This window comes from Cervus canadensis, chromosome 11 (assembly GCF_019320065.1).
Source record: "Cervus canadensis isolate Bull #8, Minnesota chromosome 11, ASM1932006v1, whole genome shotgun sequence".
In the NCBI taxonomy this organism is placed as follows: domain Eukaryota; kingdom Metazoa; phylum Chordata; class Mammalia; order Artiodactyla; family Cervidae; genus Cervus; species Cervus canadensis.
In genome coordinates this window covers 50,948,205-51,092,383 of record NC_057396.1, presented here as the reverse complement: position 1 = coordinate 51,092,383, position 144,179 = coordinate 50,948,205, and the positions used below count along the sequence as shown (strand labels likewise).

The 144,179-nt window shown below is 39.8% G+C and overlaps 1 protein-coding gene and 1 pseudogene across 14 annotated transcripts; both read right to left on the bottom strand.

Annotated features, from left to right (window-relative positions):
• Positions 1-32,919: 32,919 nt before the first annotated feature.
• Positions 32,920-33,304, bottom strand: LOC122449329 (annotated as a pseudogene).
• Positions 33,305-52,005: 18,701 nt separating this feature from the next.
• EMSY (EMSY transcriptional repressor, BRCA2 interacting) lies at positions 52,006-133,846 on the bottom strand. 14 transcript variants are annotated; one of them, XM_043481200.1, is made up of 22 exons: positions 133,545-133,843; positions 131,756-131,864; positions 126,110-126,209; positions 124,497-124,571; positions 123,124-123,165; positions 119,564-119,739; positions 117,810-117,959; positions 115,615-115,874; positions 106,509-106,785; positions 101,909-102,163; positions 89,870-90,019; positions 86,962-87,132; positions 81,281-81,417; positions 78,578-78,751; positions 76,483-76,681; positions 68,504-68,668; positions 66,635-66,790; positions 65,581-65,622; positions 62,900-63,051; positions 60,455-61,018; positions 58,995-59,495; positions 52,006-54,976 (listed from the first exon to the last, which is right to left on the bottom strand). In XM_043481200.1, exons 2-22 carry the CDS (start codon positions 131,823-131,825, stop codon positions 54,782-54,784), a joined length of 4,011 nt encoding a protein of 1,336 aa, XP_043337135.1. In that variant the 5' UTR covers positions 131,826-131,864; positions 133,545-133,843; the 3' UTR covers positions 52,006-54,781. The 14 variants fall into 14 exon arrangements, with proteins under 14 accessions (XP_043337135.1, XP_043337133.1, XP_043337134.1 ...); XM_043481198.1 differs by having other exon boundaries at positions 117,810-117,962; positions 133,545-133,841; XM_043481199.1 differs by lacking the exon at positions 133,545-133,843 and adding an exon at positions 133,334-133,512 and having other exon boundaries at positions 117,810-117,962.
• Positions 133,847-144,179: the final 10,333 nt, after the last annotated feature.

Genomic DNA, 144,179 nt, shown 5'->3' with positions numbered 1-144,179 from the left:
AACATGGGGGTACAACAGTGAGTAAAACTGACACAATCCTTGCTTTATGGAACTGACATTCTAGTGGAGAGAAGTAGACAAATAAATATATACTATTCTGGGTAAATGAAAAGAAGTGCTCTGACGGGAAATAAAACAAGGCAAGGGGAATACAGGGTGGCCACTCTCTGGAAGCTGACATCTGAGGCCTGGAAGAAGTAAGAGGGAGCCATGGGGAATCTGGAGTAAGAATGTTCCAGTCAGAACAGCCAGCGTGAAGGCCCTGAGGCAAGAGTGATGCAGGAACAATGAGAAAGTCAGTGAGGCTGCAGCAGAGTCAGCGAGAAAGAGAGGAGATAAAGTAGGCAAATAACACGGGCTGGGGAGCAGACAACCCTGAGCAGTCTTTTATTTTTGATTGATTATAACCCACAGTAAGAAATAAATTTTATATTTCGATTCAGTATAAACACTTTGGGTGCAGCTTTGGGTTTCCCTGGCGGCTCAGCTGGTAAAGAATCCGGCTGCAATGAGGGAGACCTGGGTTTGATCCCTGTATTGGGGAGATCCCCTGGAGAAGGGAAAGGCTACCCACTCCAGTATTCTGGCATGGAGAATTCCATGGACTGTATAGTCCATGGAGTGGCAAAGAATCGGACATGACTGAGCAACTCTCAACCCATGGATGGAGGAGCCTGGCAGGCTATAGTCCATAGGGTCACAAAGAGTAGGACATGACTGAGCGACTTCACTTCAAAGGTCAGTATAAACAAACATATACAAAAATAACACTGAAGATAACATTTCATAAAACATACCTTTATTATATACATGCATGCCTATATTTCATTTCATTCTACTTCACTAAGAAAAGAATGTTGGTCACGATCCTCCAATTGATATCCCCTCCTATACAAAAAAGTCATGGCCCACAGTTTGAAAAACACTGATACTGGGCCTTACAAACGATTGCAAAGAGTAAGCTGGGAGCCACTGGACAGATTTGCACAGATGTGGTGATGGAGTTGGATTTGCCTTCCTTTTCCAATTTTTAAATTAAGGCATAATTTACATACAGTAAGATATACCTTTTCTCTTGGCACCACCTCCTGTGCCTCCCAGGGGGACAGAGCAGCCAAGAGGCGGTTTGGCAACCACAGGACTGTGGATCTTTGCTCTTCGGCTGGTGTGGCCTCCCCTGGGGCCCCGAGCCCTTTAAAAGTGGTTAGTTTCTTGAGAAATCTGTCACCATCTGGTCCCCATGTAATGCCTGTGGGTCTTTCTGGGGCACTGGAAGATTCCATTCCAGCCAGGGTAATTGTCACCAGAGATGGGCATGACTGGGCTAGGGGAGGGGCGGCACTGCCCAGAGCAGGGCCTTTGATGACTTGAAAAGAGGGACCTGGAGACAGAGACAGAAAATCAGGACTGGAGGTGACAAGAGAGAGACAGAGGGAAACACCAAGACGGAACCGAGCAAGAGAGGGAATGCGTTCAAGCAGATGGGAACTTAGGTGGACATGACAGCAGGAGACAGAGTGGATGGTGTGATAAGGACAGAGAGCAAGAGAGCAGAAAAGGCATTGAGAGATGGACCCCAGAGAGGGGCAGAGACAGGGGAGAGACCAACATCCAAGGAGAGACAACAGAGAGGAAGGAGAGACCAGAAGGGAGAGAGTGGGTAGGGGGGAGAAGAGAGATGGCAGCCAGGGCAAAAGAACAAGGCTGAGAAAATGCTAGGACGCTGGAGCTGGTGGGACTGGTGGCTCCACGGTGGGAGCTTTGTGAGCTGCCAGAGACCCCAGGCCCAGGGGGTGCCCATGCCCCCTGGTCCCGGGACAGCCGTGGTCACATCAGGAGAAGTCAGCTGTTGTTCACTGGCCTCTCGGAACCTGGTCCCCACCTTGCACCACCCATCCAAGGACACCCCCCTCCTGCCTCCCTCCTGGGCCCTGGCCCAACACCAAAGTCACCTTCCCACTGGACTATCGGAAACCACTTCTCCTCCGAGAGTGGTCTTGGGAAGCAGGAAGAGCCTTGGACCACAAGCCTTGGTCCTGTCCCTGCCTCTATTCACCACACAGCCTTCTGTGTCCTCCCTCCCCTCTCTGCCTCAGTGGTTTCATCCGTTGAAAGGGCCGGGCTTGTCCGTCTAGCGCTTTGTTCTGACCCAGCAGCAAAATTGGGCTCCGTAGGCGGTGGACTGCTCACCACACATGGCCTCACCCCAGCCTTGCCTCACACTCACTCAGTCACTTGTTCACTCATTCTTTCATCCACTCATCCCCTCTGCCAGTTCCTCTGCTTTAGCTCCGCTATCTTTTCCTTCCTTCCTCCTTTCTTCCCTTTATCCTTTCTTCTTTTTTTTTTAAAATTTTATTTTTTGGACTCGCACAGCTTGTAGGATCTTAGTTGCCTGACCGGGGATCACCCTGCCTTGGAAGCTCAGAGTCTTAACCACTGGACCACCAGTGGTGGTGAAGTCCCAATCCCCCTCATTTAGTCTATCTTTGTCTTCCTCCCTCCCTGCCTCCCTTTCTCTTTCCTTTCTCTGCCTCCTTTGTGCCAACCCTGGGGTGGGCACTGATGCCGCAGAAGTGGGTCCTACAGGGTCCCTGGGTCTGGTGGGCTCAGCCCAGGACTGAGGCATAAGGTGTGGGGCGAGTAGGGGCAGATCCGACTCCAGGCATAAATGCCCCTGCCCCAGACCAGGGGGCTCCCTCTGTGCCACTAGGCCCAGCCCCCACGTCTACACAGCCCTGCTTTGGGCAGTTTAGCTCTGGACATTGACCCCAGGATGCACAGAGGTAACACTGGCATAATCAAACACTTCCCACGTTAGAATCAGGGGTGGTCACAGAGCCCAGAGAGAGGCAGGGACTTGCCCAAGGTAATACAGCTACTCATAGCCTGACTTACTTCCTACTTTGTCTTGGTTCGTCCTGGGGGACCTGTACAGATCACACACCCAGGCCAGGGAAAATCTAGCCATGGCCAGTCAGAGTGAGGTCACTGATGGGATTCATGTGTTTAGGCCTTGTCCCCCCTACAGCCTTCCCCACCCAGCCCCAGGAGGACCTGGGAGGTAATGGGGGGGGGGGGTTGTGATGTGTCAGTCAGGCACTCAGCCCAGGGATGATGAATGCTGAGGCCAAGTCTGAAAAACAGGAGAGAAAGTGATCCCCACCCACCACCTTACATTTTCAGATAGGAGAAGGAGGGTAAGGGAGTGGGGCACGGGAAAGAACAAGCCTCAGGCTGGAGTGGGAACAGCTTGATGATGCCAGATGACTGTAGGTTCCATGGCTTCAGGCGAGCCTAGAGTCTGAGTCCTTCAAACTTGCCTACTAGTCCCCAAGCTCTATAAGACAATTCCGGCAATAACTCTCATAACGTGTTTCCTACTGGTTCTACTTCCCTAACAGCCCTGATCGATGCACCATCCATGGCACAGACCATGTGCAGCTGCCATTTTGATGGAACATTCTTTCCCAAAGGATTTTCCCTGTTGCTTCAGTTTTCATTTTTGGCTGCAGAATATTTTATCTTGTGAATGCACTATAATTTACTGAGTCAGTTCCCTCTTGCTGGACATTTGTCACTGTTGTTCAGTTGCCAAGTTGTATCCGACTCTTTGCTGGACATTTAGGTTTATTTAGATATTCTATTTCCTTTATACATTTATTTATATATACATAAATACATATATATTATATATTTATATTTACAAATATAAATATATATTATTATTTATGTATACATTTATTTAGATATTCTAACTATCTCTATGGGGCTTCCCTGGTGACTCAGTGGTAAAGAATCCACCTGCTAATGCAGAAGATATGGGCTCAATCCCTGGGTTGGGAAGATCCCCCGGAGAAGGAAATGGTAACCCACTCCAGTATTCTTGCCTGGGAAATCCCATGAACAGAGGAGCCTGGTGGGCTACAATCCATGGAGTAACAACAGAGTCAGATGCAACTGAGTGACTAAGAAACAACAACAAATATCTCTCTATATATCTATATAAATATATGTATATCTAAATATTCTTATCTACCATCTATCATTTTTTAAACTTTCATGAACATCATTATAGTTTGAAAATTTTTCTCAAGAGGAATCTCCAGGCACAGGGCTCTAGCATATGGACTCCCTGCCCATATCAGTCCAACTTCCATCTCTCTTTCTCTCTCTCTCTCTGCCTGAGGGCTTCCTCCACTGCCAAGGGAGCCTGTACAGGGAAATGCCAGAGATTCCATACATCCATGGGCACCCTTCAATTGTGAGGGGCGGGAGCTTGACCAACACTGAGCCGTCACCTCCCCACTTGAAAATTCTGGTGTGTGTTCTGTTCAGATCAGTTCAGTTCAGTTCATTCACTCAGTCATGTCCGACTCTTTGCAACCCCATGGATTGCAGCACACCAGGCCTCCCTGTCCATCACCAACTTCTGGAGTTTCCCAAACTCATGCCATCCAACCATCTCATCCTCTGTTGTCCCCTTCTCCTCCCGCCTTCAATCTTTCCCAGCATCAGGGTCTTTTAAATGAATCAGCTCTTTGCATCAGGTGGCCAAAGTATTGGAGTTTCAGCTTCAACATCAGTTCTTCCAATGAACACCCAGGACTGATCTCCTTTAGGATGAACTGGTTGGATCTCCTTTCAGTCCAAGGGACTCTTAAGAGTCTTCTCCAACACCACAGTTCAAAAGCGTCTTTTCTTTGGTGCTCAGCTTTCTTTATAGGCCAACTCTCACATCTATACATGATCACTGGAAAAACCATAGCTTTGACTAGAGGGACCTTTGTTGGCAAAGTAATGTCTCTGTTTTTAATATGCTGTCTAGGTTGGTCATAACTTTCCTTCCAAGGAGTAAGCGTCTTTTAATTTCATGGCTGCAGTCACCATCTGCAGTGATTTCTGAGCCCCCAAAAATAAAGTCTGCCACTGTTTCCACTGTTTCCCCATCTATTTGCCATGAAGTGATGGGACCAGATGCCATGATCTTAGTTTTCTGAATGTTGAGTTTTAAGCCAACTTTTTCACTCTCCTCTTTCACTTTCATCAAGAGGCTCTTTAGTTCTTCACTTTCTGCCATAAGGGTGGTGTCATTTGCATATCTGAGGTTATTGGTATTTCTCCTGGCAATCTTGATTCCAGCTTGTGCTTCCTCCAGCCCAGCGTTTCTCATGATGTACTCTGCATATAAGTTAAACAAGCTGTTAAGTTAAACATATAAGTTAAACAAGTTAAACAAGGCTGACAAATAGGAAACTTAACGTACTCCTTTTCCTATTTGGAACCAGTCTGTTGTTCCATGTCCACCTCTAGCTGTTGCTTCCTGACCTGCATACAGATTTCTCAAGAGGCAGGTCAGGTGGTCCAGTATTCCCATCTCTTTCAGAATTTTCCACAATTTACTGTGATCCACACAGTCAAAGGCTTTGGCATAGTCAATAAAGCAGAAATAGGTATTTTCTGGAACTCTCTTGCTTTTTTGATGATCCAGCAGATGTTGGCAATTTGATCTCTGGTTCCTCTGCCTTTTCTAAAACCAGCTTGAATATCTGGAAGTTCACGGTTCACATATTGTTGAAGCCTGTGTGTTCTGTATACCCGCTCAAAGGACGCCCAATGGGGTTGAGCTCAGGTGTCCACAGTGGTGTCCTGTTCATCAGATGCATTTTCCTGGGCTCTCTGTCTCCCAGGTCTCACTTCTCTGTCCCTCACTGTGTTTCCTGGCATTACCTCCTACCTAGAGGAACTACCTGTACCCGACTTCTTGGCTTACGGTCTGCTGGGGGAATCAAGTTTAGGACAGGAGCAGTGGAAAATGTCTTTCAAAGACTTGACATCACTAACGGGAAGGGGGCCATCTCAGCTCAACTTTTGTCTCAAATGATCTTGAATCCACTTCCACCATCCTCAGACTTCAGGATGCAGTGTAAGAGAAACAGCAGGGGTTTCAGAGCCAGGCAGCCCCATCATTGAGCAAGTCACTTCACCTCTGTGAGCCTCAATTTCCCCTTCTGAAAATGGGCCAGAAGGGCTGTATATTCGGCTACCTATAGCCCAAAGTCTATAGTCTCACCACCTCCTTCCCAACCCTGGCTGTGTCTCCTCTTTCAGTCTGGCTGAGTGAGGTTGTGGCCAAAAGCCATTTCCCTAACCCTTTCCTGTCCTTAAACAACTACCACTTATGATAACCCAGGCACTATGCCAGGGCCACACATTGACAATGTCATTTAATCCCCAACAACCCTATAGGGCAGGTACAATGATTGTGCCCATTTCATAAATGAGAAAACTTAGATGTAGAGTAGAGGAGATTTGCCCAGACATTCAGCTGTCTCGATTCCCATCCAGATCTCTCTGAGTCCATAGTCTCGAGCATCATGTAGCCGGCCTCTCACCCTCAGAACCCTCTGGCAAGGAGAGAGGATTCCTTGGAGCTGACTCAGGGCCTGAGACAAGGAAGCCACCTCTCTGGTGGCTACAGGGAGGGAGAAAGTGACGCCGGGGAAATTCCCACACAGAGTTGAGGTTCTAAGCAGTCAGAATCTGGAGGAAGGGGCTGTGGGCTTTGTCACCACACTCAGGTCCTTGGAGGGGTCAGAGCTGCCTGGGTGGCTGCATGATATGTGGGGAGTTAGGGAGAAGTGAGTGAGGCCACCCTGAGTGGTTTCTGGAACCCAGGCGCTGTCTGGGAAGCAGACATTCTTCAGTGGCTGAGGTTGAGCAGAATTCAGTGGGAATTCCAAAGGCTGCTTTTCCGGGGAGCCACCAGGAAGATGCCCTGGAAGTGGCCTTTCCAACTTCTAGAGCAGCGTCACCCAATAAAATATAATGCAAGCCACATATGTAATTAAATTTCTTTAGTAGTCACACTGTGAAAGTAAAAAGAAACAAGTGAGGTTAATTTTAATAATATATTTTTGTTAACCTAATATATCCAAACTATTCATCATTTCAGCTTGTAATTAATATAATTAAAGTAAAAATCATTCATGATATATTTACATCCTCTTTGCGTATTGTCTTTGAAATTCTGTGTAAAATAATAATGATAATAATAAAACACAGCACATCTTGACTCAGACAAGCCATTGCCTCAGACACTGAATAGCTGCATGTGGCTAGTTGCTATGAGGTGGAGAGCAGTTATAGAGCCCAGGGGATGGAGCCCACAGTTATAGAGCATCTGAGGATGCTAGTTTCCCAAGTAGGAATGAAGGGAGCCAACCACAGTGCCAGGTGCCAGCCAGGTTGGAGACCCAGAGCTAATGATAAGGATTGGGTACTCTTGAAAGTCCCTTGGACAGCAAGGAGATCAAACCAGTCAATCCTGAGGGAAACCAGTTCTGAATATTCATTAGAAGGGCTGGTGCTGAAACTGAAGCTCCAATATTTTGGCCACCTGATGGGAAGAACTGACTCATTGGAAAAGACCCTGATGCTGGGAAAGATTGAGGGCAAGAGGAGAAGGGGGTGACAGAGGATGAGCTGGTTGGATGATATCACTGACTCAGTGGACATGAATTTGAGCAAACTCAGGGAGATAGTGAAGGACAGGGAAGCCTGGAGTGCTGCAGTTCATGGGGTCACAAAGAGTCAGACACAACTTAGCGACTGAACAACAACTGGTGGTATATCACTTAATCCTCTCAGCAACACTGGGAGTTTGTGCTATTATCCCTGGGAGCTAGATGAGGAGGCCAGTTCATAGAAGTCAAGTGACTTGCAGAAGTTCACACAGCAGCTTGTGGACTTAGTCGCCCTGCAGAACTGAGGGGCTGTTGGAGCCCTCCCCACCACAGAATCGATGAACTCACTGATCTCTTCTCTGGCTCACCAAGTAAGGGACAGGCACACAGGAGGAGCCCTTCAGTCACCCTTCCTTCATATGGACTTGGGGGAACCAGGAGGTGGATGGGCAGCGACAGCTTTTTCTCCATCTTTCTCTGTCAAGCTTGTGATGGGTGGTATCAGAAGGACAAACTACCGAACAATTGCACTCATCTCACATGCTAGCAAACTAATGCTCAAAATTCTCCAAGCAAGGCTTCAACAGCATGTGAACTGAGAACTTCCAGATGTTCAAGCTGGATTTAGAAAATGAAGAGGAACCAGAGATCAAATTGCCAACATCTGTTGGATCATTGAAAAAGCAAGAGAGTTCCAGAAAGACGTCTACTTCTGTGTCGTTGACTATGCCAAAGCCTTTGACTGTGTGAATCACAATATACTGTGGAAAATTCTTAAAGAGACGGGAATACCAGACCACCTGACCTGCCTCCTGAGAAATCTGTATGCAGGTCAAGAAGTAACAGTTAGAACTGGACATGGAACAACACACCAGTTCCAAATTGGGAAAGGAGTATGTCAAGGCTGTATATTGTCACCCTGCTTATTTAACTTATATGCAGAGTACGTCATGCAAAATGTCAGGATGGATGAAGCACAAGCTGGAATCAAGATCGCCAGGAGAAATAACCTCAGATATGCAGATGACACCACCCTTATGGCAGAAAGCAAAGAAGAAATAAAGAACTAAAGAACTTCTTGATGAAAGTGAAAGAGGAGAGTGAAAAAGCTGGCTTAAAATCCAACATTCAAAAAATGAAGATCATGGCATCCAGTCCCATCACTTTATGGCAAATAGATGGGGAAACAGTGGAAACGGTGACAGACTTTAGTTTTTTGGGCTCCAAAATCACTGCAGATGGTGACTGCAGCCATGAAATTAAAAGATGCTTGCTCCTTGGGAGAAAAGTTATGACCAACTTAGCATATCAAAAAGCAGAGATATTAGTTTGCCAACCAAGGTCCGTCTAGTCAAAGCTATGGTTTTTCCAGTAGTCATGTATGGATGTGAGAGTTGGACTATAAAGAAAGCTGAGTGCCAAAGAAATGATGTTTTTGAACTGTGGAGTTGGAGAAGACTCTTGAGAGTTCCTTGGATTGCAAGAAGATCCAACCAGTTGATCCTAAAGGAAATCTGTCCTGAATATTCATTGGAAGGACTGACGCTGAAGCTGAAACTCCAATACTTTGTCCACCTGATGTGAAGAACTGACTCACTGGAAAAGACCCTGATGCTGGGAAAGATTGAAAGCAGGATGAGAAGGAGACGACAGAGGATGAGATGGTTTGGTGGCATCACCAGCTTGATGGACATGAGTTTGAGCAAGCTCTGGGAGTTGGTGATGGACAGGGAAGCCTGGCATGCTGCAGTCCATGCAGTTGCAAAGAGTCAGACACGACTGAACGACTGAGCTGAATTGATCAGGAGGATGTGGCTTTTCTCCTTCTTTTCCCACTCTTCTGTATACACGTGTGCATGCTTATGCATGAACATAGTAGAGCAGGGGTTTCCATTCAATGTGAATAGAGAGGACTAGATGGGCAGCTCCATTCCACAGATGGAGAAACTGAGGCACGCAGTGAGAAAATCATATAAGATCCCAAGTCCATTCACTGTCCTCCGACCTCAGGTACACAGCTTCTGTCTCCTGAGCATCCAGCCTGCTTTAAGTTCTCTTTGGGACCAGAGTGTGGAATCTGGTAAGTCTGACCTTCTCTCTCACCCCCCAGCTCCTCTGCTGCTCTGACCTGGATCTCAGAAAGGGAGGCTTCATCCAAAGTTCCAGTTTGAGGAACATGTTCCTTCTATGTCCCCAGCATCCCTGGTAAGTCCATGGAAATTCTAGGATCCCAGAGATCAATTGATTTCATCCCATCTTATTATTTACATGGGGGAAGAGACCTGCCCACTGCACAATGCATCCTCCCAGAGGCAGGGGTTGGTTGTCTTTGCCACAACCTTCCTACAAAAGACAGTAGGAGGAAAGAAACCTGGAGAGGAAACTGAGGCGGTGGGTGGGAGAGCATCATGCGAGGATTGTGTTCACCCAGATCACTCTGCTCCTGCCATGGCCACAGGTACTGCCTTCCGATTTGTCCACATCGGCACATGCGGCATCCCCCTTCATCTTTTCCTCACCCTAACCTATCCATGGGTACACACTGTTCAGAGCAATGTCATTCACAGTCATTGGTTCAGCCAAGATAACACAAGAGGTTAACTCTGCAGGGATTTGTGCCTGTTATACAGATGCGGAGACTGAGGCCCGGAAAGGGAAGAGACTTGGTTCCCTGATCGGGGCAGGATGTTGTTCTTGGGAGTCTGCCCACAGCTTCCCACTGGCTCTCACTGAATGAGTTCCCCCATGCTGAGGGGGGAGCTGAGCCAGCGACTCCAGCACCTCTGGAGGGGGACACCTCCAGCTCCCAGGGTTAGATGGGGGGAGGAGGCAAGGGAGGCGGGAGACGAAGTTGGTTTCCAGGTTTCTAGTTTGAGCGACTGAGTGTGGATGGCTGTGCACGTGGTGGGAAGCACAGTTTGGGTCAGGCAGCGCAAGTCAGAAGAGAGAGGCCCCCTGGGGAGGACAACCTGAGCAGGAACTGAGAGGTGTCTCTCTGGAGAGGCTGCAGCCTGGGTGGGTGCAATGGCGCCAGGAGAGTCACGTTCCTGGTGAGCCTTCAGCAAATACCTGTTCAAAACTCCAGCCCTCCATACTTCTTACACCCTTCTCCTGCCTCATTTTTCCCCATGGCCCTTTAGACCATGCAACCTACTATTAACTTATATCTCACTTACCTTATTCACTGTCTGTTCCCCATGGTGGGTGGGGACAGACAGGGAGCTTATGTTTGTTTGTTTGTGTTTGTTTGTATATCTGTTTGTTTCTCAGCTAGGCCTCTGTGCTTAGAATATTGCACAATTCAGAGATGCATGGATGGATGAAATCCTCAAGAGCTGAGGGCTTGAGACTGGGGTGTGTTGGGGGTCAGCATGTAAAAGGTGGCAGAGAAATAACAACCAGTTGACAAGGTCCACTGCACCCAGGTAACCTCCACAAGGTCACTTCACAATCTTAGTTTTGCTCATCTGTAAAAAGGAGATGGGCTAGTTTGTTGGGGCTGCTGTAACAGAGTGCCAAAAACTGAGGGGCTTACACAACAGAATTGTATTGTCTCCCAGTTCTGGAGGCTACAAGTCCAAGGTCAAAGTGTCGGCAGGGTTGGGTGCTTCCTAAGGGTGAAAGGGATGATCTGGTTCTCGCCCCTGCTCCAGCTTCTGATGCTTTGTTGGCAATAGGTGCCATTCTGTGGCTTATAGAAGCATCACCCTAATCTCTGCCATTGTTGTCACATGATATTTTCTCTGGGCAGGTCTCAGTTCAGTTCAGTTGTTCAGTCGTGTTGAACTCATGGACTGCAGCACGCCAGGCCTCCCTGTCCATCACCAACTCCTGGAGCGTCCTCAAACTCATGTCCATTAAGTTGATGATGCCATTCAGTCATCTCATTCTCTGTCGTCCCCTTCTCCTCCTGCCTTCAATCTTCCCCAGCGTCAGGGTCTTTTCCAGTGAGTCAGTTCTTCACATCAGGTGGACAAAGTATTGGGGTTTCAGCTTCAGCATCAGTCCTTCCAATGAATATGCAGGACTGAGTTCCCTTAGGAAGGACTGGTTGGATATCCTTGCAGTTCAATGGACTCTCAAGAGTCTTCTCCAACACCACAGTTCAAAAGCATCAATTCTTTGGTGCTCAGTTTTCTTTATGGTCCAACTCTCACATCCGTACATGACTACTGGAAAAACCATAGCTTTATACAGACCTTTGTTGGCAAAGTAATGTTTCTGCTTTTCAATATGCTGTCTAGGTTGGTCAGAGCTTTTCTTCCAAGGAGTAAGTGTCTTTTAATTTCATGGCTGCAGTCACCATCTGTAGTGATTTTGGAGCCCCCAAAAATAAAGTCTGTCACTGTTTCCACTGTTTCCCCATCTATTTGCCACAAAGTGATAGGACTGGATGCCATGATCTTAGTTTTCTGAATATTGAGTTTTGTTTTTTTTTTTTTGAATGTTGAGTTTTAAGCCAACTTTTCACTCTCCTCTTTCACTTTCATCAAGAGACTCTTTAGTTCTTCTTCGCTTTCTGCCATAAGAGTGGTGTCATCTGTGTATCTGAGGTTATTGATATTTCTCTTGGCAATCTTGATTCCAGCTTGTGCTTCATCCAACCCAGCATTTCTGGCAGGTCTGCTTCCAAATTTTCCTTTTATATAAGTCATTCTGGATTAGGGCCTGCCCTAATGACTTTGTTTTACCTTGACTACCTCTGCGCTTTGCAGTCCCAGCCACAGTGGCATCCGAAGGCATCAAAGGAGAACACAGAAGGAAAGAAATCCTGGCATTTTTAAAATGTTCTCCTCTGGGTGATTCTGTATTTCATCAATTAGAGTGCCTCCTAAAGATATTGTTTATGCAAGCTGGCATTGGGAAAACATAAGGGTTTTTTGGTGATAAAGATTGCTTCTAGTATTTTGCAATGGTGTAAGATGGCAGAGTAGAAGGCCATGCACTCATCTTCTCCTACAAGAACTCCAAAACTACAACTCGTTGTTAAACAACTGTTGATTGGAGAATGTTGGATCTCACCAAAAAACAGATATCCCACGTCCAAGGGCAAAGAAGAAGCCCCAGCAAGACCATAGGAAGGGCAAAATCAGTTTAGAATCAAACCCCTTACCTGCCAGAGACGCTCAGAGGGCTCAAACAAATATTGTGTGCACCAGGACCCAGAGACCCCAGAGACTGAGCTAGAACTGTGTTTGAGTGTCTCCTGATTAGGTACAGGTCAGCAGTGGCCTGCTGCAGGGGCAGGGGCTCTGGGTGCAGCAGACCTGGGTATGGCATAAACCCTCTTAGAGGAGGTTGTCATTAATCCTACCACAGAGCCGCCAGAACTTACACAGGACTGAGGAAACAAACTCTTAGAGGGTACACACAAAACCTTGTGTGCACCAGGACTCAGGAGAAAGGAGCAGTGAGCCCACAAGAGACTGACCCAGATTCACCTGTTAGTGTCCAGGAGTCTCCGGCAGAGGTGTGGGTTGACAGTGGCCTGCTGCAGAGCTAGGGGCACTGAGTGTGGCAATGTGTGCATGGGACCTTTTGAAGGAGGTCGCCATATCTTCATATCTCCACCATAGATTGGCCTCAGGTCAAACAACAGGGAGGGAACACAGCCACGCCCATCACCAGAAAATTGGATTAAAGATTTACTGAACATGGCCCTATCAGAACAAGACCCAGTTTCCCCATCCCATCAGGAAGCTTCCATAAGCTTCTTATCCTTATCCATCAGAGGGCAGACAGAATGAAAACCACAATCACAGAAAGCTAACCAAACTGATCACATGGACCACAACCTTGTCTAACTCAATAAAACTATGAGCCATGCCATGTAGGGCCACCCAAGGCAGATGGCTCATGGTGGAGAGTTTTGACAATATGTGGTCCACTGGAGAAGGGAATGGCAAACCACTTTAGTATCTTTGCCTTAAGAACCCCACGAATAGCATGAAAAGGCAAAAAGATAGGACACTGAAAGATGAACTCCCCAGGCTGGTAGATGCCCAATATGCTACAGGAAATCAGTAGAGAAATAACTCCAGAAAGACTGAAGAGATGGAATCAAAGCAAAAACAACACCCAGTTGTGGATATGACTGGTGATGGAAGTAAAGTCCAATGCTATGAAGAGCAGTTTTGCATAGGAACCTGGAATGTTAGGTCCATGAATCAAGGCAAATTGGAAGTGGTCAAACAGAAGATGGCAAGAGTAAACATCGACATTTTAGGAATCAGCAAACTAAAATGGACTAGAATGGGTGATTTTAACTGAGATGACCATTTTATCTACTACTGTGGGCAGGAATCCTTTGAAAGAAATGGAGTAGCCATCATAGTAAACAAAAGAGTCCGAAATACAGTACTTGGATGCAATCTCAAATACAACAGAATGATCTCTGTTCATTTCCAAGGCAAGCCATTCAATATCACAGTAATCCAAGTCTATACCCTTACCGGTAAGGCTGAAGAAGCTGAACAGTTCTATGAAGACCTACAAGACCTTCTAGAACTAACACCCCCAAAAGATGTCCTTTTCATTATAGGGGACTGGAAGGCAAAAGTAGGAAATCAAGAGATACCTGGAACAACAGGCAAATTTGGCCTTGGAGTACAAAACGAAGCAGGTCAAAGGCTAACAGAGTTTTCCCAAGAGAAAGCACCGATCATAGCAAACACCCTCTTCCAACAACACAAGAGAAGACTCTACACATGGACATCACCAGATGGTCAATACTGAAAACAGACTGATTATATTCTTTGTAGCCAAAGATGGAGAAGCTCTATACAGTCAGCAAAAACAAGACCGGGAGCTGACTGTGGCTCAGATCATGAACTCCTTATTGACAAATTCAGACTTAAATTGAAGAAAGTAGGGAAAACCGCTAGACCATTCAGGTATGACCTAAATCAAATCCCTTACAATTATACAGTGGAAGTGACAAATAGATTCAAGGGATTAGATCTGATAGACAGAGTGCCTGAAGAACTATGGATGGAGGTTCATGACATTGTACAAGAGGCAGTGATCAAGACCATTCCCAAGAAAAAGAAAGGCAAAATGGTTGTCCGAGAAAGCCTTACAAATAGCTGAGAAAAGAAGAGAAGCTAAAGGCAAAGGAGAAAAGGAAAGATATACCCATTTGAATGCAGAGTTCCAAAGAATAGCAAGGAGAGATAAGAAAGCCTTCCTCAGTGATCAATGCAAAGAAATAGAGGAAAATATTAGAATGGGAAAGACTAGAGGGCTCTTCAAGAAACTTAGATACCAAGGGAATATTTCATGCAAAGATGGGCACAATGAAGGACAGAAATGGTATGGACCTAACAGAAGCAGAAGCTGTTAAGAAGAGGTGGCAAGAAAACACAGAAGAACTATACAAAAAAAGATCTTCATGACCCAGACAATCACAATGGTGTGATCACTCACCTAGAGCCAGACATCCTGGAATGCAAAGTCAAGTAGGCCTTATGAAGCACCACTATGAATGAAGCTAGCAGGGGTGATGGAATTCCAGTTGAGCTATTTCAAATCCTAAAAGATGATGCTGTGAAAGTGCTGCACTCAATATGCCAGCAAATTTGGAAAACTCATCAGTGGCCACAGGATTGGAAAAGATCAGTTTTCATTCCAATCCCAAAGAAAGGCAATGGCAAAGAATGTTCAAACTACCACACAATTGCACTCATCTCACACACTAGCAAAGTAATGCTCAAAATTCTCCAAGTTGGACTTCAACAGTATGTGAACCGTGAACTTCCAGATGTTCAAGCTGGATTTAGAAAATACAGAGGAACCAGAGATCAAATTGCCAACATCCGCTGGATCATAGGAAAAGCAAGAAAGTTCCTGAAAAACATCTACTTCTGCTTTATTGACTGTGCCAAAGCCTTTGACTGTGTGGATCACAACAAACTGTGGAAAATTCTTAAAGGGATGGAAATACCAGACCACCTGACCTGCCTCCTGAGAAACCTGTATGCAGGTCAAGAAGCAACAGTTAGAACTGGACATGGAACAACAGACTGGTTCCAAATTGGGAAAGGAGTACGTCAAGGCTGTATATTGTCACTCTGCTTATTTAACTTACATGCGGAGTGCATCATGGGAAATGCCAGGCTGGATGAAGCACAAGCTGGAATCAAGATTGCTAAGAGAAATATGAATAACCTCAGATACATAGATGACACCACCCTTATGTCAGAAAGTGAAGAAGAACTAAAGAGCCTCTTGATGAAAGTGAAAGAGGAGAGTGGAAAAAAACTGGCTTAAAACTCAACATTCAGAAAACTAAGATCATGGCATCCAGTCCCATCACTTCATGGCAAATAGATGGGGAAACAGTGGAAAGAGTAGCAGACTTTATTTTTCTGGGCTCCAAAATCACTGCAGATAGTGACTACAGCTATGAAATTAAAAGACACTTACTCCTTGGAAGAACAGCTCTGACTAACCTAGACAGCATATTGAAAAGCAGAAACATTACTTTGCCAACAAAGGTCTGTATAAAGCTATGGTTTTTCCAGTAGTCATGTACGGATGTGAGAGTTGGACCATAAAGAAAACTGAGCACCAAAGAATTGATGCTTTTGAACTGTGGTGTTGGAGAAGACTCTTGAGAGTTCCTTGGACTGAAAGGAGATACAACCAGTCAATCCTAAAGGAAATCAGTCCTGCATATTCATTGGAAGGACTGATGCTGAAGCTGAAACCCCAATACTTTGTCCACCTGATGTGAAGAACTGACTCATTGGAAAAGACCCTGATGCTGGGAAAGATTGAAGGCAGGAGGAGAAGGGGCGGACAGAGGATGAGATGGTTGGATGGCATCATCAACTTAATGGACATGAGTTTGAGGACGCTCCAGGAGTTGGTGATGGACAGGGAGGCCTGGCGTGCTGCAGTCCTTGGAGTCACAAAGAATTGGACATGACCGAGTGACTGAACTAAACCGAACCTCTATCAAGACTTCATCTCTCAATAAGGTTATATTCTGAGAACCTGGGAATTAAGACTTCATATGAATTGGTGCGGGCTTCCCAGGTGGCTCTAGTGGTAAAGAGCTGACCTGCTAGTGCAGGAGACATAAGAGACGTGAGTTGGATCTAGAGGTCAGAAAGGTCTCCTGGAGGAAGACATGGCAGCCCACTCCAGTATTCTTGCCTGGAGAATCCCGTGGACAGAGGAGCCTGGCAGGCTACAGTCCATAGGATCGCAAAGAGCCAGACATGACTGAAGCAACTTGGCACACACATGCATGAATTGGCAGGCAGGGAAACAAAATTCAACATAAAACATGAGATATGAATAATATAAAACGTGTTGGAGGAGAGGTTGTTGGAGAGGAGAGGAGTGCAAATTACTGTCCAGGCTAAGCCCCCCTGCATGACCATCAGGACCACATGACAGCCCACTGAGACGGACCCCCATAAGGGGTTGTCATAAATGCCAATGCCCTGGCCCCACCCAGAGATTCTGGTGTAATGGGTCTGGGGTGGGACCCTGCCTTGCGATTTTTTTTATAAGCTCCTAGGTGATACTGACATGCAGGTGGAGATGAGAGCCCAGGTACTGAATCTGTGGATCCGTGGCCCTCGCTGCCTCATCAGCAAACCCACGCTGGCTTGGCACAGCTTCCTGCTCAGGTGGAGCATTGGGGCAGAAAATGGAACAAAGAGGCTTTGTCCGTGCCCACACCCTAGGGTGGAGCGTGTGTAGCTAGGCCTTCCCAGAGCCAGGAAGACATTCCCGGGCCTGGGCTGTGGGAGAAGAAGGGATTACAAAGTTATGGCTTTCTCGCAGATTGCACCCAGGTACTCGGAGGCCTGTAGCAGGAAACGAGATGGAGTCTTCTGGGTGCGGTGGTTTTTAAGGTGAAACCTGGAGGAGGTCAGAGCATGGGATCGTGAAAAAGGCAGAGGGGAGGGCAGGTCCCCAGAAGGAGAGAGAGAGAAAAAAACTGTGTGAGGCAACAGGGCGTGGCATGGCATTCAAGTCCAGGCCTCACCACCTGCCAACAGCGTGATCCTTGGAGAGGGAGAAACTTTACTAAGCCTCAGCTTCCACATCTGTAAAATGGGGATTGTGGATATAATAAGTAAATTGTTGGGGGGGGGGGCGGTGAGTGGTGCAATTGAGACGAAACACTAAAACTGGCCCATACAGTTCTTTACCTCAGCTTCAATCCTATCCTCCTTCCATGAACTGAGTCCATCCCTCCGCTCAGCACCGCCCCACCCCCACTGGAACACGGGCCTGGGGTCCCATCGTCTGCCCTGCTCGGGAGCAGGTCGCTTGCAGTGGCACACCTGACTTCTCCCCACAAGACCGAGGGCCTGGAGGGCGGGGCCTGGGCTTGCGCTGCTGTGTCGCGGACCCACGTCTCATGCTCACCCAGCAGCAGGTCCCTTCTGAGAACCCCAGCTCAGTGAAGATAAGCATCTCTAAGGGTTCTCAAGAAGTACCTCGCAGAAGTGACAGCCCAGATTGTGTGATGTCTGCCATACGCTGTTCCAACAGGTGCTGGGAGGGTTTGGCTAAGGGACAGACGGACAGACATGGGAGCAGCATTTCCCGAGTGGGGCCACCCCACCGTGGCCTCTGCTCACACGAGACCGTGTTCGCCGAGCAGCTGCGCTCTTATTTTGCCACGTGCACCCCCCTCCTTGGCTCCTCACAACCCCCTTCTGGAGCAGCTGCTTTACAGATAAGGAGATAGAGCTTGTAGGAGACAGGCACTTGCCCCAGCACGTCTGCACCACAGGCCGCTCCCACCCCACCCTCTGCCGGGCACAGGGCGCCGGGAATACCATTCTGTCCCTGCAGGCCCAGCACTGTACCACCCTGTCCGGGCCTGGCTCTGACCTCTCACCAGACCAGGAGCCCACACAGGGCCTGGCACAGACAAGAGTTCATACAGTACACAGGTGAATGAACAAGTGAATGAACGGATGGCTGAGTGAAAGAAAGCCAGCGCCTCTGTCCTCGAGGGGCCTGTGGCCTGGTGGACTAGCACACACGCTGCTCAGGCAGCAGAGAACCCTTGGGAAGCACTGACTGCCCCTCTGCGTGCACCGGGAACTGCTCACCCAGCTTCCTGGCCCAGGGGAGGGGAGGCCTGAGGCTGATGACAGAGAAGAAGCGGCTTTCGGTAAGCGCCCTCTGTGCGCCCCTGTGTGCAAGAAGAAAGTAGAGCCCAGGCGGCGCAGGGATACGGCTGAGGCCACAAATAGTCCACAGCAAAGAATTTTTAGGTCTCCCGGCTCCCCTTTGGCCGGCGTCCTCTCCTTCATGCCTCACTGTCATGATAGTGCCACAATTCTCGTATTCATTACAAGCAACCTTGGCCTTTAGGAAGTGCCCTTGAGGAGCTGGCCTGTGCCAACCTGGGAAGAATAGCAGCCACTCCCGGGTGCACCCCCTTTGACCCAGGAAGCATGGTCCACACCCACCTCCTTTAGTCTCACAACAAGCTGTGAGGCAGCCGTGCTTCCTGGAGTGTAAATGAGCAGCTGAGGCTCTGAGGCAGGGCGCTTGCTCTCCCGGGAGCACACTGCCAAAAACAAGAAAAAGACAGCCAAGAGTGTGGGGTGACGCAAAAGTCCTGGAGCTGGATGGTGGCGATGGTTGCACAACAACGTGTATTATTTAATACCTCCGAGTTGTGGCTAAAAAGGGTTAAAATGGTAAACTGTATGTTATGTATATTTGACTGGAATTTGGAAACAAATAGCCAAGGTGCTGTGTGTACCTAGAACAGTGGGGCACAATTGGGGGCCTTTCCCGTCTTCGGGGTGGGGAAATTTCACCCACTCGGAGCATTCCGGTAACCCAGGCTACTCTCTACCTCTTTCCTCTTCAGCAAACCTTTTGTTGGTTTCCACGCCGTGCTGGGGTCCTGGCTGGGTGCTAGTGACACACAGATGAGGCCCAACCCCCCTAGAACTCGGCAGGGAGGCCAATCCAAGACACGGAAGGGCAGAGTCAGGAGCAGAATGGAGACCACGGGGCATCTGCAGGCTAACAGGCTGGGTTGGAAACAAAAGATGAGCCGACCAGGGTGGATAAGAGGTTCAACAATGCAGCGGTAGGTCTACCAATCAGCTGGCTCTAGAGTCGCGACTCTGAGAAAGGAGGTGAGGGCTGGAGTGAGGTCCCCAACCTCAGCGCAAGCAAGACAAGGGGGCCTGACTGAGCACAGGAACCCGCACACCTAGGTTGGAGCTCAACTGTGCCCACCACCTGTGGCAGGTCACTTCCACTCCGAGCCTCCATTTCCTCAGGGTGATACCCGCTCCACCTGAAGCTCGTGAGCATTGTACTCATGGGCGTACATTGCCTAACTCAAGACTAAATCTTTCCACCCTCCGCTGCCCCTCACCCTAAGCCTCATCCCCTGTCTTAGCTTTGAGAGCCCCTGAGCAGAAGACGGCAAGGGGCTTTGAGCAGCTCTGGCCCCTGGCCCCTGTTCCGGGACTGATAGCTCCCCACCTCCCAGGCCCCAGCTTGGCCCCTCACAGGTGCCAGGGGCCTGTCTGACGTGCTTTCATTTCATCGTCTAGTGAAACAAGGGTTGTTCACATCTACGCTACAGAAAAGGAAATGGGGGCTCGGAGAGCGGCTTCCTCAGTGTGTCGGGGCTGCCTGACTCCTAAATCATGACCTTCTCACTGACTGTCTGTTTGGGGCCAGCGGTGGATCCCAGCCCCCCTGGGCAATCACCCTCCATCCTTCTGTGACATTATATCCTGGGAGCTGGGCTCAGCCCGGCAGCTTTGCCTGCTGTCCAGGTTTTTACCTGCACAAGCTCCCCACAGCCTTCCTGCCCTGTTACTGTTTGGCTGTACCCACCAAGCCCACCTTTGGGTGCCCCAGCTCACCTGGACGTACTGGTGGCTGGGTGCTATTGGTCCTCAACCCCCCGCTCTGGCCAGTGAGGCTCAGGTGAAGGAATTTTTCATCTGTGTGATGTCATATCCCAAGTGGATGGCACACACTCTGGGCTCCAGAAATGTCTGAGTGAATCAGAAACAAAGGACTCAGTGCAGTATTCTTGGCACCTAGAGCCGACACTGTGCAAAAGCACACCACCCCCAGAGCCCTGCCCCAGAGGAGCGACCAGAGTAATGTCTGCAGCCAGGTTCCTCATGAGGGAGAGAAGTGGGACAGGGTTTGGAGGAAGGAGCGGGGGGCAATGGTGAAACCACAACTAGGGAGGATGGTTAGAAGAGGTGGCCTGGCAGGCTGTTATCCTGAAGAAGACTCCAGAGGGCCCTGCCCATTCATTCACTCAATCATTCACTCCACCGTTCAACACAGTTTCCAGAGTAGTCTACCTAACGCCACACTGTGCTAGGGCAAAGAGATGACACCAATCCATCCCTGCCCTTGGGACCCCCCAAAAGTCCTCTCCACACTGCTGGGCATGGAGTCTAGGCTGGGGCCAGGGAGCCCAGATCAAGTCATCTGGCTAACAGGCTACACGGATTGGGCAGGGGGTCCAGTGATGCCCTTCATTTGGATTAAGCAACCGGTGGATGGCGAGAGAACCACAGAGATGGGGACTGTGAGGAAGGACATGCGTGAGGCAAGAGATCTGTGTGGGACACACGAAATTTGAGGTGCTGCTCACACATCGAGGGGTCTTCCAAGAGAACCAGATAGATGGTCAGGAGACCCACGGAGGGCTCCAGGCCCTGGGACAGAGCCTTGGGGACTGTCAGGGTAGAGCTGGCTCTGATGCCCCCTTGCAGCTGAGGGGTCGAGTGTGTGGGGAGGAGAGTTGACAGCAGTCCTGCCCGGGAGGAAGCCCCTCCCCCAGGAGAGCCCAGGCCACTTCCTCCCTCGCCTGGAGCGAGGTGGATAAGGGCCGGCCTCCAGCCTTGAGGCAGCGGGGCCTTCCTGCTCAGCAGTGCAGCATGTGAAGGAAATAACTTTATTAGCTCGTGGATGAAAAACAGGAAACGTATGCTGTGACTCGGGCACCAGCAGAGTTTCACTCACATCTAGTTTCTAGGAAACAGTTATGTGGCCTCAGACTAGTGGGGTTTTCTCAGCCAGGTCTTTCTGGAAACGCCATGCTTTTCTCAGGAAAAACCATGTCCTGTAGGCCCCCCAGACTGAGGGGTAATAGTGAGACGAGACCTCACTTCCCTTCCCAGTCCCCTACCCCTAGAAGGCCTCGAAGATACCTGAGGGTGACAATGGCGGGTTTCCTGAATACCTACTATGTGCTATAGAGTAGAAATAACTTGAATCACAATAGCGAAATGAAGATGGTTAAAGAAAGTAAAAAAAAAATAGCTGTAAGAAAACAGAAAATTCAAAGGATGAAACAGACAAATATTAACCAAAAAGAAAAAAAATCTGGTGTAGCCAAATGAATATCAGACTAAACAGATTTGAAGACAGAAACACGATGAGAGATCAAGTGGGCCATCAGGAAATAATTAATATTTCGATTAACCAGGAAGATATAAAACTGTTTAATTCATACACACATGAAAACACAGCTTTAAAAAAGACATATACAGGGGGAGATCTATCAGAACTTGTTAGATCACATAAAAAAAATCATCAGTAAGACTTGAATGATCTAATTAGAATCCTATATCCAATAACTGGACAATAAACCCAGTTTTAAAGAACATAGACCACCTTTGCCTACTGATAATGCACTAGGCTATAAAACAAGTACCAACAAACTACAAAGAATCATATAAACCATGTTCTCTGACTATAGTGTTCAACATTAGAAAAATCTATAAATGAACTGCTTTTAACAACAGATTAAAGGGAAAAATTAGAATTATTTTTAACATCCATTTGCAGTTAAATAAAACTCTTCACAATTAGTAATATAAGCGAATTTTCTAAACCTGATATCTACCAAAAAAATCTATGGGAAGCATTTTACTAAATTTTGAAACAATAAAAGTGCTTCTTTTAAAAATAGGAATAAGATAAAGAAGAGTACTTATTGCCATTTCTATTAAACATTGCACGAGGAGTTCCAGAAAACACAATAAGACAAAAGAGAAATAGAATTAAGGATCGAAAAGGAAGAAACAAAACTGTTATGATTTAATATGACTTTCCACCTAGAAAAGCAAAGTAGACTAGAGTCAAATTATTAGACTTCAGAGAGTTTAGCAATTTGTCTGATTAAAGTCAACACACAAAAGTCAATTGCACTTTTATATACTACCATCTTTTCCATTTTTTGTTAGAAAATACAGTTTAAAAAGAATATGATTTGTACTAATAAAAATGTGCAATATCTTGGAATAAATCTAACAAAAGATGTACAGGACTATTAATAAAACTTCATTGAAAGATGTTGCTGTTGCTGTTTAGTCGCTAAGTCATGTCCTTTTGTGACCCCATGGACTGTAGCCCATCAGGCTCCTCTGCCCATGGAATCCTCCAGGCAACAATACTGGAGTGGGTTGCCATATCCTTCTTCAGGGGATCTTCCCAACCCAGGGATCAAACCCGAGTCTCTTAAGTCTCCTGCTCTGGCAGACAGGTTCTTTACCAAATAAACAGAGATGTATATCACATTAATAAATGGAAAGACTTGCTATCTTGAAGATGTCATTGTTCTCCAAACTGATCTGTAGATTCAGTGCAATCCCAAACAAAATTCCCAGTGACTTTTTTCGTTGGGAAAGAATTCAGTTTCCTTGTGATTTCTCCTGTTTCCTCATGATTAATTCATATGGAAAAACAAACTAAGACAGGCTCCCACTGACCAAATATGGGACCATCTGAACTTCATAACAATAATGACAAATATATTGAAATACTTAAAAGTCAGCAAGTTCATAACAATACTTGTTCATATCATAATAGACCTATCATGGTGATCAGTTTGAAATGTATAGAAATGTTGGATCACTATGTTGTGTAACAGGACCTAATGTAGTGTTGTAGGTCAATTATATTTCAAAACTAAACAAACTCTTAGAAAAAGAGATCAGATTTGTGGTAACCGGAAGTGGGAAACTGGGGGAGAAGGAATTGGATGAAGGTAGTCAAAAGGTGCACACTTCCACTTCTAGGATACATAAGTACTAGGGATGAAATGCACAATGCAATAAATGAAATTAACACAACTGTATGTTATATATGAAAGTAGTTAGAGTAAACCTTGAGTTCTCATGGCAAAATTGCCTTCTGTTTCTTTAATTACATGTCTATACGACATGATGGGCACTCACTAAACTTATTATGATATCACTTTATGCTATATGTAAATCAAAACATTACACTGTACACCTTAAACTTTAGAACAGCTATATATCAATAAAACTGGAAGCAAAAAGTCTTATTAATCAGCTTTGGAGGGTGCTAGAAAATAAGCCCATTATTATGAAAGCTAACAAGTAAAGGGAAAGACATTTATCCTGACTTGCTATTGAAACTACCTCAAAGAAATGAACTCGTGTATTTGATGAAAAGAAAGTTTTTTAATTTTGTTTTTAATGAAGGAATCCTTGCTAATAAGCAAAGAAAGAATAATAAAATTAGAATGTCACCATTTTGCATTTCCTTAGAGAATGCCTGATCACAGGATAGGGGCAGGAACAGTACAAGATGTGCCTGGAATACGTAAGTACTAGGGATGAAATATACAATGCAATAAATGAAATTAACACCACTGTATGTTATATATGAAAGTAGTTAGAGTAAATCTTGAGTTCTCATGGCAAAATCGCCTTCTGTTACGGGGCACAGGATAATCACAGGATAATCACAGGATAGGGGCAGGAAGAGTACAAGATATGCCTGGAAGATCTTGTTGTGCCAGAAATTACGGAAGTATCCAAGAATGACAGGGACTTTTCAAAAGGATACATGACCCAGCTTGAAGGGACTGGTCAAGCTAGGAACAATTTGATCACAAAACTAAATACAACCCAGCAAATAAAACAGAAAATCATAAGTACACACTGATATAAACAAATGAATAAATTGAAAGCTTGATGAGAAATGAGACATTTTCACAGTTTTACAGTATTTCTCTATGATATCACAAAAGAGGAAGGAGTAACTTCACCGTGGAGAAGACTAGCAGATATCACCTCTACCTTCATCAGTAAAGGGACCGGTCAAAAATCACACACCATCTGAAGACGCAATGAGAAAACCGCAGGGTCACTTCTGGGCTATTCCTGCTAATGATGCATAATCATGAGGAAATGTCAGACGAATTCCTACTGGTCTAGAAAATCACTCCCCAAATGTCAAAGTCTTAAAAGTCAAAAGTTGAGGAACTTTTCCAGACTGAAGGAGGCTAAAGAGACGTGACATCTAAGTACAGCAAGTGTGTCTGAACTGGGTCCTCCAACTATACAAGACACTACTGGGGCAATTAGCCACTTGAAGGAGGTCTGAGGAGTAAATGATAGCGATGACTCCCTGTTAGCCTCCTGGTGTTGCTGGTTGTATTACAGAGGAGACAGTCTTCGTAGGAAATCGTACAGACTCAGGGGGTGATGGGAAACCAGGTCCACAACTCACGTTCAAAAGGTTCAAGGGAAGGGAAGTTCTTTGTAATGTACTTGCCACTTCTCTGTGTTTGTGCTTGTTTCAAATTAAAAAGAAAAACTTAAGAGACACAATCAAACGCAATGTCTGGACCTTACTTTGGATCCTTATTCAAGCAAATATATATACATAAAGATAAAAAAATATATAAATGAATATACATATTATATATTATATTTTGTATATATGTATATATGTATAATATATGTAAAAAGACAACCAGTAAAATTTGTTACATTGGTATTTGATTATATTAGAAAATCATTCACTTTTAAGGTGTGAAACTGTTTATCTTTTGCAAAGACTTGCTGAAGTATTTATAGGTGAAATTATATGGAGTTTGGTGTCTGTTTCATTAACTTGTGGTTGGGAGTCTAGATGGAGCACAGTTAGCCACGAATCGATAACTGTTGAAGGTGGTCAGGGTTCATTCACTCCACTTTTACTGATGTGTGAAATGTCCTTACTTTCTTTTTAATTTCCAAAGAAAATGTAATAAAAAGCTCATGCAGTAAATATGAGGCAAAGCTGGGTGATGTGCTCATAATGTCTATTATGTTCTTTGCTCTATTTTTTTTTTTTTGGTGGGAAATTTATTTTTTATCTATTTGTTTATTTATTTATATATATATTTTTTCCCCATTTATTTTTATTAGTTGGGGGGAGGGGAACACATGTAAATCTTTGCTCTATTTTTACAGTATTTGTCTAATCCCCTTCTTGAAAACACCCTGTGTTGGTGACTGTAATCCCACAGGCGCTGTGATCCACGGTTAGTGGGAGTGTAAATAATGGCTACAATTCTTTGAAGGTAGTTTGTTTAGAGATGTATAGTTTTTAAAAATTATTTATTTATATATTTTTGACTGCCTTGGGTCTTAGTTGCGGTGCACAGGCTTATTTGCCCACAAGGCATGTGGGATCCTAGTTTCTCAACCAGGGATCGAACCTGCATCCCCTTCACTGGAAGGCAGATTCTTACCCACTGGACCACCAGGGAAGTCCCTAGAATTTTTTTTTTAAATGATCTGTTGAAAGTATCATTGGACCTCAAGAAATTGATTGACTAGATTAGAGTACTTCTCTAAAATCAGATACACTGTGAACATTTTTTCAATGAAGCAGTTCTATTTTTTTTTCTTTGCCCAGCATTCTGATGACTATTTGATTCAGGTCACTGACTGGGCAATCATGATTGCAATAGCCCCAGCCATGGGGTCTTCCTCTTCCAGAGTCAGTGGGTTGTCAGTTTGATTTTTATGACTTGAAAATATATTGAACATATACCTAAGTGAAAAAGTCAAATGGCTGAATAGTGTATGAAGAATGATTTCATCGTAGTGAAGTGAAGTGCAAATAGCTCAGTCATGTCCGACTCTTTGCGACCCCATGCACTACACAGTCCACAGAATTCTCCAGGCCAGAATACTGGAGTGGGTAGCCTTTCCCTTCTCCAGGGATTTCATCATAATGTAGACATAAATACACTGTATGTATATTGCTATCTACACTTAAAAATTTTTATGACTATATCCCAAACTTTCAAACTTTTACAATGCAAATATTTATACAAATTTTAAAGTAAATTGTTCAGATTCAGATTAATAGTGATACTATTATTTTAAGAGAACTTTAATATAAATGGGCAGGTATAAGGACTTTTTAAATGACCTTTAATAAATACCAAAAGCTATAGTGAAGACATTCCAGAAGAAGAAAGTGCAGATGGGGAAGTTTTGCTCTACCAGATATTAAACAAGGGCATGTTCAGTTGCTCAGTTGTGCCTGACTCTTTGCAACCCCATGGACTGTAGCTGCTAGGCTTTTCTGTTCATGGAATTTCCCAGGCAAGATTACTGGAATGGGTTGCCATTTCCTATTCCAAGGGATCTTCCAGGGATTGAACTCTCATCTCTTGCATCTCCTGCTCTGGCAGGTGGATTCTTTACCAGGGAGCCACCTGGGAATCCCTACCAGATATTAAGACTTACCCTAAAACAACAGTAATTAACACTGTAAGATATTGTTTCAGAGTTAAATATGAGACAGAGACAGTGCTGCAGAGTGAAAAAGAATGCTGAGTGGTTGCTTATCTATATTTTTAAAACTAGTGCCCTACCTCACACCCTCCACAAAAGTCAGTTCCAGATGAATTAAAGATGCATGTGAAAAGTAGCATTTAAAAATTTTGGAAACACATAGGAGACTTTCTCATGACCTTGGGATGAAACAAGGATTTTTAGAAGTAGACAACAAAAGCACAGAGCATAAAGGAAAAGATGGATAAATTTGACAACGTTAAAACTAAGACCTTCTATTCTTTAAAAGATACCACAGAGAACATGAAAAGATAAGCCTTTAACTAGAAAACATGTTTGCAAAATACATAGCAAATTTATCGGTAGGCCAATCCTTTCTATTTTTATATCTATATATATGTTCATGACTTCCCAAAACAGCAGTAAGAAGAGACAACCAAATATTCCAATAGAAGGTCCATCTACTCCTTCACATGTACACCTTATGATGTGACCCTCACTCCATTGAAGCCCCCGCTGAAGACTCATTCTGACTGGGAGAAGTTTTTCCCTCATGGAGCTGAGACTTGAGCTCTTCTCTCCCACAAGTTCTAGTCTGCCTGCTTCCTAAGGAAGCCAAGGGGGACACCAGGCAGACCTCAGCTATAGGAGTCTGTCAAGGCGGCCATAACAAAGGACCACAAACTAGATGACTTAAAACAACAGAAAGGTATTATCTCACAGTTCTGGAGGATAGAACTATAAAATCTAGGTGCTGGCAGTCATGCTCCCTCCAAAGTCCTCCAGAGGACGATTCTTCCTTGCCTCTTATAGTTTCCGGTAGTCTCAGGCATTCCTTGGTTTAGGGCAGCATAACTCCAATCTCTGCCTTTGTCTTCACATGACAATCTTTCCTCTTCTTATAAGGACACTAGCTATAGTGGACTAGGGCCCACCCTACAACCTTTTCTTAACTTGACTACATCTGCCAAGACCTGATTTCCAAATAAGGTTACATTGGCAGGTATGAGGGTTATATCTTCAACAGATCTTTTGGGGGAACACAATTCAATCCATAACATAACACCAGCCTCATTTCTGTCTTCCTGATCAGGTCTTTGTGTCCCAGGACCTAGGGCTCCCACAGACAGAGGGAGAAGGGGAGAGCTCTGTACATGAGTGCATCCAGGGCCCATTCAATCCACAGGCCAGCCTCCATGTGGGCCCCACAAGAGCCAGCAGAATGCAAAGGACAGTCTTAGAGCTGAGTAACATCCTAGATCTATCATTCGCGGGTCATGAAACCTTGAGATTTCATGCCCATACTTAGCCTCAGTTTCTTCATCTGGAAAATGGGAAGTGATAACATACACCTTGAAGGCCTGTGAGGGTCAACTGGGATGAGTCTGTCTGTGGGTGTTTCTGGCATGTACCAGACACTTGGTTGATGCTCAGTAAATGTTAGTGCTGTCTCCCCCAGGTTCCAAGAGCTCCTCAAGGAGAGAGGAAGCCCCGCCCTGCCACCCAGTCACTTGTAAGCCCCTCAAGGGCAGAGTCGTGTCCTAAATAATTCATACTTATACCCCTCAAGCATGGTCTCTGCAGGCGTCCAGCAGTATCATCATGTCTGAGATGAGCGACCCCTGGGAAAGGGCAGTCTGACACCAAGAGAAAGCCAGTCACCACTGGGAAAGTCGTGGGAGTCGCCACACTCATGTCACAAAGCAAAGTCTTGACCCTGAAGAAAGGAGCCAAGAGGACAGAAACCCGTCTTCTCAGTGGGCGGCCAGGCCTGTTCTCGTTCCCTTTCCCCCTCTTTGGAGTCTGGCCCCATTGAGATTTGGGAATGTTTATTTTCTTTGGTGGGAAAACAGAGTAGGATAAAATATTTCCTTGCGTCTGGAGAGCTATTTTGAGCCGGGCCAGCCTGGTGATGCTCCTGGTGATGGACGCTGGCTGACCCGGACTGGGCCCCAGCCTTCCGGTCTCTCTCCCTCCCAGGCCCCGGAGTCCTGGCAGCAACATAGCCTGTGGGAGCCTGGGTTCCAACTCCTGCCCAGTGACTCATCCCAGGGGGGTCTCGGGGAAGCCTTTGGCGGTCCTTGGACCTTGTCTCCCAAAGGGGAGACTGAGGTCTGTGCTGCCCCCTCCTGGGGATTTTGACAGGGAACTCGGGCTATGGACATGAACGTGCCATAGAGATACTTAGGATGTAGACGAACAGGACGGCTACACAGCCTGTGCAGTTCAAGATCCCAGGCGGGAAAGGACCTCCTCGGAGGCTCCACGTGTAGCAGTGCCCCCTCCACACATCTCCACTCAGTGGCCGCAGTGTCCTTCTGGAGACCCAGTCTGATCTGGCCCCAAATCTGCCTAATCCTTACCAGCTCCCACTGCTCATAGAAAGAAGTTCCACTCCATCTGTGATCAACAGGCCCCACCAGCTCTGGATGCCCCTCCTCTGCCTGCCCCAGCCTCCTCTTTCTTTGTGCTCTGAACCCAGGCTGGCCTCTATCCACTCCTCAAACTGCTGACAAGTCAGTCAGGAGTTTCACAGGCTTCATTTCTTTTCCATCCTCACCATGACCTTCAGGCAAGTGCCTTCCAGGGCCAAGGGTTGGGAGGAAGAGATGTTTGTGAATATGCCTGCCACACAATAGGACCTTAATAAATGTTGCGTTTCTTCCTTCCTTCTTAACACACACCCTGTTTTTTCTTCTTTTTTTAAAAAAACTCCAATGGCATCACATAAATCTTACTGCAGAAGTTGCTGCTGTTGGGCGGGTGTTGAGGGCAGGAAAGCCCAGGTGGCCCCACGCCAGAGACAAGAACCAGGCCTCGGGACGAGGGCCTCCTGGGAGTCCCTCTAAGGGTTCCCAGCCTTCACAGTGGAGCTGGGAAGCTGTGTAACAAGCTCCTCACATCCTCAACAGAGATGGGGCTCTGGCTCCTATGAAAGGCTGGAGGAGGGTCTTCGTGAGGCAAGTCCCGGCTGGAGGAAGGAACAACTTGAGACTTCTTGCTTCTGAAGGTGAAGCAGGAGTGGATGGAAGGGAGAGCCTCAGAGAAGAGAGGAAGTGGTCCCTGGGCGGAGTGTCAGGAACCTCTGGACAGCCCCGGGGTGGAGGTTTGCTGGGGTGAAGGGATGGAGACATCTCAGAGCCCCAGATACTTAACAAAGGCCAGATCGGAAGCCATTAGGGCTTATTCTTAAAAACTGGCTTGTTCTTAAAAAGTGGTCCGAGGGCGTTTTTTGGAGAAACCTCCGTACCTTGAGAGTGAACTGGAGGAAGAAGTGAATGAGCAGGCTGAAGTGCAAAAGAAGAAAGATGAGGCAGAGGTCCAAGTAAACTTGTACATCATGGAAGCCACAGAAGCAGAAACAAGGAAAGCCAGAGGCCAGGGACCCTGGTACAAATTGTTCGACTGCATGCCTACCATCTAGAACTTGTCTCAATGGAACATCTATCTGGAACATCTGTGGCCATTCTGATTGCCTCAACCACCTTTGAGAGACCCACCATGCTCGTATTAAAGCAGTCCCTTTTGGTCCTTTGCCCTGGACTTGTGATATTATGGACTAGTTCTCTTGTCAGCTGTGGCTGAATGTAACGTGTACAGTAAATCGTTTCTCCTGCTGTCTTAGCTGAAGAAAAAGAAAAGTGGTCCAAGGGCCAGCAGCATCAGCAGACTCTGGAAGTTTGTTAGAAATGCCATCTCTGAGGCCCGGCCCCAGACCTGCTGAATCAGAATCTGCCTATTAACAAGATGACAGCGATTCACCAGCACACGAAAAGTCTAAGAAGCGCTCTTGATGGTGATGCCCCCACGTTATAATAAAGAATGGCCTTGAGAGGAGAAATCCCGTCCCGGTTTCTCACATTAAGTCAGCGACAGCCTAAGCCTGGAGCCCAGCTCTCCCGGCCTCGTCTTGGACTAGCTCTGCTTCATCCAGGTCCCCCATGCAGGAAGTTATCCCTTCTACCCGAGTGCAAGAATAGGGAGAAGAGCTTTGGTTGGGGAAACAGGGGCCTGGAGACTGAGCCTGGCTCTGTTAACAGCTCCAGGTGTAACCTGCGCTCTTCGGGCCTCAGTTTCCCCTGTGGTTCTCTGAGATGGGCTGGAGTAGGTAATAAAATCGGGTGGTATAATCAATCACATTCATTTACTTATAGCTGCCTGGTGAGGCAGGCAGGTCAAGGCATATTCTGGGGCTTCCCTGGTGGCTCAGTGATAACGAATCCGCCTGCTAGTTCAGGAGATAGGGGATTGATCCCTGGTCTGGGAGAACCACACAGGCTGCGGAGCAACAGCCTATGCGCCACAACTACTGAGCCTGTGCTCTGAAGCCCTCCCAGCACAACTATTGAAGCCCATGTGCCCTAGATCTTGTGCTCAGCAAAAAGAGAAGCCACAGCAATGAGAAGCCTGCACACCACAACTAGAGAGTAGTCCCTGCTCGCCGCAACTAGAGAAAAGCCTCAGCAGCCATGAAGACCCAGCATGGCCAAAACCAAATAAATAAATAAAATGATTAAAAAAAAAAAAAAAAAGGAAATATCATCCCTATTCTACAGATGGAGAAACTGAGGCCAGTTAAGCAATGGCTTCTCCAAAGCTGCCAGCCCTGGCTGCTTTATGCTGTTCTGCCCAGCCCAGGGACCCTGAAAGGTGCCCCTTGGGCCCAGCCTTCCTCTCTAATGGTTCTTTCAGCTCCTGTCAGTTATCAGGGGCCCCGGCTCGGCTGACAGCCAGCGTGTCTGCTGCTGATACTCGGATGCCCACATTCCTGGGCTGTGACGGGGAGCGCACCCGGAGCCCGGGCTGGGGGCACCCGGAGGGGCTCCACTTGGCTGCAAGCTCTGGGGCCTGGCTGTCTGGAGAGTGTCAGGATGCAAAGCGCTTTCTCTCCTCACTGAGGAGGCAGGGGGAGATGTCTCTAGAGGCTGATATGACAGGAGCTGGAGCGGGTACAGGTTCAGCTGGGCCCTGAGGCAAGGCCTGGCCCTGCTGACGAGGGGGAAGGGGGAGGGGGGAACAGGAAGTGTGAGGGGGCAGGAATGAGCTGGGGTCAGCGGCCGATCAAAGGAGACCCATCTGAGCAGCAAGACAAAGATCTCAGTCTAGAAAGTCGGACCTAGCTGGATTTGTGTCCATGCTCTGACATCTCTTAGTTCTGTGACTAGGGGCAAGGCACCCACCACCTCGGACCCTCAGTTTCTTCATCCTTAAAGCCTTAACACAGCCTTGTACATCCATAGCAAGCAGGCTGTGGAGTCCTTCTGAAGCCAAAGACACTCAGGGTTCAGTGTCAGACTAGCATTGCATTTAAAGCCAGCAGAATAATTCATCCTTCTCTTTTTAAAGAAGTCATTTCAATTTAGACATTATTGAAGTTTAATATAGAGAGCAAACTAGTGTTTACCAGTGGGGAGAGGGAAGCAGAGGGTGTAGGATTAAGAGGTACAACTATTATGTATAAAATAAGCAAATAAACTGGGCTTCCCTGGTGTCTCGGTGGTAAAGAATCTGCCTGCAATGCAGGAGACACAGGAGACCCAAGTTCAATCCCTGGGTCAGGAAGATCCCCTGGAGGAGGGCATGGCAACCCACTCCAGTATACTTGCCTGGAGAATCCCCAGGGGCGGAGAAGCCTGGTGGGTTACAGTCCATAGTGTCGCAAAGAGTGGGCTTTCCCGGTGGCTCAGACAGTAAAGCATCTGCCTGCAATGTGGGAGACCTGGGTTCGATCCCTGGGTCAGGAAGATCCCCTGGAGAAGGAAATGGCAACCCACTCCAGTACTCTTGCCTGGAAAATTCCATGGACAGAGGAGCCTTGCAGTCTGCAGTCCATGGGGTCGCAAAGAGTTGGACACGACTGAGCAACTTCATTTCATTTCAAGGCTTATGTTGCTGTCAAATCTTGACTAAAACTCAACTTTCGAGTCTAACACCCACTGAGTTGATCCCAGTTTGGATTCTAAGGCATCAGTTTCTTCTAGGAAATTTTTCTTTGCTGCTTCTGACACTTCTTGTGCTCATTACTGAGAATGGTTAATGAAAACATCACCAACTTTGAATCATCTTGATATTATCTGCAAGCATGATGCCCTGACAAGCATCTTCTAAATTTCAAAGTTGCTTCCTTCTTTACTTCTAATTCTTCCTTCAGTTCTGGGATTCCAATTGTATTCTGTGCAAATGTGTCTTTTGTTTACCTTCAAAAGTAACACTGACATATTCTACAGCCACCTTCCTCATAGCGGCTGCCATCTTAGTGGCGTCTTTGAACAATTCATTCTTTGCTTGATTCTGTTGAAAAGAAAAATGAATCTAAATACACTCCATGTGATGCTCTGAGAATCCACTTTCTCCTCCTGTCACATCTATCCTCTTATTAGTTTGGCTCCTCTCACCTCAAATGCCCTGAAAAATTTCTCCAACCCCATGCTATTCAGTTCTTTCTCATTTTCCCTCCGCTCAACCCCAGGACTTTACTATGTGGATCAACTTGGCCTCTTGCCCAGCAACAGAGAAAATAAAGGGGAAAACGGCAGGGTCCCTCATATGATTCCCTTGGGCACGGTAGATTCTGTGTAGTGATCCCTGTTCCATGCAGATTACTACTATGATTTAAAGCTGTGACAGGACAAAAAAGATTAACATATGAGCATTCAAGAGCTTGTCCTAACAACTCCTACCCACTAACAAGACTCTACGTTTTCCCTTTCAGTTCTGCCCGTCCTTACCCTATAAGGAGTGGTCTTGTGATGCCAAGTAGGACCTTTTCCTTTGGGAATGGAGAATAGGGTTGGAGGGTAAGCACAGAGGAACCAGATCAGAGGCCAACAGGGAGGGGAGCGGGACTTAGGCAAAAGAAGTTAAACCTATTTACTTTTGGGGACTTCCTTGGTAATCCCTGGTTGGGGAACTAAGATTCAAAGTATCGAGGGGCAACTAAACCCATGTGCAAAACTAGAGAAACCAGTATAACACAGTTAATGAACTTGTGCACTCTAGAGCCCGCACAATGCAACACGAAGAGCTCAAAAGCCTGTGCTCTAGTTCAAATACAGAGGTTTTCTGTTCATCAAAAGGCATCACAGAGTGAAAAGCACGCCATAAAGTAAGTAAAAACATGTGCAATGCCTTACACCAGAAAAGAAATTACACCCAGAATTTATAAAGAAGTTCTAGGAAATAATGAGAAAAAGATAAAAGTCAAATTGAAAAATATGACCAAAAATCATGAACAAATACTTCATTAAGAGAAAAGTCAAATGGCCAATAAACATATGAAAATAAACTCAACCTTAATAATAATCAGAAAAGTGAAAGTTAAAAATATGATTACACTCAAAATAATTTGTCATTAAAGAAATACAAATGAAAGCAATAGTGACATTCTATTACACACTTAACAGGATGGCTAAAGTCCAAGAACCTGACAAGACCAAACGCTGATGAGTATGTGAAGTAATAAGAGCTCTCTTTCATGGCTGGTGGGAATGCAAAATGGCACAGCTACTTTGGCAGTTTCTTTTAAGCTAAATATAGACTTACCATACAACCCAGCAATCACACTCCTGGGTACTGACTTAAGTGAATTGAAAATTTAAGTAAATACAAAATCCTTTACATGAATGTTTATTTATGGTAGCTTTATTCATAAATGCTCCAATAGGAAACAACCAAGATGTCCTTCAATAGATGAATAAATAAACTGAGTATAACATCAGGGTTCTCCAGAGAAAACAGTATACACATACTGGGCTTGGGAAAACGTGAACATATACAAAAATATTTCTAGCATAGCAAAAAACTAGAAGCCACCCCGCTTCGGTAGACTGGAAAATAAATTGTGGTATGTTCAGTCAATGGAGTCCTATACAACAGTAATAATGAACAGCCAAATCTGTCATCATAGAAATAGCTTAGAAACATAGTGTTGAGTAAAAGAAGCAAATCATAGAAGATAAAGTCAGTATAACTTCATTTATATAAAGTTCAAAAACTGAAAAATACATTATTTAATCACACACAAGTAGATGTCAAAATATTAAAAAAAAAAAAAAAAAGCAAGCACATAACTATAACAAAAATCAGGAAAGTGGAACTTCCCTGGTGGTCCAGTGGTTAAGAATCCACCTGCCAATGCAGGGGACATGGGTTTGATCCCTGGTCTAGGAGGATCCCACATACCACAAGGCAACTAAGCCCCTGCATCATAACTACTAAAAAGGCTGCATGCTACAGCTACTGAAGCCTACATACCTAAAGCCTGTGCTCTGCAACAAGAGAAGTCACTGCAATGAGAGGCCCGTGCACCTCAACTAGAGAGTAGCCTCCATTCGCTGCAACAAGAGAAAGCCTACACACAGCAACAAAGACCCAACACAGCTAAACAAATAAATAAAATTTAAAAAAAAATCAGGAGAGTGGTTTTGTCCTGAGAAGAGGAATGTGACAAGAATCACGCAGACTTGCAGGGTGACTGGCAAGTTCCCATTTCTTAACTCGGGTGGTAACTACATGAATGTTTGTATTTAGTCGCTCAGTTATGTCCAACTCTTTGCAACCCCATGAACCAGGCTCCTCTGTCCATGGAATTCTCCAGCCAAGAATACTGAAGGGGGTTGCCATTTCCTTCTCCAGGGGATCTTCCCAAACCAAGTACTGAACCTGGGTCTCCTGCATTACAGGCAGATTCTTTACCATCTGAGCTACCAGGGAAGCTTTATAATTATTCTTTAAACTGTATAAAAATACTATATACTCTCCTGTATATATTATATATTTCTAATTTTAAAAATTGTTAAAGAAAAGTTTAGAACCATCTATTCCTACTGCATTAGCTTCTTTCTAGCGCTAGCACTTGAGCCTGCTAACCTACAGAGAGCAGTCAACCTGATCCCCTTGGTGTCACTTGGGCATGACCTTCATCCACTCCTTCTACCCTTCATGCCTCGCTCCCTAGTGCCATTATTTCTACCAGCAGTGCGTATTTCTGGTGATTTTCTTTGACCTGGGTAACTCTTATTCAGTTAACAACCATGAGCCAGGCACTGTTCTAAAAACTGCAGATACAGCGGGGAACAAGACAAGAAATCTATTCCTCAAAGAATTTACATTACATTCTAGTGCAGGTAGACACATATGTCAATAAACAAAGAAGGTTGTTTAAGGAACTAAGTTGCATGAAATAGATAAGATAACATGGAACCAGAAGTAGGCTTTTGGCAGGACAATGTGGGAAGGCCTTTCAGAGAAGATGATGCTTGAGATGAAACATGGTTGATGAGAAGGAAGCGGTTCTGTAGAAAAGACTTCAAGATCAAAGTAACAGCAAGTGCAAAGGTCCTGAGACAGGAATCAGTTTGCCATGTCCAAGAACAGAGAGAAGCCCACTGTGGCTGGAGCACAAGAATGAAGAGAAGGAGGAGATGAGCTGGATAGGGTCAGTTGCACCAGGGTTAGGGTTGGGAAGTCATCCTAAGAGCAGTGAGAAGCCATCAGGCATTTGTCTGACACTTAACCCAGGAATTCGTTACAAAATTTAGAACAACTTTTAAAATAACAGCTTAATTGAAATATAATTCACAAGCCACAAAATTCACCCTTTTAAAGTGAAAATTCAATTTTTTTATTCAGAGTTGAACAATCTTCTCCACAAACAATTTTAGAACATTTGCATCATATTTTTTAAAAAGACAAAAACTCTGTACCCAATAGCAGTCACCACCCAAAACCCCAAGCCCTAGGCAACCATGGATCTACATTCTGTATGAATTTGCCTATTCTGTATACTTCATATGCGTGGAATTATACAGTATATGGTGCAGAAGGAAATGGCAACCCAGTCCAGTATTCTTGCCCGGAGAATCCCATGGACAGAGGAGCCCAGCAGGCTACAGTCCATGGGGTCGCAAAGAGTCAGATATGACTGAGTGACTAAACATAACAACAATACAGTATATGGTGCTTTGTGATTAGTTTCTTTCACTTAGCATAATGTTTTTGCTTTGGGTTCCCCCATTTTTCAGTGTAAACACTTTCTGTATCTCTTTTCTATTAATTAATAAGAAAGAGATGTTGAAGTCTCTGAATGTAATTGTGAGTCGGTTTATTTTTCCTTGCAATTCTAGCAGCTTTTTTCCTCTACTACACTTTGAAATTCTTTTATTACATGCATATGCTTTTAGAATTACGTGCTTTTGATGAGTTTATCTTTCTTAGGGCTTTCCTGGTAGCTCAGTGGTAAAGGATCTGCCAGCCAATGCAGGAGGATGTGAGAGACAGAGGTTTGACCCCTGGGTCAGGAAGATGCCCTGGAGGAGGGCATGGCAATCCACTCCAATATTCTTGCCTGGAGAATCCCATGGACAGAGGAGCCTGGCAGGCTGCAGTCCATAGGGTTGCAAAGAGCCAGACATGACTGAGCATGCACATGGCACCCCTTTCTTATTAAGAAATGGTAGTCTTTATTTCTGATAATATTCTTTGCTCTGAAATCTACTTTATGTAACACATAGAGCCATTCCAACTCTTTTTGTACTATTGGTAGTATAGTATATATATTTTCAATCCATTTACTTTCTAACTAACTTTTTAAAAGTTGTATTTATTTATTTATTGGCTGTATTGAGTCTTCATTGCTACGGGCGGGCTTTCTCTAGTGTGGCGAGCGGGAACTACTCTAGTTGTAGAGCATGGACTTCTTACCGTGGTGGCTTCTCTTGTTGTAGAGCATGGGCTCTAGAACATGAGCTCAGTAGTTGTGGTTCAGGACTTACTTGCCCTGTGGCCTGTGGTATCATCTCAGACTAGGGATCAAACCCATGTCCCGAGCACTGGCAGATGGATTCTTAACCCCTGGACCAAAAGGGAAGTCCCTCCATTTACTTTTTAAAGTTGAAGTATAGTTGAGTTACAATATTATATTAGTTTCGGGTGCACAACATAATGATTCAATATTTTTATAGGTTATACTCCACTTAAAATTATTACAAGATATTGGCTATATTCCATGTTATGTACAATGTGTGTGTGTGTTTAGTCGCTCAGTCATGTCCGATTCTTTTGCTCTATAATATTGCGTTGTTTTATACATAGTAGCTTGTACCTCAATCCACTTACGTTTAAACTATTTATGATTTTTTCCAAGTGAGTTTCTTGGAGGCAGCATGTAGTTGAGTCTCGTTTTTACATTTAATCTAATGCTTTATGCCTTTTAGTTGAGAGTAGATAATTTACATTTAATATGATTATTTACATGCTGCTGCTGCTGCTAAGTCACGTCAGTCGTGTCCGACTCTGTGCGGCCCCATAGACGGCAGCCCACCAGTCGCCCCCGTCCCTGGGATTCTCCAGGCAAGAACACTGGAGTGGGTTGCCATTTCCTTCTCCAATGCATGAAAGTGAAAAGTGAAAGTGAAGTCGCTCAGTCGTGTCTGACTCTTAGTGACCTCATGGACTGTAGTCTGCAAGGCTCCTCTGTCCACGGGATTCTCCAGGCAAGAGTACTGGAGTGGGTTGTCATTCCTTTCTCCAGGGGATCCTTCTGACCCCAGGATCGAACCTGCATTGTTTATGTCTCCTGTGCTGGCAAGTGGGTTCTTTACCACTAGTCCATCTGGGAAGCCCAGATTTTTTAAGTGGTTAGGGTTAAATCCATTGTCTTGCTATTTGATCTGTCTCTTCTTTGCTCCCCTGTATGCTCACCTGGCTTCCCTCAAGGATGAAATCCCGCATAATCACAGTGCGTTGTGAAAAACCATCACTGAAGCTTGCATTCAGTGGCTACAGAGTTTTAGGTTGATAGGTATTTTCCTTCTGTACTTTGAAGCATCAGTCTGTCTTTTTGCTTGCATTGTTTCTTAAGGGAAATCTGTCATCATCCTTATTCTGCTTCCTTCGCGTCTTTGCCCTCACACTAGTGCCTTAAGGTTTCCTTCTCATCGTTGGTTTTGAGCATTTGACTATGAAATGTCTATGCACACTCTTTCATGTTTCTTGTCCTTGGGGCTCACTGAGATTCCAAGGTGTGTGGGTTTATAGTTTTCACCAAATTTGGGGAAATGTTGGTCATTATTTTCAGGTATTCTTCTGTCTCTTCATCTCTTCTGTTTCTCCAGGGTGCCGAAATACACATATATTAGACTGCTTAAAATTTTCTCACAGTCAACTGATGCTCTTGTTCATTTTAAGATGTTTTCTTCTTACTTTCTGTGTTTCATTGGGGATAATTTCTATTATTGTCATTAAGTACCATAATCTTTTTTCTGAAATGCCTAATCTGCTGTTAATCCTCCTCAACATATATCTCAGATAGTACAATTTTCACCTCTAAAAGTTTCATTTGCATCTTTATATCTTCAATGTCTCCATTTAATATTTCAATATATATATGTAGTGATAATGACATTTTTAAGTGTTCTTAGTTTTTTTATCTGAGGTAAGCCTGTGTCTGTTTTATTTGATTTTTCTCACTGTAGGTTTTATTTTCCTGCTTATTTGCATTTCTGATCATCTTTATTTGATGCAAGTAATGGTGACTATTACCTTGTTGAATGCTAGATATTTATTTCTATAAATTTCTTGAGCTTTGTTCTAGGATGCACTTAAATGGGTTTGAAACAGTTTGATTTTCTTGGTGTATTTCTTTTAAGATGTGTTAGGCAGGACAAAAACGGCAGTTCATCCAGGACTTATGATTCCCCACGACTGAGGCAAAACTCTTTTGAGCACTCTACCTGCAGCCTTGTGAAATAAGTAGCTTTCCAGTCTGGCTGGTGGGAACCAACTCTACTCCTGGCCATGTGTGAGTGACAGCTACTACTTCCTCTAATCCTTCCAGGTGGATCTTTCCCCCATTTTGATAGTGTCGTCACACACACGCACCAATCAGCATTCAATAAAAGAAGCAGGAGGATATCATCCAGGTCCCTGGGAGATGGTGTGACCTTACTAAGGAACTGGAATGCTCTCTCCATTATGACTGAAGGCAGGCATGTGGGCCCAGATGTAAGTAGGTCATTAGAAATAGTGGGTGGAAGAAGTATCTTAATTTGGGTTCCCTCAGCAGAGCACAAGACGAGGAGTCATCACGTCTAAGTCATTCATTCAGGAGGGGGCCCCAGGAAACATTATTACAGGAGTTGGGGAGTGAGGCAGGGAGGGGAAGACAGCAAATAAAGGCAACATTACCAAGCCAGTTACCACTGTGGGTAACTGGGGCTTAATGTGCGGAAGATGCTCTTAAGTTACCCCAAGTTAAGAGGTGAGAGAACTGGGTTATTTTTTCATATCCACTCCCATTAGTCCCTGGTTAACTGGAGGGCCATAAATTTCGCAACATTTCAGCACCTGCATGGGGGCAGAGGCAGGTCCCTGTGCCAGAGAAAGCCCTTGGGTGGGCAAAGAGGCTGATGCCGGCAGAAGGAGTCTGGCCAACCAGCCCTGAAATGGAAAGGCTTTAAAGGAGCGGTGTGTGGGATGTCAACATCCCACACAGCATCTCAATGTACACTGCAGAGGGTCACTGCCACTTCTGAGTTCAGGGTTTAGTCTATACAATACGAGGTGAGGCCATTGTCTGAAGGGGAGATTTGAGGGGATAGAAAATGTCACTGTCAGTCGGGGTGTCCTAAGTGAGATTGCACATTGCACAGTGTGCTCCAGCTGTTGATAAGCCTTTGATTTTAATACAGGCACACACATGTGTGCACACGCAACCATCTTCCCCAGTGCATCCCCACTGCGCTGAGTCCACAGGGCTGGGGAAGGCACACGATGCAGATGTGGTGTGGGCAGCAAGAAGCCACAAAAAGAGCATGAAATGTGGAGCCACGAGTCCTGGTTCTGCCTTTTGTGAGCTGTGAGACGTCAGGAACTGGTTTCCCAGTTGGGAAAATGGTGCTAACTTACCTCCCAGGACTAGTGTGAGAACGAAGGGAAACAGGGCATTGAGAGCACTCTGTGAACTTACCCACTGTGTGCATGCTGCCAGAGGCCATCAGGTACTTGTAAGACGCCCCAGAGAAAGACTCACTGAAGATAAGCTTCCCAAGAAAACCCACAGAAGGTTACAAGCAAACCTCCGGTAGGTCAACAAAAGACTTGATATTTAAAGTGTGGTCTGTGGTCCAGCAGCCCTGGCATCACCCGAGAGCTTGTTTCAAATGCAGAACTCAGATGCCAGCCCAGGACTGAGTCCAAATCTACTGACTCAGAAACTGCATTTTAACAAATCCTCACGTAGTTCAAATGCACAAAGAAGCAGGAGGTTCACTGGTCCTGTGCTCAGGTCAGAGCCCGCCTCTGCCCTCCCCCTGCCCCCACCGCCACTTACCCCTTTGACTCCTGGGGCAGTTCGGTTGCCTCCAGGTCAGATTTGGGGTTTTAGTTCGGATCTGCTCCAGGGAGAGACTGAGCCTGACTTATGCCTCCTCTCACTCCTTTAGCAAGGCTGTGTACTCTCACTGCTGAGCTGGAAAATCATTATAACTATGTTCATAACGAAGATTGTGAAGAAACAAGAGATGGGAGGATCATGTTCAGGATGGTATGATAATATATTTCTGAAATTTACCTTCTAAAGAGGTTAAAATTAACAACAATAACTACAACAACAACAACAACAATGTCCTGTTGCTTAATTTATTTGAACTGTGGCAATCCGGAAAAGTCGTCAGTATGAAATGACTCATTCCCTGAGGGTTCTGAATAAGATTCTAAAATCACCACCCATGGTTTTCCTGCACTTTGAAGTGACAGAACAAATGGCAGAAGAGGATGGCACTGTGCTCGGGGTCCAGAGAGGCTGATACACAAATATCTCACAACAATAACATCCTCATCCAAAAAGAGCCTGCAATGAGGATGTTATTTCTGGGATTTGCTCGTGCATTTTAATGTTAGTAAGCATTTGTGCACCTGTGAGCAAAGCCCCAGGACCAGAATGGTCTGAATTTTTTTTACACAATCAACAAATGTGTTGATGCCTCATCCATGCCAGATCCTATTCTAGGGACATGAAGAGGAATTCAATTCTTAGAGCAAAACTTTCACGGAGCAGAAATTGGAAGCCATAATGAAAATTCAGAAGAGCTATAAAGGAGACAGATTCAACAGTAATGGGGGAAGAATTTGGGGAAATATCTCTGGAAGTGACCTTGGGGATGGAGGGTGAGAAGGGGTTTTGGTCAATATGGGTTTTGGTCAGGGGTAAGTACAGTATAGTAGGAAGGAATACAAGGCCCAGGAGGCAAAGCATTTGTCAGGTTTTTCCAGCTGGTTAACAATCTAATGCTACAGAGAAAAACTGAAGATAAATAGCCCTTTAGATCATTTAAAAAACCATGGATAACTCCATGAGACCCTGACAGAATGCACTGTTGACCTCTGGGTGTGTAATAGTTTCCAGGGGCCTGCTCTGAGCTCCCTGCTCCCTAGTCACCCCATACCCCAATTTCCCACCATGTCTGGGTTATCTTACCTATTCCATTCTCCTACTGTCTGGCCCATGGAAGATATCTACCCTCCTTCCAGCATCAGCTCTGGGGTTGCTAATGAATGAAACCATAAATTAGAAGAAAAGGAATTGATCTATTCTGCTTTGGGACAACCTGAGGCTGAAGTACTTTTAGGAGAAATCCAGTTGGGGATGCGTCAAGGCAGTGGGTTTTGGCTCTGGGAAGAGATAATATTATAGATATGGATTTGCGACTAAGCAGAAAATTGAAGCAAATGTTATCTCCCCACCTACCCTCCTGTTCCTGAATTTACTTCTCTTATGTTGTAATGGATGAACCCAACACCTCCACAAATTCCCCTTCTCTTCCCACTAGTCAAGAACAGTACATGAGCAATTCTCCTCTCTCCTGCATTATAAACTTTTTTCTGTCCACTGGATCAATTCCATCAGGAATCCCATTTTCTTAAGTTACAAAACACAAAAAACAAACCTCTTGACCTCACTTGTCTTTCTAGCAATTGCTCCTCTTTATAGCAACTCATTATCTTTATTCTCAGTTTTCAGTTTCCTCCTCATATTCTTCTCTAGCTTTTGTCCCTAACTCCACCACAATTGCTCGTCCCAAAGTCACCAATGACTTCACATGACTAGCTCTGTGAGTTGTCATTTTGACTTAGCAGCTTTCTTTAGCTGTTTCCTAGGCACTACCACCTCAGTCTCCAGCTTCACCTCCCATCCTTCTGGTCATTTCTTCTGTCTCCTTTTCTGATTCTGCCTCATCTTCCTGACCTCTATGTGCTGGACTGCCCAGTGATCAGCCCTTGTACCTCTTTTTTTCCCCTACCTATTTACAGGTATCTTGAATATAATTTATGCTAAACTGAACCCTTGATATCCGCTTTCAAAATTTAATCTTCCCAAAGTCTTTCCCACTTCAGTCAACGGCTATCCTACTCTTCCAAACTGCTCAGGACAAAATCTTGATGGTGATAGCAGATAAATGGTAGTCAACTCCAAGCTCCCATGGTCCCACAGAAACACTGAAAAATAAGCAGAAACTGTCAGAAAAAAATTTGTCAGACTCTGGAATACAGTCAAAGGTTTACAGTAATAACCAAATGATGAATCAAGCAAATGGCAACTTGAAAAGTATAGGATGGTTAATAAGGGGCTGGGTGTGGGGTACAGAAATAGGAATTACTATATAACAGGTAACAAATGGGGATGAGGAAAAAGTTCTGGAGACAGACAGTGGTAGTGGTTGTACAACAATCTGAATGTACATAATGCCAATGAATTGTGTACTGAAAATGGTAATTTTTTTTCTGTATATTTTACCAGAATTTAAAAAAATGAGATAGAAAAAAAACCAAACAAACCAGGAAAGCTTTATGGCATTTTACTAGCCTTCATCCCACTCTCCCTGACTTGGCTTAAAGATGTCAAGTTACCAGTGTAGGGGCCTGGTCCTTGGTTCTGGGAGGAGGACAGCAAACCATATTTGCAAATTATTATGTACATCTGTTCTAAGCTGCCTCAGGGTTATTTGAAGGACCAAAGCAAGGCACTCACTGCTGTCTGACTTAAATAAAAACTCACTCAAGCTGAAAAAGCAGCAGACATTGCTGGAAAACATGGTATTGCTGGAAGACAACCTACACACACCTGAAGGACAAGGTTTGGTTGAGACACCAACCATCAATAAATCAGCTAAGGACTGGGAAAAAAGACTAGGGAGTCATTTGTTTTTGATTTTTGAAATTAGGGCATTCAAAAGCACTTGTATGTTAGGAGAAATTTAGAAAGCCATGCACATACTTAGGAAAAGCCTGAGATCTCAAGCTTCACATTAGGATGGTCTCTAAGTTCAGTGGAAGTCTGGTTAAGTGCTGAAGGGCCACAGCACAAAGTTAGTCTGCAAACACAAGGAGGTGTGTATGTGTGTGTGTATTTGCTTAGCTCCTAGGGTTCAAGGAAATTTCTGTCAAAACACTAGTTGAATACATGCTGAGGACTAACTTCAGTGACCACACATGAAAAAGAAAACAATTTCTGGCGGGAGGAAAAGAAGTTAGGAGAAGTCACTAGACAAGTGAACCACTATAGCCTTTAACAATCAAAATAAAAAACAAAACATGCCAAACCAAACAAACAAAAAACCCTTCAAATCCCGGGGGAAAGTGAAAATCTGATGTCTATAGAGTTGCCATATCTTAATATTCAGAGGTTCACTTTTCAACAAAAAAATCAAAGTATATAAATAAAGAGTAAAGTACAATCCATTCAGCAGTACAAAATCAATTAACTGAAAGTCATCCAGAAAACTTGGACATTGGACTTACTACACAAAGTCTTTAAAATAACTGGCTTAAATATGCCCAAAGAGCTAAAGAATAACATGGACAAAGAAATAAAGGAAAGCGATGTCTAAACAAAGTAGAATATCAGTAAATCATAAAAAGGAACCAAACAAAAATTCTGGAGATGAAATATATAATTATTAAAATGAAAACATCATGGAAAAGGTATAAAGGTTCCTAAAAAATTAAAAATAAAACTATCATATGGTGCAGCAATTCCATTACTGGGTATATATCAAAAGGAAATAAAGAGTATCTCTAAAAGATAGTTGTACTCCATGTTCATTGCAGCATTATTCTCAATAGTTAAGGCATTTGTTCATCAACAAATGAATGGATACAGAAATGGTGTGTGTGTTGTATACATATACAGTCCAGTTCAGTTCAGTTGCTCAGTCGTGTCCGACTCTTTGCAACCCCATGAACCACAGCACGCCAGCCTTCCCTGTCCATCACCAACTGCTGGAGTCTACCCAAACCCATGTCCATTGAGTTGGTGATGCCATCCAACCATCTCATGCTCTGTCGTCCCCTTCTCCTCCTGCCTTCAATCTTTCCCAGCATCAGGGTCTTTGCAAGTGAGTCAGCTCTTTGTATCAGGTGGCCAAAGTATTGGAGTTTCAGCTTCAACATCAGTCCTTCCAATGAACACCCAGGACTGATCTCCTTTAGAATGGACTGGTTGGATCTCCTTGCAGTCCAAGGGACTCTCAAGAGTCTTCTCCAACACCACAGTTCAAAAACATCAATTCTTCAGCGTTCAGCAACATCAATTCTTCAGCGTTCAGCTTTCTTTATGGTCCAAATCTCACATCCATATATAACTACTGGAAAAACCATAGCCTTGACTAGACGGACCTTTGTTGACAGAGTAATGTCTCTGCTTTTTAATATGCTGTCTAGGTTGGTCATAATTTTCCTTCCAAAGAGTAAGCATCCTTTAATTTCATGGCTGCAATCACCATCTCCAGTGATTTTGGAGCCCAAGAAAATAAAGTCAGCCACTGTTGCCACTGTTTCCCCATCTATTTGCCATGAAGTTATGGGACCAGATGCCATGATCTTAGTTTTCTGAATGTTGAGCTTTAAGCCAACTTTTTCACTCTCCTCTTTCACTTTCATCAAGAGACTCTTTAGTTCTTCTTCACTTTCTGCCATAAGGGTGGTGTCATCTGCATATCTGACACTTATTATTCTCCCGGCAATCTTGATTCCAGCTTGTGCTTCCTCCAGCCCAGGGTTTCTCATGATTTACTCTGCATATAAGTTAAATAAGCAGGGTGACAATATACAGCCTTGACATACTCCTTTTCCTATTTGGAACCAGTCTGTTGTTCCATGTCCAGTTTTAACTGTCGCTTACAGGTTTCTCAAGAGGCAGGTCAGGTGGTCTGGTATTCCCATCTCTTTCAGAATTTTCCACAGTTTATTGTGATCCACACAGTCAAAGGCTTTGGCATAGTCGCAGAAATAGATGTTTTTCTGGAACTCTCTTGTATACATATACAATGGAATATTATTCAGCTTTTAAAAAGAATAAAACTCATTTTCAACAACATGTATGAATCTGGAAGATGCTAAGTGAAATAAGCAAGGTACAGAAAGACAACTACTGCATGATCTCACATATATGTGGAATCTAAAAAAGTACAACTCATAAAAGCAGAAAATAGCATGGTGGTAGCCAGGGGCTGGGAAAATGGGGGATATGCTGGTAAGTTCTTAAAAAAACTTCACTAGAAGGGTTCAACAGCAAATTTGAAAAGGCGGAATGGAATCACTGAATTTCAAGATAAAACAACTGATATTATCCAGTCTGAGGACCAGAAAGAGAAGAGAATGAAGAAAAATGAATAGCGTCTAAAGACCTATGGAACACCAGTAAACAGATCAATATATGCATTATGGCAGAGAAGGTGCTGGTGACCCACTCCAGTCCTCTTGCCTGGAAAATCCCATGGACAGAGGAGCCTGGTAGGCTGCAGTCCATGGGGTCGCTAAGAATTGGACACGACTGAGCGACTTCACTTTCACTTTTCACTTTCATGCATTGGAGAAGGAAATGGCAACCCACTCCAGTGTTCTTGCCTGGAGAATCCCAGGGACGGGGGAGCCTGGTGGGCTACCGTCTATGGGGCCACACAGAGTCGGACACGACTGACGCAACTTAGCAGTAGCAGCATGCATTAAGGAAGTCCCAGAATAAGAGAGGAAAGGCCAGAACAAATATTTGAATAGATAATAACTGAAAATTTCCCAAGTTTGTTGATGAAGACATGAATCCACATATTCAAGTTCAGTGAACTTCAAGTAGAATAAACTTACAGACCCACATTAAGACACATCATAATCAAACTCTCAAAAGACAAAGAAACAATTGTAGAAAGAAGCAAGAGTGCAGCAACTTATCATGTACAAGGGCTCTACAATAAGATCAATAGCCAATCTTTCACCAGAAGCCATGGAGTCTAGAAGGAAGTGGGATGACATACTTAAAAGTGCTAAAAGAAAAAAAAAAAAACTCAATCAAGAATTCAATATCTGGCAAAACTTTCAAAAATAAGGGAGAAATTAAGACATTTTCAAACAAACAAAAGCTAAGGGACTGAATTACCAATAGATCTTCCCTAAAAGAAATGGTAAAGTCCTTCAGGTTGAAACAAAAGGCCACTGGATAGTAACTTGAAGACATATGAAGAAATAAAGATACCCAATAACTATATAGGCAAACGAATATAAGGGCAGAGTTTTGTATGCTATCAAAATTATCAATTCAAATTAGATTGCTGTAATTTTAAGATATTCCATGTAATTCCCATGGTAACCACAAAGGAAATATCTAAAAAATATACACAAAAGAATTGAGAAAGGAGTCAAAACATTTCACTACAAATAATCAATTGACACAAATGAAGACTGTAATGGAGGAAATGGAGGATAAAAAGGGTATAAGACATATGGAAAACAAATACCAAATGGCAGAAGTAAATCCTTCCTTCTTAATAATTACATGAATGTAAATGGATGTAACTCTCCTTTCAAAAAGACTGGCAGACTAAATTTAAAAATATCTAATCTGCTATCCACAAGAGACTCACTTTAGATCTAAAGATAAAATAGAATGCTAAGTGAAAGGATAGAAAAATATATTCCATGCAAATGGTAACCAAAAGAGAGCTAAGGTGACTATATTAATATCAGAAAAAATAGATTTTAAGTAAAAACTGTTGAGACAAAGGGGCACAATATAACAATGATAAAAGGGTTGATTCATCAAGCTGCTGCTGCTGCTAAGTTGCATCAGTCGTGTCCAACTCTGTGCGACCCCATAGATGGCAGCCCACCAGGCTCCCATGTCCCTGGGATTCTCCGGGCAAGAACACTGGAGTGGGTTGCCATTTCCTTCTCCAATGCGTGAAAGTGAAGTTGCTCAGTCGTGTCTGACTCTTCACGACCCCATGGACTGTAGCTGACCAGGAACCTCCGTCCATGCAAAACAATTATAAGGATATATGCACCAAACAGAGCTCCAGAGTATATGAGGCAAATATTAATAAAAACTGAACGGAGAAATCATTCCACAATAAAAGAGACTTGTGGAGACTTCAGTTCAGCACTTTCATCAATCATGGATAGAATATCTATGGTAGAATGAAGAAAAAAATAAAAGAAGTAAAACTGGTACTTCCTTAGTGGTCTAGTGGTTAAGAATTTGCCTGCCAATACAGGGGACATGGGCTTGATCCCTTGTCTAGGAAGACTACACATGTCATGGGGCAATTGAGCCCATGTACCACAACTACTGAGCCTGTGTGCCCTAGAGCTTGTGTTCCACAAGAGAAACCACCACAACAAGAAACTCACATACCACTACTAGAGGAGCCCAGACTCCTTGCATCCAGAGAAAGTCTGTGTGAAGCAACAAAGATCCAGTGCAGCCAAAAGTAAACAAACATTTTAAAAATAAGTAAAACTGAAAATTCACAAATATGTGGAAAACCACATTTTAAAATAACCAATGGTTGAAGAAATCACAAGATAAACTAGAAAATGCCTGAGATGAATGGGAAAAAAAAAATCCCAACATACTAAAATGCATGGAATATAGCAAAAGTAATGCATCTGGTAAATTTATAGCTGTAAATGCCTACATTAAAAATGAAGGTCTCAAAATCAATAACCTAACTTTACATCTTGGGGAACTAGAAAAAGAAGAAAAGTTAAGACCAAAGCTAGCAAAAGAAAGCAAATAATAAAGAACAGAATGGTGATAAATTAAAGAGACTAGAAAAACAATAGAATCAATGAAGCCAAGTCATTTATCAGAAGAGATCAATAGAATTGGCAACACTTTAAGTTTGAGCACACTCTGGGAGTTGGTGATGGACAGGAAAGCCTGGCATGCTGAAGCCCATGGGGTCACCAAGATTCGGAAATGACTGAGTAACTGAGCTGAACTGAACTAAGTACTGACTCCCTCCCCAAAAGATGTCTATAAGGAAGATTCACATGCAATACAAACAGTTCACAGTAGGTAACTAATGATAAGTGATTAGTAAACACATGTTTCTCCCAAAATGCTAGAGGAACCTCTCAGGGGAGGGGGGGGGGCATGAATTCTCCTTGAAGAGATCTGGGCAGTCTTAATGAAGGAGGTGAAATTCAAGCTGGGCTTTGAGGAATGAGTGAGACTTTCTAACACAGCATAAACTGTGTGTGTGGTGGGGTACATAGGCAATAGGCCAGGGTAGTGAAGTGAATTATGAATCTAGAAACCTAAGCTGAAGCTATGGCTAAAAACCTTGAATACCAGATTTCTTCCACAGTACTGGGGAACCATTGTAGATGTTAAAGGGACATAAAGAGATGAGACTGGCATCAAAAAAGAAATGTTAAATGTTTTTCTGTTCCAATGAACCGTAACTCCAAATATTTTTTAAATGTATTAATTCATTTTACTGGCTCTAATGGCTTAAAACTTTTTAATGACTTATTGTTCTTATAAAAAATATTCAAACTTTTGTAACAAGCAGTAAGATCCATATAGGTTGGTCTCTCCTTTCCACTCCCACTGAACTCACTGCCCTTGCTCTCCAAACTGCTGCCACCCTGGCCTAAAAGTCCCCTCCCACCACAAAGGTTTGTGTCTGCTGTCCATCTGCCAGACAGCTGCTGCCCTCCTCTCTGCCTATCAGTCCTCTTCCTTCAGATTACAGGTTAAATAATCTTTCCTGAAGGAAAACTCCCCAACCTCCCCATTTATATGCTATCATGGCACTTTCTGTCACAGCATTTAACAGCGAATAGATCTAGGTGTGATCTTTGATGAACATTATCTCCTTTGCTATGCTGAAGCTCCATGAGGACAAGGGCTTCTCCCCCAGCTGACACCTGTGTCCCTGATGTCTATGCAAAGGAAGTATACAGTAACTACTGATATTTTTTGGAAGAGAAAAAAAAAAGTCAGAAAGAACCACTTTGGGGGAAATTTGCTCATTTATCAGTTTTTTTTTTTTAAAGTAGGAATTATAATTCATTCCATCTTCTGCTGTTGTAAGCCCCTTAGAGCTTGTCCAAACTCACATGGCTTGTCAGGAATCAAACTTAGGCTTTTTTTTTTTTAAAGCAGGCATATTTTCAGGTACACTGTGCACATAAGTAAGGAAGAGAAAAAGGCAAGAGTCGGCCTTCTCACAAGTACAAACGTACAGTGTTTCTTTTATATATATATATATATATATATATATACATACAGGTCATCAAACCTCACTTACATAAAGGCTTATAAACCTGCAAGCAGAGGCAAAAGACTGTTTTTCACTGTCCTTTCTTGGAAAGGCCTTGGCCATATGGTGCTTTTTCACTCTACTTCCTCTTATCAGGAGTTTGTGACACATAATTAAACTGAGTTGAGCACCTGAGAGAAGGCATGTTAGGCTGGTGTAATGATCATCTTAAAGGCCAACGCCAAGTTCCTCTGACGTTCCAAAGATCAGTCCTGTGTCTGGTGGCACAAACATACTCTTCTGGAGAAAGCAGCAACTCATGGCTCAGCATGATGCCTACTAGCATTTAACCTGTGAGGTTTGGTACATCACCTGTCTCTGAGCCCCCAGTTTTTTAAGTGGTAGTGGTATAAATACTAGACTTAAAAAATAGATCACCAAACTTAAGACTTACAAAATAGAGCACAACTGTGCTTGGCATTTTCACATAAACAATTTCATTTAATCTTCACAATAATTCTACGGGATCAGACTTATGGAAAATGTGACTTCCTCAAGTTCACATGACGAGTAAACAGAGGAGCCTGGAACTCAAAACCTAACCACTATTTCCTTTGCACCATCCCTGGCGCTACTGAAGTCTCCTATCACAGCAGTGTATTGAAATGTATTTAAAAGCATTTTCAACTATAAAGCTCTATGCATTTTTAAGGATGTTAAGTAATCTGCTACATTAGAGATGAAGAACAAGAACCTGCTTATGATTTTAAGGGTGATGAATTAATTTCCAGAAAACAACTTACTTTTAAGAGTAGTAATATTTCTGTACTTGAAAAGTTCTCAATTTAAATAATAAAATAGAAAATAATTCAATTAAGAAATAGGCAAAGAACATTTCTCCACAGATCTATGAATGGCCAATAAACACATGAAAAAAATGCTCATCATTAGCCATCAAGGAAATATCTATCAGGACCCTTCCTATGTTAGCATAACTACAATTAAAATTACAGCCAGTATTGGCCAAGACAGAGAAACTGGAGCTCTCCGACACCGTTGGCAGGAATATAAACTGTGCAGTCACTGTAGAAAAGAGTCTGGCAGTTCTTCAAACTGTTAAAAATACTTACCACATGACCCAGACATTGCACTCCTAGATATTTACCCAAGAGAACTGAAAACTTATGTAAAACTTGTACACAAATGTTCATACAGCATCATTCATAAAAGCCTCAAAGTAGAAACAACCCAAATGCCCATCAACTGATGGATGGAAGAAATGTGGTACATCCACACAGCGGACTGTTATTGAGCCATAAAAAGGAATGGGGCACTGACACACGCTATAACATGAATGAACCTTGAAAACACGACACCAAGTGAAAGGCGACCATCATAAAAGACCACCTATTATATGATTGCATTTATGGGAAATGTCCAGAACAGGTGAATCCACAGGGACAGAAGTGATTAGAGGATACCTGGGGCCAGGCTGGTGGTGGTTTCAGGCACACAGGGTTTATTTGGGGGGCTACACAAATGCTCTAAAATTGACTGTAGTGATGACTGCCCAACTCCAAATATACTAAAAAACCACTGAACTGTAATACTTTAAATGGGTGAATGGTATGACGTGAAGTAATCTCAGTAAAACTGCTAATTTTTTTAAATTGTGTAATTTCACCATAAACTGCAACTCCTAGTACGAAGCATTTATCAAAGTTTCCTTTAAACCAAATGGATTTTTCTTATCACTGCTTATACCAGTTGTTAGGGTTTTATTAATTTTGTAGCATTTGCATTGTAATCTTGGAATATCTTTCACACGGATGACGTAAACTTACATTTATGGACTTAAACATATGACACAGTAAAAGAACTAATGCTAAGATTTTCAGTAAAAGGATGCCTAGAGATCCATGAATGGCATTACCATCCACCCACTAAATTAAGAAACCTAAGAGCCACTCTTGTTTCTTCTTTCCTTTAGCCTTCATATCCATTTCATCAGCCGGTAACCCTGCTTGTCAACTCCATAAGGGAAGGATTGTCTGTTTATTCACTATGGTACATACGTGGTGCTTAGCCTAGCATCTAGCACACAGAAGAATGTTTAATTAATATTTGTCAAATAAATTGAAATTCATGCTGTCCTCGAGATTAACAGCTTTTAAAAGAAAAAAAATTAAATCCCTCATTTGATAATTTGTTAAAATTATTCTAATTTTTAAAAATGCAGACTATGGAAATTTCATTTGCCATTTTAGTTGCTAAAACATATTAAGGCTAAATTCTCAAAGGGACACAGATATGCTATGGTGCCGGAACATGCAGAAGTAGAACATAGTGACTTTATTCAAGTTTGCTGTTACCTGATCCACGAATATTTAAAAGATACTTTATTTTATAAAAACTTACATCTGTAAGTAATGGACTGACCGTTAACAGAGGGCTTAACCTGGAACACATAGATAGGCTTAGAGGCCCATGAACCCCTAAAAATTGCAAAACCTAACATGTATATTGGCATGTGAGAGTTTTCACTCTTTTTGGTGAGAGTTCAAAGTGTCATCAGATTTTCAAAGAAGTCTATGACCCAAAAGGTTAAAAAAATTACTTAACTAGAAACAATCACAAAGTCTTTTAAACAGGAATTTGTACAATAAAATAATACCCAACAGCTCCATCTATGGGTATAAGTCATTATCATGTAGCAGAAATAATGACAACTACAAGAAATCAGTGCATCTGTGAATGCCTGTGTTTAGATCATCAGTGTCACTCTAGTGGGAATTTATTAACTATAGGATCACAGTTTTTTGTTTTTTTTTTTTCCAGATATAGATGTAAAAATTAGGAGACCATTGATGAATTCTACTTTACAGTACTTCAGCACCAAAAAATTGGGCAGTTATGCTGATATATGTATATACAGTTCAACATTTGTCAGTCTTAAAATGCTTATTTATAGTGAAATCTATATAAAACCGTTAAAAACTTTTCTATTTACATTTTTTTAAAAAATGAAAAGTATAGTTTCCTTTGCCACAACTTGTCAAAACTGACTTTTACCCGTTCCCACCCTCTTACCCTTCACTCTACTTGTGACAGACAGTGATCACAAGACCCAAACATATTGCTTAAACAAATCATGTCCTAAAAAGGTAGAATGCTTAAAAACATTACATTTAGAACTGTAAATGAACTTTTTATACATTTCAAAGGGGGTTAAACAAAGGTATGTAAAAGTTATTTTCAAAGTCTTAGTCCAACATGAATGTGCAATTTCAGTGTTAAGATAGCATCATATGAATAACTTGTTTTCCTGAACATAACTGAACATTTCCTTTGGACTAGAAAATATTTCTTTTCCTCTGTTCCACAATGAAACATTTTCTCATAAGTTTTCTTAAAGGAGAAAGGGGGTGGGGGTGGGAGGTGGAAAGGGTAGACAATCCTGGCTTACAGGAAATTTGTCAGAAGGAATATGGCCTGCTTTGAAATGTTTACATTTAAATAAATAGAAAGCAAGTGTGCTGCCTAGAGCACAAAGGAACAACAACACAATAAATTAGCATACAACTGGTGAGAATGTACAAACCACCCAAAGAAGCACTTCCCACTGGTGAGGGACCTGATTTCCACCATCTAACAAGGATTCTTTAATGCCAGTATCAAAGAACTAGTTATTTTATAAAATATGAACTGAGGAGATGTAAAATGTTAACCAATTCAGCACTTGCAGGGATTTGCAAAAACATACAAGATTTAAAAAAAAAAAAACAACTGTTCCTGACACACTGTTTCAAAATACAAACTATTCACATTCTCCTTTTTTGATGGTGTTTGCTCAGTAGAAACCAGTTGAGGAACATTCACAGGAAAAGTCTCTTTCCACTGCAAGACAAACTTTTCCATTAGCCATGGTCCAATAGAGAAAGAATATCAGGTCTTATGTCGCTGTAGATGTGCATCTTTTTTCTTTTTCTAAAAAAAAGTACATTCCCCTGTGAGTTTTATCTTGTTTTAAAATGCTACTCCTGCAGCAATTCTTGTTGAAACACTGCTGTTTCAGGGTCCACAGTCTAAGCATGGGCAAAGTGCTCTCTTTAGACATCAAAATTACAAGGGCTTCCCTGGACACTTGGTAACCAAGTAGGTTTTAAAGTGCACTCCTGTGTCCAAAACACTAGGATCGTTCAGCAGAACTCTGAGAGGGGCTGGGTTCAGTTCCATCCTCTGTGCTACTGTCTATGTCCTGCTCCATGGCCGTCTCATCATCATCCAACTGCTGACTGGTGAAATTGTTCAGTTCAAGGAGCCCGCTGGGCTCTACGACCACGTTGGAGCTGGAGTGGCAAGGAATAGCATACTGGGGAATGGCCTGGAAGAGAAGACAGAGGAGAGAAGCTTCATGGTTAAAAAAAAGGGTAACAGAAGGATATCCTCAACAATAACAAGGAAGGAAATAAGGAAACTGACATTAACTGGACAACTACTAGATGCCAGGCACTATGCTAGATGCTTAATATTATTCCCATTTTACAAATGAGGAAACTAAGATAGTAAGTGACTTAATCAAGGTCACACAGTTGGTCAGGGTTAATGCTAGGATGCCAGGATTCAAATCCAAGTCCTCTGCAACGCAAGGTGATCTCTCCACTCCTTGATGGTGCCTCTTCTAACAAAGCAGGCTGAAGTCCATGCCTAATTCAAGAGACAGGCTCTGAGGATATTTTTATTTGGTCATTAAGCAAATTTTAAATGTAAATGCATCAGATTTTGCTTCTGCAAGATGAATGATTAATCCACTGATACCACAATATTTTTAAGCCCTTTGGTAGTTCAAAGGTGAACTTATTTGTTTGGGTCACATAGTAACAATATTTACTAAAAATAAGGCTAGAGAAGACAAACAGTCTTTTAAACAATAAAAGTACCAAAAGATAAACACATATTAGGTCATATTGCCTTGTCAGATTCTTTTTTTCTCAACTTTATTATATACCTTCTTAAAAGGTGTATCAGTCCATATCATACCCCTACTTAAAATTCTACAATTGTTTCCTACTGTTCTTGCTATAAATCAAAAACCTTACTGGGTCTCCAGCCTTATGCCAAACTCACTTGTACCATAGGGTGTGTGCACTAGTTCTTCCCCTCTTCCTGGAATATCCTTCCTCCAAATCTTTACATGGCTGGCTCCATTCTTATCATCTGCATCTTAGCTCAAATGCTTCAAGTAAAAGGCTTCGAGAAGCCTTCCTTCTATGAAAGGAAACCAGAGTACTGGGTCAATCCCACCCCTAGCCCCTATTATGTTCTGTAACATTTTCTTTATTGATTTATCATCTCTTTGTTTTCTTCTCATCTTTAGAATGTAAGATCCAAGACAGTTTGAACCAGAGCACAGATCCTGACTATCTTTTTCACTGCTAGATACCCAGAACTTTGAACAGGGTCTGGCACACATTGAAACTGAAAGTCCCTCAATCATGTCTGACTCTTTGCAACCCCAGGGACTATACAGTCCATAGAATTCTCTGGGCCAGGATACTGGAGTGGGTAGCCTTTCCCGTCTTGAGGGGATCTTCCCAACCCAGGGACTGAATTCAGGTCTCCTGCATTGCCAGAGGATTCTTTACCTTCCCAATGAATAATGTATCTTTAACATAAAAAACCTAGAGCAAAGTTGAATATCAGCATTTTGAAAATATACCTAACCAAAACAACCTTCTACTGAGGGGAGATGCAAATTTAGTTTTAATACTATCAAGAAAATAGTGCAAGATGCCTAGGCATTGATTCTAAAGTGGTAAAGTTTTTTGTCTTCCCTCACCCTCCTGCCCTTGTTCCATACAGCTGATCACTGTGAAAAAGTCTCTGGTGGGGTCAGAATTTTAGTTCAGCTCTAGCTGTGACTTGCTGTGGACCTCTGAATAAGTCACTTCCCTTCTTAAGCTTTAGTTTAATTTTGTGTAAAATAAGATAATTAGAAAAGATATGCTTTAAATATCCCTACAGATCTAAATTCTATAAATTCCATATACATACAGACTCCTTCAAAATAGAAGATACACTCAACTTGTTTACTCCTCCATCCTTACACCTAGCACAGTGCCTGGAACACAGAGGTCAAATAACCCATGTGGAATGAATGAATGAATGAATGAATAAAAGAAATATGGATTATCTGTCTACAAAGTACTCAATATTAAACATGATGAATTTTTACAGAACATTTTTCAAGAAATCAAAGAACTTCTGCAGACTTCTTTCACTCAAGTCAGTAGGTATTTTACTGAATGAGTAAAAATCAATACTTTGGGTCAAAGCTAAGCATAACTAGTGAGACCTGAAAATAAATGTTTTAACAATCTGTTAGTGATGATTATAACAACAGGAGCTATCCTTATTGAGTATTACTCTATATAGGACACTTAATCAGATATTTACTCAATCCTCAAAACAACTCTTTGAGCTGTTCTTGTTTCCCCTTCATCACAGGGACAAAGGTTAACTGTTGCTCAAAGCCACAAAGTAGGTAAGGATTACAGGTGGGATTCAAATCTAGCTATTTCTGACTCCAAAAGCTTGGTCCTTAATGCTGCTCTTCCCTCTGACATAGTGACACATCAACCCAGGATATAGTAAACGCTAAAAATTAGCTCAGTATTCTTGCAGAGAACCTACTCATTAGCTATCATCTTTGATACACGAAGCAAATTACATTTTCACCCCTGTTCATGAAGTATAGAAAATAATTTCCACATAAGCTATTCAAAATAATTTTGAATTTAGTAAGTATATGAACTTAAAGAACTTAAACTCCCAGGGGCCACAGTAAACTCTGGTAAAAACAGGAATAGCTATCATATATCGGGCAATCACTACAAGCCAGGTACTGTGCTAGGTGCTTCATCTCAATTTTATATAATCCTTATGTCAATCACATAAAGTAGGCATTCCTTATTCCCATTTCATTGATGAGGAAACTAAGGCACAGTGAGGTTAAGAGTCTTGCCCAAAGTCACAGAGTGAATAGCGAAGCCACAAAACCTCCTTTTCCACTAAACCCTACCTCTTCAGTGGAGAAGGGCATGGCAACCCACTCCAGTATTCCTGCCTGGAGAATCCTATGGACAGAGGAGACTGGTGCAGTTCATAGGGCCGCAAAGAGTTGGACACGACTGAAGCGACTTAGCACGCATGCTACCTCTTCAGCAGGAAAAAACACGTAACAAATTCATTTGGTCAACAATTATTTAGTTCACTATTTGTTTTGACAGGAACAAAATGCTTGAATAATTCAATGGCCAGATCTATTTGCATTTAACCATTTCCCCTATACTAAGATAAATCCTATCTGGGTTAATATCAGTCAATTTGCATTCTTTCATGGCTTGGGATCACAGGAAAGGCAAAATTTACTACAGAATCATCTAAGTCACACAATATAGTACAATAAATACTACCATCCATAGTAAATACTAGATTATCCACATTTCAATAAATCCAAATTCTCAATTAACTAAAATGTGCTGCTCTGATACCTTCCAAGCAAAAAATGACAAATGTCAAGAAAAAAACCTGAAACCTTGCAAGGAGAGAGGGAAATAAAACACAACTTCTAAAAGCTAGTCTGGACCCAGTAACTCCTCAGTCTGGATTATATATGATGACAGATGAGTTTTAGAATGAAGGGAATGTGAGGCATAGGAAAATCTACTGTCAATGAATAATCCATCATGTTCACTAGCCTGTACTTACCAAGGCAGGAGAGTAACCATAATAAGATTTTTCAATAATATAATGATTGAAATAAAAAGCAAAGCTTTATGGTTAATCCCAGGTTAGTTATAAAATTAAATTACTAAGAAACATTCTCTTACAACATGGTTCTCTAGACATTTCAGTTAATTAAGATTTTATAGTGCTGAAAAACCATATATTTGGATCAAGATCAAGAACTGTGTTTCTACAAGGGTCTCTGAAATTAACTTGAAATAGGAGTACAATCCAGTTATATCCCAGAAGTACAAACTACTTATACTCTGGGCAAAGACTGAGAAGCCCAAAATTTGACCTGGAAAGTTGTTGATCTTGTAGGTTGACTGCTGAGTCAACACTGGCAAGTGTGGCTTGCATCTATGAATCAAGTGGACACAAGGGCTCAGGGCCCTTGACTGTCTCTGAGGTGTACTGTTGTGAAAATATCTATCAATTTTCTAGGACTCTGTTTCAAAAAATAATTATAAACTTGTATATTTGTAATAGGTAATAAGCCAAATTTGATAATCTCTTTGCCATTTTGGCTTGACTCTTCCTGTGACATCCCAAAACACACCAAACCCACAACCCTCAAGACACCCAAGATTTCTTATGTTCCTTCTGATTCTTACCTGGATGATAATTTCTGCTGGGCTCTCTTCAGCTTTCTTTTGGCCTACATTCTGAATACGCATGAACTGGCCTGTCGCAGGCACTCCTGGTGCATCGATTTTCCTTGTCGTTAGGGGAGGGCCAACAGCAGATGGACTTGAACAGGACTCTCTACATTTCTGTTGCTGGGGAGTGGAATTCGCCATCCCTGCCACCACCACATGGGTGGAGGGTAATGATCCTGCTTCACCAGTGAGCACACTAGTGGCAAGAGCCTTCTTTGGGGGATCCACTACCAAATGCTCTACATTTGTATCAATCTGAGCTTCCATCAAAGACATTTTCAAAATGTCTGACACTGCTGTCTTCTCAGAGGCCTGAATGGGAGATATGCTTGTAACTGGTGATGTCAACTTAGGCACAGAACTGCCACCAGTTATCTTTGTAACTGTGGGAGGCTGGCGCCCCTCAAAAGTTATCTTTGTAACAGAGGATCCTTGGGTTATAATTGGCTGCTCCACCTGAAAACAAATTGGGGTTGTGTGTGTTACAGCTACATATCTTTGAGAAAACCTATCAAACACCCCAGACAATAATGGCAAAAGAAACATTTGTGCTGTATACTAGGAAGATATTTTGAAGCTTGGTGTTTCAATAAGAGGGCTGATGGGAAAGTATCTGGTTACTTTTAAGAAACCTAGCGAAAGAGGAGGGGTCAAAAGAACCTTTGTTCAGCCAGCCAAGGTTCATAGCAGTAAAGGAAAAAAGTCACAGCAGCCTTGTTTGCCTTGGGGTTTACATCCCCACACAGTACACCTTAAACCCATCTCAAGTCATTTCATATAATCTTCAGCTTTTTAAAATAAAGGTAGGGGGTTTTCAATCTTTTGCTTTAAAATACGTTTATACAAACATATTCTATATATATATGTATTTGTAATACACACATATACACATACATCACTCCAAAGCCACTACTTTTCCCTAATATAATTTTTCTTTTCAATATTCACAGATAATTCCTCTGAAATCTAGAAGATAAATTTATTAACCAAATGGTGGTGGTGTAAACTACAAAGGAAAACGGTCAGTGAAGCTCCTTAAAAGACTGTAGTTTACTTATTAGCATTACCGCCATAGAAATAAGAGTTTACAGGCACGGAAATAAATACTTTATGCTTAAAAAATAAAAATAATTTAGGTATATCTATGCATTGTTGATCAATGCTCAAGTTATTTCATTAAAAACTGCCTGGAAATTCAAGTTCTGAGTGCTATGCTTTTTTTCTTCCTATATTAGTGCGTACATTTCTTCCCTAATGTCAACCTTCTGATGTAGTAAAGTAATACCAGCGTAATGAGGCTTTTGAGTTTCCTCTTGCCAGGAGAATGCACCGCTAATCACGATAGGGTCGTGATGTTTTCATTTTTTTCCGTGAACAGAGAAGTTTAACTTTGCATGCTATCAATATTCCGTTACCTGGCTTGCCGGCTGTTTCTCTGAAGAGGCTGGGAGCGGCATTTGGCTCTGGGGGGTTTGGGGTTGCACGTAGATTTTTGGTTGGTTCGGAGCCTGCTGCAGTTTAGGGAGCTGCTGCGTGGTTTTCACTGCAAGCACCTGTACTACAGTCTGGGGGGGCTGTGCCATTAAGGTAGGAAGCTGCCTGTCTTTGGCCACCATGGGATGCTGTGTGTGCTGTACATCTGGCTTGGGCTGTGCTTGTTCTTGCTGGAGAGGGGTGAGTTTCTGATGCCTGATGGAAAGCTGGGGCATTTGCGGGAGTTTGTGCTGGAGCTGGTCTGCCTGCAGGTGGATGGTCTGCTTCTGTTTAGTCTGGAAGCACTGCAGAGTTTTCACTTGCAGCTGAGTCTGTTCCAGCTGTGGCTGGCTAAGTTTCTGCGGTTTAGCTGACTGTGACTGAGTCAGGGCAGATCGATAAAACAGACCTGTCTGAGGGTCTAAAGTGTCCATCTCTTCAACCTCGCCCTCCTCAGTTCCAAGTTCCTCGCTGTGTTTGGTAAAAGCAGTGTGACTGCTTAATGCCTAAGTAAAAAAGGCACAAAGTAAGAATGAAATAAGAAAAACACCTATATTGCTACATTTTCCTCAAATTGGAAAAGACTTGATTATGAGAATCATTCAAAATTTTCAGAAGGGAGAACCTAAGAAGACCAAAAAACTCTCAAGGTCTCTAAATCTAAAGGCAGCCTTAGATTGAGACTCTTAAAATTTCAACTCTTAGACATTAAGTACTGCAAAAACTGGCAAATGCACTGCAGTAAGAAAAGTCTCAGAGGGCCCAGAACTTAAAAGATAAGAAAAACAAGGATGTTCTGCAAGCAGAGCACAAGATGAGAAAAGAAAAGGCTCCCTGGCTCAGGACATAGCTCCAGAGCTGTTCATCTGTCCAAAGGAAGAATGCAGCAACCCAGAAGTGAGGTACCCAGAGAAAATCTAAGGTTCAGAGAAGCCCACTTGTGCTGTGCACCCATTTAGCACAGTCCAGGAGGTAGGCATTGTCTGAGGGCTGTGCCCATCCCAGTCTCCGCAGAGGGCCTCTTTGCTAAGGGTGGAGACGGGTGGCCAGGCCTACCAAGGTCTGAGTGATCTGCCCTCTGCCCCAACCCTCCTCGCCTAGGTTCCACGCCACCAGGCATGGCTTTCAGACACCTGGCTCCCTCCCAGGAGGGTAGGAAACTATGGCAGCAATAAGAGCACTCCTGTCAGGAGAAACAGAGATGGCCTGATATCAGTTATAATAGTGTTGGGAGGCAGCAGCGATCTTGAGTGACATGGTTAGAGCCAGCTGTCCGACCTCCCCGGGTGTCTTGAGAAAAGTCAATGTCAGGACAGCCAGACGAGGGCCAGACTCCAGGCTAAGAGCTGACACCCAGCAAAATCTCTGGCCATCTGATTTCCCTCAGTGACAGATGATCCATCTCAATCCCATCCTTCCCACTGCTTTGTCAAATGCTACACATCTACTTAAACTTTAAAACTTTGAGATTCAATCAAAACTCTCCCTTATCTCATAATGACCTTACGCGTATAGGTTTTTAATTCAACTATTTCTTCATGCCTTTCCAGTAGTTTGCCTGTAATTAGGGTCAACTGCTACCAGTTGAGTAATGATAAGTCATGCTTAAATCTGATATTTATGATATCACTTTATAATAGAGGCAAGAATCTTTAGATTTAAATCCTGGTTCTGCCATCCAGAATAGGTTATTTAATTTCTATGGGCATGAGTTTCCTCATTTGTAAGAGGGATGATACAATCACCTTGCAGGCTCATAGCAAGAATTAAATAAGTTAAAGCATTTAAAGCTCAAAGCACAGTATCTGGCACAAAATCAATATGTCAATGTATTTTTTACCTTTTCCCCATTACCCTTGGTACCACATTTTCTGTTTTATATTAATTCATTTTCCTTCCTGTTGAATCTCTTCCTCAATTGGTCACATTTCAGTAAAAGAAGTCAAATAATATTTATCTAGTTATTTTTAATGTTCCCACAAGGATTCATTATGAAAGCAAAAAGTAAAACAAATGAAAATCTCAGCATCAAACAGCTTAAAGAAGCCAACTTCTATTTCATTTGAAAATCTTGCCTCAGTGATAAACCCTTCCATAACAAGAAAATACATAGAAACAGTGACCAATTCTGATGTCATAGATTCATCTAGATAGCTTTACCCTTTTGAAATGTTGAGTTCACAGAAGACCCAAGAATACTATTTCTTAATTACTTTCTGGTGTTAAGACTCTCAGTTCATTTCCTGTACTCACCCCTCACAGATGAAAGAACTACACTAACACTCTTTAACTTAGTTATTTCCCCTCTTATAATAGGAGATGAAACTGAATCTTATTTCAGGAAGGAAGCAGCTACAGAAGGTAGAAGGAAAAAGAAGAGATACAACCTGCTGCATTATGTGGGTGATTGCTCCAGGGGAAGAAGCTGGGATGGACTTCACCACCACGGATGTCTGTGTTGCAGTCTGTGACTGAGCCACATGCTGGAGAAGGGTCCGCTGAGGCTGGGAGGGCTGTTGGGGCTGGGAGCGGTGGCTGACTGAAAATAGAGGAGGTGATGATATTTCTCCAGAAATCACCACAGCATCTGTAACCAGTAGTCATTTTAAACAATTGTCTGTGAGATTGCATCACAGAGAGAAAGTGTGGTACTAGGAGGCAGAAGACCAGAGTCTGCCCATTTATGAGCTGTGTAACTCTGAGAAAGTCACTTATCTTCTCTGAGACTCTGTGTCCTCATCTGTAAAATGGGAATAACAGAGCTATTATAAGGATGAGATGAGAAATGTATGTGGAGGCACTGTGAAAACTATTACCACAAAGGAGGAACAAATCCCTTAAAGCTACATCCTCCTGTGAGTTGCACTCTTTCTCCAGTGACCTTTACCCCATTAAGGTAACAAAACAACAATCAATTTCTGCAATCAAATCCTAGACTAATATTTTTAAGGATAGTGAGACAGTACACGTTTTTAACCTCTTGATCCCAGTTCTGAATGTAATACAAAAGCCAGAAGCATTCACTCCTTTATATACAAAAGACATTCTCTCATATCCTAAAGATTTAGGAGGTCAAAGTGATACTGCAGAAAGAGAACTGGATCAACAGTCACAACTGGATTCTGTCCCATTCTGCCACCAATCAGCTATGTGAATTTGAAGAGGTCACTTAAACTCTATGTTACTAATCTCTAAAATTCAGAGGTTTTATTTTGTCTATTTTTGTTTTTTATTAGGATAAAACTTCATTTCTTAGAAGAGGACCAAATGAAGTAATGAGTTGAAAATGGTCCTTAGATTAAGTACCAAAATATAAAGTTAACAAAATAACAGAAAAGTCAGTGTTCTTTCATCTTCTCAAATTCAGCTCATCCAAAACAAATGAATAAGAGGAAATAATTCCACCTCTTAGTCTCTTGCTGGAAAGGTTCCATGGAGTAAACTATACATTTAAACTACACATCTATGTTGATGCCAAACTATCACTTTTAATCAGCCTCAATTTCAACTTTTTTAAACAGTATAAATACTCAACACTTCTTATTCTACAGAGCTTTAAAAATGTTTATAGTTACTAGAAACCAACTTTTTGAATCAGAAACAGATAAAAATAAATCTGTAAAATTAGCTAAGGATTTTGAGAATATCAAAACCTCTGAATAATCTATGGTTCTAATTCTCATATATCTTGATCTACAATTTCAAGTAGTAGTGGTTCCATACTTAGAAAAGTCATAGTCAAATGCCCAAGGATAAGATGATCACTACAAAATCAATGTAAAAGTGCCATTGTGAGTATAGAACTTTAAAGCTATCCAGTGAAATACAAATAAGCTTCATTTTTATAACACATTTTATCTATATTCAAAAATGCCATTTTTCTTTTTTTTTTTTGAACATTTTTCTAATATTTATTTATTTGGCTGCACTGGGTCCCAGTACTGCATGCAGCATCCTTGATCCTTGGTGCAGCATGTGGGATCTTTTTAGTTGCAGCATGTGGGATCTAGTTCTCCGACCAGGAATTAAAACTCAGGCCTCCTACATTGGAAGCTCAGAGTGTCTGCCACTGGACCACCAAGGAAGTCCTACAAATGTGGTTTTTCTATTGTTGCTACATATATGCCTACATGTGATATGAGGTGACAGGCAGCACCACTAGTACTCTTTTATAAATGCACCATAGTATCTTACTGCATTTCACAATAAGCTTTATATATACATTTTAAATTATATGAGTTAATAAAATCTTTCATATGTGCTCAACGAAACTGGAAAAAAGGGAGTCATGGTTTGTATTAAAATAACAAATACTGAAATCATTTACAATATAACTGAGTAAGAGCAAAAAAAAATCATATTAATAATATTAAAACTAAGCAAGCAAATCAATGAAGCTTTTCATGGATAGAAGCATCATCAGAAATGAATGACATTTGAAAAATAATAAATATAATTTCTGATGAAATTATCAGATTATATGTAACATTTTTGCTGCCCACCCTAATCTTCATAATTATTACATTTATTAAGAAATGAAATGGTTTTCATAGATGATCAACTGAAACCATTTAAGAATAATCCTCAAGATACTATAAATTCAAAATACTATAAATCTCTTCATAGTAATTCCCCAGAGTGCAGGTAAGTTAAAGAAAAATAACATCCACTGCAGAATAATACAAGAGCGTCAGGAAGTTGGCTTTGAAGTAAAAAAAAAAAAAAACACTCAGTGAGGCTGATGATATGATGGGAGAAGATTATAGAAGGGAGGTCACAGAGTAGATATTTGGAAAACAGCTGAAGTGACCTTTATCTGGACCATATAAACACCATAAAACAGTCACTTATTTCTTTAAACAACTCTTATTTTTCAATGTCAAACTGTTCATTTCTGAGAAAGAATCTGACTACTCTGCAAAAGGAAAGTCTCTCTCCCTTTTACTGAGTAGAGCTTACCTTTCCTCTACCAGATCAGAGTAGAGCGCATCCATTAAGTGGTTTGCCCCCAAAACAATCATCTTTTACCTTCAGTCACTTTTACTACAAATGGATGCACACCACTTACCTAGAAGGGGAAAAGCAACCTCTGTCCCCTCATCAGTGCGCTCTGAAAAGGATAAGTAAGGGAAGATATCATAGGTCTTGTTATCTATTTACCGTTTGATAATCTAGTCTATCCCCAGAGGTTATTATCGATTTTCCCAACATACTGCCCTCTGCTTTTTGCTAAGTATCTCTAAATAAAGATGCTAGATAGCTTTACATAATTTTTAATTGGATTTTCCCTTTTGGCAATTTTAATCCATTAGTCTTAACAATATCTCCTAAAATTATGCCAAAAAATTCATTTTCCACTTTGGTATTTACATCCTTCAAATATTTGCAACTCTATGTTCTCTTATGCTTAAGAAAACAGAAGACAGGTGTTCTTTATATATTGCCTCGTAAGTCATCTCTCCTAAGCCCTAATTATTCACGTTACTACTCTCTGAACTTCTCCAAATCTCGAAGTAATAGAGTGCCTAAAACAGAAAGCAGTATTCCAGGTGTGGTCTCACCAGAATATGAAAGAACCTATTACCGTTCCTGCTCCACTTCTCTACATATGCCATCCAAAAATATCATCAGTGTTTTGCTGCCAGACCACATAAATACCTAATGTGCTTTCCATCACAACTCTTAACTATTTACAAGGATTTAAAAGTTTCCACATTTTTTTCTTTACATTAAAAAGGGGGAGGAGGGTTGGATTTTATACCTTCTTTCTCCCTTGACCCACCTCCCCTTCCCCAAAACTAAAAAATCCAAATGTATATGAGTGTTTATTCCCCTAGAAAAGATATTCTATCCTCTCACTACCAGTGCTGCCTGATGTTCACAGATATTCTTTAAGGCCAACTACAGTTTTATATTACTTGCAAACTTTGTAAAATCTATCAATTTTCTCCCTCTAATCATTAAAGACAGGGTAAATCCCAAAGACAATGTGAATCTGTTCTCAGAGAAAACTGGAAGAGATGGAGAAATATAAAAAATATATTTTCCCCCAAACAGTCATCCCATGAAATCCAGAAAGGTGGCACTCCTACCTTAATACTACTTTTTAAAAGGACACCTACCAGTAGTGATGTATTCAGCAACTAGTTCTGACTCTACCACCGCAATTGATGGACTTTCAGGAGAATGTCTCTTTTCCTGGGTCATCTGAATAGGCACTGCCATTTGACTCAGGTCAATAGTGGGTTGTCTTGGTTTAGATTCCAATTTTTCCTTCACTGTATAAAAAAGTCAGGGGAAAAATTAACTTTATTACAAACAAGTACTAAAGCCAGAGTTGTTCATGGAAAAATGAACAAGACCTCTGGGGTGCCACATGGGCAGTGACTAAGAAGCTAGGAAGTTCAAAACAAAAGGGCAAACTACTGTATGGCTATAGAGTGCACAGCTTGTACAACCATACTCAGTAGCATAGCAAGAACTCATATGCGTTCAGACTAAAATCTCCCCCCTATTATCACCAGGCCAAACCACTGGATCTGTTTCCCTTGTACACACTCCCTTTAGAACATTTCCTTTACCCTTAGTCAAGGCAGTACCTGGTATTCTTGAGTTCACCAACCTGAAAACAAAGGGTGAGTAAGCAGTACATAACATTATTTGCTCCAGGACACAACTGCCCAGAAGAGCACAACACAGTGACCAGTTTAATTTGATCTATTAAAAATTCAAGATAATCCCCAAAGAAATGTTACATTTTTATGACTCTTGAAGAATAAAAATATTCATTGTTAGGAAAATATGGTCTCTCTGTTCCTGCAAAAATGTCTATGGAATGGTCTGGAATCAAGAATGGTTTCCATGGATAGAATAACTTTCTAAATTATCACCTTTTCTACAAAATTATTTGGTTTCCACCCTCTATAAGGCATTAACGGAAATAGCTGAGTATGTCAAAGACAAGGAGCTAAGGAAATGCCTAAAGCCAAAAATAACACCAATTAAAAAAAATCAAAGACTTAAAATAAATGCTAGTATTCTTTGGGTAGTGTAGAGTGGATGTTACAACAACAGTAACCAGTAATTAAGTCCAGTAAGCAATCATTCAGGTTATTCTCACCAACGCATAAAATGTGATAATATCAAGATAATCATTTAAAGAAAGTAAAACAAAACCAAAGGAATACAAAAGTCACCCCACAAGTAGAGAGGACACTGAACTGGGAATCAAAAGACATGGAATCTCACTCTGCCACTAGCCAACTGGATAACCTCTCTAGGTCTCAGTATGTTTATCTATGATGAAATGGTTGGACGAGATCATCACTAAGGTCCTCTAAGAACTCTGACAGTATCTGATCTATTATAATAGAAAAGTCAGTATAACTAACACAGTTTTGCCTAGAGTTTATAGAAGATATTTAGTAACTGGAAATACTGATTGGATCTTGCTAAATGAGAACAGCTTTGCATGGAAGCTCAGGTTCTTAAATTATACAAAGAAGTATGAAGATAAAAAAAAATTAGAATGTTAGCAAGGCCCTTAATGTTTCATGACCACAAAACTGCTCCACCAATATCAAGCAGGATGGCAGAAGCCCTCCAATTTGCCTTCTACTATTCTTGAATAGAATTGGCAAATGTACTGCATTTATCTTTGTGCTTAGAAATCAACAGACCTACTTCTTTCTGGTGACAAAAGGCAACAGGATTGTCCATTTTGAGCAGGAGAGAGAGAAGAAAAGAACTGTGCTGTTTTTTCTTCTTTCTTCTGATGGAAACAATAGACTACAGTCTATCTAGCCTTCAGTACTCCTGTGAACATCTTAATGAACTGACAAGTAAACAGACTGAACCAATGATTATAGACAAGTCCAGAGGGGGGAAATGTGCTCAAATAATAACAAAGAAAATATAACAGTAGTAGTATTTTAGCACAACCCATCTCTAGAGAAAACATGCTTCATTCAACTGAGCATGTGAATTCATACCTGTTGTCTGTTGGAGTTCTAACAGAGCTTTGATTGTTGAAGTAGCTGATTGTGATTCACTGGATACATCCTGATAAATTATGGTGGGGCTAGTCTCCATTGCAATCTCATGTTCTGACCAATCCTGACGCCGGGAAGCAATTACATGAACTACAGGCTGGGAATCTGTTTTATATTAGTTAAAAAAAAAAAACCCTATAAACAAAGTTTCTCTTAAAAAAAAAAAAAACAATTTGTTCTTTTAAAAAAATCTTTGTTTTACTACAAACTTCATGCTTTATCTCCCCAAAAAGACTGTAAGCTCCCAGAGGGTATAATGTCTTTCATGTCTGTATTCATTTATTCATTCATTCATTGATTCAACAGACTGGGCACCTACGTGCCAGTCTACATTTGGCACTGAGGATATAAAGGAGCTCACAGAATAATCAAAGGACGCTCAAGAAGCACACAATCTGGTTGGAGAGACAGACATGTAAAGAGACAAATTACAATTCAATGTTATAACTGCTATAATAAATAGGTGTGCATTTCTGTAGGTGGGTGCATGTCCATGTACCATAAGAACGAAATGCAGTATGAGTCTTATTTTCCCCAATGCACCTAAAAATGTGTTCTGTATTACAATCTGAGCATTCAGTCAACACTTATTGGAGTCACTGAAAGGAAATCCTGTCCACTGACAAGAAAAATGGATAAATGATCTAGAAGCAGCATGATATAATAGGACACGTATAACATTCAGAATTCAAAGTCTTAGGTTACAGTCCCAGCTCTATCAATTACCAGCAAGTTGATTCTTTGGGTCTTAGTATCATTATTTCTAAAAGGACAACACTAAATTTACCTCTCTACCTCACAGGCTTTCTGAGGATATAATGAAATAATATATGTAAAAGAGCTTTATAAACTATGAAGGGCAAAAGAAATGTTTTATTGTTGTTGTTGTTCTGGTTGCGGCCTGACAATTTCTCAATTCTAAGCCTTTTTGTTAGTTTCAAAATAAATTATAGCCCTAACTCAAGGCTTATTGTATTCATGCTATATAAGTATGCATGTAAATATCAGACACATCAAATCAAACAACAAATTATTTGAGTTTTCCACCTACAGAATAAGTAGATGGAATAAATAGTATAAGTGTAGTATACACTACACTATTGTTAAGTTCCTAAACTCCTTGGTCCAAGATACCACATAGAAATTACATAGGCTATAAAAGCATGACTACTACTCCCAAGTTTAGATTCTAATCGAGGAGACATAAAATGTGTGTGTGTGTGTGTGTGTGTGTGTGTGTGTGTGTGTGTGTGTGCGCGCGCGCGCGCATGTGTGTGTGTGTAGCTTTGTATCCTGGGATAAGTCAAATGATTAGGGCAATTATATAACAGAAAGAAAAAGACTACTATGAATTGGAATGGTCAGTGAAAGTATCACAGAAAATAACTCATGCAGCCCCAAAACCAAGAATAAGTACAACTTAAGTTCACCCTTCTATGAATTTTTTATTTTTGAAAACCACAAAGTTGTTCAAAAAGGTTGAAGCAGCAGGAATGACCCTTCAAAAATAAAAACAAAAAACCTATCTTCCCCAAAAAACAAGATCAATATACAAAATATCTGGAATTTTTATTTACCATAAAAACAAAACTCTATTTCCACTCTCTACCTTATCCTCTAAACTCTAAGTAGACTATATGCCACACCAGGGATGTGTAACTTCCATTAAACTTCAAAAAAAAAACCTAGATGATTGAAGAACAACATCATGTAGTAATATTAAATGCCACATGAGGCCTATAGCAGTTTTTCTTTACTAATTCTAAGAGCATATATAAGAAATTAAAGAGACCTGATTATATTAGGGAATCATTCATTTTACACAAACTTAGTTCTCAATTTTAAGAATCTCTCATGATGCTATAAGTACCCCTTTGTTAGGTGAAAGGACCTATAGGGAAAGAATGACTCTGCAACCCAACTCTGTAAAATACACATATTAAATACCCAAAAGAAAGCAAAAACTGCATTGGTAGAGAGATAAGGTAAAATAAGACTGGAAAAAGAAAACACATTTCTACAAGGAGCACCTAATCAGACACATCACCCTAGATAACATCATCCCATAGGGACTGTGGAGACTGGTTTTTCTCTTTTTGCCCATACACAAAAAGTGCAGCTAACCATACAAAGAATCAATGCAGCAACCCCAATGGCTGTGACACAGAATGAGTGTGAACCTAAACGTGAAAAACATTCCTTGAGTGATTTTCCTCTCTACTTTTGGCTCACACTTAGACTAGATAAATCTACTGCCTACCAAATCTGATGCTGAGGTCAGAGTGCAATAACTGAGACAGCAGGAGCCTGATACAACAGTCCCATTTGATTATGCAGTGTGCATCCATCCAGACTTCCCTACCTCTCTTGGTGGTAGGTGGATGGCAGCCTACTGACCCTCAGATATCTTTCCTCATAGGTCATTTAACAAATATTTACTGGGCATATACTACATGTTATGTACTAGAGATGTACACTATACTGTTATATCCAAAGGCAGATTCAGGCATCTCTATGGAAGAATGTCTCTTATGTCTTTACTACAAAAACTTTCTATCACATTTGCATAGAATTGTAAGACCTCTCAGGCTTCCCTGGTAGCTCAGCTGGTAAAGAATCCACCTGCAATGAGGGTGACCTGGGTTTGAACCCTGGATTGGGAAGATCCCCTGGAGAAGGGAATGGCTACCCATTCCAGTATTCTGGCCTGGAGAATTCCACGGACTATTTATTAGTCCATGGGGTCGCAAAGAGTCAGACATGACTGAGCTACTTTAAACTTTCACATGAGACCTCTCAGCTAGAAAAAATAAAATCTAAAAGTATGTTTAATACTACCATCGATCCTATGTTAAAATCTTCAAAATAATACCACCAGTCCAGGAATCTAGCACTAGAGAACTCACTGTTTTCCAAGGCAGTTTCCCTTCCATCTTTGCACAGTTATGACAATTAGAAAATTTTCTTGTATGGAGTGGAAACAGGTCTTCTGATTGCTACTCAGTGGTTCTAGTTCTGCCCATGTACCTACCAAAGACCAATTCTTTTCCCTCTTCTTTGTCACAGTCTTTAAGATAACTGACAACAAAGTTCCTGTGTCCCCCACAACCCAACCCAATCTTCATCTTCTCTTCTTTATGATAAATGCCCTGTCTCCACCTACCGTTCTTCATAAAAATGATTCCCAGATGTTGCATGCATCTAATTCATCTATTCTATACTAAACCCAAGATGTATCTTTTCCATGATGTAATAGGTATCTTTCCTCTGAAATACTGTCATACAAAACAAGGCCTTCACAGTATTTAACTGTTTACACAGCTTTCCCCCAAATGTTCCTTAAAGAACATAAGTTCTTTAAGATGTTTTGCAAAAGAAGGGTTCCATGCTCAAAAAAGTTGGGGGGCATTTTATATTATATACGCCACTCTTGATCTTTCACAATATATATCACCACATAATGACTCTGAAAAGTTCTGCAATAAGTATTGGTATGTTTTGCTTAACCTTCATTCATTCCTTACCCTCACCATGACCTGCTGAGATCATGAAGCTTCTGGAAAAACCATCCTAGAAACCAAGTTACTTAAAACAATGTCTTTATAGGATGCATTTTTGTATTTGCCTCATATATGTTCCATCTTAAATCCCTACCCTTGATTTTGTCTCCTTTTTCTCTTCCATTTTACTTCACATAATCTTGTATTCTAGCTAGTCTACTTAAAACCTTTTTTGGGAAATAAATTTTTCTTTTAACATTTTTTTCTTTCTTTTAAAAAAAAAATATGGAACCCAATAAACCCAATAACTCTGTTCCCAAGTGAAAAAGGGGAAAAAAGAAGATCCAAATAGGAAGGAAAGCTGAGGAGTTGTGGAAGGCATGTGGCCCAATTTTCATTTAGCGACCTAGGCAAGTATGACCCTGAACTATTAGAGTTGGTCATCTAGCTGTCTATCAGTATGTAAAAATACTTCAGGTGTATAGAACTTAAAAGGTCCACTCACTAGGTTAGGAGAAACCCCAGAAAGGAAAAAATGTTTTGGATTCAGGCAACAAAAATGAATTTATAAGGCTGAAGCTTAACCCTGTACCACAGTTGCTGCGACAGTTGCTGTTTTATTTGTTCATTCAGAGAAACTTTTACTAGTGTCTACTTAGAGCTAGCTAATCTCTTCACTAAATACTGAATATACAGAGATGAGTATGATGCTTGCCTCTGAAAAGTTAGTAGCCTAGTGGAAAAGAAAATAATTATATTAAACAAACAAAAAAAGTACAAAATAAAATGATCAATGATAAACTAGCTGGTAGTACAAAGCAATTTTGGAAGCCTAGTATAGAAGCAGTAATGAACCCTCCCAGGGTGATTAAGGAAAGTGCCATAACAAGGTGAAGATGAAGGTCTCTTCTAGCCCGTGAGGATATAGTTCAGAAATAAGGTATAAGGTCTAAACTGCTTCTCCTTTCAGGCAGGGAATGGTGGGGAAAGTTTAGAAACCACAAGTAGAATCAAGGAATCCTTTGGCATAAAAAGACATCTTTATTCTAAGACTAGTATAAAGGAAGTCACTAGAAAAAGGATACGAAGTCAAGAAAAGTCGATCTATTCTTACAGTAGAATGCCAACTATAAACTAGGTAACAAATAATAGACTTTAGAAAATTATCACTGGATGCTAAAACTAGTAGATAAAGATGAGGGATATGATATTTATATAGTTTCAAACCATCTCCCCATATATTACCATTAATCTCAAAGGGAAATATGGTAATTTCATAATGCAAAAAAAAAAGGGAAGGCATTAACCAAGAGATCAACATTAACATCATCAATATTGGGACAAACTGACATCAGTGCCTTCTGATAAGATAAAGCTAAGGATACACTACATCTGTGGAAATCATGCTGAATCAAACAATAAACATCAGACAATGCAACTAAATGTAATGCATAATATTGATGTGGACCATGGACTGGTGGTGGGGGTAGGTTGTTGTAGTGGCAAAACTACAAAGACCATGATTGGATAGTTGATAGCATCTGAATGGATTGTAGATTATACAACTGAAATTTTAAATTGTGATTTTGATAACTGTATTTTAGTTATAAAGAGACTAACCCTTAAGAAATATAAGCCAACAAATCTAAGTATTTAGAGATAAAGGGCATGACATCTACAACTTGTTCTCAAATGGTGAAAAAATTCAAAAATTATAAACACACAGAGGGCGGCACAGAAAGAGAATCAACAACAAAGTAAATAGGGCAAAATATAAATAAGTGGTGGATCTAGTAAAAGACTATACACAGAAGTTCTTTTTATTCCTGCAACTTTTTATAAATTTGAAGTTACATTAAAAGTACTAAACAGAGGTGGGCTAAAAACTACAAAAACAATATAAAGAAAAAAATGGACTGCTACACAGTGCTTATATTCCCAGTAGGTATGAAAACCAAACTTGAGTCTTAGGCTTAGCAAAACCTTATCTCTTTCTCTTATAACACAGCATATATATTCCTAGTCCCTTGGCTTTGGAGAATGTACTAAGAAACTATACAGTGAAATGGGGAGAGGAGTAAATGAAGACTATAAAAATTGGCTTTAGGAACCTCCCTGGTGGCCCAGTAGTTAAGAAACCACCTTGCAAGGCAGGGGACATGGGTTTGATCTCTGGTCAATGAACTACGATCCTACATGCTGCAGAGCAACTAACCCTGCATGTCACAACTCCTGAGCCCACGCGCTCTGGAGCCTGTGTGCCACAACCAGAGAGCTGCGCAGCACAACGAGTACTCTGCACGACACAGTGAAGGCCCAGCACAGCCAAATAAAAAGCAAACACATAAATACTTTTAAAAACTGGCTTTATAGTTAACTATATTAGATATCCCTCTCTGGTGATTTTTTTCTGTTTTATAAAATATTTTAAAGGAAGTAATATGCAATGAAAGATAAATAACAAAAGTAAAAATAAATTATGCCACATATAATAACAGATCTAAGAGCAAGAAACTGCACTCAATCACTTCCAAAAATAGTCAAGTTCTTGTCCATTTCTTAGAATGAAAACTAAAGGCTCCCTAATGTAATGGCATGTTAGGGAAGTAATGACTGGCTTATAGTTCCCTTAGGAAAAAACCAGCAATTTCAAAGGTAACCTGAGATTGTGTATATATAATTTACTGTTCAAGTTCCCATTTCAGCACCAATTCATAACCTAAACATTTTACCTGCCTTTTATGAAAACATTTCTCAAAGGAAAAAACAGCTGGAATTATTCAAGTAAGTACAGACTTAAAAATAAAAGAGGAAAAAAGAATCTTATTGTTAGTTTAAGAACAGAATCTATACACATCAAATCAGTAAGTCTAAAAGAAATAGAGTAAATACCACCCCACTGTAACCAGACATAAACTGATTCATAACCAATATAGAATGATAAATTAAACCTTAGCAAATTGATTCAGAAAATATTACTATTACTGATAATATGCTGAAGAAAATTATCCATTTTATAAAATGAGAGCCATACTGTTTGCTAAAATCAATATTTTAATTTATTTGTTATCAATGAGTTTTCTAAGACCATTTCAAATGCTACCTTCTTCATGAAGCTTTCTCATAAAGTTTATTACATAGTATAAATTTAAAAATAAATGTTCAAATTGAATTAATGGAATAATTAGCGATATGAACCATTAGTAAGACTAATCTGGGATGATTCCACTAAAGGGTTAAAATAATAATGCCTGTACAATATGAAGAAACTGTATTGAAAAAGTGAAGGTGCTAAGAAAGCGTTCCAGAGAGAATAATGTGGAAGTAAGGAGAGGAAACAGTGTGAGTAAGAATGATCAAAGAAAGGTAAACAGTTCTGTTTCGATATATCAGAGCTTGTAAGTACCGGCAGAAATATACTGCCTGGGTGGTTAAGGTAACTGACACATACACGGGCACTAGATTTGTTGTTGTTTTTCAGTCGCTCAGTTGTGTCTGACTCTTTGCAACTCCATGAACTGCAGCACACCAGGCCTCCCTGTCCTTCACTATCTCCCTGAGTTTGCGCAAACTCATGTCCATTTAGTCAGTGATGCCATCCAACCATCTCATCCTCTGTCGCCCTCTTCTCCTCCTGTCCTCAATCTTTCCCAGGATCAGTGTCTAGATTTGTACAAAGTCTCAAAGTTTACGATCAATATGGGTGGTTAAGGTAACTGACAGGCACAGGTACTAGATTTGTAGAAAATCTCAAAGCTTATGATCATTGAGTTTATTTCAAGTGACTCCCTAAAACAACATAATTAAAATAGCACTAACTATAACTAGTTTCCCTACTATGGAGACTGGCTTCATATCACCTTCCTCATAATTAGGACAACCACACAATTATCATCTAAACTGGAACACCTATGAGAGTGAAAGAGAATGCTATTATTATTCTAGAACAGAAATAAACTAAGACTTATCCCTTGCAAACTGCAATGTATGAACACCCACATACAGCCCACTTACAGGCCCATCTCTGGCCACCATGATCCTTTTTCAAGGTTCAGCAAAAATCATTTCAAAAGGTACATTCACTTTCTTGCACACTTCTTCTACTTACTCAAAGCAAACAAAAGGAATCACAGCTCTATCCAGTTTGGTAATACCTATCTGCCAAAATCATCATCTAGTTTATGAATTATTTGGTGAACATATGCCAGGCAAGAAAGAATGGTAAGCCTTACCAAAAACAAAACTTCTGCTCACATCAAACAAAAGACAATAAAATCAAAAGAACTGACAAGTCAAAGTATACATATTTGTATATGTATTTGTATATATACATATTTGAGATCCTTAGATTCAACTATTTTAGAACTAAGGCATAATCTCAGCAATAATTATATAAATCAGAAGTAAAATGGGTCTTACCTTGGGAACTTTGGGAGGACTCTGTAGAAGAGGAACTACTATCTGTATAACCCTGTGGTTCTTCCTTTCCTTCTTGAATAGATGAATTACCAGCCTCTGCCACCCTGGATGCTTGTTGTAATGTTTCTGTGACCAGCTGCCTTGTTTGTTCACTAACAACTGTGGCCTGAAACGTCACTGGTTTGGGTTTAATAAGAACCTAGAAGACAAGTGGAAATACAACCAGTATAAATTTTTGAGCATTTAAAATATGTTTAACTTCTAGATCAAATAAATATTTTCCTGACATGGAAAACTGTACTCTGGCCATTTATTATACTTGGGGCACAGTATTGATCATCACAGACAAATTCAATCTATGAATCAATCATACCAGGCCACATATACATTTCATGCTACAACAGCTACAATCCTGACAACAGCCTTTGCCCTGTTTTTTCTTGCCTATAATGACTTCAGGAATCCTTTTACAATTTGCAGTTATATGGTAGAATGATAGCCACAAGCTAAGGACGGCAGAACAGAACGACACAAGGAGCCTAGATTCCCAGGGGAAGTATGTGTATGTCTGTATGTGTGTGATAGGATTTAAGTATTGATGTATACTATACATAGTCAGCATAAGAGGAAAGATTTCCTCAGATCTCCCAGGAGAATTTTTGAGTCACAATAACAGTCCAGGATTTCCTTCCTCCAAATATTTATCAACATAATAAAAATAAAACCCTAATTTGTTTAAGCCACTGTTCTTCAGGTTTCTTTTTAGCAACCAAATGAAATTCCTAATTAACACACCTGCACAAAGTAATCTTGCTTAGGACCTAAGTCATCTTTTAAGAAATCTCCAAAGGAACACTAATTTAGACAACTGGGTGTGCGTGCATGCTGTCATGTCTGACTCTTTGCGACCCTATGGACTGTAGCCCACCAGGCTCCTCTCTCCATGGGAATCTCCAGGCAACAATACTGGAGTGGGTTGCCATTCCCTCCTCCAGGGTATCTTCCCCAGCCAGTGATTGAACCTGCGTCTCCTGCATTGCAGGCAGATACTTTACTGCTGAGCCACAATTTAGACAACTATTATAGTCAATATGGAACATGTGACAGATCAGCTCTTGGCAAAGATCAAAACCATAGACAGTATAACAAGTGAAATGGGAAGAAAGTTTCACACTGAACGATTCAATTCAAAGTGTGGACTCCAGGAGTTAACTTCAATTGGGTACATGGAATGAAAATGTTACTTTACCACAATTATTTTTTACTTCTCCATTTATAAGAATCTAAATCTTTCAGACTCTATTGTCACCCATGTCCAAAAATTCAAGAATGAAAACATGGGTTATGACAAAGATGATGGAGCAAATATAACAGTTAACACTGAAATTTAAAGCAATTTGACCTTATTAGAAAATCATAGAACTAATGGTTTTGATATATAAACTATTTGGCTATAATATTGACAGAACTGATTCTAAAGGCAAACTATTAGTTTATAAATTATCATCTTTTACAAAAATTCTAAAATAGCATTTTTTAACCAGAGCTGACATCATTTCCTTTTATATTCTCAAAAAAGTAAAGTACCTGCAAAATAAACAGTAGCCCAGCAACACAATTTCCCAGGTAAATTTCTAGAAAAGCTCCCTTATCATTTAGTGGTTGAAAAATGAACAGATCTCTACTTTCTCCATTATTTAGGTTTCAAGGAAATAAAATTTTATAAGTAAATATCTAAAGTGCTTTCAAAGGTCATATAAGCTTATACAAAAATATTCTTTGACAGATTATGAATAATTACCATCCTCTGTCAACCATCTACTTCTCAAATAACAACATACACCTTCAGCAAATTTTACTCCAGGGGATTCTATTCTCTAAATTTTGCTCATGACATGACACAAATATTTAATTTTTTTTAAGTACTGAAAAGAGAAACACAGGTTTTGAAAACAGATGGTTATAAACATCCAATCATAACTTTTAATAATCTGGTTCTTTAATGTTACTCATCTTTTTGTTCAGATTTCTACCTTGGAATTTTAGGAATTTGAAATATACCAGAGTCAAGAAAAATCACCATATCTTAGCATACCTGTGTTTTCCCTTGCTGCCCATAAACAATTTTTGTTGGGATGATTTTAGCTGCTGGTTGAACTGTGGAACCTATACCTTTTGGCTGAGTTACAATCATTTTGGTGATGGGTCTTGTAGCAGTGATAATAGCTGGCTTTGCTCCTGTTGGCACCGTCTGAATAGTCTTTTCTCCCTAAATTGAAGTCAGTAAATACATGAGATTTATATACATTTAAATGGGGAAAAAAAGTCCTTTTACTGAAAAATCATAGGAAAGTTTTACCAGGATGATGGGGAAAGGGTTGCAAATTGTGCAACAAAGTATAAGCTTCCAGGTGATCAAAAATGTTAGAACTAGTTGAAATGATCTTAGAAGTCATCTGATCAACCTTCTGTCCAAAGAAGGCAGTAAATATTTCTTGGTGAGTGAATTTTAAAAATTACCTTATTTAAGAATACTTAGTATTCTCTGTCATTCACAGAATGTATATACTAAAAGAGAGTCAAAAATTATAGAATATATACTAAAATGTTAACAATGGTTATCTCTAAGTGTTGGAACCATAGGTCGTGCTCCCCCAATATTCATCTTTATGTGACAGTTTATATGAAATAAACATGTGTAATAAAAAAAATTACTGTGCATTCTACCGATAGCTAAATGTTCACATATAAAATAAACTAAATTTCCCAAATATGAAGTTATAAGGCTATACAGCAGAATGTCTATGTGAAATAGTATGGGCAAGAAATGTAATCAGCAGTGACATTAACATTTTTTCTGAGGTTACACTGGAAAAAACAAAGAAAAAACAGGACATTTCCCACATTAGCATGTTACTAATATCACTTTAGTCTATTAACTAGGTAGTCAAGCCCATTAACTTTTCACCATTTTCTACATTTTCATCTGCTTTATTCTTAAGTACTATTTTCTGATCATTTATGGAGTCAATACTTGAGCTTAACAAATTAAAGTCAAATTACAGTCATTTTACTAAAGTACTAAAATTTTAAAAATTAAAATCCATAAAATTAAAAAGGAAAATATCTAAAATTTTTTCACCTTATCAGTTTTTCTTTTCAGTCACCATCACCTAAATGTGTGGCCACTGAAATTTAGCAGCCAGTAAAAACAAAATACCTAGGTGAACTGGCAAAAATGTAATTACTCTGTGAATTTAGGTTAAATGATTACAAACTTCTCAAGTTTAAATATCTGCTGCAATAATCTAAGGAAAACATGGAGTGTCTGCCAACCATGTGATTACTTATTTTAATACATAACACACCCTTCACGGCAGCATCTCTGAAAAGAGCTCTACAGTCATTTGCCAAAAGCTGCTAGTTTACAAGTGGGTGTGCCCTTCTATTAAGAAGCTCAACGGGCCCTGTCCAAGTACAATTATAAAGACCCATTCGAAACAAACTAGCAGGCTTATTTTTTGAAAAAGCTCTTCTGGTTGTGTGTGTGTGTGTATACATGCACAGGGGTGTGTGTGTGTGTATGTGTGTACATGCACAGGTGTGTGTGTGTGTGTGTGTGTGTGTGTGTACATGCACAGGTAAGCAAGTTACGAGTATAGGTGCATGTACGTATGCGGTGAAGAGGATGGTCTTATACCCTGATCTTGTTTGACTATCATTTCTTGAGTCAAACTTTTTGCTATTAGATATACATGGCAGCTAGTACTCACACATACTATTTTTAGATCTATATGACCATAGGACCTAGAGTACATGGTACCACTCTCTTTTAATATCAAGTTCCATGAAATTACAAACCATGTAATTTCTGAAAATCTATATTCTAATTCTGGCTATTTTTGGCTTACTATGTGAACTGAAGCTAGGAACAATCTACGCTTTCCTACATGATGAAAAAATGTAATACTAGACACCCATCAGCACTGTAAAGACTATGATGCCAAGGAAGCCACTAGAGATCAACTACAATGAAGTATAGTATTCCTTTTTCTAGCAAAGTAGAGATACTACCAAACCTCTGTAGTTAAGTACAAAGAGTAATAACAGTAAGAAAGAACAATTTATTGAGGACTTATGTGCCAGGTACTGTTTTAAGCACTTTTAAAACAGTTACCAGTTAGTTACTCATTACTCAACAAACTCACTGGTAGAGATCATCATCCCCAATGTACAAATGAGGAAATTATGGATGAGAGAAGCTGAATAAGTTAGCCAAACACCTATGATACTCAGAGACAAAGCCAAGGTTTGGCTAACTTCAAATCTCTTAACCTTATAACAACTGCCTTCAGAACTATAAATGCCTCTCTAATTTACTTGATTTTTTTTTTCCACTAGTTCAAAAAAAGTAAAAATGAAAGAAACAAATCCTTGTCATTAATTTAGTCTTAGCAGCAAATATTTCTCTTTGCCTAACCTACGTCCAGTACTAGACTGGTATCTACTGGCCATAAGCAGAAATAAAACTGTCCACTGACAGAGCTCCCTCTGAGTTAGGCTGGTAGAATCTTCCATCTGAACCAAGCTAAGATTGAAATCATAGTATATGAGCAACATGTTTTACAAATTACTGTAAAAAAATGGCATCAGTAGGTGGTGTTTTTTACATCACAGTAGGAGTAAATCAAGCCATTCTAGCCATTGTGGGTTCTAAAGTCCTTAGACAAATATTTATAGAGCTGGTCTTTAAAATCCTTAGTAGACTGCTAAATCAGCAGTTCAAGCTCTTACTTACTCCAGCATTTAGCAACGTTGTGACAACGTTTTTGCCCGGGAGGCCTTGAATGGTGGTTCCTTTTCCTGTAGTCTTTTGCACAACAATCACATTGGGCTTGGAAGTCATGGGGATTGTAGTGATTTTGGTAGTTGTTCCTTAGAGAAGGGGGGAGAAAAGGAGGCCTGAGTTAAGGACTAGTGATATTTGGTTATTTCTATTTATGTTGTACACAATTAAATACATGTAGTCAGTGTCACCCCAGAGATGTCAAAGCTGTCATGAGGATGAAAATGAAGGCCTTGGAAGAATAAATTAAAAGTTGTCCTAGAATGAAAGAATGTTAAGAATCAATTCTTACAGTGTTTATCTTTTTGGAATCTAAAGACCTACATACCAAACTCGGAATCTAAATATATCACCATCTGCTTCCCTATCGATATTCTTCTTCTGACTAGTTAACGGAAACAAATTAGACTATTTCATGACAAACATTTCTCCCAAACTCAATAGTATTACCTGTGTGACTAGTATGACAGGAAAATGCTTCAAAAAAAGAACATAAAAAAAGGTAAATGTATATCAAAATTCTCATGTAACACTATAGAGAAAATTTATGAAAAAGAAATGTCATTTATTTTTATGTGAACAAAAAAGAAAATAAACACTAGTCCCAGACCAAGTCAGATGAAACGTGTACTCTTATAATTTGCAACATTCTGAAAAGTCTGAGGATGAAACCCTAATTTATACACTTAAATATGTAAATTTATATTTTCAATCATTAAGATCTATATAGTAGATCTATATCTACCAATCCAAACATATTAGTATCTTACCCTCTCCCCCACATCCTTCCACAACTTGTTTCTCTTCTATCAAATTTATCTTCCTATCATATTCATACCCTATACTCTTCTAATTGTTCAAGTTGGAAATCCTGGTGCAAATCTTTGATTCTTGCCTTGTCTTCACTCTGCATCCGCTAACAAAATGAAGCCCCTTAGCTCCAACTGTAATTTTTTATGCCACTGACTCCTCAGTGTTTAGCACACATCGTATTGCAATTACTCAAGTTATCATTCAATGAGTATATGAATGAACTAAATTTGTCATAACAAATGTCTTCTTTCAAAATGTTATCAATGTCAGCTCAACAGACAGGCCCACATCTCTCTTGCTTTCCCGTATCTTCTCCCTATTTCAAGTTTCTCTGTCATGCAAATAGCTCTGATGTATCCTGCCATAGCAAACATTCTTAAAAAACAAACAAACACCACCTCATTTCATCATGCCACAAACCAACAACATATAAAACTGGTCAAAAACCTTCCAAATCCCCACTGTATTTAGTTTCAACTTCCCTTCTTGGGTTTCAAAATCCTTCATAATTTGATCTTATTTGTTCCCACTGCACAATGTACACCATAAACTCTATAATTTAATGAGTAATTTCTTTTATTATGGCTTCCTATTATCTACCACACAAAGACCAAACTCTTCAGCTTAGCCCTCCAGGTTCCATCAGACTTTAATTTTCAGGATTACCCAATATATCTCTTCTTCAGTGTGCTGATTTCCACATCAGTCCTTGAGCATACTAGACCCAAGGTGCCCTTTTAACCTATAATTTCCTCTGGCTATGCAAACAGGCAAGTCATATTTTTCTTCTACAGGTTTGCATATCATTTATCAAATGACTAAGTATAGAATGGATACACATTAAATACATGACTGATTAATATACTCTTGAGAAGAAAAATTAAAATTTTATTCTCTTCTACTGAGAAACCTTAGCATTCTCTACTGTTTCAGAAATAAGATTGATAAGAATACGAATGTTCTAGTCATGTGTCAATTTTTGGCACTCTTGTTACAATATAAAACACTTGCCATCATCTAATGCCTCACCAGTCAGGGGTAAGGTGCTCAGGTTACATAAAAAAGCACTTTTGTCTACGGGCCAGTTCCATAAATATTTTTTCCTTTATCTGTGGTCTGTGAATAGTAAGTTGTTAAAAGCCACAAAAACCAAACTGCCTATTATTTGCTTTTATCAACTTTAACTCTTATTAACTCCAATTCCTCATATGTGATTGACTATGATGCCTTCTCTGACAATGCTCCCTCACCAAATATTTGGTTAATAAAAAAGTGTTTTTAGAAAGTAAGCATTAAATACTAGCTCAAGGAAATGTAAACCAAGCTTTAACTTTATAGCAAAGTATAAGGGTCACATTTTTGACAAAACTTACTTAACAAATGAATTATCTTTATAACTATGAAAATATCAAATCCTTTCTATCACAGGTGTGTCAATTTGTGAGACAGCTGCAAACCAAGTTCCCTAGCTTAACAAAATGGGAGGCGGGGTGTTAGAAAACTGAAGAAAAAGGCACAACATAAGGAAAAGCAAATACAGCATTATATTAAGATAGAATACGATTTATAACTAGAACTATCAAATTATAAAAATTTAAAATTCTAGTAGTATATTTTTGTATCTCAGGTGTTATCTATTATATTGAAGTAAGAAGTATTACCCATTTAAAAAAAAGTCTTCCTCTATGCTTTCATAGTATTCAGCCTATAGTTCTCATGTGACAAGAGAATGTATAAAGTTCACTTGTTTAGCATCCTGCAGGGCACAGAATGTCCCTTGTGTACATCACTGTGTATCACAGCACCCAACCCCACATCTAGCTCATAGCATATTAGAGAACTCACCTAGACACACAGTCTTTACTTATAAAGAGTCAAAATACAATAGGTGCAAGTAACTGTGAATCACATTTGGATCACAGGCTATGACACTGACGCATTCCAGAGATTCCTATTCAAAAATAAGATGCCTGTAAAACTTTGAGCATTATGGAATGTAGGCTTAAAGAACACAGATTAATTGGCCTAGATTTTATTATTCACTGATCCTTAAATCACTGGCAATTTTGGTTTTGGGGTAATTTTTTATATGTTACTCTGCTCAAACAATGAGCAAATGAATGAATGAATGAACAAATATACAAACACTAGCCCCTTGCCTAGACATTGTACTAAAGATAAGGGGAATCAAAATCAAGTCCTGCCATTGTCACAGGTTCTCATAATGTCCTTAGATACAAGATAATGATTTTACCTCTAAAGGATCCATCTTCTGCATAAAATAGACATGATTTTTCAACCAACCTTCAACAAAGCTCACCAATAGACTTACGTATCTGATAATTCTCTCTTTATATATACATATAAGTAAATATGATATAAATGAAATAACTGAAAAAACAGTCATGCCTTCAACTTAACTGTTTATTCTAATAAAAATAAAAACTTGATCTTTCTAGAAAGTACTTTGGAAGCATGAATTTGCCTTCCAGGATATTATACAAAGGAAATAAGAATTTAATATAATAATTTATGTATAATAATATTCTTCATAGGATTATCAATGAGAAAAAAACTGTTAAGTAACCTAAAACATTCAGCAACGAATAAACTGTTAAATTATGGTGCATTATAGGAGAGAATATTGTATAGTCATTAATCTAGGGTGTGAGGTATCAAAATATATTTAATGGAATGAGAAAATGATATTATTATATGAAAAAATATTAAAACTGATTATATAGATTTAAATTTAATTTTTAAAATATACATATATGCACAAAAACATTTATACAGAAATCTAAATAGAAAAAGGAATAAACAGAAAGATACAGATTATTTCCCTAGATGGCAAAAATTATAGGTTTTTAGTTTTCTTTGTATACCTTTCTGTATTTTCCAAATTCCCCACAATAAACATAAAAGTGTTATTTTTTTAAAAAGCCTTCTATTCGTAAAGCCAGATGTATGAGTGTATTTTAAGAAAAGCATTTCTTGTTTGCTGTGGGGGTGGTGAGGGCACTGACTCCAGCATCCAGCATCTGATCATGGATGAAGGTAGAAAACTGTCTAAATTCTTTCAACCTCGCTTACTGGTTTACTGTGAAAAGACAGGGATTGAAAACTAAATAAACTGACCAATAACCCCAGTATCATGGAACAAGAATATAATAAGAAACACTGACACATAACATAAGGATTAAAGTACTCAGAAATGAGAGAAGTTCTTTAGAATGAAAGTGTCAAACAGCAAAGTAGAGGTCGAGGCAAAATGAGCTCCATGAGCTAATTCAGCTTTGAGTCCATTACCTCCTACAGCACTGAAACGGTTTAAGAACTCTTCCCCTATATATCTATACACTTGAAATAGCAACGAACCACCAGTTACTTTATATTTTAGAACAAAGGTAGATGATGTGTTTACAAGTGTAGGGTATATACCTCACTGCCCCTTTGCTTCTAGGAAAATGTGCTTGTGTATACTTCTCTAACCTCTCACAGAGCAGCTAAATCATAAATAAGGTTTGAAAACAAGAGGCTTCGTGACATTCCTTTACCTAAGTAAAGAAATACCCTATGGTCATAAAAAGTTATACACTAATAAAAAACATGATTACTTTTTGAAAAATGTTTAAGTATGTGCTCTATACTATTTAAAGGTATTGTCAGGTAATAAATTACAATCTGAGTTTTAACTGTTTTATTTAAAATATCCTCTTAAAAGCTGGAGTAGGGTGATTCTTTCCCTACTGGTTTCACCCTCCTTAGTTTGGCAAACATCAAAGTTTCTCACTTACACTTAAAAACTAGAGCCAAAATTAGCAGCTTTAAATATAGAGCTTTATGCCAATACCACGTCCTGCCTTGTTTTTTTCCCACTCCTTGAGTTATCAGCAACATCATATTACTGCCAGGAACTTCAATTCCTTCACTTTAAAATGTCAGAACAATTCACTGGGGGCATACAAAATATGGCTAGTCTACAAAAACGGTAGACAGTAAAAGTCCACAGGGCTTGCCTGGTCAGAGATTATTCACATCATTTTAATTAAAAAATAATAATCAATGAAAATAGATACCATGTTAACATTCCACTTCAGGGTACACAACTCAAATATTGCAGGAATAAATGAGCCATTAAAAACCAGGTAGGGTTCTAAAACACCAATAAATATTAGCTTTCATTATCTAAGTTAAATATTTTTAAAAAGTAAACAGCCAATATAAACGGTGAAAGGCAAATAAAAATATTCAAGTATTTTTATTTTTAATAAGCTAAAGTGATATTAGTAATTGAAACTATGAAATTATGATTCTGCAAACATATGCAGACAAATAAATACTAGTTAGTAACTGAGATTATGATCCCACAAACATATTTAGACAAATAAATACTAGTTCTTTCACTGTCTAGTTTATGTGGCTTTGGACAGGTCAAGTTCATCTCCGAAATGTAAAACACATCTATACCTATAAACTGGAGATGACACCAACTATTTCAGAGTTTTGAGGTAGAAATGAATTGATAGATGGGACAATATTTTGTAGATGAAACATCTCTATGCAAATGTAAACTATAATCCTTCCATTCTGATTAAAAGCAACTAAATGTTCTTCCTATTTTAAAACTCTCAAAAGCTAACATGTAAAGATTTTATACTGGAACTAAAAAACTATACTTCATCACTAGACATAAGGGCTAAAAACAAAGTTCTAGATTTCTAAGCAGAAAACTGACATCAACCAGTATCCTTTGACAGTGAAATGTTTTTTCCTCTTATTGGTCACCTATACCTTTAACACATTTCAGATATACCTACCAGAAACTATATTACTGCTAATTATCTTGCCCCCCAAGGTAGCTAATGATTTGGGTACTACTGTAATAATGCTACCACTGGTAGTTTTCACGTAGGTTGCAGCTCCAGGGGTTGCAGCCATCCGACCTATAGATGGGCTCACTGTTGGCCGAGTATAGGTTGCCTGTGTGCCTATAAAAAGGGAAAAGCCAAGAAAAAAACTTGTCATCACTTTTAGAAGAATGACAATTTATACAGTTTAACTGTAATTCAATGTAATCTACATTGCTTTAACTTGAAAATGGAATTTCAAGGTGTCAAGCCATTAAGTAACAATTTACAGCCAGTTTTCAATGCACATAGCAAGAACTACAGCCAACTCAATTTAAATTAACTTTACACATAAAATTTTGTGATGTGTTGCATCAAATTACTAACCCCAAGAAAAAGTATAACTAACTCTGTTCCCTTCTTCCACTACCCTTCTTCCACTAGCTTGGTGCCAAAAGAAACTTAATCATCTTTCCTGCCAGAGCATTTTAGATATTTCTGTTATAGATTTCAAGGTCTCTGCATCTGTTTTATGCTGTCTCAGTGCCAAATCCAATGTCAGCACTCAGCAAATAAGGCAGTATATTGTTTGCCTAAAATTTTATAAACTTTTACTGTTTTGTACTCTGCTACCCTCTAAATACATTTCCATCATTAAAGAGTTATTCCAACATTTTACTAGAGATTAAAGTTGTAGCTGCCAAGAGTTGCCAGGAATATTTTTTTACCAAGAAAATTCACCAATTACATATTTCCTCAACTTTAACTGACCTGATAGAATATTTTTCTTCATATCTCTCAAAAAGATTTTACACTCTTCCCCACCATTTCTAGGACTTTTTCCTTCCCCCAAATAGGAACTAAAAATTAACCAGATTAACCTATTGTAGCTTCTCACACATCTGGTAACTCAGAAACACTATTCCTAAGTTTCTAAAACTGTTTCTAAGAACAGTTAGTTCTGGGGAGAAAGAAGATAATTCAGGTAACACATTCTTCAACTGATAACATTTTTCTCATAATTAGGTTCAGAAGTCACTGTAATAATCATTTTCAAAACCCCCCTAAAATTGGTTTTATCCAGTTAGTATTTACCATTTTAAAACACAATCACTACCCAAAAAAAGGGAAGAAGCAGAGGAACATTAAGTAGAATTAGTTTAAATTGCTTACAAACATACATCTAAATCAGAAAAATAAATCTAGTACAAAATAAATATGCTGTGAAGATACATAGCTTGAATTAATTGTAACTGGAAAATATTTCAACTTTAGCTTTTGTTTTAAAATTTGCAGAAACACTTATTCTAATATAGATACATAAGCATACATTATTTTTTACTACCTTTTCCTAACATGAGGAATCATATCTTTGTAAAACCAAATGGAGAAAAGTTTTGGGTGAAGAACGATAGATTCAATAAAAGAAAAACTGTTTTTAAAGCATAGGCTTTGCAAGAAGATTAAGTAGATTATTGTAGAATGGCAGTTGTCAGGGAATGGAAGAAGGTGGGAATGGAAAGTTATTGTTTAATGGGTAGTTTCAGTTTGGGAAGACAAAAAAAGTTCTGGAGCTAGATGGCTGCAGTGGTTGCAAAACAACAGTAATGTACTTAATGCCAATGAACTGTACACTTAAAAATGGTGAAAATGATAAATTTCATGTTATCTATATTTTATCACAATCTTTTTTAAAAAAAGTTTTGGGAGTCAAACAGTCCTGGATTCAAATTCCAGTCCTGTCTTTTATAGACTGTGTGGCTGTGTAATGCTGCTATACATAAATCTCTGTTTCGTCTCTGAAAATGGAGACATTAAAGCTTAAGGGAGATTAAGGGTAATGTTTATATACACTTTTATATAATAGCCAATAGGTGATAGCTTATAAACTTGAGAAAGGAATCACTTTACACTCTTCAGATTCTATCATCTAAATCTGCTGTTGTTCAGTTGCTAAGTTATGTCCGACTCTTCACGACCCCATGGATTACAGTATGCCAGGTTTCCCTGTCCTTCACTATCTCCTGGAGTTTGCTCAAACTCATGTCCATTGAGTCAGTGATGCCATCCAACAATCTCATCTCATCATCTAAATTTGACCCTCTTCAAAGAGTCTGGTAAGAGTTACACAAATTTAAAATAATAGCAATGGATAATACTAATTCTAACATTAATTATGTTAGAATTAATTAATTATGTTAATAGTAATGGCTAGTAAAGCACTCTCCTGGGGACTTAACATACCAGATTTAGTAAAGGTATTATGATCACATTGAAATAGACAATGGAAAAGACTGAGAGGAATTAAATTGGTCAAAGTAACAAAGGATGGTACTATTTAAAATGTTCTATACTGTCACTTCCTTGGGCCATAGTCTGGATGCTCTCATAACTGGGGAAAATGGCATCCAATGCTTCTCTCAGTCAGACTAACACTTACCATACAATAATTTAACAAAGACTCTTAGCCTCATCAGGGTGAGATTCTCTTGGGCTGGGACTGTGTTTTCATTCACTCAGCAAATCCTGACTGAACACCTACTTACAGATCAGCTCTACATACATATGGTGAATAAAACAGATATGGACCCTTATCCTCATGGAGCTCACAAGCTAATAAAGTGATTAACATCAAACAAACTGACAAAAAAAGTACCTAAATAATTAGAAATTGTAGTATGTGTTACAAAGGAAAAGAAGAAGACCATGACAACAGCAGAGAGCTAATTTGAGTTGGGAGGAGAGAACAGTCAAGAGAGGCCTCTTTGAAGAATTATCTCCTGAATTTCTATATTCCCAATGTTAAGCAAATTACTGGGTCAGAGAAATTACTCAATGAGTATGATGAATGAATGGACTGATGCTCAAGATAACTTACCAGTAGGAGTGGTTACCAGTTTAGTTGTCATAATTGCACCATTACTGCTAACCACCATAATAGGGGAATTGCTACTGGTAGGCAGAGTTGCTGTCACTGGTTTGGGTAAGATTTTACTTGGTTGAACTTGTTGTGTGATGATTTTAACACCTTTGAAAGAAGAAAGATAAATCTCAATACAAATTATTTTTTAATAACGTGCTTTATATCAACCCAAGAGGGCAGCAGCTAAACACATTTACTGAGTCTTGACTAAAAAGAAGCTTTCTTTCATACTGATGAATTATATACTCTTTTAACTTTTATCCCTCAAACTCCTATCTTTCCAAATTTCTTTGATTCAGGAATATAATTAAAATACTACAAAAACTATTTAACAAGTTCTTAATGAAAAACGATTTTTGTCTATGATTACATCATATGAGAGCTTTCAAACCAAATTAGCCATTGATCTTAACTTTCACAGACAATCTGTGTTCCATGCAAATACTTGGGATGAAAGGATTAGGATAAGAAGACAAAAATAAAAGGTAATGTAGCTTTTATATATTCTCTACTCTATCAAAGATTTTTCTAACCTCTGAAGATTACAAAAAGCAAAAACATTTTCTTTTTGGACCTTTTAGTTTTAAACTGACTTATTTTAAAGTATTCAAATAGCTTACTTTGTCAAAAGTAAAGAATATCCTGTTATTGAACCTACATAAAATACACATGTGGACAAGAATTTGAAAGCAATTACAAAAATAAAGTTAAAATATTAGGGTGGTGATGTTATATTTTTTATACATTTTTCAAATTTATTTAAATATTACTGTTACATTGACTTTCCAAATTTCAGATGTCCATTGAAAAAATATGTCTCATGCTAACAAAAAATTTAAGTCCTAACAGCTACTAACTAAGGAAGGAAAATTTTAGTAACACTTTTTCCCCACTAAACTTCACTGAAATAATTCATGGAATAGAATATATTTCAATAGACAACTAAAATTTTTATTACTTTTTTGGATGGTGATTTAGGTTAAGATATGAGGTAGCAAATAAATATATTTATTTAATAGCCTTAAATAATTATAAAATACTTATACCCAACAAAGAAGTTAAAATAATAACATCTAGGCATAATTAGTCAAACTACGTAATGATCTTTATGACTCAGCTTTCCATTCATAAAATAAAGATAACATTAGTATATATACCTTCTAGGATTGTTGTGAAGATTAATTATGGGAAAATTGTGAATTGCCTAATACACAGCAAGGATTCAATAGAAAAAAAAGTATTACTACTGTATAAACAAATTCTGATTACAATAAATCACAAACTATAAAGCTGTAGGGGAAAAATGATTTCTAGAATTATCTCATTAATGAATTACAACAATGCTTAAGGTACATAAAGAAGATAATTCTCATGCTTTTAAAACCATTCCTCTCATTGTTGCAGTAAACAGGAAAAAAGAGGAACTAAGTTTTTTCCTTCCCTTTCGTGAGAACATAGAAGATAAAGAGAACAGTGAGCAGGCCTGATCATTCCTACTTTTTACTTTAACTGTTCCTAATCTGTTGTTTTTGTTCAGTCACCCAGTCATTGCCAACTATTTGCAACCCCAATAAAAGCAAAACTAAACAAATGGGACCTAATGAAACTTAAAAGCTTTTGCACTACAAAGGAAACTATAAGTAAGGTGAAAAGACAGCCCTCAGATTGGGAGAAAATAATAGCAAATGAAGAAACAGACAAAGGACTAATCTCAAAAATATACAAACAACTCATGCAGCTCAATTCCAGAAAAATAAATGACCCAATCAAAAAATGGGCCAAAGAACTAAACAGACATTTCTCCAAAGAAGACATACAGATGGCTAACAAACACATGAAAAGATGCTCAACATCACTCATTATTAGAGAAATGCAAATCAAAACCACAATGAGGTACCATTACACGCCAGTCAGGATGGCTGCTATCCAAAAGTCTATAAGCAATAAATGCTGGAGAGGGTGTGGAGAAAAGGGAACCCTCTTACACTGTTGGTGGGAATGCAAACTAGTACAGCCGCTATGGAAAACAGTGTGGAGATTTCTTAAAAAACTGGAAATAGAACTGCCATATGACCCAGCAATCCCACTTCTGGGCATACACACTGAGGAAACCAGATCTGAAAGAGACACGTGCACCCCAATGTTCATCGCAGCACTGTTTATAATAGCCAGGACATGGAAGCAACCTAGATGCCCATCAGCAGATGAATGGATAAGGAAGCTGTGGTACATATACACCAAGGAATATTACTCAGCCGTGTGGACTGCACCATGCCAGGCTTCCCTGTACTTCACTATTTCCTGGAGTTTGCTTAAACTCATGTCCATTGAGTCAGTGATGCCATACAACCATCTCATCCTCTGTCAGCCCCTTCTCTTGCCCTCGATCTTTCCCAGTATCAAGGTCTTTACCAATGAGTCTGTTCTTTGCATCAGGTGGCCAAAGGATTGGAACTTTAGCATCAGTACTTCCAATGAATATTCAGGGTTGATTTCCTTTAGGATTGACTGGTTTGATCTCCTTGCTGTCCAAGGGACTCTCAAGAGTCTTCTCCAGCACCGCAATTCAAAAGCATCAATCCTAATCTCTAGTCTGTAAGTAAGATTGCTTTTCTGCCCCCTAACTCGACATGAGCTACATTTTGCACCTATTATTCTTTGACTCTGTGTGAATTACATCCTGAATCTGGTGCTCACCTTTATAGCACTCGCTTCATAGATCACCCCTCATAGTTTTTCTCTTTTTGCACTACAGAAATAAGGCCACAGGGCTACCAAACTGCCAGATTCAATTACTGGGTTACCTGATGCCACTCTATCATTTTTTTCAAACAATGCAAGAGGAAGAATACAAGATCCTTACACCTTTGTTTCTCATCATTGACTCCTGACTGCGAGCCCTCATCTTATATAAGCCCCTAGACTCCTCATGGAAGTGGAGGCACAGTTCTTGAGGCAGGAGGCTGTCGTGTCGCCCCCTGCTGCTGCTGCTAAGTCGCTTCAGTCATGTCCGACTCTGTGCAACCCAGTAGACAGCAGCCCACCAGGCTCCCCCGTCCCTGGGATTCTCCAAGCAAGAACACTGGAGTGGGTTGCCACTTTCTTCTCCAATGCATGAAAGTGAAAAGTCAAAGTGAAGTAGCACAGTCGTGTCCGACTCTTAGTGACCCCATGGACTGCAGCCTACCAGGCTCCTCCGCCCTCTGCTGGCTGATGATTAAAGCCACCTTTCTAATTCCTCCAAACTCTTGGGTCTTTGTATTTTTTTATTTGGCTTCAGAGGGCAGAGAAAGCCAAGATTTGGGCCCTAACATCACCAAAACAAAACAAACTGTGTGGTGTGCTTAATTGCTCAGTTATGTCCAACATTTTGCGACCACATGGACTGTAGCCAACCAGGCCCCTCTCTGCATGGGATTTTTCAGGCAAGAATACTAGAGTGGGTTGCTATTTTCTCCTCTAGAGGATCTTCCCAACCCAGGGTTGGAACCTGCATCTTCTGTATCTCCTATACTGGCAGGCAGATTCTTTACCACTGAGCCACCTGGGAAGCCAACTGTGTGGTAATGGATGTTAATTAAACTTATTCGGGTCATTTCATAATATATGCATATATCAATCATTATGTTATACATCTCAAACTAATAATATGTTATATGTCAATTATACCTCAATTCAAAATAAGCAAATGACAAAAACAATTCCAGAGATTGATTTCTGAAAAGAAAGCATGAGGAGCTCTGCTGACAATGAAACTGGTGAAAATGATTTTTAATAAATAAATAAATAAAACCAACCAATGAAAGGCTCTGGCAACAGTCCCAAGACCAAACGAAAAACATCTATTCAAGAATACATTTGGTAAGACAGGAAAGATCTATAATATTTAAACTAAGACCTGTTCCTCCTCATCCCTCCCTACAGGTGAAGCAAGGACTCCTCTCCAGACTGCCATAGTCAAAGGCACAGGGTTTTCTCCTTCTCCAGCTCCTAGTTGGAGGGCTTTCTTCTGAGGAGTAGAAGGACTTCAGCTTATCTCATCCTGTTCCCTGGTACCTGCTGCTAAGTCACAGGCCACTGCAGTCAAGAGGTGGATACACCCTTCTGCCCAGCCCCCAATCCATGGCTCTATCTTGGGTAAAAAGCCTCTGAGAATATTGGGCTCGTGACCACTCCTGCTCTGGCTTGTAAGACAGTGGTTCCACCACTGGGGAAAGCAAGCCGAGAGGATCTCAGGCTGCTTGCCCACTCTCCCACACTTGACTTCACTGAGTGCTCTCAGCTCATAGAGCAGGGGTAACATTTGGAGAAAAGCCTGCCATTACCCTACCCCCAGAGTTCTAGAGCTGCCTGAGGATAAAAACAGGTCGTAAAACAGATAGCTCCCTTGTCTCTTCCCAGAGAAACTGAACTCATTTGTAACAGAGCACAGAGAAGTTCAAACCTAAGGGTGCTCTCAAAAACAGTGGAGGATGTGATGAAAAAGACTAGAGATCTCTTCAAGAAAATTAGATACCAAGGGAACATTTCACGCAAAGATGGGTACAATAAAAGACAGAAATGGTATGGACCTAACAGAAGCAGAAGATATTAAGAAGAGATGGAAAGAATACACCGAAGAACTACACAAAACAGTGTCTTAATGACTCAGATAACCAGGATGATGTGATCACTCACCTAGAGTCAGACATCCTGGAGTGTGAAGTCAAACAGGCCTTAAGAAGTACCATACGAAAAAGCTAGTAGAGGTGATGGAATTCCAGCTGAGCTATTTCAAATCCTAAAAGTTGGTACTGTGAAAGTGCTTCACTCAGTATGCCAGCAAATTTAGAAAATTCAGCAGTGGCCACAGGACTGGAAAAGGTCAGTTTTTATTCCAATCCCAAAGAAGGGCAATGCCAAAGAATGTTCAAACTGCCACACAACTGCACTCCTTTCACATGCTAGCAAGGTAATGCTCAAAATCTTCCAAGCGAGGCTTGAATAATACTTGAACCAAGAACTCCCAGATGTACAAACTGGATTTAGAAAAGGCAGAGGAAGCAGAGATCAAACTGCCAATATCCACTGGATCATAGAAAAAGCAAGGGAATTCCAGAAAAACACCTACTTCTGCTTCATTGACTATGCTAAAGCCTATGATTGTGTTGGTCACGACAAACTGGAAAATTCTGAAAGAGATGGGAATACCAGACCACCTGACCTGCCTCCTGAAAAACCTGTATGCAGGTCAAGAAGCAACAGCTAGAACCAGACATGGAACAAAAGACTGGTTCCAAATTGGGAAAGGAGTACGTCAAGGCTGTATACTGTCACCCTGCTTACTTACCTTACATGCAGAGTATATCATGCTAAATGTGGGGCTGGATGAAGCTCAAATTGGAATCAAGATTGCCGGGAGGAATATCAATAACCTCAGATATGCAGATGATACCACCCTTATGGCAGAAAGTAAAGAAGAACTAAAGAGCCTCTTGATGAAAGTGAAAGAGGAGAGTGAAAAAGCTGGCTTAAAATTCAACATTCAGGAAACTAAGATCATGACATCCAGTCCTATCACTTCATGGCAAATAGATAGGGAAACAATGGAAACAGTGACAGACTTTATTTTCTTGAAAAATCACTGTGGACAGCGACTATAGTCATAAAATTAAAAGATGCTTGCTCCTTGGAAGTAAAGCTTTGATAAACCTACATAGTGTATTAAAAAGAAGAGACAGTACTTCACCAACAAAGGCCCGTCCAGTCAAAGCTATGGTTTTTCCAGTGGTCATTTATGAATGTGAGAGTTGGACCATAAAGAAGGCTGGGTGCCACAGAATTGATGCTTTTGAACTGCGGTGCTAAAGAAGACTCTTGGGAGTCCCTTGGATTACAAGGAGATCAAATCAGTCAATCTAAAGGAAATCAACCCTGAATATTCATTTGGAGGACTGATTACTAAAGCTGAAGTTCCAATCCTTTGGTCACGTGATGTGAAGAGCCAACTCATTGGGAAAAACCTTGATGCTGGGAAAAATTGAGGGAAGGAAGAGAAGAGGACTGTTAGGAGAAGCACATTGACTGAAATCACCGACCCTGGCCAGGCACCATAGTAACCATCTGTCTGAGTTATTTTATGACAGGAGGTTCTCACAAGGAACATGGAACTAATAAGCCACCACTAATCAGAAGAGTTTGGGAAAGGTCAAAAGGAGACACCATGTGTCCAACTACCTCCCAGTACCCTTCTTGCTGGCATCCATCTTGGCTGAGCAATCCTTGGCACCACCAGGAAGGACTCTGAGAATGACTGGCCAAAGACAACCAGGAAGCTAACCCCACCACCATAAAACCACAGACTGCAAGCCAAGTGGCAAAGCACTTCTCCTGGGTTCCCTTAGCCTACTGCTCTCCTCCAAGCAACCTCTTGCCCAATAAAATCTCTTGCTCTTTTTTTTTTTTTTTCAGTTCTACCACTTTATTGCTACCAACCCATCTCCCTCCACCCTCGTGCACACATGCTCAGTCATGTAATCCCATGGACTTCAGCCCGCCAGACTCCTCTGTCCATGGACTTTTCCAGGCAAGAATACTGGAGTGGGTTGCCATTTCCTTCTCCCCAATAAAATCTCTTGTTTTGTCAGCTCATATGTCTCCTTGGACAATTCATTTCCAAGTGTTAGACAAGAGCCCACTCTTGGGCCCTGGAAGGCGTTTCCCATTCCTGCAACAGGACAACAGAGGATGAGATGGTTTGATGATATCATCGACTCGATGGACATGAGTTTCAACAAACTCCGGGAGATAGTGAAGGACAGGGAAGCCTGGATGCTGCAGTCCATGGGGTCGCAGAGTCGGACTTCACTTAGCAACTGAAAAACAGTGGAGAAGTTCAAGCCTAAGGGTATCTCAAAACAGTGGAAGATGAGATGAAAGGCAATTCTATAAGTAGAATCACAGATTTAATTAAGATAGACTATAGGCCAGATAGTTTGTAGAAGACAGCCGAACAGTAAGGAAGCTGAGAGGAACCCTCCTATGGTCAGAACAAATATCAAAAATAGAACTTTGAAATTATTCCTTCAAAGAAGCCACAATTTGCAACAGTTTGTAGAGCAACTTATGCTCCAGAGCATTGTTGCATACAGTAGAGAAATTAGTTAGTGAAGTTTAACAACTAGATGTGGTCAGGAAAAGAGAAGAAAGAGCCACACCAATACCACTGTCACCTCAGAATGACTGGGCTATATCTCCCTAAGGAACAGTAGTGGGGGCTTAACTTCAACAAAATAATTGATCCAGTCACTAAACAACAAATAACCATGCAACTAACAGTAACAAATCACAAATGAGGGTAAAGGAAGACCTGTACCCAGTTACAACATACAATGTCTATTAGCTGTATATACAATCTAAAATATCAATGTAAATATCTAAAATGTCCAGTTTTCAACAAAAACATCAAGAGGCATGCAAAAAAAAAACAGGAAAACATGACCTACACAGGAGGAAAAAAGCAGTCAACCAACAGAAACTGTGAGAGCAACCACGTGTCAGATTTAACAACAACAAAAAGGCTTCAAAACAGCCATTACACATATGTTCACAGAACTACAGGAAAGCATGATTACAGAAGTGAAAGAAGGTATGATAACAAAGTTGCATCAAATAAAGAATATTAATTAAGCAATAGAAATTACAAAAAAGAACCAAATGGAAAATGTAGAGCTGAAAAGCATGGTAATTGAAATAAAAAATTCACTAGAAGGGCTTAAGAGTAGATTTGAACTGGCAGAAAAATGAATTAACAAATTTAAAGACAGATCAGTTACAGATTATGCAAGCTGAAGAACAGAAAGAAAAAAGAATGAAAAAAATGAACATAAATGTGAAACACCATTAAGTGCACAACACATATGTAATGTAACTACAAAAAGGAAGGAACAGAGAGAAAAGGGACCAATTAAAGAAATAATGGCTGAAAATGTCCCAAATTTATTGAAAAGCAGTAACTTACACATCCAGGAAGCTGGACAAATACTAAAGAAGATAAATACGAAGAGATCCACAAACAGGCATACTACATTTAAAATGCTGAAAGTCAAAGACATGGAGGAAATCCTGAAAGCATCAAGAGAACAATTTTCCACTTACAAGGGAACTGCATCAAGGTTAGAACCTAACTTTTCAGTGGAAACAATGGAGGCCAGGAGGCAGTAGAAATATGTGTTCGAAGTGTCAAAGAAAATCCATCAACCAAGAATCTGATATTCAGCAAAGCTGTCTTTCATATATTGCAGATGAAATAGTCTTTACCAAATAAATTAAAAATGAAGCGAATTTGTTGCTAACTGACCAACCTAGACAGCATATTAAAAAGCAGAGACATTACTTTGCCAACAAAGGTCCCTCTAGTCAAGGCTATGGTTTTTCCAGTGGTCATGTATGGATAGGACAGTTGGACTATAAAGAAGGCTGAGCACCAAAGAATTGATGCTTTTGAACTGTGGTGTTGGAGAAGACTCTTGAGAGTCCCTTGAACTGCAAGGAGATCCAACCAGTCCATCCTAAAGGAGATCAATCCTGGGTGTTCATTGGAGGGACTGATGTTGAAGTTGAAACTCCAATACTTTGGCCACCTGATACGAAGAGCTGACTCATTGGAAAAGACCCTGATGTTGGGAAAGATTGAGGGCGGGAGGAGAAGGGGACAACAGAGGATCAGATAGTTGGATGGCATTACCGACTCGATGGACATGGGTTTGGGTGGACTCCGGGAGTTGGTGATGGACAGGGAGGCCTGGCATGCTGCGGTTTCTGGGGTCGCAGAGTCGGACACGACTGAGCGACTGAACTGACCACCTTACAATGGACACTGAAAGAAGTTCTATGAATAGAAGGAACTAGAAACAAAACAATGATATTCACTCTTGCCAGTTATAGTCAAAATTTTATCATTCTAGTCAGGGAAATCAGGCAAGAAAAAGAAATACAAGGCATCCTGATTATAGCAGAAGAAACTATCTCTATTTGCAGACGATTTGATATTTCATATAGAAAATCCTAAGGAATTCACTAAAAACTATTAGGACTAAAAGTGAGTTTAGCTAAGTTGCAGATGTAAAATCAACAGATTCAGTTGCAGCTCTATACTAATCCAAATAACTAGAAAAATAAAATACTTAAAAGTAAATTAACAAAAGTATAAAGTTAATACACTGAAAACCATTCATTTCGACAGTGTTGAAAGAAATTAAAGCTCTAAATAAACACAGAAACATCCCATACTTATGGATCAGAAGATTTAACATTATAAAGATGGTAATACTCCTCAGGTGATCTATAGATTCAAAGCAAGCTCACGAGATTTTCAGCTTTCTTCTTTGTAGAAACTGACAAGCTGATTTCAAAATTCATACAGAATTGCAAGGGACTCAGAACAGCCAAAATATCTTTTAAAAAACAATAGAACAGGAATATTCACACTTCCTGATTTCAAACTTAATATAAACCAATGGTAATCAAATCAGCACAGAGACAGACATATAATGGAATACAATTGAGAATCCCGAAATAAAGTCATACATGTTTTCAGTGGATTTTCCACAAGGGTACTGAGACCACTGAATGGAGGGGGAACAGTCTTTTTAAAACATGGTATTGGGATAATCAAAGCTCAATATGCAAAGAATGAAGTGGGATCCTTACTTCACACCATTACAAAATTAATCAAAATAGATCAAAGATCTAAATTTAAGAGGTAAAACTATCCATCTCTTAGGAAAAACATAAGGATAATCTTCATAACCTAGGATCTGGCAAAAGATTCTTAAATAAGATACCAAAAGTACAACACAAGAAAAAAATCAACTGTACATCATCAAAATTAAAGACGCTTGTGCTTCAAAGGACATCATCAAGAAAATGAAAAAACGACCCACAGGATGGGAGGAAATGTTGGCAGTTCATGTATCTGACAAAGGCTTAATATCTAAAATATGTATAGCAAAAAAAAAAACCTTTCAATTCAATAATAAAAAGACAACTCAATTTAAAAATGGCAAAGAATATAAATAGACATTTCTCCAAGGTAGATATAAAAAGGGCCAATAACCACATGAAAAGACGCTCAACACTACTAGTCGTCAGAGAAACACAAATCAAAACCACAACGAAATATCACTTCACACAAACTACAGTTGCTAGAATCCAAAAATCAGAGACAAACAAGTGTTATCAATGGACAAGTGGATAAACAGAATGTGAAAATATTATTTGGCCATAGGAATGAAACACTAATACATGCTATTTCATAAATGAACCTTGAAATCCTTGTGAAGTAAAAGAAGCCAGTCATAAAAGATCACACATTAAATGACTGCATTCACATAAAAATCCAGAATATAGAAACCTAGAGACAGAAAGTAGATTAGTGGTTGCTTAAGGCTAAGAGGTTGTCATGGCGGGACTTCTTTTGAAAGTGATGAAAATATTCTAAAAATCAACTGTGGTGATGGTTGCACATATCTGTGAATATACAGAGTGAGTGAAAGCTGCTCAATCATGTCCGACTCTTTGTGACCCCATGGACTGTAGCTCATCAGGATCCTCTGTCCATGGAATTCTCCAGGCAAGAATACTGGAGTGGGTAGCCATTCCCTTCTCCAAGGGATCTTTCTGACCCAACAACTGAACCCAGATCTCCTACATTGCAGGCATCTGAGCCTTCAAGGAAGTAAATATACTACCTAGCATTAAATAGTACTCCAAATGGGTTGAATGGTAGGTGAATTCTCTCTCAATAAAGCTCTTTTTTAAAAAAAATTCCAGAGCATTTTGAAAACTTTACAATTCTTTCTTGAAAGCACATATACCATTGAAACTAAAGCCTGACAGAGACTGCAGGCAAAAAGAAAACAAGAGATCAATTTCCCTATGACTACTGATACACTGTACTATCCATACCTCATACTAGCTGTGAGGCAGTGGCCAAATGGTACAAACTTCCAGTCAAAAGGCACAAACTTACAGTTGAAAGATACACAAGTGCTGGGGATGTAATGTACAGCATGATGACTGTAGTTAACAACACTGCATGGTATATTTCCAAGTTGCTGAGAGTAAATTTTAAACATTCTCATCACAAGAAAAAACACTGCAACTATGTGTGGTGATGATGCTAACTTACTGTGGTAATCATTTTGCAATATATACATATATCATCAAATCATTATGCTACATATAAAACTAATTCAATGTTATATCAATTACACCTTAAAAAATAATAAAATGTTCCTATCAAAAAGGTAAACAAAAAATTGAAAATATCAGGATCTCCCAAAGTCCTGTTCTACCCTGAAATAAAATATAGATTCCACGGAGGAAAAAAAAAATCTATTTTCTTTTCTTAAAGATATTAAGTATGCTAAGAGGCTTTTAATCTCCTTAAATCTAAGACTATCCTATGTGCCTTTCTATTCAGTACCTTTACAATTCAGTAACTTAGTTATTGCCTCCTACCTCTGAGTTCCCATTGTGCTAAAGATGATTTCAATAAACTGTTATGCCACATTCTTCACTGTACACAGTGTCTTTTAATCTTAGTACCTCTGCCTAGCACCTAGAAACTCATGCCAAAATCACAATATGACCTCTAATACAAGACTCCCCAGACTAATTTTTCCACTGCTGACTTATAACCCCAGTGGGCTCCAGGGTATAGTTCTAAAATCTGGGTTTGTTTCCTCTGCTTCCTTTATCTCTTCTGAAAGTTCACTGAAGAAAACCTCTTGCTGCTGTGCAAACTGCTTTTTCATCCTTCTCTATTCCCAAGCATCAGTTCTCTCTATATAAATATCTCCAACAGGAGGGCCTCAGAATATGTTTTGGAATTAAAACTCTAGTGCTTGAGGAGCCTGTATGTGGAAGTAAATCCATATATGTTATTACCATCTTCAGAGAACTGGTGACTGGGGAAGAATCACCATCTCCTGTAAACATTTCTCCGTTTACCTGACTCCTGCTTGATTTGAATGGTAGGCTTGATACCAGGTGGCACAGGAGACTGCTGCGGCGGCTGCTGCTGAGACGCTGGGGCAGGCTGGGCCACCTGCTGCTGCGCCTGCTGCTGCACGTGATGTAGCTGCTGCTTAGGAGACTGCTGATGCTGTTTAGGAAACTGGGCAAGAATCTGAGTTGGGGCACCCACTAAGCTTTTGGGAGAAGGAAGTCTGGTTGATGCCATTTTGATTGCTGATGTAGATACACCTATAGAAAAGTAAGGAAAAGAACATTTAAAAGTGAAGCATAATTAAAGCTACTTCTGGTTATTACTGTAGGTAATAGTTTAAAACTAGGTAAATCAATAAAAACAATGATTATTAAACACCTAGTGTTAGATATAATGTATGTAGTATTTTACATATCTGATATCTAGTCCTCAAACTTTGCAAGAGAAGGCATCATTGCTCCAACACTCAAAAAACCAACTCATTTTCCCTTGGTGAAAAGTCAAAACAGAAGAAACACCAGCCAGCATAGTCTCACACATCTCTCAATAGGTTTTTCTCTTAGAAAATATAGATTCTTAATGTGAATAAAAGAACAAAAGCAAACTAAGTTTGATCTTGTTTTTTGCAAACTAAGTTTTGAATACAGTTTTTTAAACGTTGCTTTTCAGGTTTTAATGAGTCAATTTAAAAATGGCATTAGACAAAATAATTCACACTGAAACATTCACCTTTTGAATTATTTAACATGGCAAAGCAGCTTTTCTGTATCTCACTTCCAATAAAGTAAATATCAGTTTTCCTTGAGAACTGGGTCATTAATCATGTGGAAAGGTACAAGTGGGCATACTATTTAGTATACCCATAGCAAAAAATTCTCGTGATAAGAGGTTTTAAGAAATTTTTCAGTGCAATGCTAGTATTAGCAAGCATGCACAGGAAGCAAATACCAACAATTTTCACTAGAGATGTTATGAGTTTGAGAAAAATTATTCCCTCTCCCAGATTTTTCATCAGTAATGTTACAATTCATCAACAACATAACAGGACTATTATCTGTAATGAAGAGAAACTGATAAATTAATAGCCTAATTATAAAAATCTAATTATCAAACAGGCTATTTCACACCTTCCTCCCCCACAGCCCTATTATGACATTTATATTGCAGTACAGAAAAAAAATTTAAATATCACATTTGTATGTAAAACATTTCTGGAGAATAATAAAAACCAAGAAGAAATCTTAAGACACTCTGACTCAGTTTTCCTGGAATGTTGAGTTTACCCTGCACTATAATTCTCTAAGGGTTGTTTAATGGATCAGGTAAAACCACAGATTGAGGAATACTTTGAGAGAAGACAAAAGAAAGATGCAGTTAGGATCAGCTGGAGGGCTTACTCATCTTATTTACACACTATTCTCCCACCTTGCTCACCTCCATCCCTCCCTGACTGCTAGGATTTTGGTGACATGTGTCTGCTATATTGCTTAGTTTTACTAAACTAGGTTATCTCTGGAGCCCCTTTCAAGTGCCAACGTTTTAAAACTTAATGAATATAAAGTGTCACTCAAGTGAAAGTATTTTTAAACTATCTGAAAACTTTAACCTTTATATTACATTAATGAACTCTTGTATTAACTGAGGTAAACTGTGCACATGAGTAACTTCCTAACTAATCCATGTTCTCTACATCCTTTTATACAGGACCACATTTGAATTGACAGGGTTGGGGAATTTCATAAGAAGAGGATTTCATGAAACAGAAATGGAAAATGGGAACTGCGTTCAGGGCCAGACTAAAAAAATAAATATACTAAAGGGAACAGGAGTATTAGTGGATACAATAAAATAGGAAGTACCATGTTACTTAGGTTGAAGTGCAATCAAGGAGGAAAATAAAAGCAGAAGACTGTCACAATATTGAGTAAGGTAACTCATCAAGTCTATAAAACATTATTAGATGAGACAAAAGAAATTTCTCTCACCAAAGTAAAAGAAAAGGCAATGGCAACAGGATTTATCTGAGAAACAATAAAAAGTAGAAAAATAATAGTAATCAACCTGAGTAATAAATAATAGTCCATTCTTCGGTTAACGAAGAACAAGAGTCAGAAGAATTTAAGAGATAAGATAAAAAAGGTTATTTATGACTTCTAGTCTGATAAATACTGTATGAAAACTATAGAGGAGATAGAAGGGAAGAATCATGTTGTGATACATACTGAAGTATTTATAACTGAAATTATGATATTTAGGATTTGCTTCAAAACATTCCGGGTCAAGGATATGTCGAGGAAAATAGCAGGTATAGATGAAACAAGACTGACCATGTGTTGCTCATCTCTGAAGCTGAGTAATGGGCACATGGGCATTCATTTTACTATTCTATCTACTTACGTGCTTGGAATTTTCCATAATAAAAAAGAAAATTTCAGTTATCCTATTTCATAATGATCAATTCAGTATAAACATTCTAATTGGTAGAATTTAGGACTTCTTATATTCCAAATATGTAGTTCCTCTCCATACACATGAGCCAAGCATACACAGTTCCCCTACACTCTACTTTTTAGAGCCAGTCAGATGATATCACTTAAATGACAGAAAGCAAAGAGGAACTAAAGAGCCTCTTAAGTGAAAGAGGAAAGTGAAAAAGCTGGCTTAAAACTCAACATTCAAAAACTAAGATCATGACATTTGATCCCATCACTTCATGGCAAATAGATGGGGAAACAGTGGAAACAGTGACAGACTATTTTTCTGGGCTTCAAAATAACTGCAGATGGTGACTGCAGCCATGAAATTTAAAAATGCTTGCTCCTTGGAAGAAAAGCTATGACAAGCCTAGACAGCGCACTAAAAAGCAGAGACATCACTTTGCTGACAGAAGTCCATAGTCAAAGCTATGATTTTTCCCGTAGTCATGTATGGATGTGAGAGCTGGACCATAAAGAAGGCTAAGTGCCAAAGAATTAATGCTTTCTAATAGTGGTGCTGGAGAACACTCTTGAGAGTCCCTTGGACTGCAAGGAGATCAAACCAGTCAATCCTAAAGGAAATCAACCCTGAATATTCATTGGAAGGACTGATGCTGAAGTTGAAGCTCCAATCCTTGTCCACGTGATTCAAAGAACCAACTCATTGGAAAAGACCCTGATGTTGGGAAAGACTGAGGGCAACAGAAGCAGGTAACAGAGGATAAGATGGCTGGACAGCATCATTGACTCAACGGACATGAGCTTGAGCAAACTCCAGGAGATACTGAAGGACAGGGAAGCCTGGTGTGCTGCAGTCCATGGGGTCACAAAGAGTCAGATAAGACTTAGTGACTGAACAACAACTACATTTATTAACATGGAGCCCTCTACCAGGTCTTATTGTTACTAAGACTCTTCCCCCTCCACCACCAGCTGCCCCTAAGAGAATAACCAGAAACAGATACATCAGCTTTAAAACAGTTTCTCTTTAGTCCCCAACAGAAGCAGACACTGAATGCCACAGTGCCCCAGGTACCTACAAAGAAGCTACTAAAGAAGCCCTGCACTCAGAATCACAATTGCAGTTTATATATTACTTTTGCTAACACTTACCTTTTTGTAGGAAAATGCCTTAATTTCTTAGCACTCATATCTAAATTAAATATCTAAAACAAAAACTCAAAATAATTATACAGTTTCCTTGGAGTGTCTACATTTGGATGCTCTATTGAATTCCACTGAATTTAGGAGAAATCTCTGAGATGTCTTATCTAGCTCCCCTATGACGACTTAGGGCTCAAAGAGATACAGGATGCTAAGAAACAAAGGAGAAAATAGGGAAGTCAAAGTCACAGGTTCCCAAGAGATTCAGAAGATACCTGGAGAAAATTAAGAATGAAAAACGGAAGCATGGAATATTCATTTTGCCTAAAGCTATTTCAATAATAACAAAGAGAAATACCAGTCAAACCAGTCAATCCTAAAGGAAATCAACCCTGAATATTCACTGGAAAGACTGATGCTGAAGTTGAAGCTCCAATACTCATGCCACCTGATGCAAAGAGCCAACTCACTGGAAAAGACCCTGATGCTGGGAAAGATTGAAGGCGGGGAGAGAAGGGGACAACAGAGGACAAGATGGCTGGATAGCAACACCAACTCAATGGACATGAGTTTGAGCAAACTCTGGGAGATGATGAAGGACGGGGAAGCCTGACATGCTGCAGTCCATGGGGTCACAAAGAGTCGGACACAACTGGGCGACAGAACAACAAGAGAAATATCCCTCTTTCCTCAAATAACAATTTCACAAAGGGGAAATGTGTGTGTGTTGTCGGGCGGGGGGAGGGGATTAAATCAGAAACTTGGGATGAACACTACTATATATAAAATAGACAATCAACAAGGACCTACTATATAGCACAGGGAACTCGACTCAATATTCTGTGATAATCTATAAGAGAAAAGAAACTGAAAAAGAATGAATCTATGTATAACTGAATCACTTTGCTGTACACCTGAAACTAATACACTGTAAACCAATTATACCCCATAAAATTAAAATATTATGGAAAAAAATTCCATATACTACAGGGACAGAACTTCACGATAAATGACCACTTACCTTGTGCTACTGTTGACATGACCACAGATGGCGTGGAAGAAACCACAGCTGTTACTGCAACTGTATTAGGAACAGGTGACGGTGCAGAACTGCTGCTGCCACTGCTGCTACTACTGACCAGAGAGGACTGTGAAGCAGTTATAACCACTGGTGGCTTCTGGGTTGTGGAAGCAATGACTGATGTTGGTACAAGCTTAGTGACTGCTGCATAGTTATGGGATTTGGAGAGAATGTTGGGCACGAAGGTTGAACTTGGTGATGTGGTCACTATAATAACCTAAGGAAGGTAAAATAAGTTATTTTCATGTACCTATCATACTACTAATGTATCTAGACTCACAGTTATATACAATTTAAAAATAGCTTATGAAACACAATGAAGCAATTCAAGAAAAAGAAATTTACAACTAAAAATATATGAAAGCTTTCCTTTACTAGTGATCATCAAAATGTATTTAAAAGAAACAACTTTTACCAACCAAACATTTTAAAAGACAACATTCAATGCTGTACAAGATGCAGCATTTCAATATACTGCTCAGGGAGTATAAACTGGCATAATTTTTCTAGAAAATAATTTGGGTAGTCATTCATTTATAAATATTTGTTGAGCATCTACTATGTGCCAGGAATGGTTCTAGAGGCTGAAGCTAGTGTAATGAACAAAACAGAAACATTTCTAATTTCCATTAAACTCCAGTCCAGTAAAGTGAGAAAAACAGTAAACAAATAGAAAAGTAAATATATGCCATGTTGAGATAAATGGAAGACACAATAAAGCAGGGTAGAAAACAAAAGAAAAAGGGAGTGGTATACGGTTTTTTACAAAACGTTCAATGAAGATCTCTCAGACAAGGTGACAACTAAGCAGAAATTAGAAGTAGGGGTTGAATCACACTGCTGCCTAGAGGAAAAGCATCCAGTGGAACAGGGAACAGCAAATACTAAGCTCCTGAGGAAGAAACAAGCTTGGCATGTTCAAGAAACCTCAAGGACCTAATAAATGGGATTGGAATTTATAAAACAGAGAGTAGCAGCAGACAGACTTAGTAAAGGAATGGGGGACTAGATGATGTAAGATCATGTTGATATGTATACCCTACATATGATATGATGAAAATGGCATTTTGTCTCTGTGGTCTTCCTTCTAAAAACCCATAACCATAATGTAATTGTAAGAAAAACATGAGATAAATGAAGAAGTGGGGCATACTACAAAATATCTGACTAGTCCTCAAAACTGTCAAGGTCCTCAAACACAAGGAAAGTATGAAAAACTTTCACAACCAAGAGGAGTCTAAGAAGACATGACAAGAAAATGTAATGTGGTGTCCTGGAACAGAAAAAGACAACAGGTAAAAACTAAAGAAATCTGAATAAACCATGGACTTTATTAATATTAATGCATCAATACTGGTTTATTAATTGGAGCAAATGTACCATATTAACACAAAATGTTAAGAACAGGGGAAACTGAATGCAGAATATATGAGAACTCTCTGTACTGTTTTTTCGATTTTCCTATAAATCCAAATCTGTTCTAAAAAATAAAGTACTTTTTAAACATCATTACTCAATTTGCTAGATGAAAAGTACAGCCAGGCAGAGACAGAAGAAACAGGGAGACAAATTAGGAGGCTCCTGAAATAAACCAAGCAGAGAAGATGGTAACCAAAATGTCTATAGTAGAACTGACGAAAAGTGAACGAATTCTGAATATATTTAAAGGTAAAACCAACCAGATTTGATCACAGACACAGAAAATGGAGGGAAAAAGAGGCAGGATAGAGATTTCAAGGTTAACCACTACGACCTGAAAAATGTCGATGACAGAGGTGAAAGCATTTCAGACAGAGGGAACAGGACGGCGCAAAAGATCAAAGGTAGGAATTAGTCTGATGTATTTAAAAATAGAAAAGAGAGCCAGTACAGCAAAAGCATATGGGGCAAGGAAGGGTTACAAAAGCAAGCAGAGGCCAGGTCAGATCTGTAAACCAGAGTGAAGAATCTAAACTTTATACTAAGTATAATGGGAAGCTAAGAGAAGATTTTAAGTAAAGAAACAAAACCTGATTTATAGTTTAAAATATCATTCTAGTTGCTAGGTGATGAGAGGTAAGAGAGGAAGCAGTGAGACTAGTAAAGAAGTCACTGCAGTAGACCAGGCAAGAAATGGTAGAGGCTGCTCGGACTGGGGTGTTAGTAGTCAAAGATATGTGATCAGATTCAGATTATTTTAAGACATAGAGTCAACAGGACTTGCTGATGTATGGAAATGGCAGAGTTGAGGAAAAGAAGAGAATCAAGATTAGCTCCTAGAGCTAATACATACTGGTTTTTGAAATCTCCCAACAGTCTTACCACAGAGATTACTATTATTATCCCCATTTTACAGTTGAGAACACAAAACCACCTATAAATCTGTAGTACCAGCTTTATTCTGAGCAAGTATAATGGTAGTTTAGTGATATCCCAAATGACACTGAGTGAATTTTTCCTCTCTAACCAGAATTACTTTTTACCTACCTAGGACAGAAAATTGTTTTGAAAAACCCAAAGAATTTAAGGGAGAAATTCTTTTTTTTAACTTTTTTATCAGTCCTAAAGAATGTCTGAAATTAAATCAGTCACTCAAACTTACTGATGTCTATACTCAGTACTGACATCTCAAAGAAGTTTTGAAGTCATAGCATTATTATTATATATTCCTGTGGTAAAGAATTCTAAGTAGTGTCCATTACTTTAAGAAGTTTGTTGATTATGTGAGGAGTCAAGAGAGACATACAAGTCTTGACCAGCAAAAACGTCTATAGAGTTGACCAGCATACTTCTATATAGACTCAATCAGCAAACATCTACATAGCACTATTACAACCACAACCATTAGCCATCATATAAACTGAGAAGTAGACCAATATGGTAAAAAGACCCAAAGTTAAGAGTCAAATGAACCTGAGAACTCGAGTAGAGAATCTCTGCTACTAACAAACGGTAGTGCCCCGGATATGTGAAAATCTCTAGGTTCCAATTTTCATCTATAAAATAGGGATAATAATACTTACCTTACAAATCATTCTAAGGATTAAGTGAGATAATGATGTGAAGCATCTAACATAGTGCTAGGCACATAGCAGGTGGTCAATATTTGGCAGTTTACAAATGGTATTTAATAGTATCTTATTATTACTACTTAATAAATGTTAGAAGGATAACAGTAAAGCTGTTATAGATCAAATCAATCTGGAAATTAATTTTTTAAGATATCAAATTAATGTGGAAAGTTATTTTAATGTACTCTATTTTTGTTTCATTAAAAAATTTTATATATCTTTTTCCCAAATTCTGATACCCCTGAGAATCCAAAGAGCTCACAGTTACTACCAACTAGCCAAGCCAATTAATAGTAGTAATAGCAATGGTAGGTTTCATATTTGCCAATTCTGATCTAATAGCAGTACCTTCCTATAGCACAGCTTTTAGAGGGACTCTGCAGCACAGATAAGGATTCGCCAAGGCTTGGCAGGAAAAGTATGCCACACTTAACAGGCAATATCTGTCACGGGTAGGAAAGGGGAAGCATTCACACTTGGGTCAAATATTTTTAATTTTATAACTAGAGTATATATGTAGACTTCTAACATTAAGACAATAACATTTCAGCAAAATACAGAATCTTTGAAAGCATGTTTTAGGTTATAGGTATAAATGATAAAATATATTTTGAGATTTCAGTCTGCAAGCTAATTTCTGATCTGAAAAGGGGTTATCCAAAATTAGAGATCCACCTTGAAGAAAATTTACTTGTACTTCAGTTACGTGTTACAATAAGGGAAACAAAGGGATTTTGAAACCAAGAGAACCAAACAGTGTTTATTCAGGCCATAATTCAAATTACTGACCTTCTAGCACTCACAAAAACTCCTTAAGAGTGCTGGGACTTGCACCCTAAGGATAAAATGAAAAATATCAATCAAGCATGTGAAAGCATAAAGCTATATTCTGTTGCTTTGTTTATATAAGTGCTGTACCAATGTTATACTTAAAATGAAGGCACCACATTAACACAGGTGGAAATTTGTCTACCCTGAAAATACATGGTCTATTTGAATTTGAATCAAGTCCACAAATTCATAAATAATTATACTTAATGTAAAGTAATTCCTAAGTTGACTTCCATAGGATTTGTGAGAAAGCCAAGGTGAATGGAATAATGGTAACAGCTTTACAGAGATTTCAAAAGAATCCAATTATCCAGCAAAAGGAAAACAAAAAACATACCAAAAATCCAGTGTATCTATTAGTCCTACCCACATTCAGCTTCTCCAAGAAATAACAAAATTAATGGCACTGAATACACATGAAGTAAAACAGTATCGTTTTGCAACTAAAACAAAATAGATACTAGATACTTAGTAAATATTTGTGGAATGAATAAGTCTTAATTTGATTTTTTTTTTTGGCTGTGCTGGGTCCTCATTGCTGGGCAGGCTTTCTCAAGGTGTGGCAAGTGGGGGCTACTCTAGTTGCAGTGCACGGGCTTCTCACTGCAATGGCTGCTCTTACGGAACACGGGCACAGGGCACGCAGGCTTCAGCAGGTGAGGCGCGTGGACACAGCAGTTCGGGCTCCCGGGCTCTAGAGCACAGGGTCAGTAGTTGCGGTACACGGGCTTAATTGCTAAATGGCATGTGGGATCTTCTGGGAGCAGGAACTGAACCCATGTCTCCTGCACTGGCAGGTGGATTCTTTACCACTGAGCCACCAGGAAAGCCAATTTAATTTGTTTTACATGTTTATTCAACACAGTAGGACAAATCTAAGGTTCTAAGCCTGGAATATTATGGGATGACTCATGCATGACTTTGGAGATAAATAAGTCCTCTTATGAGCATTACAAGTCTGATAACCTCAACTATCAATTTTCAACTGACAATTCAGAAGGAAAGGAAAAATTAAAATTAAAAAGTTCACCAATTTCACTTATAGGTGAGCTCCCATCTATTATAAGAATTTTTATACAGGTTTACTAAGAAGACTGGAAAGTTAATTTAAATATCAGGTGACATTTACTGAGTATTCATCATATGTACTATGTTAAGTACGTTCCACAAATCATCTCAATTAATTAAGTATTAAGCACTCCTATTATCTCTGTTTTTAAAAGAAACTGAGGCTCAAGAGAGATTGAGAGTGACTACTAGAACCATATATACTTATTCATTCAACAAATATTAGTTAACACCTACTGCATGTCAGGCACTGTTCTAAACACTAGGAAATAGTAATGAATAAGACCAAGTCTCTACCTTCAGTAACAACTTATACTGTATGGGAGAAATAGAAAATAAACAAATAAGTAACATAATGTCCACGAGCTATAACTATAATGAATAAAAGTATAATAAAACAGAATAAGGAAATAAAAGGACATGGACTGGAGGTGGGTACTCTTTTAGCTATAACTTTGCCACATTATTTCTCAAATATCAAAAGAGCAGAAGAGAAGAGGGAGACGAGAAGAGAATTACTGATAAAATGGATCCAGCAAAGGTAGTAAAAATTTACAGAAGTAGATTTAAATATTTTTGGAGTATAGCAGGCTAAAGACACCTAATATACAGCTTGCCCAGAAAACAATAATTAAAATGTATAAAAATTGATATTCAGAAAGATTACCTTGGAGCCATCAAATACAAATACAAAAATTATATTCAGTGTAACATTTAAGAAGTTAGCAAAAATAGTCAATTTCTACATATTAAGGGGGAAGCTTAGTGAAATAAATTCATTATTTGGAACAGTTCATTCCCAATAGTATAAATTTTTTTTAAAGTTCACTGAATTGACTTATAGGTTTATGTCTTCCAGTAGAATATTTTTATATAAGTCTACCAAAAAAGATTAGAAAGTTAATGTTAGGTGACACTGCTTTCCATTAAAACACCAGCAAGGGAAGGGACCTAATATTTTTTGAGTACATACATTTTGTGTACTTTAAAATACCCAGTCTCATTTAATCCTCACAATAACCTTATAAAATAGGCATTACCCTTATCTCACAGATGGATAAACAGATTTAGAAAGACTAATTTATCTCAGGACATACTGGAAGAGCTGGGGTTCTAACCCAGGCCTCTTTGACTACAAAAATCCTTACCTGATTTTTAATACTAAGCTATAATGCCTCATCCTAAGACTGAAGACAATTATACTCCACAGATCAACTCATTATCATTTCTAGTTTATCAAGAAAATTAAAATTTTTATATATTATATAATGACATCTTTCCAAGAAACTCAAGGAGCTTCTTTAAATGAAAGTTATCATGGATCTGAAGATTTTAAAGCAGGAAAGACAAACTATTGAAAACAAGAATTCACCTCTACTCCTTCCCCCAAATCCCTCTAAAACAGTCTGAAGGGATTTTTCAGAAGAGGCACATAAACCCAAAAGGTTAAAATGGAAAGGAGACAACAGCTACCAAGTTTTTGAAAAGTGGAAAACAGAGAAGTAATAACAAATCAAGCATACTCAAAAAACTGAACATCTAAGACCAGCAAGCAGAGAAATAAAAAATAAGACAGCTTTCAGAGAATCCCAGAAAGACTCAGGAACTTGAGAGTACCAGATGCTTCTGAAGTGGGGGTAACAGAGGGATTAAAAAAATGGAAATCAGTTGAAAACCTGTTTAAGCGACATTAAGATCCCCAGCTAATCTCCCCTATCCTAAAGGAAGACTAAAAACTTATTCTCTTGAGGGAGAGATTGAATCCAAGGGAATCTGATGATACAAGGCTGAGGAGAGTTAGTGCTATGCTGAAAACAGAGGGATTTAGTAAAGTCTATGTATTGAATGATTAGACTATCCAGACCTCTCCCTCCCTTTGTTCCCAAAATATTGGCAGACAGGCTTACTACTGTAGGTGAAGACTAGAAGATTCTTCTCTAAAGAATCTATCCAGTCCATGAAAAAGCCTTAACGAGAATGACAACTGGCGGAGGTAAAGTGGTACTGAGTGCTTATCAACAGAACAGCCCTGCTAAGTCAACCCACAATGAAAGTCACCTGCCAGTTATGTCCCATCCAACTCACAAGCTTTCATCAGCTTTTTAGTGCCTATTTCCATATATAGATGTGGCCAACATTTAAGTAAACTGAAATTAAAGACAGATCAAAACAAATAGGTAAAAGAAATTTATGAGAGAAAATATGAAAGAAAAAAAATATTTTTTAATTATCATATCATTAGAAAAGAGAACATAGTGACCATGAAAGAGCAAGATACTATTAAAAAAAAAAAAGGAACTTTCAGAGAGCAAGAAAGTTACTAGAAATTTTAAACAGAAAAACTGAAGTGAAAAATTCCAGACAAGTAATGAAGGGTAAAATTAAAAAATAAAGAAAATAATACTTACAGAGCATTTACTATGTGCTAGGCTCTATCCTACGCATTTGCATTTATTATCTCATTTATTTACACCCTAAAACTCTATAAAATAGATATACTATTCTCACTATTTTACAACAGAAAAACTTACATCTAGAGTTTAGTTTTCCCAAAGTCACACAGCTAGTAAGATTCAAAATTCAGGAAGTCTACTTCTAAAATCCAGACTTTTAACTACTTTACTACAGTAGAAAAAGCAAACAAATGGAAATTGGGGATGAGAAAGATTGAAATTAAAGGATCAGTCTAAGCATTCAATATCCAGAATAAGAGATGATTCAAAAAAAGACAGAAAAATAAGAGAAATAATTCAAAAAATTTTCCAGAATTGAAGGATAGGAGTGACTAGAATAACAGGGGCCACTGAGTATACAACTCAATGGATAAAATAAAGACCCACAACCATGGAAAATTACCTTGAAGTTTCACAACTCTGACAGTTACTAAGAGCTTTCCAAGAGAAAAAGAGGGTCTGGAATTATAACAGCATTACTGGACTTCTCAAAAGCAATACTGTAAACCAACAGCCAATGAAGCAACATCTTCGAAATTCTCAAGGAAAATGACCTCCCACCTAGAAAACTTACCTTGCTAAACTGACATCAAGATAGTAGGAGGGTAGAATAAAGAAATTTTCAGTCTACCATGTAAGGTCTCAAAGACTTCCCAGGTGGCGCAGTGGTAAAGAATCCACGTGCAATGCAGGAGATGTGGGAGACATGGGCTTGATCCCTGGGTCAAGAAGATCCTCTGGAGGAGGAACCCACTCCAGTATGCTTGTCTGGACAATCCCATGGACAGAGGGGCCTGGAGGGTTACAGTCCACAGGGTTGCAAAGAGTTGGAGAGAACTTGAGCATACACACACACACGTGTACACGTGTGCGCACACACAAACGCACGCACACACACAAGGTCTTAACAACTTTACTTTCCACCCCACCCATATACCAAGAAGCTACTGGAGGATATACTTCAGCAAATTTGTAAATAAACCAAGAAAGGGGAAGATCAGAATGACAGTGAAGGGAGATCTTAGACACAGCAGTGTGTAACAAGCCTAGAGTCCCATCAGTTTCCAGATTAGTGTGGGAAGTAGAGGGTTCTAATAACAAAATTGACCAAATACTGATGACTTGATCATACTGACAGAAGAGTTTAGAAATGAATCAATGATAGCTTTCAAGAATTAAAAAATAATATGATAACAATTATTCACTTAATCATATCCTTCCTTTCTTCTATGAAACACCTAACTCTGTCTGACAACTTCATTGCTCTGGCAACATAAATACTGAGTTCCTAAAGGTAAAGTTATCCAAATACAGGCTGAAAGAATTCTCTATATTTTAATTTTTTTTCCAAATAGAACCATAAAAGTGAAATAAATGGAAGTCTTAGAAGATCTGCTAGCTATGTCCTATCAGGCAAGTCATGTGGCGTCTCTGAGCCTCATCTACAAAAACATATACAAAAAGTAAAATAACAGTCTCTAACCCAAAGCTTTATATGTAGAATTAAACAAAGAGATGTGAACATTCCCACCATAATGCCAAGCACATAGTAAGCACTCAGTGCATGTTTGTTAAGTGTGAACCACATTGACTGAACGAGGGTAAAACAGCACCTGGCAGACAGAGATCCCCTCTACCACACACCTTCTGTGTTGCTGTGTTTGTTGTCTGTGTTGATGGTTTGGTGAAGGTTATTTTCACAGGAGACATGTGGGGTGGTAAGGAGTTGGCAATGCTCTGCATGATGTTGCTCATCTTGGGACTGCCGCTCACAGGCACAGTGATCGTCTTTGAGACCGGAACAACAGCCTTTGGGACTTCCTTAAGGACAACAGGGGAGGAGCTAGAAGAGTTTGTTCGCCTTCGTTTTCTGGGTTTTTCATCTTCATCTGAACAGCTAACACCTGTAAGGCAATCACAACATTGTTACATTTTATAGCGATCTAACCTTGTATTTTATACCTCATTTTAAAATCATCGTGTCATCAGTCATCCTTGACCTCTCCCTTTGCCTCATGCCCAATCAGACAGTTCTATCAATCTTCCCTTAGGGGAGCTATCTCTGAATGTCTTCCTGACTTTCTTTAACCCTACAGCCATGTTAGGCCTCCTTATCTCCTGCATGTATTTCAGCAACAACCTCCTAAAAGGTGTACATGCTTCTAATTTCTCCACTTCCATTCTACCTTTCAACCTACTACAAGTTATAAAAATCTCACATCTAATCATGCCAGTGCCCTGCCTCAAATCTTTTAGTTTTACCTCCCTACAAGATAAGGCACAAAAATCATTACTGTCTCATTCAAGGTCCCATATCTTTCTAAGAACACAATACCCTATTCCACCCACCCTATAATCCTTGCAAACTGACATGCTCACCATTCCCCAAAGCCGACTTATCACATACTCTATCTATGTAGAATCTTTATATACTCTCGTTATTTGGGGAACACCACATACCATCAGTGACCTCTTCACCATCCAGCGATCATCATCCTGTAAGTTATTTCCTCAGTGAAGCCTTCCCTTACTCCAAGCAAAGCTAATCCATGTCTCCTCTGAGCTTGGAAAGCACTTCATACATTCTTTTCGGTATCACTTATCCCATGGCAATGTGGCAGTCAGTCTGCACATCTCCTGTTATTAAGGGGCTCTCAAAGGGCAACAACTCAGTCTTATTGGTTTGTTTCCCTGGTACAGTGCCTTGCACATATGAAGTTAGGAGAATGAATGACTATATCTCAAACTAATGTTGCCTGTGTGATTTCTGAGAATAAAGCAATAAACTTTCAGTTACTTCAAGCTATGTATTATATGAAATGCTTTCTTCATATTTGGGATTCACTTTCAACATTTAAAAAACAATTAAAAAATAGACCTCTACAGTTATTTTAAAAGACCGTTTTGGCTAAATTCACAGAAATCAGGTATAATACTCCCAAAGTTTAAAATTTTTCTTTATGTACTAAAGCCTCAATTGTCTTATACTTAAGAAAAAAATCAAATGAAAAACATAAAATTTTGCAATATACATAGGAAATCTTTATAAAGCAGACATCCACAAAAGCATACAGCATGACTCATGGAATTGGTGATAAAACATAACTCCTTATACCTTCAAGTTTTAGACTCTAACCAAGACTGACAATGACCTAAAATTATTTCTGTCTAAAAGAGCAAAGTCCACCTCTAAAAGTTACAAAGAAATTAAGTTTATAACTATACTGAGAAAAACCAAAGTCAAATAGTAATGATCTCCAGTTAACACTAAAAGCAAATCAATACTGACATAACAAACATTGAAAGCAAAAAATGAACTGGACATCAAAGTGCTTCACAGGGTAGAATCAAAGGGTTAAAAACTGCAAACAAACCTCAAAAAATTACAGTCAACTAGAAATATGAAAGAAAGATGCTCTAGAATGCTTCACTGAAATTTAACAATTAGAAGACATGTTGCATAATTTTTAAGAACACTACAAAGACTACAATTATAGGAATAAACACTAAATAAATGACATAAGCACACTCTCTTAGTTTCTATTCACATTTGTATTCCATGAAAATCAGAACAAGTGAATACTTAAGAGGACAGCACTATTTAAGGCAGATTCCCCACAGAAAACAAAAAAAAGAATACATAGTCAACCCCCGGAAATTATTAAAAAGCAATATATACCTAGTCATATGTAAAGAAAGGAATTCTTTACAATGTTCAAAAACTAACCACTGCTAATAGCCAGTGGGCCAATGAATTAATCAGGAAGGCAGATCTAATCAGAGCCTATGCTGTAGCTTTTAGCCAAGATGGCCCTGATAACACTGAGAATATCACTTACTTTTGACATAAACAGTACTTCCACTTGGCAAGACAACTACATTGGAGGCAGGACTGGCAGGTCTTGGAGACTTAACCGTTGCTATGCTGCCACTTGGAACAGGGGTAGAGGTTGGGGTTGACGTGGTACTTGTGTAGGAATAGCAAACCACTACTGAAGGAACGATAAAAAAGTCTGCTGTTAACTTTCACCAAAACTGTCCACGCATACACAAAGACAATTTTTTTTACTGCAGGCCAATTTTAACATTTTCATATAACCAGAAGTTAGCAGCCAATACTAGGAATTAGATCCACAGGTTAAAAAAATTAATAACCTTTCCTGAAAATCATCACTTAACTAGGTTTCCCCCAAGTATTTAGCAGCTGTCTATAGGTGGTATTGACAATAGAGAAGAGCACAGTTACAAAGAAACCAAGGTCAAAACTGAGAAAAATGAAAATCATTATTTATTCATGGCAGGAGTTGGACAAAAAGCATATACTTATTTTCTAATATTAATAGCAGTACCAATGATGGAGTGATGGATCATTTTTCCCTAACCACAGAAATTTCCAACTTAGCCCCCAGAGAGAACCAAGCTAAGTTTCTCTTATAAACAACTCACTAGTCACTTGCCATCTAAACAATGCAATAATAACTAAGGTAATGACAACACGGTATTTTAACTGCTTGAATAACAGCAACAAGCAGGAATGAGTACCATGGATTATGCTAAATTCTTCCCATATATTATCACTAATCTCACAACACCACATCCTCATTTTAAGGATGAGGAACCCAAGGCTCACAGAAGCTAAAAGACTGGGTGGAGGTCACAAAGCAAGGAAATGACAAATGAGGACTCAAACCTAGATTAGAACTATCAAAAATTCTATATTCTTTCCACTGAATCAGCGAGGTGGTAAACAGAAAAGATAAAAGAGGGCAGAGAAGAAAGATATCTCTCCTGCAACAAAGAAAACAGGAATTCAATGAAGGCCAAGTTTGAACACTGATAACTGTCTCTCCCTAAATATAGCTTCCTTAGGTGTAAAACAGAGTCTGGCATGTAGGAAAGGAATGTCTCACTCTGTTCCACAATCCATAGTCAAAAAAAGATAATTCCCCAAAATAATCTGACAACTGCATTATTTTCAGGGTCACTTTCATATAACACCAAACTAAGCTACTGAAGTCAACTCAAACATGCACTCTCAAATTTAATATTATTCTTGGTGACCTTAGGAGACTCCAAGGAATTTTAAAGCATCTGTCAATGACTAGATTAAATAACAATAAGAAAGCCTTCTCCATCAGCCATGTAACCCCTAACAGATTCAACACATTGCCTGGAACAGAGAAGCAGCATATACCATTGATTCCAGAAGACAAAAACAGAACTTTATTTTCTAAAGTATCAGTTCAGCATCTTTCTCCAGCAGCTATTATAAATGACTTCTATTGCCTTATTAATTTTCTATGTCACCCATTAAGGCCTTTTATCCACTTCTAACAAGATAGGTTCCTATCAAAAAATTCATTCCAAGGCTTTTTGCAATTTTGTGATTAATGTAATTCACACTTTGAACAAAAGGGATATTTAATTTTGGCTGAGACTAAAAACTTGGCAGTTTCTAGTTTCAGGACAAGAGTTATTCACTAGTTTCACAGCGTTTAAATACTGGGACAAAAACAGATGAAAAATAAGACAAGTTTTCTTGGAAGAATCCAAGAAGAGTCATCTCTGCACACTGACATACTTCTTTACTCACCTTCCTTGCTTCCTGTTTCCGCAGGCACCGGAAGAGACGCATTGTGCTGAACAGCCGCATTGGCAACAGCATTCGCTGTTACAGTGAAGGCAGTTTGGGGAACCAGCCGGGGCATCAGGGGTACCAATCGACGACCTTCAATGGACCATTCTGAGGAACTATTAGGTCCAGACATACTAAACAAAAAAGAAAATGCTGCTACAAGAGTTCTCGATTGCTAAAACTGAATCAAGTACATATATTCAAATATAACTTTTTAAATTATAAAAAAGTACTCTGAGTGAACAGGAGAGGCTTTATTTTAAGCAAGATCGAAACTATGAATAAAAATCAGAATTTAAGGAATCTTACATACACTCAGGTTTTCGCACATTTTATTCCATAATCTGAATCTTATAATGAACATCTCTGAAACTGTGAAAAACTGTCCCATGCCTTGTAAATAAACATCAACGTTATTTTCATTAGTTTAAATCTGGTTGGTATTAAAGATGAAAACTAGTATTTCTACCAACTTTTAGAACTTAATGTTGTAATTAGGCTAAAAAGGTAAGAATTACTCAATTTCAACAATCAGACTTTCCTTAATAATTAAGGATGAAATTCACTGAATTTTTGCAAAATTATCCTAACTGCCTGCATGGCCAGAGGTTCTAAGGCTTTCAAACAAGGGAAACTGAGGCAGTAAACGAGGGAGACTAGGTACTGGGAGGTGTGAGGCTGCACATATCACAGAAGGTGTCACTGACAATGTGTTATATTATTATCCTTTCTATTAAAAAAAAATAGACTGGATCAGAGGACACTGGAAGAAATCTGCCACTATTTTAATTTTACCTATTTATATCATTCTTCACTCTCAGAGATGTTTGAAGCCACTGAACTCTATTCCTTAGCAGACACTATTCTCAATTTTACTCTAAACTTGTTGAGCAAATTTTATCCTAGGAGCCCAGACAGAGGCTGAAGCAGGAAAAGACAGCTTCCGCTTCCCTTTGCTTGGCTTCAGTAAAGGCAGCAGTCTAACCAACAGTGACTGCCAAGGTTTAAAATTCACCCAGAGTCAACCAACCAGTTTCTTCACTAAGTTGGAAATACTTCTGCACCTTTTTCAAAACCAAAGATTCTACAACCCAACCTAGAGTTGAAGATTCTGTGTATCCACTGATTTCCGGTAGAGTACACAAAAGCCCTTGTTAGTGGATAGTGGAAAAATGATGATGATGGTGACGATGATAGTTAACATCAATGAGCACTTAGTACATGTGATATATTGTTCTAAATATTTTGCCTGTATTAACTCATATAATTCTTTCAAGCCTATGAAATTGGTAGTATTATCATCTCCATTTTATAGATGGGAAAACTGAGTTACCAAGAGGTTAAATAACTTGCTTAGGGTCACACAGTTACTAAATAGCTCCTTTAACAAGCATATATCATGCTCTTGAATGAACTGCCACATCACAAGTAGAAGGTATAAAAATTTTCAAATGTGTTTCATGTCTAACTTTCGCCTTTGATTTATACTAACTAGACACTGTTGTCTAATCTACAAACTTTCAATGAATGAAACAAATTACAACTTGAGAAGAATTTACATTCAGCTAAGAAAAGAAATTCTAGGAGTTGATGAATCCAACTGAGTTACTGTGGGAAATCTGCAAATTCCCTATGGTTTAACACAGGCCTACCTAAGACACAGGAAAGAGGGATTCCTAAAACCCAGATAATCCTCACAAATCTGTTATCACGTAATCTCAAGTTGATGCTAGTTTTGAAATAGAGAATGGTACAAACAAGAGAGACAGAAAAGGGCTAATACTGATTGTCAAAGGGACAAAATTCTAAAAGCCATTCAGTATTTTCTTGGTTTACTCCTATCTTGCTACCATTTTACTAGAATGTCACTAATAAATTTGCTTGATGAAAGTTTACCACACAAATAAAATGATGTCTACACTTACCTGGTACACTGTTAAATAGTGGCAGAAATTATGGAAGATTAATAATTTAAGCACATGAATATATATGCTATTGAAAAGACAGAATCTGCAGTGCAAAAAACATGACTGCAATTTCTAAAAATATCTATAAATCTTCCAAATTTCTACTCACACAAAAGTGCTCAATTTTTTTAAGTGAGTGAAAAATTACTCATCATGTTATAATTAGACTAAAAATGCCTATTTGCTTATTAAAGAGGATGTAAATATGCATTAGTTGCACAAATCATTTAAAAAGAATTTTACAGGTTTCTGTAAACATCTTATTCCATGGCTTCCCTGGGATTCCTAAGTTTCAGAGAACATTTCTTTATTTATACTAAATATAGCAAGAGGGGGGTGGAAACCTTGCTCCAAGCCCCTTTTCTGAGAAGTCTGACACTAGTAGAACTACCTTGGCCCTTGCATCCTTTGGTGTGCACGGCACCAGCACGAAATCCTCACAGAGAGACTCACACAGTATCCATGAACGTCTAGCTGATGGGGAAGGAGTTAAGAGATCAGTAATTCTGGATAGCTACTTTCTCTAGATACAATGCTGCCAAGAGTGGCCCAATTAAAAACTGTGAGGCCTCTTAACATTCCAGGCTTTAATACTATAATATTCTGACATGTTTCAAAACTGAATTAGAGTATCAAATAATAAAAACGTGTTATGGTTCAAGCAAGGCTTTTCTTTGATCCCAGACACTTGACTCCTTTTGTTTCCACCTCCTTTGTGCTCAATTTTCTTGGCTTTCTTTTCACCTTTCAAACATTCCTTCTGACCTAAGCTGCAGTTTTGAGTGGGGGAGGGAAGGGAGAGGAGAAAGGGAATGCAGTCAGTTCAGATGCATTCCTCCTTTGGCTCAAGTTACTTTTTTCAGGATCAGAGTATGAAACCCTCCTATAGATAATCTTTAGAACTAGGTTCTGTTGCTACAGAGGGCAAAGGAGACGGACAGAATGAGGGATCTATGTCTTCCTCAGCATTACCCACTCATTGCCCCTTGGGCTCCACAAGTAAATACAACATCTGGTCAAACTAAAACCACAATGTAAAATATTAAAACAGGAGTATGGAAAGGCCTGAGAAGCTTAAAATTATACACTGAAGTAAACGTTTTTCAAAAAATTAAATTCATGTATTAAAGAAATCAGAAAGGAGAAAAAAAAAGGAAACAGGTAGGTAAAAGCCAACTCTCAATTATCCATGCTAATAGAGAGAGGAGGGAAAGGGAGAGGTCAAACAGATTAAAGAAACTCACATATTAACCAAAATACTTTGGCAAATACTTATAATTTCTTCCATCAAACCTTTTCCAGAACAACTAACAAGTAGTAAAATAACTAATTAAAATATTCACCTCCTCTCCCTTCCCACCCTCTGACTACTTTCAAGCAGCAAAATAGCTAAAGGGTGGGCAGTATTAGGAAGGGGAGGAGGAGAAGAGAAGGAAAAGCAAGGGGCTCGGTTAATTCGTAAATGAAGTATGTGCCCCTGAATAATTGAGAGCTTCAATTTTGAAATAAATACAAGAAAAAGCCTGAAATAATAATAACCTATTTGCATACCTGTAACTTGGTCTTTCACCCAAATATAAGGATAAATTCATTCTTTAAAGGGGAAAAAAGGAAAAGGAGACTAAATAAATGTTATCTTTAAGTATGAAACTGATGCATCAACTTATAACTAATTGTCCCACAATATTGTTCCAATGTTTTTAAGGTACTAATTTTGTCTCTAAGTGCCTCTGAATGCAAACTACTATTCACTACTTCATTATCTAGCACGTAAGTTTCCTATTACCAGTTCTCAAATTAGAATCTAGGCTCAGTTACTATTTTTAGAGTATCCCAATTTAAAAGTTTAGAGAAATTTAAAAGAAGGAGCACATTAATATTTAAATGTTTCAGCCATGTTGGCCTAACAATACTTAATGTCACTAGAGGAAAATTTCCAAATTTCTACAGTGCATAGATATCTACCACTGGAAAATCTCCAAATTCAAAAACTGCTTATCTTTCAAACTATGCAGTTAAAAAGGTAGCACCCCATTTTATCAGTCAAGTAAAATGAGGAACAGAGAAGTACAATATGAAGCTAATGGATCTTCGGGGTCAATACTAATACTGCCAATTGGGTTAAAAGCACTATTTATTACAGAATGGAAAGGTATCAAAATTTTTCTTTTAGCTTTACTTCATATTAAGACAAAAATAAAAAGCAAATGAATTATTCTGTAACATACCTTATTTTATAAAATGTTCCTACCACCTTGCATTAACATTTAAAGGATAATTTTTGCTCTTTTCTATTTTTCAGGAGGCACTCTCTCCATACATACTCCGTTAATGCTCAGTCCCTATCTTCTACCACCCTCCACCCCATCTATCAAATAGTTATAATGATTTGAAAGCAATTTGATAAAAATTCTTTATAATTTTAATCTTGTTGACTTTTCAAAGTAAATTAAAATATACTGTATTCATATTTCTTAAAACCAGGCTATATGTTAGAATCTTTTTTCTGAATCTCAAAATACATGAAATATGAGTCAAAAAATTTATAATGCCTATTTATAAAGCAATATGTATACATATCAAATACTGTTACAAAGAACCTCTATGGGGCTGTCAAATTTGGGGAGCAGGGTATTTTGTTATTAAACTTTGTTTCAAGTAAAGGAATCACCTGCTAAACTGTGGAGGCCTTTAGGTACACAGAGATTACATTGTAACAGGATCTGACCTGAGTACTTAAAGCTTGCCTAACCAAATAAACGCAAAACATAACCAATAGAATAAACAGTAGGTTAGGATCCCTGAGTACAGAGATATTACTATCAAGATAAAAGACTCAGGAACCTCTACACAATAGGAAGACTGTTCCAAAACTATGGTACACTGCGTCATGAGAAGTCAGGGTGGTACGACTAATGGCTTACTTATGTGCGATTGTTGTTAACCGCTCATCGTTTACTGCTCTCCGAACTTCAGCACGGTGGCGCTCTGTTGAGATGCTATGAAAAAAAATAGCCATTATAGAACTCTGCCAAGCAGGCAGCTCTTCTCTATACTTTTATTCATGTTTAAGTCAACATTTTTTGTGGGGGAGGAGGGGAATTGATGTGTAAAAAAGATAAAGACAAGGGTCTAATATATATATATTCAAATGATTTAATTAAAGTCATAGAAAAGGATTCAGACTGATTCTGTGTAATTGTAGAGAGAATTACAATTGTAGAGAGAATTTGTAACTAAATTCTAATTATAAATTACAAATTATAAATTTATACAAATTATACAAATTACAAATCACAGAAAGACAAATTCAGTTTGCTATGAAGTCATTAACGTCCAAAACTCAGAAATGTCAGACCACAGTCAAGATTAGCAGAGGTTCCGGTTATCTAAAAATACAAACCACTGAATGACTGCTAATCATGGTTACTGAGATTTTGGCCCTCAAAAGAAAGTCCTTTCTAAAGCTTAAGAGTCTAAAATTTTATGTTCAGTGAATATAATAAAGAAATGAAAGTGATAAGATAATGTTTCCTATAGCTATATGGTATGAAACTTGATACCAGGATATTACTCCTTTATTACTCAACACTGAAGCTATGTGTCTTCTGTACTATATCACATCACCACTACGGTAAAAATGTGCTTATGTTGATCCTGATTAAATATACGTAAAGTTAAATCTAAACAACTAAAAAAAAAAGGCTATACCAATTCCATTCCATTCATAAATACTCAATAAAATGAATACCACCCTTGAAATTGTAATCTTTATTGCTAAGCTAAATCTATACAATTGATTAAAATATTTAAGGGGCTTAAAAGCAGAATTTATGAGGCAATATAAACAAACAAAAAATATAAATTGTTAAGTATGAAGGCATTAAGGCAGGATTTAATAACATATCTACTTTACTGTTAATTGAACATAGGGGGAAAAAAATCTCTTCCCTATTTTCACTTTAAAAATAAGACAAAATGGTCTTAAATGTTGAAAGGAAATTTCAGTTAAAACAGAACTGAATTTTCTGAGAAAGCTCAAGATGTTAAGAATGGACCAAGGCAAAGTACCAAAGAACCCCTTTCACCAGATTTTTTTAAATGAAGTCCCACACTAGTGGGAAGCTGAAGGGATCAACTGTCCCTAATGCTGTGACTACATAATCACTACCCATTTCTATCAACTAAGACAACAACTGCCTAGTGTCTTCTTCTACACCCTAACAAACGTCACTTGGCCACCCTAGATCTTCATATCCAGTCACTACCAGCTCTTCTTTCCTTTACCCAGGTTAAACATATTTCCCTTTTCCAACTGGCCCAAAGCTAAAAGAACCTGCCTTAAACCTCTTCTGATTAGATTACAGAATAAATGGTAAATTACATAATGTTCTGTAACGAAGCACACAACTGGGTTGGGATCTCTAAGTACCAACAACCTGAACACCTCTGTCTTCAGCCTAAGAGGGAGGAGTATCACAATACCTCAAAATGAAATTTCTAGAGTCATGTCTCACAAACTTTTATGGTAATTTACCTAAGAACTTTTGAGAGTTCTCCAAGAAGATCTTTCTTTTCCTTGGTGAGATCTCCCTGTGCCCGAAGTGCACTGATAACTCCAGCATATGCCTCCAATTCTAGAAGAAGAAAATTATTTTATCAAAATAGACCATCAATATTTTAATACTATGGCTATATACAGTGAAACTTCAGGGCAGGAAACCTAAAAATCAATATGCAAATATTTCATTAATGTCCTCTCAAAAATTTTATCTACTAACATACATTAAATGTGGCTTTTATAATCTTATTTTCTTTTTTACTGCCTCACAGAAGTCATTTGTGTAAAAGTTTAGGAAGAAAAGTCTAAATGTTTTGCTTTACATATCATCACTGAAGAACATTCAACTTGGATGCTACCAACAACTGGGAATAGGTTCCCAGTGGTATAATAAGGCTGATAAGAGAAGTTCTTAGTATTACTGATAGGCAGCTTTACTGATAAAATTTTGAAATAATTCCTTAAGCGTGCCTAGGAATTCAACCTATATTCCATCTGTGAGTAGCGTGCAACTGAAAAACTACTAGATCAAGAGTCAAATGACCAGATTCTGGCTCCAGCACTGACATTAGTTGTGTGACCTTGGGTAAATCCTTTCTCATCTCTGATCCTAGTCTCTTTACCTAGTGTCCTAGAAGATACATTGAAGGTACCTTGAAGAAACCACCACCAAATTGAAACCACCAGCAAAATGACTAAGGCTTGATAAGCAAACATGAATTTTCGCTCTTACAGAAATCAGGACATAATACACTGAAACCTAATTCCAGACAGTTTCGTTTCACTAACTTTCCACAGCAACAACCATTATTTAATGAAACTGTTGTCCCTAGTAGTGGTTAAACTATAAAACCAAAAAGCCCTCAATGGCTCCCAATGAACCATGCCTGCTTCTCAGTGTACTTCCTCATGTACTACCTTTCTATAGTACCTCCAACAATGACTCTGGACTTGGCATGTGACTTGCTTTGGCCAATGGAACATCACATACATGATGCAAACAGCAGCCTTGCACACAGGGCCTTGTTCTCTTGGAACCTTAAGATCACCAAGCTGTGAAGAAGCACAGGATGAAAGGTCACATGGAGAGGGCGGCCCAGCCATCTTAGCTGAGCCCAACTAACCAGCTAAGCTACCAGCTGAACAGAGCCACATGAGCGAGCTCAGGCAAGATGAACAACCCATAGAATCATGAGAAATAATAAAATAGTTGTTTCAAACCATAAACACTATGAGACAAGTAGACCTGAACAAAACAAAATGACGGGACATAAGTATCCAGACTATAGCTATCTTCTTAATAGATCCAACTTACTACCAGTATTTGCCAATGCCTTAGCCAAATAACTAAGGCATGCATAGCTGCATTCAAGATACTACAATAACAGTAAAATAGTAGCCTCATTCAGTTCATATTATCCACAGTTCTGTCAAAAAAAAAAAAAAAAAAGAATTTATATAGAAGAGTGAGTTGACCATATTAAATAGACATGTCTTGTTCAACTGAATTATTCCATGTGTAAACATGTGTAAACATTCTGCATGTTCAATCTACACTGGATATTAGGTAGATGTTTCATGTGGTCCCTCTGGAAGGACAAAGTGCTTCCCTGGAAATATTTCGTTCCAAAAAACATACCTCGGCTTTTATCAGACTCCAAAGTAGAGTTCAGAAAGACACTGGGGATAACTTAAGAAATAACTATACTCTAAATGTTTATGCCTCACTGATCAAGTATTTTATTCAACAAATCAGTATTGAGTCCCATTATATATACACGAGATAGTATGCTAAACCCTGCCTTAAGAAGTTAACTCTAGAATAAAGTAACTGTGAAGCAAGTCATCAGACAATTCTGATACAGTTTACAATACAGTGGCAAAGGCACAGAGTAAAAACATCATCTAGTCTAGAAGCATAAGCTTTACTCAGAAATAGAACTGTGCTCTAGGCAGGCAGGGGGAAATGCAAATATGCAAAAAGAACAGAGAGTAAATGAGCATATAATGTTTCATAAAGACGTTAAACTTCCAGTAATAGTCACTATTTTGAGAGTTTTATACTAGGAAAAGTAAAAATATGCCTGTACTTGGCTAGTCACTAATTCAAACCTAACTACTAACTGAACACTACTACTACTGCAAGGTACCAAGACGAATCTTCATATAAACAAAACAAGGTCCCTATCCTCAAAATGATTAAAATCCAACAAGGATGAAAATAGAAAAATAATTTGGGGCCAGACTAAGAAAAGCCACTATTTCCAGTCGAAAAAGTTTTTGATAGGACTCAGTGATTGATTAAATGTGGAAGGAATGGCAGACGGAAAATAACCAGATTTTTCAGTTTCCAAGATATTTGGGAGAATGACAATACCATAAAAAGAAATGGAGAGGTCAGAGAGAAGTGATTTGAGGAAAAGGTTCACTTTTGGCCTGTGAAATTTATGGTGATCAAAATTTCACTATTTCACAGTAGTTTTTAGAAAGTGAAATTAACTAAAGACAAAGATTTTTGACATCTCAAGTCTCATTCCAAGTATAACTAAAAAGTCACGGATAGAAGAGGTAGCAACCGCACAGAAAACTGTGTAACTCAGAACACAGTTCTCACAGGTACACAACCCAAGGCACTTTCCCTTCATTCAGTGAGAAATTCATTCACTGTAAAGAACATCTGCTAGCTTCCCAACCTCATTCACATTTGTGGATTTCCATTTTGATGAGAATCCTAAGATTCTGACAAATATCAAGCTCAGTTGAATTTCTGGTATTATTTTTGATACCATTCTATTACAGTGTTAACTTTAATGACACTTAAATATAATGAAATAATTACATGAAAAACCACAGAAAACAAAAGATCTGCTGAACTATTTTAATAAAGCCTCAACCCATTCCATTTAAACAAACCTGCCATTCAATATGAATACTGTATTTCATAAAGCCCCATGTTAGAGTTATATAGAGATAGAAATTCTCTATCCCAATTTCTATGTGGGCTTCTCTTGTGGCTCAGACAGTAAAGAATCTGCCTGTAAGGCAGGAGACCCGAGTTTGATCCCTGAGTCGGGAAGATCCCCTGGAGAAGGAAATGGCAACCCACTCCAGTATTCTTGCCTGGAGAATCCCAAGGAATGATAAGCCTGGTGGGCTACACAACTGAGCAACGAACATTTTCACAAGTAAAATATAAATGTTTAGCATCTTATGTTAAAATAATGTATAACTGTTTTAAAAGAATCTTTTAAAAGCTAATCCTTAAAATATTTTAAGCTAATTCTTAAACACAGTACCTTCTCTAAACTCTGGACCTAGAGCTAGGGTCTGAAAGCAGTTCAAAGGTTTCACTGTTATGATAATGAGCCAAGGAGGAAGTCATTCTGCAAATCACTATCAAAGCTCACCTCTCAAAAGAAGGATCACTGAAGATGACATTACCCTATAGGAAGGCTGTTCTCTTCAATACAGAAGCAGCTCTTCAGCAACATTACCTACACAGCTCTGACTAAAATTAAGGATAAATTTAACACTTAAAGCTTACAATTTTTATATTTAAACATAATCTCTTGATTTGAGGTCCTAAAAGCCCAGAAACTAAAGCAACTGACTGCAGTTGTGATCTGAACAGATCACAATAACTCTGTAACTATTTCAGCTATGAAATAAATACAAATCCAACTTTATAACTGGTAGCTGGCAAGTTAGACCAATTGCCTATCAGTGTATAGAAAACCTTGAATGGATAGTAAAAATTTAACTTATAAGGTTAAATTTTAAAAAGACAAAATAAAGGAATAATTGACCAAAAAAAATCAAGGGACTAAAGTACAATGCTAAGAAATAGTTTAAAATATAGAAATCTTCATGGTAGCCCCAAGGGGAAATAAAAAGGGCAAAGGTTATCAGCAGCTAAGGCCAGCCTAGCTATGATTCAGATTTATCCACAGGAATTTCCAACAAAGATTTCTTGTGAAGAAATGATTCAAATAATAATAATAAATGCAATAAATAAATGTCTGAAAGCAACTGCTTTAAAATGCTATATACTCAGATGTCGGACACTGTGATAGGCCCATTTTATATATACTTAACCCACAAACTTATGAGGCAGATATTATTACCTTCATTTACAAAAGTATCAATAGATTTAGGGAGATTAAACAACTTGTTTTAGGATGTCAGTCATGAGTAACAGGACCAAGATCCTAAATCTATGTGAATTCAAAGTCCTCACTTTCCCCTTCAAAATCACAGATATCTAAATAATTGCTATCCTCTGCCAAAACACTTAATGTTCTTTTCCAAATTATTTTTTCATTTATTGAGCCCTTACTATGTGCTGGTCTGAGACTACAGTGGTAAATAAGACAAAAATGTCTTCCTTGAATCTTAGAGTCTAAGGCTACATTTCTCAACCAAGGATTCTCATTTGAATCACAGAATACAGAAAATGATTTGAGTAATTTTTTCTCAATTTTCCCAAAGATAATACATACCATACCATTCTAGATGCAGGAAGAAAAGTTGGTTTATTACATACAATGAAGGCCTTAGCATTAGGGCTTAATTCTCTCCCTAAACGCTGTTTGAGAAAGACTGCCCTAAAGGAAAAGAAGCACTAAATAATTCATTACAAGTGTAAATGGTGTTTTATTACTGATAGTAAAATATAATTTAGGAAAGTCAGCATCGTTTCAGTTCAGTTCAGTCGCTCAGTTGTGTCCGACTCGTTGTGACCCCATGAACTGCAGCACGCCAGGCCTCCCTGTCCATCACCAACTCCCGGAGTCCATCCAAACCCATGTTCATCGAGTCAGTGATGCCATCCAACCATCTCATCCTCTGTCCTCCCCTTCTCCTCCTGCCTTCAATCTTTCCCAGCATCAGGGCCTTTCCAAATGAGTCAGCTCTTCGCATCAGGTGGCCAAAGTATTGGCGTTTCAGCTTCAACATCAGTCCTTCCAATGAACACCCAGGAATGATCTCCTTTAGGATGGACCGGCTAGATCTCCTTGCAGTCCAAAAACCAGCAAAGCTTACATTAACTCAGAATTCAGAAACAGTATGGCTCCAGTCCATGGGGTTGCAAAGAGTCAGATACAACTGAGCGACTCAGCACGCGCACACACACATGTAATTCACACACACATGTAATTCACACACACTCATGAAGGCTAAAAGTATGTTAAAGTGAGACTGGAATCCTATTCCCTGGATTCTGACCCCATGACTTACTAAAGAATTCTGACCCCATGACTTACTAAAGAATTAGTTTGGGTTCTAAGTTTCAGTTTTGTCATCTGTAAAATGTGGACATAAAAAGAAAAATACCTATCTGGTTTGAGTGAGAATTAAATGAGATGTTGAATGTAAAGGACTCAGTCCAGTAGCCCTGAAGAATTCTTAGCTGCTATTATTATTAATATGATTCATGTATCTACTGTGTACAAAGCACTATGCCAGGCCCTAAGAAAATAACAAAGAGTAAAACAAGAACTATATATCTCTAAAGGGTATCTAACACAGCATGAAATATGACATCCATGCAACAGTCATGACCCAAATAGAAAGCAAAAAGCATCACACAGAGGCACAAAACATCAAAAATGAAAATCATACCCAATTTTCGAAGAATCCTTTTGCATTCATCCCTGCTGAGATCCAAAAGTGTTGGCCACACAACAGGCATTGCTGCTTCTTTTTGGTAGCCCCAAAGAGCTTATCTTCCCTACCAAAGCAAAAACCAAAAAGTCAAATTAAAAAAGCCCATTACAGAAGTACATTCAAAAGCCCACTCACCTGGATATCCACACATTAAGAAGCAACACCAGTAAAAGTATCACAAAAGCCTATTTCACCTCCACACTTTCCAACTTCTGACAAATGAAGAATTTAACCATTTGGGAGCTTACTACTCCAGCCTATCACATGGAAAGAACACAGGTATCAGATACCTATAGGCTTTAATTAGATCTTAGGAGTTACTGGCTGTGTGATCCTGGGTAAACAGGTCTACTTGAACATGTGTTACTATAAAGTAGAAGTTTTATCACCCAGTTATGAGGATTGAATAAAAGTGTATGTGAAGTTCTTATCCTAGTGGCAGGCACATTATTTAATAAATAAATGCCACTACCTATGTAATCTTGGGCAATTAATTCACTTGACTTCTGCCAAGTTTCTCACTATGAATTACATGAGATACAGTATGTAAAGATCCTAAGATGCTAAGTGGGTAAATGGAACTGTCTCCTCGTCTTAACAATGAAAGACGAATTTACCCCCCGAAGTCTTTACAAAAGCGTCTACCAAAAGTTTAGATGTCAGAAACTTCGGACTGGTAATCCCCTGGTCTAGAAAAAGACAACGGCGCTGGGCCCTTGCACAATACCTGCTTAGCCCACAGGAGATCTGCTGTACCTATTAAATAAATGAGTGACTAGAAAGAGTAACACGAATGAATGAATGAGTGAATGTAAGAATGAGTGAGCCCAGTGTCTAGACGAGGAGTCAGGCATCGATCCGTAATAACTGCTATCTCTTTTCCAAGAGCTAGAGCTGCTAACTCCAGCTCCACGCCTGGAGTTGAACCCCCTCCCCCTACTTCCCATAGTCCTCTCAGCTAAGAACCAACCCAGAGCAAGGAGAACTGAACTGCGCGCCCCAGTCGGCAGAATGACATAAAGAAAAGGGGTGGGGAAGAGGAAGAAGGGGCAGAGCCAAAGGAATCCGCTCCCTCCACAAGCCAGTCCCCGCCTCCCGACAGGATCTTGGAGGTGGCCGGCGACCGCCGGAATCAAGCACCACGTCACGGCATCCCGATGCGTCCCCGCCAGAGGACCTTACTGCGGGGCCGCATCGCACTGGAAACCTGGGCAGAGGCTGCCGGAGCCCGCTCCGGGAAACGGAATCCTGTCTAATCCTTCCCCGACTCAGTGTCAAGGAGGCTAGCCCGCCCCGCCCCCTCCCCAAACACACACTCTCGCAACACCACAACAAGAGTAGCCCGCCCACCCTCCTCACCCGTGCCGCTCAGCGCCCACCCCAATGTCAAGTCCGCGACCCAAGCTCTGTAAGGACCAGCAGCCGGAGTCAAGGGCTGTGGTAGGCATCAGCGCCTCGTTCCCTCCTTAGCGGAGAGGACAACGGAGAGAAAGAGTAGACGCTCGGACAGCCAGGTAGACGACCAAGACTCACCGGCAGGCCCCCAGGAGCTGGACCCCCGCAATTCCAGCACCAGGCCTGCCAGTTCCCCTAAGCCCACCTCGGGGAGCCCCACGATCCCGTTAGGAGACAACGGAGGATGGGGCTGGGCGCCCCAAGCCAGGCTCCAAATGTTTGGCCCGGCGGTCCTTCAGACTGGCTATCCTGCCAGCTCCTCCCAGCACTCTGTCTGAGAGTCACCCACCTGCCCGGCCTTTCTGAGCTCATCTAAAAGGCTCCTCCGCCAAGACTAGGGGACACCAGGAATTGGGTTTGTTTGCGGTGCCTCTGAACGGGCAAGATGGCGACAGGTATCAGGGCGCAGGCGCAGCCGCGCGTTGCAAGTCGGGAGGTGTAGTTCGCCTTTCCCGCCTTTCGAAGAACGGACACCAGAAGATATCCATTCTTCTGTCCCTCTTTTCCTCCACGTTTTGAAAGCAAACGAGAGACATCGCGAGGATTGCTGGGAATTGTGGTCTGAACTCAAACTCCCTCCTCTTTCGCTCTCGGTGGGCACGCGCAAAGAAAGCTGGGATTGTAGTTTCTTCCGTACCCTCCTCTCCCGGCTTCGCGCGCCTCTCCTCGGATCTCTCAGCCAATGGGCTGGCTCTCCGCTACGTGTTCCGCTACGTGTGGCGTCACACGTAGTGGCCAAGATGGCGTCGGTAGCTGGAGCAGAGGGTTCCCTGCGACCTTTATTCTAGGCGGGGTTAGGAACGGTTGGGAAGTTTGTTCGTCCCTGAAGGGCCGTTGAGGATTAGACTCGGATTCCTCAAGAGTATTGGGAGCAATTATCACGGCCTCCAGCCCCGCCAAACGCAGCTCGAGGAGAGAGCATCCACGCTGCCAGACCTGACGCAGTGGACACCGCAGTTGGGCGTACCCGAACTTGGGGTTGCGGAGTTGCAAGTAGAGAAGCGGGACCCGAGCGTTCTCGACTTCGGGTTTATCTGCCTGTGAAGTGGGAATGATAGTGCCATTTCTGTCAAAGGCAAGGAGAAAGGATTTATTTGAGGCCCGGCGACTTGGCAGGTTCACCCTTTAGCCTTTGTTCTTAATCACAGAACAATTGTGTGAAGAGGGTATTGTTACCCCTAATTAATGGATGGGAAAAGGGGCCCAATATATAGTTAATTGCTGCTGTGAGATCGAAGCCAGTACCTGCTATTGTTGAAGATCTAATTAAATTTTGTGATTTCCCTGTCTTTCAAATTTTTTTCTTTGGGAAATGACTGCTCTGGTTAAAATGTTCAAATGGAAAGGAGTTTTTAATCTGCTTTATGATATTAACAAAGTTTTCTTATAAATGTTAGGTTAATTTTACCCTACTGGGATGTGATACACAACGTACAGAAAAATTCTTGGGTCTCCATTGTAGGTTAGGTAGGGAAAATAAATAACAACATGTGTGTACTGTTTGCCCATTAGCTAAGAATCCTTTCGGAGGCCCAGGAAAATTTTATAGTGTTGGAATGCAAGTCTATCCCTTGAGAAAGTCAGGAAGTGGACAAATAGTCTCCCACCACCCCATCCCTGATCTTCCAATGCATTCTCTTCCATCTGTTTCCTACTAAAGTATCACCTGTTTTCTGACCAATTTCTTAACTCTCGGAAAGATGATAAATGAAACTTTAATAGAAGATTTTGAATATTCTTTGATTTGAGTCTCATAGCATCTTAGTGAGCCAAGTCTAATTAAGATTACCCCCTACTATGAAAAAGAAAAACACAGATCAAGAACTCACCCTATTCCACAAAGCTAGGAATTGAAGGGAGCTAGGTTCCCCCCGCCCCCATCTTCTGACTTCCAAGTGTCTTCCTCTACAACATATGTCAAGGTGACAGGTAATGGAGTAGAGATGGAAAGACAAGCTGCTTATAAAACCAACTCTGACCATAATTAGTGTATGAGTCAGGAATTATTATAGCTTATCCTATCCTTGTGCTTGATTAGGTGCCAATACTGTTCTAAGCTTTTAAAATATTCATTCCATTCTTAAAACTTTTATGAGGTAGATGCTGTTTATCTCTAATTACAAATGAGGAAACTGAGGCATAGGAAGAAAGTTAATAGTTTGCCTGAAGTTACACATAGTAAGCAAATGGTGGGACTTAGCTGGCAGTCCAGCAGTTAGGATTCTGTGCTTCCACTGCAGGGGGCATGGGTTCAATCCCTGGTCAGGGAACCAATTCCCATGCTGCAGTGACTCAGCCAGAAAAATAATAATAAGTAACTGGTAAAGCCAGGATTTAAACCTAAGCACCTTGGCTCCAGAGTCTGCCTTGGGCTAGTGCTTCGCAAACTTAAGTGTTCAGTGAACCACCTAAGTATCTTATTCAAATACAAATTTTGACTGAGTAGATCTCAGGAGGGACTAAGATCCTGTTTCTAACAGACTCTCAAGTGATGATGTTCTGTCATCAACTGCTACCTCTAATCTACCACACATCCTCCCTTTGCTCAGAACCTATTTGTCTTTTGCAGCAAGAAGCTGCCTTCCCCACGATGCCTCTCACTGCTCCATATCCCCAAATATTCCTAAAATTCTCTTCTTTAAATATTCCTAACATTAAATTCTCTTCTTTAATGATCAGACTCAAACTTTACTCTCAAGAAAATTATCCTGTCCCTACCTTTCCCTCTTGGATAAGAGAGGCATTTTTTGTCTCTGCTCCTACAACCACTTTTTGTAGTAAGTTCTTATTACAGAACTCAGAACATTGAGTTACAGTCATTTGTATGAAAATCTTTCTGACAGAGAGTGAGCTCTTTAAGGAGAGGCACAAGAGTTTGTACTTTTCTGCCTAGCACATAATAATAGCTAATACTTATCTAGGGCTTTCTCTTACAGTTGCTTTTACATATCTAGTAAACATATTTAATCTCCATGGTAGCCTTATGAGATATATTATTACCCCTATTTTATAGATGAAGGGACTAAGGCACAGAGATACCAAATAGTTTGCCCAAGGTAACAAGCTAGTAAGTAGCAAAGCCATGATTTCAAGTGAAGTCACTTTAACTCCAGGAAATGTATGGTAAATAAAGTGAGAACCACTCTCCTCTACCTCTGGTCTGCGGAAATGTACTGTAGTACAATACTTATTTCAAATTTTATTCCTCTATTGTCAAAGCAGATTAAGTATGTTTCTTGGAACAAACTTCAAGATGCAAGCCATCTACCATTCTAATTTTGCAGTACTATATTGGAGATGGTAGATTTCACTATTATGAAAATATCTGTTAAGCTCCTATGATTTTGTATAGATAGGAAAATTGAAATGGAAAAGACCTTAAAGATTCATTTTCTAAATTAAAAAAGTTGGGGTTCTAAAGAAGTGAAGTGAGTTAACCAGAGTCATATAGGAATTTCATGGCAGGAGTGAGACTGGAAACCAGCCCTTTCCACTTTATCACACTACCTTTAGATTCTTACCATCAAAAAAGTTGTGTATTACCACACTGGTATAGCCAGGATGTGTGCTAAAAGGGGATAACAAGACCAAAATTTAAAAAAAAAAAAAAGACTATCAAATAGATCAAAAATAAGGGGGTTTGGGGGACAGAAAAGAAAGAAGGGAAGTAAATTGGAGATAACTGACAATTATTATATATATCCAGGCTCAGTGAAGGATCAGAAGTGTTTTGAGCAATCTGGAACAGGTTCAAAAATGATTAAAAGATCTGGCCTTTGCATTGTCAACTGCCTCCATTCCTCTCTTCCGCTAACCATTCAGTTCTATAGTCTCTGCTTCCTAAGTAGCTGACCTCATTGTTTTAGTAGGCTGATGGTGATGCCTCATCACCTCTGTGGAATGGACCTTTTTACCAACCCTCTTTCTCCAAAGGAACTTCTGTATTCCTTGCCACTACATCCACCATACAGCCACTACAGTTATGGTGAGTTTTGTGAATTTCAAACACGTCAGTCAGCTACATAAAACTTGGGAAGCTCCCACATGCCAATGGGCTTCCCTGGTGGCTCAGATGGCAAAAAGATTTGCCTATAATACAGGAGACCCAGGTTTGATTCCTGGGTCAGGTAGGTAACCCTGGAGAAGGGAATGGCAACCCACTCCAGAGTTCTTGCCTGGAGAATCCCATGGATGGAGGAGCCTGGTGGGCTACAGTTCATGTGGTTGCAAAGAGTTGGACACAACTGAGCAACTAAGCATGCACAGATCCTAACGATAAAATTGTAGGGCTTCCCTGGTAGCTCAGTGGTAAAGTATCTACCTGCCAGTGCATGAGACACGGGTTCACTTCCATCATCCAGGAAGATCCCGCAAGCTGAGGAGCAACTACTGAACTTGTGCTGTGGAGCCTGAGAATCACAACTATTGAAGCCCTCATATGTGGAGCACTTGAGTTTGTGCTCCACAACAAGAAGAAATACTGCAATGAGAAGCCCATGCAGCTTCAGCCAAAAGAGACCCAGCACAGCCAAAAATAAAAATAAATGTTTTTTTTTTTTAAAGAATAAAGTTTTAGCTTTTTTATGAGCAAACTCATGCTGAACTAAAGAAACATCCTTACTCTTCTAACCTGTTACCTAGAACACTGCTGTCACCTTTTAATCTTGTGTAAAATCTAATGTTTTAAGTTCACTGCTTCCCTTGAAACTCTTTCAAATAGAGTTCTTCCTTCTCCCCCCATCTTCAGTATCCTGAACCAGAAACAAAGGCTGACTTTCTTCTAAATTGTCACTACCATCTGTATTAAAGCCAACTACTCTTGTATTAAGGCTTTTACCATCAAGTCATTCAAACTCCATTCCACCCTCATTTTGTAACTCTAGGGATGAAAGACTCAAGGAGATTCTTAATAATCTGCTGATACCTGCTTAGGTTACCCCATTGCTTGGCCCATGTACTCCCCAGAAAGGTATACAAACCTTTCGCCAGCATTGCCATCCTGCACTTTGTTCTCCAGATCTGTTCCAACTTTGAAATCACTAAGCAAGGTATTCCACAATCAAAACTCTTTTATTGCAGATTTCTTACTCCTTTACCCTCACCAAGCCTGCTCTTCAACTTCAGTGAAATCTGTAGTTCACAGTCTCCCAATTCCAAGTCTGTTCCCTCCTCTGATTTTGCTTTCTACTCTGGACTCCAAGATGATTTATTTCAAGCTCAATCTCATCAGCACTTTCAAGTCCATTCAACTGTCTCTATCCTTCCACATAGACCCTAAAGCAGCCCTCAACCTTGAATCAGTTGCATCCCTGCATCCCTCCCCATGTTGATTGATCTATTAGTTAAATATTAGTGTATAATATGTTATCCCAAACCTTAGTGACTTAATAAAATTTTTTAAAAATTTCACACAGTTTTTGCAGTTTCTGTGGGTGGCTTAGGAGGGTAGTTCTGGCTTTGGATCTCTAAGAGGTTACAATCATCTGAAGGCTGACCAGGGCTGGAGGATCAGCTTCCAAGGTAGGTCACTCACATGGTTGGCAAACTAGTGATGGAAGTTATTTTTCTCACAACGTGGACTCCTTACAAGGCTGCTTGAGCATCCTCATGACATTGTAGCTGGATTCCGCCTGAGCAAGTGATCTAAGCAACATAGAAGCTGTGGTATTATGATGTGCCTGCATATGTGTATACAGAATGATGGTTTATATTTGTGTATATGACACATGCATACCATGAAAGGGACTTGGTACAAAACAGTAAATCTAGAACAGCTTGATGAAACTAGTTGAAATAATTTTAGGTAGCATTTTTGTTCACGTGCTAAGTTGTGTGCAACTCTGCGACCCCATGGACTGCAGCACTCCCGGCTTCCCTGTCCTTTACTATCCTGGAGTTTGCTCAAATTCCTGTTCTTGAGTCAATGATGCCATCTAACCAGCTCATCTTCTGTCGCCCTCTTCTTTTGTCTTCACTCTTTCCCAGCATCAGGATCTTTTCCAGTGAGTCAGCTCTTTGCATCAAGTGGCCAAAGTATTGGAGCTTCAATATCAGTCCTTCCAATGAATATGCAGGGTTGATTTCCTTTAGGTGGTTTGGGTCCCATTATACAAAGAGCACCTGGGAGTGTATTACCTCATTTAAACCTCAAGATTCCCTTAACATAGTAATTATTGTTCCATTTTACAATGGCCTAAAGAGAAAAAATTGTCCAAAGTTGGATATCACCAGAAGACTCTTCTCAAGAACACACAGACACTACAGACTCTTAGTTATCTGTGTTTGTATAACAAACCTTTGCTTTGGCTTGAACAATTTATTTTGCTCATGAATCTCCAAGTCTGTGTAGGGTTTAGTGGGGACAGCTCATCTCTACTCCTCTGGGCATGAGCTGGGGCAACTCGATGTCTTAAGAGCTGGAAGCATATGAGTGCTCATTCATTCATGTGATTAGCAGTTGATGTTGGTTGTTGCCTGGAATTATTCTTGGGAACATCTGTATGTGGCATCTCCATGTGGCCTGGGCATCCTTACAACATGTGGCCAGATTTGAAGGACAAGTGACTTAAGAGAAGGAAACTATCATTTTTATGATCAAGCTATGGAAGTCCAAGGCTTTTTTATGCCATACTCTTGACTGGAGCAGTCAAGCCCACCTGAATTCAAGGAAAAAGTGGGAAATAGATTCCATTGCTTGATGGAATTGCTTGTTCCATTGCTTGTTCTGAAAAAAACATGTAGGGCCAGAAATGATGCTGTGCCTATTTTTGGAAAATGTCCACAACAATTCATATCTCTCTCACACGCAAAACACACTCGTTCCTTCCCACTATGACAGCAGACCTGGGTTGCTCAGAGACTATGAGGTTCCAATCATACTGTGAAATTACATTTACATAAAGATCAAAAGTCATCAGATATGATCTATAGTTTTAGATGTGTGAAAAGTTAAATACCTTGAAGAGAGCAAATACTTGAATGGAGCATGTAGGAACGTGCCAGTGTGCTATAAATATTCTATATATTGATCTAAGTGGGGATTATATGAATAGATATGCACATGTAGAAGTTTACCATTTGAACCAATCGATTAAGATTTGGGTTTTGGTGAGATTGTCTGCTTTTCTGAAAACCCATCTTCAATTTCTAGTAAGTATCTAGCCTTACTTTACTAATTTGGATAAAAGCAGTTATTGTGTTTGTTGGGAAAGTGATGTTCTTAAAAAAAATGTTAAAAGCTTAACATCATGGCCCTTTAGGTCCTTCCCTTTCACATCCTTGCACATCTTTCTTTGTAAGCATCCTAGTGAATAAATGCAAAGGAAGCCCAGATCTGGCTAAATTTAGCAGGCCAATGTTTACTTCTTTTGGGTATCAATTTATTCTTTGAAAGAACATCAGGCCCTGAAGTTATGAAGATGAATAAGTCATAACTGTTATCCTCCTGGACCTCACTGTTGAGTGGGGAAGGTAGACATATGCAGATAGTTCTATTTACCATAGGAGAATGTGATAACACAGAATGTCCATGATGACACTGTCGCATTTAATAGTGCTATGGGATCAAGGAGAAAAGGATTATTTCCATCACAGAAAGCACCTTAGCAGAGGTAGCATTTGAGCTGAGCTTCACAAAGTAGCAGGATTTTACCAGACAGAGAAGAAGATGGTATCAAGGGTATCACAGCAGAGAAAATAGGAGAAGCAAAGGCATGGAAGCATAGGACACATAGAAGTGAAATGAGGGATAGTGGATTCCCGGTTAGTGGCCCTCAAATGGGAGTACCTGTCAGAACAACTTGGGAAGCTCTATCAAATTTCAGAATGCTGTAACATACACTCTTGGCTAAAAACCTTAGATTGCCTCTGAGATTTTGTCTGTACCCTAAATAATCACCACACCACCTCACAAGAGAGCACCAGACCTAAAAACATAAGTTACTGCCATTTAATCCATGTTGGAGCCCAAGTAACAAGAGTACTGTCTGTGCTCTGGATGGTGATTTGACACTGATTAATGACCTGATCATTAGAAAGCCAAAGGGAATTGCAAATGAAAATAGAAATAAAGACTTAATCTCACACATTAAGTTTTCCCTAGTTCATTTTTGAAATAAAAAAATTAGGTTCACCCAAGTGCTAAGGTGCCTCAGGTGAGGAGCTGATGATAATTAGTAATTATCTGAGATGAGATCCAAGATATTTCATAAAGATGGAAATAATAACCCTGTCGGAAATGGAAATCAGCTACATGGGGTAAGGGGGAGGGGACTATAAATCCAAACATAATATTCAACTTGTCTTCACCTCAGAGAGTTTCCAGCTGTTTATGACGTTCTGCGGTGATTTGCCAGAGATGAAATGCATTCTTTAAAACTCTGCTCCAGCCAGCAGAACGAAAGCCTTGGAGCCATATTCTCTTTCAAATAGTGTTGAGCACTTGTGAAGTCTGCAGAGAAATAGTACAAAGTGTCTGCTTTCTTGTCAGTTTCAGTGAAAGTTTTTTTCCTTGTAACCCTAGGATTGATCATTATTTTCTAAGTGAACTAGTGGAAGACCAGATCAGGTCTCTCATGGATGGAGAGGGCACTTGCTGAGATGCTGCAGGCTTTAAACTTATCGCGTCAAGGCCAGCAGTTCAAGTTCAATCCTTGCTAAAGGCAGAGGTAGTAAAGGAACACGTGCTTATGGAGAGCCTGAGGAATATATATGGTGAGAAATGATTGTGGGAAGGAAATGCTCACATGTACGTGTGTGTGTGCGCACACACACACACACACACACACACACACATCCTACCTGAAATGTACAAGGCAATATGCTGATAGTTATCTCACCAGAGTTTCATTAGATTGGAGACTCCTTGAGAGCAAGGACTGAGGATTTTGACTTCTAAATTCCCAGCACTATTGAGTGAATTACTGAATGGCGTGTTGAACCTAAAAGGACAGTGGTATGTGCATGTGGCAATGTCTTTCCATAGTCACCCCAGACTGCCTAAGGTTTGCCAAGCAGGCCTCACACCTTCATTCTCTGCCCTGGGACTGTTCTCTTTCTACTCTTTCTCTGCCTGGAATGCTTTCCCCCCATGCCTTCAATGCAGCCCCTTGCCTTTTGAAGCTTATCAAAATCCTTCTTATTCTTTACTGTCCATCTCAAATGTCTTTTGAAAATCATTCTCCAAGCAGATGGGAGCAGGGCATGTTCTTGGAAATCAAAAAGATTTGGGTTTGAACTCAGTCCTAACCTCTTTTAAGTTATTGAATGAGTTATCTCCATTCTTTGTTCCTCTGTTTCCTCCACAGGGGTTTGGGGAAAGGTTTAATGTTACAACATATATATGGCACGTAGGTCGGTGACCAGCACAGGATAGATTATCAGTAACTGTTAGCTCTCTGAAACCCAGTTCAGTGCTTTAAAAAGGTTAGGTCCCTCTGTGAGTACATTCTTTAGTGTTTCCATTAGCTTTCTTCCCTCACCCCCACCCCTTCACCAGAGTCCCTCATCGAATGTAATTGCTCCCTCCTCTGTTGGTAGGACTTTGTTTATGCCTATTTTCTAGCACTTAGTATAAACTGACGTGCTATAACTGGTGTTTCCCTCCCTCTTTGGCTGAAAATGCCTCCAGGGCAGTGTCTCCAGCAGCTACATTAGGGACTAGCTTAGGACAGACATTCCATAAATGGTTATCTAATTGAAACAACATTGAACCCAGCTTTCCAGGAGGCAAAGTGAGCATGTAATGTGTCTTTGCTCAACAGTGCTGAATGGTCTAAGTAGCAAGAAGGAAATTCCCCTGCAATTAAGTGGTTTAGAGTTGATTGCTGTTCAGGCAACCCAAGTGAGCAGAGCCCCTCCACTTCCAGATGTCTTTGTTTCTCTCACTTCCAACTTAGCCCCTGCCAGAGGATCATTCCCATAAGGGTAACTCGATATATGGGGTGTTGGTTTTTTTGTTTTTTGTTTTTTTCTGATCTGATTAGACTGTGAAATACTTTCTTCGGAGAAAGAAAATGCACAAGAGTGAGGTTTTCCTCTGTTTTTGCAAGGGATAGAAAGTGAGGAAGAAAGAGGAAAATTGAAGCCAGAGGAAAATATATTGTACCCCAGGAAATGAACATATACAGCCAATGCAACAGATGCTGTCCTGAGTCAGAACCTGAGCCATTAAGGACTCCATACCTTTGCATTGATCCTAGGAAAGTAACTAAACAGAAGCAAAAGCAAAAAAGTTAAAAAAAAAAAAAATATCTTCCCCAGAAGCTATTCTTTGAAATGAAATCTGTACTAATGAACTGGAAGCAACCTAAAAATTCAACACAATTCAACAAATACTTACTGAATTGCTAAGTGCAGAAGCATTGGAGTTACAGAGATAATGGTGAAAATAGACTTTCAATCTTAGTCTGGTTCTTGTATCTACTCAATTATTTTCATCTTTGGGAAAAGCATGGTATTTCAGTAAGTGTTCAACTAAGAAAGCAGAACTACTCTGAAGTATGGGATAAGGGGTTTATCATAGGAATTGGAACTTATACAACGTGGGAGGAATTGGGGCAGTGGAGCTCTGAAAGTGGACCAGTGGCGTCACCAATGGATCCAATCCTAGAAGTCACCAATCCTAGAAATCACCAATCCTAGAAGAAGCCAAGCACATCCAGCTGCAGAGTGGGACTGTGATGGGGGAGCTGATGGAGACATCTCAGGGGGAGGTCTGTGGGTGCACAGCCAAATGTCTGCTGGTGGACTTGGAGTTAGGACTGGCCAGGAGAGTCAGCAGTGGGAAGACCAAGGTGTGGAGTGGAGGAGAATGAAGACAAGCTCCAACCTGCTGGGACCTCCGTGTCTGCTTTCACACCCACAACTTCAGAGAGCTGCACCTGCTGATTCACTTCTGCTTCCCAAATCTCAGGCAACTATCCTT

Excerpts from the sequence above, each read along its gene's own strand:
- EMSY (XM_043481198.1), bottom strand. The coding sequence starts at position 131,825 with ATGCCTGTTGTGTGGCCAACACTTTTGGATCTCAGCAGGGATGAATGC. Across the intron at positions 102,164-106,508 it reads CATGTCAACAGTAGCACAAG|GTGTATCTACATCAGCAATC; the intron begins GTAAGTGGTCAT and ends ACTTTTCTATAG. Across the intron at positions 59,496-60,454 it reads AGAAACAGCCGGCAAGCCAG|GTGGAGCAGCCAATTATAAC; the intron begins GTAACGGAATAT and ends ATTTGTTTTCAG.